The sequence below is a fragment of the Bufo gargarizans genome, chromosome 7 (genome assembly GCF_014858855.1).
Source record: "Bufo gargarizans isolate SCDJY-AF-19 chromosome 7, ASM1485885v1, whole genome shotgun sequence".
NCBI classification, from domain to species: domain Eukaryota; kingdom Metazoa; phylum Chordata; class Amphibia; order Anura; family Bufonidae; genus Bufo; species Bufo gargarizans.
Genome location: NC_058086.1, coordinates 5,418,062 through 5,562,240, shown reverse-complemented (window position 1 = coordinate 5,562,240; position 144,179 = coordinate 5,418,062). Strand labels below are relative to the sequence as shown.

General features: G+C 45.1%; 1 protein-coding gene across 2 annotated transcripts; it reads right to left on the bottom strand.

Annotated features, from left to right (window-relative positions):
• Positions 1-23,825: 23,825 nt before the first annotated feature.
• On the bottom strand, positions 23,826-64,389 carry SYNGR1 (synaptogyrin 1). Of its 2 annotated transcripts, none has more exons than XM_044301060.1 (4): positions 63,906-64,389; positions 33,408-33,645; positions 31,032-31,177; positions 23,826-25,824 (listed from the first exon to the last, which is right to left on the bottom strand). In XM_044301060.1, the coding sequence occupies exons 1-4, from the start codon at positions 64,002-64,004 to the stop codon at positions 25,612-25,614; spliced, it is 696 nt and encodes a 231-aa protein (XP_044156995.1). In that variant the 5' UTR covers positions 64,005-64,389; the 3' UTR covers positions 23,826-25,611. The 2 variants fall into 2 exon arrangements, with proteins under 2 accessions (XP_044156995.1, XP_044156996.1); XM_044301061.1 differs by lacking the exon at positions 23,826-25,824 and adding an exon at positions 27,730-29,714.
• Between the last annotated feature and the right edge of the window lie 79,790 nt (positions 64,390-144,179).

Below are 144,179 nucleotides of genomic sequence, written 5' to 3'. Positions count from 1 at the left end.
AAGAGGCCCTGACTGATCAGGGGACCCCTTTTATGTCGAAGGTCATGAGGGAACTCTGCAAGTTGCTGCGTATAAAACAGTTACGGACGTCCGTGTATCATCCACAAACGGATGGACTGGTAGAAAGGTTTAATAAAACTCTAAAAACCATGTTAAAAAAGGGTGGTGACCAAAGATGGAAAGGATTAGGACCTTCTTATGCCCTATCTCATGTTCGCAGTGCGAGAGGTGCCCCAGGCCTCTATTGGGTTCTCGCCCTTCGAATTGCTATATGGCAGACATCCTTGTGGCTTGTTGGATGTAGCCAAAGAGGCGTGGGAACAACAACCCACTCTACATAAAAGCGTCCTGGAATATGTTACCAAGATGCAACAGCGGATAGAGACCGTTTTGCCTTTTGTCAGGGAACATATGGAGGCCGCTCAGTGAGCCCAGAGTCGGATCTATAATCGGCAGGCTCGGGTCCGGAACTTTAACCCGGGTGATCAGGTTTTTGTTCTGGTGCTGACAGTGGACAGTAAGTTCCTAGCCAGGTGGCAGGGGCCCTACGAGGTAAGTGAAAAAATAGGAGAAGTAAATTACAAAGTACACCAGCCGGGGAGGTGAAAGCCGGAGCAGGTTTACCATGTTAATTTGCTAAAACCTTGGAAGGATAGGGAAACCTGTACGGAAGACAGTCCGCGACCAGGCTTTCTTGGACAAGAGATTTCGGCTCCTAAGTCTGATGCAAGGGAAGCGGTTGCCACAATAAAAATTGCTGACAGCCTCTCTTCTAAACAGGCTCAGGAAACCAGGGAGTTCATTAGTTGGAACACGGATGTGTTCTCAGACCTCCCTGGACGCACTTCCGTAATCCAACATGACATTGTTACTGAGCCTCAGGCAAAAATCCGGTTAAAGCCATACCGAGTACCTGAGGCTCGGCGAAAAGCCATCTCGGAGGAAGTGCAACTCATGTTGCGGCTGGATGTCATTGAGGAGTCTAAAAGTGAGTGGGCCAGTCCTATAGTCTTAATTCCCAAGCCAGACGGGTCGTTACGATTTTGTAACGATTTTCGGAAATTAAACGAGATATCAAAGTTCGATGCGTATCCAATGCCTCGGGTGGATGAACTATTTGAGAAATTAGGTCAAGCCAGGTATTTTTCTGTTCTGGACCTCACCAAAGGATACTGGCAGGTACCCTTGACGGAGGCTGCTAAAGAGAAAACTGCCTTCATTACACCAGAGGGGCTGTACCAGTATAAAGTGTTACCCTTTAGCCTGCATGGCGCCCCCGCCACTTTACAGCGTCTAATGGATATTGTACTTCGTCCACATCGGCAGTACGCCTCGGCTTACCTGGACGATATTATCATCCACAGTACAGACTGGGAAAGTCACCTGCCCAAAGTACAGACCGTAGTGGACTCCCTTCAAAAGGCGGGACTAACAGCTAAACCCAAAGAAATGTGCGATAGGGTTAGAGGAGACTAAATACCTTGGGTATGTCATTGGGCGCTATTACATGAGGTTTATCCCCCATTTTGCCACTTTAGCGGCTCCGTTGACAGGGCTCTTAAAGGGATGGAAGTCCATGATAGTCCGCTGGAATGACCAGGCGGAAGAGGCTTTCTCCGCTTTGAAGTCGGCACTGTGTGGGTCTCCGGTTTTGGTGACGCCCGACTTCAAGGGAATTTGTGGTACAGACTGATGCCTCCGAAGTAGGCCTCGATGCTGTACTGTCTCAGAAAGTCAACGGGGAGGAGCATCCCGTTGTCTTCCTCAGCCGTAAGCTCACGCCAGTGGAGACCAGGTACAGTATAGTGGAGAGAGAGTGCCTAGCCATCAAGTGGGCACTCGAATCTCTCCACTATTATCTGTTGGGGAGGAAATTCCGTCTGGTGACCGATCACTCCCCTCTCAAGTGGATGAGCCAGGCCAAAGAGAGGAATGCTTGGGTCACCAGTTGCTTCTTATCGCTGCAAAACTTTAAGTTCACAGTAGAACACAGGGCAGGCCGGTTACAGAGAAACGCGGATGCCCTGTCCCGAGTACACTGTCTGGCGTGTGTTCACCCCCTCAGGGTTGAACAAAGGGGGGAGGTATGTAGGAAGGCGCAAGGGTCCGTCATTGATGGAAGGTACGTGTCACCGAGGTTCCTGGCCTCGGTGAGATAAGAACCGGTTATTTTATGTGTCAGCCGCAGCTAGTGCTTGCTGACACTGTTTATTCTTAGTGTGGCTGAAAAGCCGATCCAGGCCAGTTCTTATTGGTAGCGGCCAAAGAGCAGGGTGGGTGGCTGTTCCCCACGTCCAGGCCAGGTTTTGGGCTGGGTTTTAAAAACCCAGCCAGCAGCTCAGCTGGGGGTGGTATGTTCCTCCAAGTGAAAGTGGAGCTGTGAAGACTCTGTGTCTCTGGGAGCTGCATGAGAGCCACCAGCTGGAAGCCAGGCGCTGCCTGATGTGGATATCCAGGTGACGTGTTCGTTTTGAGTTCTGTGGACTTTGGCCGTGTGAAATAACACGAGGAATTCCTATTGTGTGAATTAACACCAGGACTCTGCAGTGTTTGTGTTATGTTTTTCCTTGGGTGTGAATAAACACTGAACTTTTTGCTTTACTACAGTGTTCTTGCCTCTGTACTGCGTCCGTTTACCCTGCCTACCAGAGCAAATCCCTACAATAGTTATGCCCAGTCTTCTCCCTACTTTCCTCGCTAACTCCAGCCCCCACTAAATCCCCACTGTCCCCTTCTATATCCCACTTTCTTAGTATGTCTCCCCCACCCTTCCCCCAGATCCTAGTTTAAAAGGTCCTCCGGCCATCTAACCATTTTTTCCCCCAGGGCAGTTACACCCTCCTCATTAAGGTGCAGCCCATCCCTACTGTAGAGCCTGTAATGGACAGAGAAGTCGGCCCAGTTCTCTATGAACCCAAAACCTTCCTTCCTGCACCAGCTTCTGAGCCACTTATTTAACTCCCTAAGCTCCCGTTGTCTCTCTGGTGACGCTAGTGGCACTGGTAGTATTTCTGAAAACACTACTTTCTGGACTTGAGCTTCTCTCCTAGTTCCCTAAAATCATTTTTAAGGACCTTCCATCTCCCCCTGACTTTGTCATTGACCGCCGGGTCTTCCCCAGCCCCACCCAGCAATCTGTCAATCCGATCCGCAATATGCCGAACACGAGCACCCGGCAGACAACACACTGTTTGGCATTCACGGTCTCGGCGACAGATGACCGTCTGTCCTCCTAATAACCCTGGGTTCACACCTGAGCGTTCTGAAAGGAGCGCTCTGTATGCGCGATTGTACCGGCGTTTACAATCGCGCATACAGAGACAAGCGAACGCCCATTGTCGCACGTTCCCGAAAGTCTATGTACGGGAATGCGCGACAAAACGCCCCAAAGAAGCTCAAGAACTTTTTGGAGCGTAGGGCGTTTTACAGCGCGTTCAAACGCACTGTAAAACGCTCAAGTGTGAACCAGGGCCATAGGGAAGCATTGGTTTTCATGTGTTGAGCGTTTTACAGCACGTTCAAACGCACTGTAAAACGCTCAAGTGTGAACCAGGGCCATAGGGAAGCATTGGTTTTCATGTGTTGAGCGTTTTACAGCACGTTTGAACGCGCTGTAAAACGCTCAGGTGTGAATCCAGTGATAATAGAGTCCCCTACCACCAGCATCTGTCTAACCTTTGCTGCACTCCTTTTCCCATCCTTCCTGCAGCGGTCATCTTCTTGGTTGCTAGGAGAAACACCCTGCTGCAGTGTTGCTGGCCCTGGGCTTTCATCTCTAATATCAGGACTCTGTTCCCCAGATTAAAGCCCCTTACCCTGGCAGATATGTTGTAGATTCTGCTTTGAGCCCTCTGAGCTCTTTGCAGATGCTCTTTAACTATGTACTAGTAAGTCCAATAGGTTGGCACTGCAGGTAAATGATTCATGGTGCTCACGTCCTAGGATTGGCATCCCATGAAACAAGAACAAGAAAGGACCGTCACTCACTGTAAGTTGTCTGCAAAAGGTTCTTGTTTATTGTCACAAAATCCTGTGACGCGTTTCGACACTCGCAGGTGTCGTTTTCAAGACACCTGTGAGTGTCGAAACGCGTCACAGGATGTGACAATAAACAATAACTTTTTGCAGACCACTTCCAGTGAGTGCCGGTCCTTTCTTGTTCTTGCTCTTTAACTATGGGCATCACGGTCGCCATCCTGTCTTGCATTTGAGCCACATATAGTAAATCCCATGGGTGACGGCCATATACTAACTCGAACGGCGAAAACTCTGTAGAAGCCTGGGGCACCTCTCTGATGGAAAACATAAGGTAGGGTAGGAGGCAGTCACAGTCCTGACCATCCTTTTCTACCATTTTTTTTAGCATCTGCTTCAGGATCTAGGTGATACACGGATGTATGTATTTGGGCGATTTTCAACAATTTCCACAATTCTTTCATGACCTTTGATATAAAAGGGGTACCCTGATCTGTGAAATTTTTTTTTAGGGATCCCTGTGCGGGAGAACATGAAAAACAACTTTCGGGCAATATTTTTGGCCGCCATGTTTCGTAGGGGCACTGCTTCCGGGTACCGAGTGGCATAGTCCAATACAACCAAGATATACTGGTGTTCTCTAGCTGACTTAACAATGGGACCCACCAAATCCATAGCAATTCTTTCAAAAGGTACCTCAGTGATGGACAAAGGTACTAAAGGTCTACGAAAATGTGGGGCTGGGGCACTTATCTGGCAGGTGGGGCACGACTCGCAGTATAATCTTACCTCGTACACTCCATGCCAGAAAAACCTTTGTAGTACCCTCTCTTGTGTTTTGCTAGCGCCCAAATGGCCCCAAAATAAGTGGTTATGTGCGAGTACCATACGGCGATAGGGTTTTGGTACCAGAAGCTGCTCCACAATTTCGTCCTTGCATTTAGTAACTCGAATCAGGAGGTTTCCATTCATGGCAAAATGCAGAAATTTCTGGTCAGCTTCTGGTTCCTGTGGATCTTTCATGGTAACATGAATTTTTTTATTTTAAATAAATTACTATTGCCAATTAAAATGACACAAGACAAATTTGAAAAATGAGGCTATATCAGGGAAGGTGGAAAGGGGTTAAAGGGAATGTAATATTATATATACAATACTGGAAACTGAAGAAAAAAGAACACCTAAAAAACTTTATGTGATGGAACTGAGATAAAACAAAGAAGTGTAAACTGATAGTGAAGCTTGGTCAAAGATCCCACAAGCAATATGTTGTACCCTTTATTTTGGGTTCTGCAGAAGGCTATATTTTGAGACAGTGTCTCATTAATACTGGGTGGCATCTCCCTTTGCTACAATACAGGCCACTCTGTGTGCATAATGGCAATAGCCAGCCCTCCTGAGTAGTATTGAGCAGACACCTGGATGTTCAGGTTCGGCCGAACTTGGAAAAAAAAAAGTTCGTGTTTGGGACCCGAACTTAAACCTGAACCCCATTGAAGTCAATGGGGACCCAAACTTTTGGCCACTAAAATGGCTCTAAAATAGCCCTGGAAAGAGCTAGAGTTTTTTTTTTTCAGCCAGTATGCCCCAGTATGCCAAAGCCGTATTTCTGGCCAAAATGTAACACTCACTTATGCACCTATAATCACAGATGTGCACTATATGAAACAGAGGTTTTTTTCACCCAGCATGCCCTAGTATATTAAAGCCGTATTTGTGGCCTAAATGTAACACTCACTTATGCTCCTATAATCCTAGATGTGCACTATATGAAACAGAATTTTTTTTTTTCACCCAGTATGCCAAAGCCGTATTTCTGGCCTAAATGTAACACTCACTTATGCACCTATATTCACAGATGTGCACTATATGAAACAGTGTTGTTGTTTTTTCACCCCAGTATGCCCCAGTCATTACATAAAATGGCTGCCAATTATGTATTGACTAACTGAAGGAAAAAATGAAAGTTTTCAGTAGTAGTTGGCTCAGGGCAGGCTTAAAACAATTGTGCACTGCACCCACAAAATACATTTGCTGTAGATCGTAATGACCACCCATATACTGTCCAAGATATAAAACTGCTGTTCAGGGTACTCAACAGCTCCCCTCACCAGGTCGATTGCTTCTCTCTCTTCCCCATCAAGAAACAGAGGGCCAAGTAAGCACAGCATACTGCAGGCCCGGCATGACAGGGGTTTGTATGTGAGCAGGGTCAGGAAGGAGTTAATTGGTTTGTCCTGGGAGGTTATTTACAGCACAGGCTTGGGGGGGGGGGGGGGGGGGGGCAGGGTTAAGTACTAGGTCAGGAAAAGTGGAGCCAGTAGGGGGGGGGGGGGGTTACACGACTTCCTGCTGGGGGACTTTTAGTGTGCTGGGAGCAGGACCAGGAGCGACACTTACCTCTGTCCTAATAGAGTCTGCAAACCTGGTGGTGTACCTGAGAAAGGCAGCAGCTCAGCAAAGATATCTTGGCCAATTAACCATATATAGTGCCATGAAAAAGTATTCATACCCTTTAAACTTTTCCATATTTTGTCATGTTACACCCACAAACGTAAATGTATTTTATTGGGATTTTATGTGATATACCAACACAAAGTAGCAAGTATGTGTGAAGTGAAAAGAAAATGATACATGGTTTTCAAAACGTTTAATAAATAAAACTTTGAAAAGTATGATGTGCATTTGTATTCCGTCCCTGTACTGTGATACCCTTAAATAAAATCCAGTGTGACCAATTGCCTTCAGAAGTCACCTAATTAGTAAATAGTCCACCTGTGTAATTTATTCTCAGTACAAAGCTGTTCTGTGAAGGCCTGAAAGGTTTGTTAGTCAACATTAGTGATCAAAAAGCATTATGAAAAACACAACAGACAAGTCGGAGATAAACATATGGAAGGTGGTGTTCTGGTCAGATGAGACCAAAGTTGAACTTTTTGGCCTAAATGCAAAACGCTGAAGTGGCAGAAAAGTAACACTGAACACACCATCCTCACCAAGAAACATGGTGGTGGCAGCGGCATGTGGGGATGCTTTTCTTTAGCAGGGACAGAAAAGCTGGTCAGAGTTGATGGCAAGAGGGATGAAGCTAAATACAGGGCAATCCTGGTGGAAAACATGGTAGAGGCTGCAAAAGACTTGAGACTGGGGTGTAGGTTCATGTTCCAGCAGGACAATGACCCTAAACATACAGCCAGAGCTACAATAGAATGGTTTAGATCAAAGCATATTCATGCGTTAGAATGGCCCAGTCAAAGTCCAGACCTAAATGCTACTGAGAATCTGTGGCAAGACTTGAAAATTGCTGTTCACAGACGTTCTCCATTCAATCTGACTGAGCTTGAGCTATTTTGCAAAGAAAAATGGGGAAAAAAGTCAGCGTCTAGATGTGCAAAACTGGTAGAGACATACCCCAAAAGAACTCCAGTTGTAATTGCAGTGAAAGCTAGTCCTACAAAGTATTGACTCAGGGGGGCTGAATACAAATGGACGCCACACTTTCCATATTTTTATTTATTAGTACTCATGTATTATTTTTTTTTACTTCACACATACTTGCTACTTTGTGTTGGTCTGTCACACAAAACCCTAATAAGATACATTTAAGTGTGTGGATGCAATGTGAAAAAATTCAAGGAGTATGAATACTTTTTCAAGGAACTGTATGTATGCTTATTTAAAGCAGGTTTGGACATCTCTCAGCCTTATCTAGGAGATGCCTCTCAAATAAATGAACCATATTTGTAGAGTTAGGTCCACAAAACCTAGTTGAGGAACAATTTTAAGAAAACACTATTTTATCGAGGACATTCAGGCCTTACCATCACTTGAAGTTTTGCCTCAGAATAGAGCTACCCTAAATGGTACTTACAGCTATGACTCCACCCTTCCCAGAAGAATATATGTTTCCCATCCTCCCCTCCACTTCTCCAGACCAGTGGTGGCCAGTGCAGGCCAACAACTTACCCAGTAAGCCCCTAAGCCTTCCACTTATGATCACAGCAGTTGTCTGCCCATTTACTCACATCCAGCATGTTTCCATGATACACTGCCTCTACTGTGCTTTTATATACAGTACAGACCAAAGTTTGGACACACCTTCTCATTCAAAGAGTTTTTTTTATTTTCATGACTATGAAAATTGTAGATTCACACTGAAGGCATCAAAACTATGAATTGACACGTGGAATTATATACATAACAAAAAAGTGTGAAACAACTGAAAATATGTCATATTCTAGGTTCTTCAAAGTAGCCACCTTTTGCTTTGATTACTGCTTTGCACACTCTTGGCATTCTCTTGATGAACTTCAAGAGGTAGTCACCTGAAATGGTTTTCACTTCACAGCTGTGCACTGTCAGGTTTAATAAGTGGGATTTCTTGCCTTATAAATGGGGTTGGGACCATCAGTTGCATTGTGGAGAAGTCATGTGGATACACAGCTGATAGTCCTACTGAATAGACTGTTAGAATTTGTATTATGGCAAGAAAAAAGCAGCTAAGTAAAGAAAAACGAGTGGCCATCAATACCTCAAGAAATGAAGGTCAGTCAGTCCAAAAAATTGGGAAAACTTTGAAAGTGTCCCCAAGTGCAGTCACAAAAACCATCAAGCACTACAAAGAAACTGGCTCACATGCGGACCGCCCCAGGAAAGGAAGACCAAGAGTCACCTCTGCTGGAGGATAAGTTCATCTGAGTCACCAGCCTCAGAAATCACAGGTTAACAGCAGCTCAGATTAGAGACCAGGTCAATGCCACACAGAGTTCTAGCAGCAGACATCTCTAGAACAACTGTTAAGAGGAGACTGTGTGAATCAGGGCTTCATGGTAGAATATCTGCTAGGAAACCACTGCTAAGGACAGGCAACAAGCAGAAGAGACTTGTTTGGGCTAAAGAACACAAGGAATGGACATTAGACCAGTGGAAATCTGTGCTTTGGTCTGACGAGTCCAAATTTGAGATCTTTGGTTCCAACCACCGTGTCTTTGTGCGACGCAGAAAAGGTGAACGGATGGACTCTACATGCCTGGTTCCCACCGTGAAGCATGGAGGAGGAGGTGTGATGGTGTGGGGTGCATTGCTGGTGACACTGATGGGGATGCATTCAAAATTGAAGGCATACTGAACCAGCATGGCTACCACAGCATCTTGCAGCGGCATGCTATTCCATCCGGTTTGCGTTTAGTTGGACCATCATTTATTTTTCAACAGGACAATGACCCCAAACACACCTCCAGGCTGTGTAAGGGCAATTTAACCATGAAGGAGAGTGATGGGGTGCTGCGCCAGATGAACTGGCCTCCACAGTCACCGGACCTGAACCCAATCGAGATGGTTTTGGGGTGAGGTGGACCGCAGAGTGAAGGCAAAAGGGCCAACAAGTGCTAAGCATATCTGGGAACTCCTTCAAGACTGTTGGAAGACCATTTCAGGTGACTACCTCTTGAAGCGCATCAAGGGAAGGCCAAGAGTGTGCAAAGCAGTAATCAAAGCAAAAGGTGGCTACTTTGAAGAACCTAGAATATGACAAATTTTCAGTTGTTTTACACTTTTTTGTTATGTATATAATTCCACATGTGTTAATTCATAGTTTTGATGCCTTCAGTGTGAATCTACAATTTTCATAGTCATGAAAATAAAGAAAACTCTTTTGAATGAGGTGTGTCCAAACTTTTGGTCTGTACTATATATATACACACACACACACACACACACTACGTGCAGAATTATTAGGCAAATGAGTATTTTGACCACATCATCCTCTTTATGCATGTTGTCTTACTCCAAGCTGTATAGGCTCGAAAGCCTACTACCAATTAAGCATATTAGGTGATGTGCATCTCTGTAATGAGAAGGGGTGTGGTCTAATGACATCAACACCCTATATCAAGTGTGCATAATTATTAGGCAACTTCCTTTCCTTTGGCAAAATGGGTCAAAAGAAGGACTTGACAGGCTCAGAAAAGTCAAAAATAGTGAGATATCTTGCAGAGGGATGCAGCACTCTTAAAATTGCAAAGCTTCTGAAGCGTGATCATCGAACAATCAAGCGTTTCATTCAAAATAGTCAACAGGGTCGCAAGAAGCGTGTGGAAAAACCAAGGCGCAAAATAACTGCCCATGAACTGAGAAAAGTCAAGCGTGCAGCTGCCAAGATGCCACTTGCCACCAGTTTGGCCATATTTCAGAGCTGCAACATCACTGGAGTGCCCAAAAGCACAAGGTGTGCAATACTCAGAGACATGGCCAAGGTAAGAAAGGCTGAAAGACGACCACCACTGAACAAGACACACAAGCTGAAATGTCAAGACTGGGCCAAGAAATATCTCAAGACTGATTTTTCTAAGGTTTTATGGACTGATGAAATGAGAGTGAGTCTTGATGGGCCAGATGGCTGGATTGGTAAAGGGCAGAGAGCTCCAGTCCGACTCAGACGCCAGCAAGGTGGAGGTGGAGTACTGGTTTGGGCTGGTATCATCAAAGATGAGCTTGTGGGGCCTTTTTGGGTTGAGGATGGAGTCAAGCTCAACTCCCAGTCCTACTGCCAGTTTCTGGAAGACACCTTCTTCAAGCAGTGGTACAGGAAGAAGTCTGCAAGGTAAGAAAAACATGATTTTCATGCAGGACAATGCTCCATCACACGCGTCCAAGTACTCCACAACGTGGCTGGCAAGAAAGGGTATAAAAGAAGAAAATCTAATGACATGGCCTCCTTGTTCACCTGATCTGAACCCCATTGAGAACCTGTGGTCCATCATCAAATGTGAGATTTACAAGGAGGGAAAACAGTACACCTCTCTGAACAGTGTCTGGGAGGCTGTGGTTGCTGCTGCACGCAATGTTGATGGTGAACAGATCAAAACACTGACAGAATCCAGGGATGGCAGGCTTTTGAGTGTCCTTGCAAAGAAAGGTGGCTATATTGGTCACTGATTTGTTTTGTTTTTGAATGTCAGAAATGTATATTTGTGAATGTTGAGATGTTATATTGGTTTCACTGGTAAAAATAAATAATTGAAATGGGTATATATTTGTTTTTTGTTAAGTTGCCTAATAATTATGCACAGTAATAGTCACCTGCACACACAGATATCCCCCTAAAATAGCTAAAACTAAAAACAAACTAAAAACTACTTACAAAAATATTCAGCTTTGATATTAATGAGTTTTTTGGGTTCATTGAGAACATGGTTGTTGTTCAATAATAAAATTAATCCTCAAAAATACAACTTGCCTAATAATTCTGCACTCCCTGTATATAAAAAGAAGTCCAATGTAAAAAGAACACACAGCACAGCTGTTATATTAAAGCCGCCATCTGCTTACATGGCCCTGTAGGAGCAGCATTTGATGAATAAACAGCAAGATGCAGAACATGATTTCCAGGCAGTCACATGTCTTGGCCTCTTGCAAAAAACGGATCCGCAAGAAATACGGATTACATTTGTGTGCATTTCGAATTTTGCAGAACGGGACAGCTGGCCCCTAGTAGAACAGTACTATCCTTGTCCATAATGCGGACATGTTCTATTTTTTTGTAGAACGGAAATGCGGAAACAGAATGCACACAAAGTACCTTCTGTTTTTTTTGCAGACCCATTGAAATGAACGGTTCCGTATACAGTCCGCAAAAAAACGGACACGGAATTAAAATACATTCATGTGCAAGAGGCCTTATCTAGTCCTGGGTAAAGCTTCTTTAGCATAGTAGCTGAAAACATGGTGCCAAAAACAAAGCCATGCAGAATCTTTTCTGTATGTCCATCCGTTCGGTTTAATTTGCCCACATACAGTATTAGCTGCCCATATCTGCGACATCCAACCGAGTGGGAATATGCTAATTACTTTCATTTCTCAAGGGCTCAATTGAAATATTAAATTGGATAAACTAGTTTATTCTGCTTTTGCGTTAAAGACCCAATAGAAGGCGTGGAAGACAATGTAGGTACTGCAGTTCCACTATATAAATGTTCAAATGAAAAAAGCGAATAATGAACTTGGAATAATTAATGAATAATAACTGTTTCCACTTACTTCATTATCTTTATTGAGATTACACACTTTCAAATAAACCAATCTCACATGATACATGTAAATAAAAGGCAGAGTATAGTCATATATATTTTATGTGTACATAAATATCATACATTGTATGTGTATAGAAATTGATACTTAAAAGTCAGTATTACTGAGAGAAGGGTCACCAAACCGATCAATAAACGTAGATGCTAAATGATAAAACTCTATATGATATATATTTTTTATAATGGAAAAAAAAAAACATTTTGAAAGAGGACTTGTTCCGATGCGAGCATAGCTCCAGCCTTCAACCTGAACATCAGCTGCCCAAGCAAGGTTATTACAGAAAGGTCCAACGGTGTGAAAAGAGGCTGAGAGTCTTCCACAAAGTCCTAATATGTTCATTAACATTGGGTGTCGTGTTTGGACTTTTATGCTTCAAATGTTAAAGTAAGATCAATAAAATAAATATTGTAATCATACACAATTTTTAAAAAGGAAGGACTAAGGCATGGTGCAGAATCTGTAACTATACTTTTTATAGTTTCTTGTTTTCATATTTTTGTAATTTTTTTTTATATCTGGAAACCCTCTTAAAAGTGGAGCCTGAGGACCTGTTTGGTGGCCACATTCAATATCAGCTAGCTCTACAGCTTAATGACATTATTTAGCATGACAGAGTTACATTACTGGGTTTTTGGAGTTTGATTCTTTCACGATAACCAGAATCATTGATAAAAAAAAAAAATAATACCTTCCAACTGCCAAGACCCGACCTTAGTCATTGTGAAAGAAAATTACTTTTAGAGCCTAATTTAGATAATGGACAATTAGAACCTCAAATTATATTGGTCAGTATCAGCAAAACTGAATAGCGTGGTGTAAACAGCTGGTGTTTTATGGTCACCCATGAAGCAGTGATTTTACTTTAATTATAAAAAGAAATGACGAAGAACTAAACCATTTATATCAGGTACAGCTACACAGCAAACCGATCATTTCCATACTATTTACCTGGTAAAAGTTAATATATTTATTACTTTCAATAACTTGTACCGAACAGATTTACAATATATAAAATTCACTGCCTTGATAATAATGATACAAGGGTAAAGAGATCAGGCTGTCTAAATTGTCCAGGTGGCCAATAGCAACCAATTACAGTGCAGAACTCATTTTTTCGAAGCAGTTTTCAAAATGAAGGCAGTCCGCTACGTTATGTTTTTTTGGGGGGGACTGTATACGGAACAATTCATTTCAATGGGGCCGCAAAAAAAGGAAGTTACTCCGTGTACATTCTGTTTCCATATGTACGTTCCACAAGAGGGTAGAACATGTCCTATTATTGTCCGCATAACAGACAGGGATAGGACTGTTCCTTCAGGGGCCAGCAGTTCCGTTCTGCAAAATATGGAATGCACACGGACGTCATCCGTATTTTTGGAGGACAGCAAACTACATACAGTCGTGTGCATGAGCCCTTAAGAGAATGTCAACTACTTCTACTGTATTAAACTAATGGCAATGCCCCCTAGCTTTGTGTACCATCATTAAAACTAGACCTTTGTTAATGATATCTATCTTTCGAAACAGCATAAAAAAGAAATGTGTTTGGTATGCTAATGAGCCTCCAAAGTGCCCAGGGAAGGGGTGGGGGGTGGAGTAATTAATGGTTTTTGGAGCCCAAGCATGCCTCCTTAAAGTGGTTCAGAGGGCACCTCTCTTGACTTATTGGATCCTTCCTGCATAAATAGATAATGACGCCATCAACGGGGAAGGTGATATATTCGACCGAAAAAGAGCATTGTACAAGCCGAAAACGTCCTGCAAACAAAGGAGAGACTCCCGGGCAGTCCCACCAAATGTGCAGCATTGTCCCAATTGCTGTTAGGCATCTCCAGCAGGTGTTAGGGACAGAGGGATAAAAAAACTGATGTAACTTTACTGGTGTTCTATACCACCGTGTAAGGATTTTGTAGTTCAATTCCTGGAAGCGATAAGATACCGTAGAATTGTGGGTAAATAGAAGAGATCTACTCCATTGTTCTGCAGTTATGGAGACTGGCAGTTCTTTCTCCCAATCAGGAGCAAATCCAGTTACACTTAACTGGTCTTTCAGTGAGCCGTCCCCGATTTCCCCAGCGCCCAACAGACCATATACCAGAGAAATAGTGTGACAAGGGCCCGAACGTGCCACACAAAGTTTTTTAAAAGCTGTTAGGGGAGCAGATAGTTGCGACCCAGGAGCCAGGGACCTAAGAAAATTGCGAAGTTGGAAATAGTGAAACCAGTGACCCGGAGAGTGTGGTAAAATGTGAGAGAGGTCATTAAGAGGAAGGAGGCCTGATTCATTGCAGAGATCCCGTACTTTAATTGGATTAGGGTGAGAAACAGTGAACGTTGAAAGGTGTTTGAGGGTTGTGGGGAAGTCAGAGTGGCTAGAAAGAGCCATTAGTGGACCAGGAGAGGTAACAAAGTTTAATTTTTGAGGCAAATTTACCTCACGATTTCACTAATATTTGGAGAAGCGGGGAGTGTAGGTTTTGGGGAAGTTGTCTCTGAAAGGTTGGAGGGGAGCCAAAAAATTCCCGTCGCTAGAAGTGGTTCCAGGGTATGTTCAATGTCCACACATAGCTTCGTAGAGCGATTGTGAAAAAGGTCTAATACACAGCTTGCGACAGCAGCTCTATAATAAGAGAGGAAATTAGGTAGGCCTGCCCCACCCTTTTTTTGGGGTCGGGACAATGTATGCAGATCGGAACCACTACAGATAAAGTGTGAGACCAATTTTTGAAGTTGAGCGAAAAATGTGTAGGGAATATCACGGGACAATTTGAAACAGGTATAGGAGTTTGGGCAAAGTGTCCATTTTAAGGGAGTTGATTTTGCCAAACCAGGAAATTTGTAGGGGGGACCATTTCTGAAGATTTGTTTCAATAGATCTAAGCAGCGGTTTATAGTTTAGTTTAAAAAGGTGGGCAGAGTTTGCAGGGAGATATATTCCCAAGTGTTTGATGCAATTTGAAGCCAGCTTGAATGAAAATGTATCTTTGATATGGGAAACCTCTCGTTAGGGTAGGGAGAGGTTTAGGATTTCCGGATATTCACTTTAAAATGACTAAGACGTCCAAATCTTTCAAATTCCCGAAGTACTGAAGGGAGTAGGGCTGAAACGATTATTCGAATAACTCGATTAAATCGAGTCAAAAAATTAATCGATGCAGTTTCCCTGCATCGAGTAATTGTTACATCACATGATCATGGAGCGGGAGTGAAATTAAGCGTCTCACTCACCGCTTCCGTCTCCTCTGGAGGCCAGAGAGGCAGGACTTTGCGTAATGCGCAGTTGCGCTCATACATCATCACGCCAGCTAACGATGTGTGCCTGATGTCACGTAAGGTCCAAGTGCGTGCTGGAATGAAGACGGTCTCGGACTCCATGTGTCTGCGGCTGCGCCCTCCTCACTAGTGACAGTGCCATTAGGTAATTTAAGTTAACAGCACTTGAGGCACGCCAGGGGGGAAATCGGGGGCACTGAGTCACTGTAAATTGATATTGAAATGAAAGGCAGATGGAGAGAGAGTGGTTAATGGAGGCTGCAGGCACCCCTTCAAACCAATAACTTTATACATGCCTAATGCCAAGGTGCTTCCATAAACCCCTCCAAACCAATAACTTTATACATGCCTAATGCCAAGGTGTTTCCATTAACCCCTTCAAACCAATAACTTTATACATGCCTAATTACGTACGTTATTTTAAGTAGGTTTTTCTTATTAGATTACTCGATGAATCGAGAAATATAATCGATAGAATACTCGATTACTAAAATATTCGTTTACTGCAGCCCTAGAAGGGAGCCCTAACCTCGGGTTGGAAAGATAAATCAAAAGATAGTCCACAAAAAGAGAAAGTTTGTGTTCAACATTCCCCACTTTTATGCCTTTAATTGTTGGATTATTCTGAAGGGCATTGGCTAGAGATTCCATCATTAGTATGTACAGGAAAGGGGATAGAGGGCAACCTTGGCGTGTCCCATTCCTTATATGAAATGAAGCCAATAGCGTACTGTTGACCCGCACTTGGGTTGAAGGCAAGGAATAAAGCGCCATGATCCGGCTAATCATTTTAGACCCCGGTCCTAAAAATTCTAAGGTTTGTAGTAGGAAACGCCAATTAACCCTATCAAAGGCCTTCTCTGCGTCCACTGAAAGGAGGCACAGAGGAGCACCTAGATCTAGCTATTATGCCAATTGATTTTAGGGTGTTGTCCAGTGTCTCCCTACCAGGTACAAACCCAACTTGTTCCCTGTGAATACACTTGGGAATGTGTGGGGAGAGTATTAAAGCTAGTAGTCTGACGTATATTTAAGTCCACATTAAGTAAGGAAATCGGTCGATAATTGGAGCATTGGGAGGGGTCTTTATCCAGTTTAGGGATGACAGTAATGTGGGCTTGCAGGGTTTGAGATGGAAAAGGGGTATCCTGTGAGATGGAATTAAAGGCCTGAAGGATGATAGGGGACAAATCTTCATGCAGCAATTAGTAAAAAAAAAATAAAAAAAAAAAAAAAAGAGAAGTTAGACCATCTGGTCGCGGACTCTTCCCATTCTGAAGGCCCATTATGACGCATTTGAGTTCCGAGGGGGAGAAGTCCTCCTCTAGGCATCTTCGGCGGGAATACGTGCAGGACCAAACTGATGCAAATAACTACGTGTATCCGTTATAAAGTTTCCCGTAATAAGCTCGGAATTTAGAGGTTATTTCAGAAGGGGCGTGCACGATTCCCCCAGAAGAGGTACTTAAGGAAGACACATGTGATTGGGGAAGACGAGGGTGTAAAGCTCTAGGTAGCCATTTCCTGCTTTTGTTGCCATATTCAACTCGATCTCGGAGACCAAGTGTTTTTTTATCTAGGATCTGGAGTATCTTCTAAAGCTGGCATAGATTTAGACAGGTTGTGAATGCACTAAAGTTATGTATAAGTTGGCGCCTCTTCATACCTTCGGCGGATCCACCGCCAGAGCACGGGGTTATTAAGACCGGTGTCAAACTCTGGTCTTAGTAAATGACCCCCATTGTTTTAAAGACAGTACACAGAGTTAGAGGGCATTTTCATTGGTTTAATACAGTGGAAGTAGGTGACAGATTCCCTTTAAAGACAACTCTCAGCATCAGCATTTTAGCTGCGTTTACCCTTATACCAGATATAAGGGAATTTGGGGGCATTTATTAAGACCGGAGGTTTTTTGTCTGTCTGGATTCCCCATGGAAGATATGCCAAATTTATGTCACTCATAGATTTGGCATATCCTCCTGCTGGCCATGCAACAGTCTAAAATCTATGGCACTCTACTAACTGCCATAGATTTCTGTCTTTATTCACACCAGAAAACTGACACGAATAATGATAAATGAGCTGGACCTTCTACGTCACCCCACCACACACCCTTTTCTTGCCACTTCAGAAAAGTGCTGTGAATGACCATTTGTCAATTCGATTCAGTCTACACCTGAAGACAAAACCTGATTAAAAGCCTTAGAGAGGTACAAATTTTCTATGGATGCTAAAAGAAAATAACAAATCTTTGGGTGAAGAAACCACGATCGAACTCAAAATCTCTTGTTAAACTATATTAAAAGAATATTATTATGCCTGATAACTCAAGCCCGCTCAACAGTGGGCACCCCCCTGCTAATCACAAAAAGGTGGATAATTAAGCAACCAAGGAACATCATCCATATGGGCAAGGAACAATGCCTCAGAGTCCCTGGCATGAGAAGAAGCCTACGTCCATGTCCAAAAACAGGGGATTAAACTGTAGAGGCCAATTTGAAGGATTACTCTCAAATCACAGACACCCCGCCTAACTAGCAGCGTGCCTACAACTATCCTATCAATGTGCACTCAAGACCGAGAGAAACACACACTCAAAATATAAGCCCCTACCTAAGCTATAAATTGTGGCTAAAAGTATAACGCTGCAATATTGCTCAACGCGTTTCTGGATATATAATATCATCATCAGGAGCAGTAAGCTTCCCACATATACATTGTTGCCACATCAAATCAAATAGACAAAACACACATACACCCGCTATCCTTCAAATTAGCCTTTACAGTTTAATCCCCTGTTTTTGGACAAGGACATAGGCTTCTTCTCATCCCAGGGACTCTGAGGCATTGTTCCTTGTCCGTATGGATGATGTTCCTTGGTTGCTTGATTATCCCCTTTATGTGATTAGCAGGGGGATCTTAACTACAGCCACAAAGCTTAAAAAGGGAAACCACGGGTTAAAGAATTTTCATTTGTGCCCCCATATAAACATAAATTCCATTGGTTTTTGCACACAGTATTTTCCTAAAGTTACAGAACCGACTGCCTTCTCTGTAAATTGGAATATATATGTGGATCAGATGCAGACCTAATATACATTCATGTGCATGAGCTATAAGCGTATAGTATCAAAGAAAGTAGTGCAGGAAGGGGAGTACCATCACTATTTTAAATTATATTTTTTATTAGCTACAGTTTCCTCTTTACATAGGGATTAAGATGCACGGGTGATCTGGTGAAGGGATTATGCCAACTGACTAGACAACGAAGATGTCAAACAGCCAGAACATCATAGCTAATGCACCATTTACACTGGATACAATGGCTAGAAGCAAAAATCCATTGGTGGATATTATGTTCTTGGATAACGTTAAAATATCGACTGTACATTGGTTAGAAGACGTTTGTAGCCCTCAACTTACTACATTATCTATATGTTGACACCTAGGACAAATTACCCTAAAATACCAATCTAATGGGCACCAGAGTTACAGCAATCCAAGTCACTAATCCAGATGACTGTTCTTAGTATTGGAAACAAAATAAAAAATGGTAATTATAGATTTTATTTTACTATAGGCTTTCAACATCCAGGAATCGTAGTTAACATGAGCGCTCACTTTAAACAGTAGAATCGTGCATAATGTGACAAGATGCATAGTACTTTTTACACTACCAAAACATAATCCGCAGAACATGTCAGAAGCAGTGGACAACAGCAATACGTGGTTGGCCAAACATGAGGCCATTTTCCATCCAGTCACTTTACAGCACTGAGAAGTACGAAGGTAATAAGATGATTGTTATCCTTACAAACCATTAGTCAATGCAGTTTTCCCAATCAGATACTTTATTTAACATTATCTTACAAACCATTAGTCAATGCAGTTTTCCCAATCAGATACTTTATTTAACATTATCGAGAATGTAGAGGTCTCTTCTCAGCTGAAGCAAACACAGATTTGGCAAATGACAAATCTAAGATGGCTCAGCAAACGGTAAAACAGCTCATCTTCTGTGGTGGCTCTCCATTGCTTGCATGGGAAAACTTGGCTTCAGGTTCATGTTCCTCTAAAGACTGGGTTTTGAAACAAAAGACATTTTTGCCAGATGAAATCCAGGTCATCCCAAGATTCCTCTTCCAGTAATGTAAAGTGTTTAGCAAGTATGAAACATATCATGTGGCAAGCAAAGATCAACTAGGACATTTACTTAGGCCCTTATTCATGTAAAAGGCATTTTTATATATTTTTTTTACATGTAACCAACTTGCAGGATAACAGGCTGAACTAGATGGACAGATGTTTTTTTTCAGCCTTATAAACTATTTTACTATGTATGTAACTATATAATGATTGGTCCCTGCGCTAGAGACAACATTAGGCTAACATTACTGGCCTTAAAAGGGGTATTCTGGTTTCATAAAATTTTTGACCGATCCTCAACTGTTTGTCCCATTCAAATTAATTTGTCCTCTTCTGCCTGATTGGCAGAGGTGCTGAGAGTCATTCCTCCACCAATCTGAAACTGATGACCTATCCCAAGGATAGAGGTCACCAATATCAGAAATTTGGAATACCCCTTTAACTCAAAGTGAAGTATCACTATTATTCCAGCTGTGAAGTATATGGGCCATTTGTATTTTTATGCATTGTATTTCCAAACCATAAACAATACTAACATTGTACCTAATTTAGTTATAGCAAGAATCATTCCAAATGATTGTTATCCTTTAGAATACACCCCAAATCGCTTCATATAAATGGACCTTCTCATGAGTTGTCTAGGATTAGAAAAACATGGCTGCTTTCTCCCAGAAACAGTGCAACACTTGCCCACAGCCTACGTCTGGTACTTCAGGTCAGCTTCATTGAAGTGACTGGGGTTGATCTGCTATCAGAAAGAAACCTGCCATGTGATTCTCATCCTGGACAACTCCTTTAAAAGGAGAATTCCCTCCATTAGAGGCGATTACATTTCACTAGGATATTCTATCACTTCCTGTTCTAGGTAGGTCCAACCACTGGGAATGTGACCAACCCTCAGAAAGAAGAACTCATTCATAGCCGTTCTTCTGTCCACTTGATGTGCAAGGAACGGCAATGTGAATGAAGGAATGCAGTTTCCTGCACAGCCGTTTATCAGCACCACTGTGTAGTGAAAAAGCTGAAAGGGCGTTGGTCTCCTCCTTCCTGGGATCGACCTGGTCTTTAATTCCTGTGGCTTAGAATGATAGGACATATCCCTGCAATATGCCTCAAGGCACCTTTTACATGATTTCAATTCGGAACGAGTGGCAACTAATGATGCACGATAAAAGTCGGTTGATGCGGGGCCTTTAACACAGGACAATACAAACTGTTTTGGAGATAAAGATTGGTAGTACAATCAATCATCCCCAATACTGTTTGGCAGCACATCCTGTTTACACGGGTAGATGTGATGCATACAATGAAGATTTTCTTAGGCTTGCTTGTTGGCTAAACACTGGTTTGGCAGATCTGCCCATGTAAAAGGACCTCAAGAGAAATGAGAATACCCTTTTTAACAAAAAATAGCTTTGTCCAATCTGATATTTAATATTTGGTTTATTTTTCATGGTTGAATGGCAGACTCCACAATTGCAAGAGGATTACAAAAAATCTGTTTAAACAAAAGGTGGAAATAACTGCCTTGTGGAGTAACAGACAGGTATTTTTCAGGAGGTGGGTCCAGTAAAACACACGTAAACAGAAAGAACTACAGTAAGACATTTCTGTCCTCAGAATCTCAATTGATAGGCGTATTAATGATCAAGTAAAAATGGGTAGGAGATTAAAAAATACGTTAAGACTCCAAAGAGAATTATTTGGAAACAGATGTTTTTAGATGGGCTAGATTTGTATTTAAGATTCAATTGTCAGGTGAAGAAGAACCCCTAACTGAGAAATGGGTATTCTAACTTTTTTTTTTATTATATTGACGATCTATCCTCCAAGTAGAATGTCAATGTCAGATCAGTAGGGGTCTCCCACGATCAGCTTTTTTTTTTTGGGGGGGGGGGGGGCAGGGAAGACTAAACAATAGACAGAGACAGAAGCAGAAGGCTCCATTCACTGTGTAGTGGCCACAAGCAGCTCAGCTTCTAGTCAAGTGAAGTTTAGAAGGGAATGAGAAGTTGAAGACTTGAGACATAATATATATCTTTCAAGTATTGGAATCAGAGAAACTTGCTTAATGGAGGTATGCTACAGGTCACATGGCTGACAACGGATGGTGGCTTGGTAAAAAGATCTGTAAAATATTTGCTAAAAAAAAATACCTAATTATGGGACAATTAATCACTACAAGTAGTTAATAAAAAGGGCTGAATCATTTTAGTTAATGTTTGGTGTATAAGTAGCACAAGTAATGGATTCAGATAGGATAAAGGGTTTTAAGAGTCTTGACAGCCCTAAACATGCAGTTATTAGTAATTACATATATACACATCTTCAAATGAAACACACCCTAAAGGCAGAAAGTATACAACTGAAACAAGGAATGGAATGGGAGATTATAAATGTGTTAGAAAATGCAAAGAATAGGAATGAGATTACATCTCAATTATACTGGGGATTTATTAAGGTGTGGATGGGTATCAGTAGTGAACGAGAAAAAAGACAAATGGCATAGGGGTGTAGTGAATGCACACTGGTTAGAAATTTGGAGTAATCACTCAAAAATTTAGAGTAGCTTTAAAAAAAAAATATATATATTATATAACAGTTTACTATATAAAAATAAAGCAGAAGATGACCTGTGGCTGAAATGTATAGCACGTGATGCCAACGTTTGATGTGGTGATGTTCTGAGCTTAGGCTTCGTTCACATCACCGTTCAGCCTTTCCGTTCTCCTGTTCCGTTTAGGAGCAGTAGAATGGAAAGGACGGAAAGGCACATAACGGATGCCAAACTGAGCCCTTAGGGCTCCATAGACTATAATGGGGTCCATTATGTTTCCGATCAGAAGATGATTTTTAAGCGGAGACAAAAGTTGTGCATGCAGGACTTTTGTCTCCGCTTTAAAATCATCTTCTGAGCGGAAACATAACGGACCCCATTATAGTCTAGGGGGCCTAAGGGCTCCGTTTGGCGTCCGTTATGTGCCTTTCAATCCTTTCCATTCTCCTGCTCCTAACGGAAAGGCTGACCGGTGATGTGAATGAAGCCTTAGGAGATATTTGGAGGGTGTCCTATTCGTTATGAACACTTCTTATAGGTTTAATTTGAAGATAAAAGAAAAACTGTATCTTGGGACACTTGGAAACAAATTATTCCCTCTAGTTAGAGGGAATATGAAATTCTTTCTGAGAAGTCATGCAAATCTCCTATAGTCTAGGCATAAAACTCTGAATAATAATTACATTTTTTCTGCGTTATATATGCGATACATTTTTAAGTAGGTAACCCCAGCACCCTTGGTCATAATCTGATTAGGAGACTGGATATGTAATGTTTTTATGAATCTGTGAAATTAAATTAATATGTAATTGGATAAATAAAATTGGAAGACTCAGAATTGGTCATACATTAAAAAGCTTTCGTTCCTCTAAAGAGCATCTGTAACCATGGTCAACCCTGCTAAACCAGGTACACTGACTGGTAGGGTTGATCATGGTGACCAAAACAAGTTCTCTCTCTGCAATTGCATTACCCTTGCAGATAAATTCTTATTTTTAGTTATATGCATATGAGGCTCTCAGGACTCAAAGTTGCGGGCCTAGCCCCAAGGAGTACTGCCTCACCTCTGCCTCTCCCAGTGACATCGACAGAGCCATTCTCACTGCTTCCATACCTGACCCTGAAATCTTTCACATGAGCCAGTGGCAGTACCATCGACACATGCGCGGTAAAGATCTCAGACCGCTGTCATATCTCCACAGTCATGCACACACAAGACTTCAGGGCCAGGCATCAGAACAGGGAGGGTGCCTGGCCCTGTCAATCTCACTGGGAGGGGGGCAGCTAGAGAGAGAGACAGAGGTGAAATGGTGCTTTGAGGAGCTTGACCAGCACCTCAGTGCTCTAAGCACATCATTTCCATAGAACTAAAAATGTAAATTAAAAAAATTGTAAAAAAACAGTAATGCCGATTGCAGCAAGAAAGGTCTTGTTTTAGTCACCATGATCAACCATACCCATCAGTGTGCCTGGTTTAATAGGGTTAATCATGGTGGCAGATGCTCTTTAATATAATTTTAAATTTGTTTACATAATAGGAAATTATACAATTTTCTAACATACATGTATATACAATTCTGCATACATACCTTTCTTGTATCAGGTGGTTGACCCATATGTGCATTAGAATGACATAGTCCCTGTATAACGTATCCATGGCATCAGTCATGTGACACTCTTCACATCATACAGTCCCTGACATTCAGTAAGCAGCGGTGTTACATGACATACGTGTGCTGGGCCAGTGCACAGGACACATTCATGTGGTAAATAAATAGGACCAATAGTGGAATCATGATTTTTATTGTGGTTATTACATTAACTACATCACTGTGTGTATTTACATGGCTGCCTGTCTCTAGGTGATGTTGTCATGTTAATAAAGTTTAGTGTAATAAAACAAGAAGACCACACACACAGATCTGTTTCTATACAGAAACTGATAGACCTGATGAGATACTGCTGCAGGTAGCAATACTCTACAAATTGTATGTACGCTACTATTCACCTGCTAGATACTTGGGCAGTTAAATGAAAGCCAGGTCATATGATATTTGTGACGGTCACATGACTGACGTCATGTTTAGTCTCTCCTATGGAGGCATTTTACAGGACTAATATGGGCTGGTTTTTTTTTAAGGGAGAGGCTACTTTATGTATATAACAAATGTCTTCAAGAAAAAAATTAAATAGATGTATATTAGAAAATTGTTCACTCTTTTCTCTAAAATAAATCTAATCATTAAAACCACAACACCTATTTAAAAAGGGTTTTCCAAGGTTGTTTTTTTTTAGATTTTTTTTTCCTTCTGGATAGGTTGTCAGTATCTGATCGTGGGGGTCCGATACCTGGGACCCCCGCCGATCAGCTGTTTGAGAAGGCACTGGTGCTCCTGTGAGCACTGCTGCCTTCTTACAGCTTTCCAAGCACAGTGCCATACATTGTAGCGGCTGTGCTCGGTATTGCGCTCAGTCCCACTCATGAACTTGTTGTCACTTGGCCTAGGAAAATCAGGAGCCCCACTGTCTTTTCAAACAGCCGATTGGCAGGGTTCCCGGGTGTCAGACCCCCATCAATCAGATACTGACCTATCCAGAGGATAGGTCATCCCCAAAAATAAAAAATAAAATTGGGGAAAATTCCCTTAACTTTTAGTCACAAACACAGTGAAAACATACTTTGTCTTGGTCTTATTTCAATACTTTCTCCCCCCCCCCCCCCAAAAAAAATAAAATAAAATACATAAATTACAAATTGCATAAAGTGAACGCTTTGTTGCGATTAAAAAGGGTTCTTTGGGATTAGGAAATTTTGCTAAATGTTTATTGCAGATGTAAATGAGCATGTAAACTGCACCTCTTTATACTCACTACCAGGTTTTGCTAGGCGGAAGTGCTACCAAATTATATGTCCTCTGTGCCCTAGGATTTACTTGGGGGCCCCCCCCCCCCCCCAAACTTTATCTTTTTATCCCGGTCCTGAACTATTAGTGGACTGCAGATTATGTAAAGACAATGATGACCAAGACACAACGTGTTATTATCTAAAACTGTTGGACAGTGAAATAAAAAAAATAAAAAAAACGGATAGTGTGACAGACGCTGCGTTTGCAAATTACAATATTTTTCCAGTGAATTTAATTTAATCCTAAAGAATCCCTTTAATATTCTCTATTCTAGATATTTCTATAAACCTGGGAATGTTTAAAACTTCCAATATAGCTGGTGGACATCTCACATGCTCACTCCAGTAACTGCAGGATATTATTTACAGTAGAATTTAATAAGGTTTGGAAAGAATTGTTCTCCATTTCCGAAATACAGACTCAAGGAATGATATGGAGTAAACCTGGCAAAATTGCACATAGCTAAAGACAAACAATAAGAAAAAATAACCCTAAACCTGTATTTATAAACAAACATAAAAATAAGAAGAGATCCTTCCCTGGATCTGGTCATAAAAAATAAGGACATCATCTTTTACATCTTTCACTTACAGAAAGGCAGCAACAAATTGCAAACTGAGGAGTTGCTAGCCTGTCGGGTAATGAAAGTTCATTGAAGGAGGTGCTTTAGTAATCCTGGGCCTGGTAGCCCTGTGTGCCCGCATCATAGGCCTCTGCGGGAGGCTGCTGGTAGCCAGCAGAAGGATCTAAGTCGTCATTGCTGGCATAGGGGGGATAAGGAGGCCCCTGATCTTGGCTTGGGTCCATGTAGTCCTGAGAGAACAATGCGGAGTCAGAGCCCAGACGATAGCGTTGGAAGGCCAGCACACCTTGTCCCGCCTCGAATCAATGATGAAGGGAAATTGATGGGTCAAGGAATGGTGGGAAAGCAAGAGGTACGGGAAAAAGAGAGTGGAGAAGATGGAAAGGACAAAGAGAAACAGACACCCATCACCATAGTTAGTAATTGTTAAATCAGCATTATTAAACATAAAGGATTCCTTTCTAATTCTAGAGACTGACTTGATCCTCACGATCCTTGTTAATATATTATCCTTACTCAGTAATATACTAAAGGTGCCCATAAACCTTCAGAAGCCATCAGTTGAAAGGTCGTTTGGATGACACCTATTTCTCTAGACTCTCTCATACACATACATGCTCGACTCGGCCAAGAACGTATGTGTTTTCAATGGGGAGAGAAAAGAAGGCCACTTCTAGACACCTCTGAAGGCAGTTTATCTCCCTGAAGAACAAAGGATCGGGTATTGAAATTCAGTGCGCTTGATCCATCTCTCTTCTGGGTGCTCCCCATACACAATGGATTGTCAGACGACCTCACCTAAAGGCCTCATGCACACGACCGTTTTATTCTGTGTCCGTTGCTCCGTTTTTCGTGATTTTCTGCGGACCCATTGATTTTCAATGGGTCCGTGGAAAACTCTGCTAATGCACAGTTTGCTATCCGCGTCCGTGATCAGTGGTTCCAGTCACTCAAAAAAATATAAACTGTCCTATTATTTTCACGGAACACGGTTTGCGGCCCCATTCAAGTCAATGGGGGACCCCAAAAAAAAACACTGAGGCACACAAGATTGTCATCCGCGTCAGTGTCAGTTTTTTTTCCCTATCATTTGCATAGCAAACCTGACTTAGACTTTTTTTTACTTTCCTTTATGTCTGGTGGTCCTCCAAAAATAAAAGGAAGACACACGGAAACGGATCACAGAACAACGGAACCCCATTTGGCAGAATGGAACACAACAGTCGTGTGCATGAGGCCAAAGACAGCAGGTTTGGTCGAGAAAGTGTATAGGGGTAAAGGGATTCTGTCACCTGGATTTTGCCTATAGAGGCCCTACCACGTCTGCAATATCCATTCCCCATAGCTCTCAGTGCTTTTATTGTGTAAAAAAAAATAAATAAAAAATTTACACACACACACACATATATATATAACACGCCCGCATCCTCCGAATCTCCTTCTTGCTCCCCTGCATCAGCCTCAGGGAACGAACTGCACATGCGCTAGCTGCAAGATTACTGCGCTCTAACTTTGTGATGTCGGAGAGCAAGGAGGAGATTGGGAGGATGCGGGGCGGTGCTGGGCTGCTTCACAGTGGGAGTGGCTGGGCACCAGAAACGTTAGTAACAGCCCCTTGGGCACCTTTCTTGCCTAATTTACATACAGTACAGACAAAAAGTTTGGACACACCTTCTCATTCAAAGAGTTTTCTTTATTTTCATTCACACAGGCATCAAAACTATGAATTAACACATGTGGAATTATATACATAACAAAAAAGTGTGAAACAACTGAAAATATGTCATATTCTAGGTTCTTCAAAGTAGCCACCTTTTGCTTTGATTACTGCTTTGCACACTCTTGGAAGACCATTTCAGGTGACTACCTCTTGAAGCTCATCAAGAGAATGCCAAGAGTGTGCAAAGCAGTAATCAAAGCAAAAGGTGGCTACTTTGAAGAACCTAGAATATGACATATTTTCAGTTGTTTCACACTTTTTTGTTATGTATATAATTCCACATGTGTTAATTCATGTTTTTGATGCCTTCAGTGTGAATCTACAATTTTCATAGTCATGAAAATAAAGAAAACTCTTTGAATGAGAAGGTGTGTCCAAACTTTTGGTCTGTACTGTATATATACACACACATTTAAGCAATGAAAGCACTGAGAGCTATGGGGAATGTATATTGGCAGACGTGCTAGCGGCGATCAAGCAGCGCATGTCCGCAGCTCTATAGGCAAAACCCAGGTGACAGAATCCCTTTAAAGAGGGTTTCCACTCCTTTTATATTGATAGCATCAGGATAGGACATCAACAGCTGATCAGCAGGGGCCCGAAACCCCACGCCTCAGTTGATAAGGTTAAGGTGTTCTGAAGTAGCTGCGGAAGTCGGCATCATAACTACATAGCTCTGTCCACTTTGTGTAGTAATAAGTAAATAAAAAGAAAGAAAAACTGGAACTGCTTTTTCTTTTTGCGGCGCTGCCAGGCTGGATACATCAGGCAGGTGGTAAAGTAAGAGGTATTATTTTATTTGTCTACACGTTTTGAGGGCATAGCACCCTCTTCTTCAGGACAATATGCTATTAAAGTACAAGACAATTTGAATTTATTTATACACTTATTTTGGCGCCTTCTTTTGATTACAGGGGGTGTGGCTATGGGCGGGGTTAATTTGAATGGCCGGAGGTTAAAAACAAATAGTTAGTATTGTGCCGGCGTAGTAAGGGTGCCTGCCCGAGCCAAGATGGGCATGCCTCTCACTGACGTCAGCCACTTTGTGGAGTGGACAGAGTTGGTTACCGCAGCACTGCTCCCATTCACGGTCCACAAAACGGACAGAGCTTTGTAGTTCCACTGAAGACTTTTAGAGCCAGAACTATTGCAAAAACAGCTCATTAGTGGGGGTGCACGGTGTCGCATCCCTGCCAATCAGATGTTGATGGCCTATTCGGGTCATAGGCCATCAACATAAATGCATCAGAAAACCTCTTTAAGACTTTGCACTGTGAACAATATTATAATTATCTTCAGCAGAAACACTATTTTACTCGATGCTAAGAAGAAAAAAAAATATAAAATAAATAAAATAAAAATGTCAAAGACTACATGTAAAAAACAAAAAAACAAAAAACAGAACACAATGACATAAAATATTGAAAGTGGATATTTAACAGCAACATTTTATTAACATGTACCGGTGCTTCAGTGCTTGGACTAATATTAATGCATTTCAACTATCAATACAAGGCAAACGATCTCCAGTCATCAGGACAACATACGTCTACTCTTCCAGGAGATATTGGAGGATTCATTACATGAACATCAAGTAAATCATTATGATAGAGCTGTAAACAACCTTCATTAAGGCAGTATGCAATTTGGCACGTCTTAAAATGGCTAATGTTGTATAAGTGTACCTCAACATATAGGCTGGTACAGTACGACAGTGTAAAGCTTTGACACCTCCTAAAATATATGGCATATAAACGGATGTATTCTGTCTATATTAAGTTGATGCCAGATTGGCAGTTCTAGCCATGTCTACATGTGGTACGGCAATCATATAAAATCCGATTCGTCTCCTATTTATTGATGAACAGAGTGCCACAAAAATCTTTAAAGACTTATTTGAGGTCACAGTGCAATATATTCAGCTTGGTACCACCAGAACAATGTGGCCAAGCAGGTCCTGAAATAATGTGCTTGCTACGCTCCTATGTCATGCTGCCACTTGCTCTTCCCACATCATTTTAAGTATTACTGCAGGAAGACATTTCAATATTTTAACACTTTAAAAAAACAACGTGAAACATTTCATGAAGTATGACAGATTGTCTTGCCCAAACATATGATTCACAATGGGATTCATTCTGCTGGAGCACACAATATTTGGGTGACCCGCTTTTAAACTCACCCAACAGCACCCATAAAATAACCTTGAATATATCGAAGGTGGCTGGAATCGTGTTCAGAATCCACATGTATAAGCAAACTCTAAAGCAGCGACATATGTAATACAAACGTAAACTTTCTAATAAACGGTAACAAGCAGGATGGAGTGGTTAAGGCACTGCAGATTTGTATTGCTTTGTTAAAAGGTTAAGGGAAGGGTTGGGGGTTAGTGGGGAAAAGTCTGCTGTATTCCTCTTGGAAAGAAATTTCCTTCAGATGCTGTAGCCTGAGCACTGCTAGGGTGGCCTGTGGAATGGATAAAATTACAAGACAGTGAGATCCCTCCGCCATATCAACCAGCCTGCAGGATCCCCCCACCAGTTGCAACACAAGTTGCGAAGTGGTTAAAAAAAAAAAAAAATAAAAAAAATTACATTGGACAACAATTCAAAAACAGTAATTCCATAGAACTGGTAAATATTGGTATGCAGTCATGAAATCCTACTGATGCTACTTACCCATGAAACTCTTCACCCAGGGGCTGCATCAACATAGTGTTTACTATAAATACCAGTGTCCTGCCTATAACATGCCAGTAGGTGAAAATTTTACTAATCCAGTTGCAATAGTAAATCTAACTGTATGGATATGTCCACATAGGACATAATTTGCAACAGCAAAATCCACATGATTTACATGCAGATTAGGGATCATGCACAACCGTGATCAGGAAACACGGTCCGTGTGTCGGCCTGCGAGTTTAGTAGAAGAGATCCGCAATCAGATATGATCGGACTGCGTCATAAAAGACTAAGATGGCGGCCCAGGTGATCCGCCAGACACACTGATCGTGTCTCTTGGACCAATCAAGGTCGTATGCATGAGCCCTAAAGCTAGTATTACACTGGCCGATTGCTCGTTCTTTGCCAGTGGCAGATTGTGCTGTCTAATCACGATCTGCTGCCAGCAAAAAACTAGTCTGTATGGGGACGAGCGAGGGCATTAACAATCGCTCCTCCCCATACTGTGGAGGAGATTGCTGCATGTCATAGCAGTGGTCTCCTTCACTGACGAGCAGGCAACTGCCAGGAGGGAATGCTTTCCTCCCGACAATCGTCTGTCTGATCTTTTAATGTAATACAGCCCTTACTCAGATTTCATTGTAGACCTCACCCTGTGCATTGCAATGGATGAAACATGCAGCATAGATTGAAATGCTGTGAATCTGAAAGCCACGCCACAGGTTCACAGTGCGTGAAGTTTCTTAAAATGTCACCCACTTTGCCGGCACTGTAAAGCCATTTGTCCCATGCAAATTCACAGCGTTTTAGTTCCATGTGGACATACCCTAGACGTATATGCAAATAGTCATTTGAATAAGCACCACTCTGCTGCATTTAAGGGAGGACAACTGTGCTAGGAGTAAAATAAGGAACACTGACATGCACCAGACATGTTCTACCTACTTACATGCCTGAAGGTTCACATTGTTTTAGATATGCAAACAAGCTACACAACAAGTCTTTCCCATGGGTGCCTCCACAGTGACTGACCTCATAGTCTCACTTCAGTCTATATTTTGATGACCAAGTCCAAACGTATATACTTTATAGTACGACTCACCCAAGTAAAGATGGAGAAGAACGAGAACGCTATGGCTGCGCGGGCAGCATCTGCTCCTTCATTCATTGGATTGTCCTCTGGGTTAGACACTTGCCATTGGTTGGCCAAAAAGCAGAAGCCAACAAACCAAAAAAACGACCAGAGACCTAAAGCCAAGACATGAAAGGATATGAGGGACATTTGCAAGATCTCAGCTGGTAGGCATCCATTTTCATTTAGAAAATTCACTATCATTCATTATAAATATTCTGACTTCTGATTAGGGATGAGAGATTCAATTTCGGATGAAACATCCGAACTTGATTCGCATAAAACTTCGTTCTAATACTGTACGGAGCAAGTGGCACCTTGGAACCGAACCGTTCGGAAAATATTTCTTTACAGTACAAATTAATTTATGAAGTTATTACCCCAAGTCTCGCGAGACTTCACAATGCAATAACTTCAGCTCATCGGAGCTAATACATTCTAATACTGTATGGAGCTCCTGTGCCGTCCATAGTGCGCCCTCTGCTGATGAATGGCATTAAAAAGTCTATGGCATCTTGGAACACCATAGACTTTTCCAGGGTGCACCCGTGCCATAGGCTTGTCACCACTGTTCTAGGGGAACAGCTCACCATCTACAGCAAGCTGCAGGACCTTCCGTGATGTCACAGTCACATGATGAAGGTTCTTCAGCCCAGCACTGCATAGGAGGACTAAACTTGGTGAACTGGGTACGTGTCATATGGCGTGTGAATAGGGAGTCCTCTATGCGATTGTGTGTGAATAGGGTGTCATACAGTATGTATAAGGTGAGGTGTGTGTAAATAGTGTGTCATCTATACAACGTGGGTAATATATATATATATATATATATATATATATATATATATATATATAATAATATATAAATTAATATATATATATAAAATAGTGGGCATTACTACGTTAGAACCATATGGTTGTTAGAAAAAATGCCCAGGGAACTTCTTTAATTCAAACAGAATAAAAAGCTATCAAAAAGTGTTATGTACCCAAAATGGCAACAGCTGAATTGCTGTATTCATGCCATCACCCCCCCCAAAAAAAAATAATAATAATTATATTTTATTAATAATAAATAAACCATACAGTCAGTATACAGAACCCAAAATTATGAATATGTCTGCAAACCTGCAAAAACAAAGCCCCCATGTGGGTAGGTCAATAGAAAAAAATTAATTTATGGCCTTGGAAATGAAGCACCAAACTAGTCATGTACTTAAAGGCATTAAGAATGAAGTGACCGGCTGAGCAGTGATCATAGTAGCACCAAAGGTGTAGTCTGGACTAGAAATAAATGGTGGATTTTGTCCAAAAACAATGCACCACTTCTGTCCACAGATTGAGTAGGGTTGAGCTTCAGCACCAAATCCAACCTCTGGAAAATAAAAAGTCTGTATTTTCTTCTAATCCTGGAAAACCCTGTTAACTTAAAAACAGCGATTCACCCCTAATTGTTCCGATTTCTTGTTTAACTCAGCAGGAGCTGTATAAAGCCGTATGCAGGAAGGAAGCCTGGATTTTATAATTTCATTAAAATTAATTAGTGTAGAATTGTGGATCCAGCTAGGATCTTAAAAGGTGTTGTGCAGCAATATATATTGATGACCTATCCTCATGATAGGTCATCAAAATCTGATGATGGGGGAAGGGGGGTTCCAATCCAACACCCGGGACCCCTGCTGATCAGCTGTTAGAAAAGGAGGCGACGCTCCATGAGAGCTTCCTGTTCATTACACTTACTTACACTACGTCGCCACTGCAAAGGAAATTATGCGTATTGTAATGAAGAGGGAGTAGCACTCTTATGGAGTGCCGCCTCTTTAAACAGCTTGAATTCCCAATGTAGCATCCTTCCAATTATGAATCTGTGTAGTGCCATTCCTCTGTTAGTTCTGCAGAGGGTGTGCCTGCCAGTCTGACACCAGCAGCACTGCTTGGACAGTCAGACACAAGCACTACTGGTAACACCCAGCAGTACCCTTACTGCAGACTGCTGGCAATTTATCTGTAAACTTCTAGCAGGAATGATGAAAGAATGGCACAACATAGTCATCATAAGAACAGATGCTCCAGAATTGTTATTACATGGGGAATGCACGTAGTTACTAAAACAGGCATGTCGGGAGAGGCGACAGGTCCTCTTTATGCAGCTGATCGGCAGGGCTCCTGGGTGTTAGACTCCCATCGATCAGATACTAATGATCTATGCAGAGGATAGGTCGTCAGTAGAAAAGTCTTGGAAAACCCTCTTAATTACGTATGACTTAGGCCAGTAATGTGTTAGACATTCTTAAATACCTAAAATGCTTTATGCAGCATGAAAGGAAATAAGTAAAAGCAGCTTACCAGACACAGCAATGTCAGATATTACAGTTTTTTTGCGGTCTTTGACACTGCTAATCTGTGGAAAGTGGACATCTACTGCCAGGTACAGAATGGAGGTGAGGAAGGCCAGCACCCCTACCGTCACACCATAGTTGCAGGCACTTTGGTTTTGGTTGAAAATGCAGTGCTCCTCCTCCTCGCTTGCCTTATTAATGTATCCCTCATTAATTATGCACCCAAAGACCACAATGGAAAAGACCTGCAAAGATCAGAAAGAATAAGTTGAAGAAATTCAACAATGACATAAATACATAATTCTAAGAAAGCTTTCTAATAGAGCGTAGGGTCCCCCTGCCCCCAGAACAGCCTGCAGGAATTAGATTACAGATTCTGCTTCATATGATAAGATCATGCAGCCCCGACAAGTTTCCTGTCCGCACTTTCATGCCGTCAATCTCCACATCCATCACGCTGAGGTCTGGTGACTGTGCGGGCCATAAGAGAACAGAGATGCTTATAAGGCTTGTAGCATTGCCCCTGAACCAAAGAAAGAAGGTGCAACATCTGGCGAGGTTCGTATCACGTGCCTCACACTAGGGCGATTCAAGAAAACCAAGCTGAAGCGCTCAGTGAGTCATACAGGAAAGTAATAGGACACAAATACGTGACATAAACCAGGTATTTACTAGCTACGTCCCTAAATTCCCAACACTGCCCAACCTACACGGCTTAAAGAAGTTTCCAACTTTTTAGAGAAATTGCCTTCCAGCAAATCTATGGCTAGTAAAGCATGTCACTGATCCCCACTCAGAATCAGACCAGGGGAAAGATATATGTGGGACTCGCCACCAGACACTGACTGTGGGGGAGAGCCGCCCGCACCGCTGTCTGACATACATTGGTGCCCCATATTCTCGTCATCCCCACAATAACAATCAGAGCTGGACCAATGATACCTCGATCTCCCCCCTCCACCCAGACTAATCACATTCCGACTCACCATCCCCACCGCACCCCCTAAAGCAGTCAGAGAACTTGTTCCCCATCCCCCCAGGCAATCATTTTCAGGCTCACCGCTCCTTACCCCAATCCCCCAAAAGTAGTCAGAAAGCTGGTTTCCCTTCATAACCAGCTTCCCCTATCCCCACAGCAACACAGCTTAGCCTAATTCAAACAGATGGGTCTTAAAGAGGACCTATACCCTCTCCTGACTCTGGAGCATCTGATCTTATGACTATGCTGTGGCATTCATTCATTATTCCTTCTAGAAAATTATGAATGAATTGCTACCAGTTTGAAATAAAGGTCCAGATGGGTGCAACCAGTTAGGAGCGTGTCCCTGCACAGTCTGACACTGGCAGTAGTGATTGTATCACCCAACTGGTAATACCCAGCTGGATCTTCATTGCAAACTGATAGCAATTCATTCATAACTTCTAGAAGGAATAATAAAGGAATGAGCACATACAATCATAAGAACAGCTGCTCCAGACTTGTTATTACTTGGGATATGCAAGTATTTCCTAAAACTGATTAGTCAGGAGTGTGACTTGTCCTTTTTAAGCACACGGGCTTTACCCACCCCCCCCCCCCCATATACCACAGAGTCGTGTGAACGCATTGACAAGAACAGATCATCTTCCGACAACATTTTCCATGTTTTTCCCTCCAGTAGCAGGTGAACACTACAGTATACCTACTACGCCTCATCTTTATAACTATACTGCTGTATATAGCGCACGTGTTCATATGATATTCTTAGCGCTTTCACGGCCCTCTGAGTCTATTTTCCGCATTGGGTGTAAGATGAGCTGCACATCCTGCACCTGAGACGATTCCAGTGTCCTTCTATGCACAGACATCATTTTACTAAGGCCTGCGCCTCTTCTTGAATTTCATGCCTCCTCCAGCAGTATCAGCCTTGATAAACCAGGGCCTTCCGATCTTCTCCACGATTCTGACACTTCTGCTGCAAGGAGGAAGATGATTTGTAACGTTCTCTTCACAGGATATGGTCTTCATTGCTGTAGAGATCTGGGACCAGACTCTTCCCTCACAGAACAGTGGGAGGCATGAAGAGCGTCCTCAGGAGCTGGCTGAAGTCTCACCATTTAGAGAAGCACCACCATAGACCAGGCACAGTATGGAAAAAATACTGAATGTGTGTAGAAATAATACTGCCATATACCTATATGAACGCGCAAATTTCATAATATCTGGCACTATGCTTCCGTTATTTTCAAGTCTACACAGCAGCCATACCACCCGGACTGGCGTCTTAAACAATGAGCATACAATCGCTCTCCTTAATAAATTTCGAGCATTTTCGGACAGTCCATGCAATTTCTGGTGTACATTATAGTAAATCTGTCAGCAGCTGGTACAGTTAGACGCCATTTTCTGTTAGCTATAGGTTTTATACAGCCTGGATAACCCCTGTAATCCAGTACAGACCGCTAAATTATTCTAGACCCTGTGATTGCAAACATCAGTCCCTATACTTCAGATCCCATATCAGACCTCTTTAATTATTCACCCCCCCCCCCCCCCCCTCGCTCCCAGAATCTCTTCTGTAGGCCAGACTCCAGATGACCCCGCACACGATATCCCTTACGCAGGCCAGCGGAGCTTCTGACACTGGCTGTAATCATGTGCGCCCAGATCCAGGCCCCGCAGAAGAGGAGCCGGGAGTGAGGAGAGATATTGGCGGTTACTTATTGGATTAGCTATCATTCAGGGCGATGCAATACGGGTAAAAGCACATGTGATCTACTAAATAGCTAGTTGCTGTTTGCTAATAGCCGTACGGTTTTCAGGCAATCCATGTGACCAACAGTCAGTGAGCTGGCACTTATTTCCTTCTGCATTGTAACGCCTGCTACGTGGGGCGTCCCCCTCTCATTGTCCCAGTTAGGACAAAACTGCTTACACATGATCAGAAGCCGAACTAGTCATGCACCATGTGTACGCAGTTTTATACTTGGGGCTCCAGGAAGGTTCATGCAATGTATTTACACTTTATACGAGCTGGCGACTACGAGGGTTACATATTTTATGCACGCATCACTTACTGTATTGAACATGGTAAGAGATATGAATTTGATTTGCTTTAAAGATATTGGGGGACATGTTGCACCAGAGTTATGGTGTAAAATGCCCCAAAAATAATGGCATTCTGATTTGCGCCAAATAATAATGTTTTGTCCTTCTCTTTTGCCAGAAAGAATGAAAAACACTCCGGAAAAGGGGTTTGGAATGTTAGAGTGGGCGGGGCTGCCAAATTGGGGTATATTACGCCTCATTTACCAACATGTATGTTTGGCTTAAAAGGCGTAAAATGTAGCAGTAGATTACACTACCACAGAAGCAAGCTTACACTGCACGGCAGATCAGATAGATATTACTTTTATAAAATAAAAAAAAGTCACTATTTTAGAGATTAAGGGGGTCATTTATTAAACAGAAATACGCCTATATTAGGCTACTTTCACATTTGCAGCAGTGTGATCCGGCGGGCAGTTCCGTCGTCCGAACTGGCTGCCGGATCCGCCACTGACTGAAAGCATTTGTGAGACAGATCCAGATGTGCTCGTCAAAGCGGACAGACGGATCCGTCTTGTATCTTTTTTCACATTTTTACCGTTCTGCGCATGTGCAGGCCGGAATGCCGGATCCGGCACTAATACATTCCTATAGGCATTCTGGCAAGTCTTCAGATTTTTTTCGCCGGAGATAAAACCGTAGCATGCTACGGTTTTCTCTTTTGACTGAACTGAAGACATCCTGATGCATCCTGAACGGATTGCGCTCTCCATTCATAATGCATGGGGATATGCCTGATCAGTTCTTCTCCGGTATAGAGCCCCTGTGACGGAACTCTATGCCGGGAAAGAAAAACGCTAGCGTGAAAGTACCCCAAGACAGATTTCTGGCCAAGTCTAAAAAAGTGGGTGCAGCACGGGCTAGTGGGCTCATCTCATTTAACATTTTATACTCTAATGTTTTAGGTGTAGAAAACGGTCTTAATGAAACAAAGCTAGGACCATGTCTTACATTTAGAAAAGGCGGAGGATCCGCTAAAGTTATGTAAAGGTCCGCGCCTCTACATAAGGGCTCATGCACACGATAGTGTTGTTTTTTGCGGTCTGCAAATTGCGGATCTGCAAAAAACGAATGCCGCCTGTGTGCCTTCCACAATTTGCGGAACGGAACATGAGGCCTATTATAGAAATGCCTACTCTTGTCCGCAAAGACAAGAATAAAACATGCCTCATCATTTTTGCGGGGCCACGAAACGGAGCAACGGATGCGGACAGCACAGAGAGTGCTGTCTGCATCTTTTGCGGACCCATTGAAACGAGTGGTTTCGCATACGGAATCAAAATACGGCCCGTATACAGAACGCATAATTTTTATTTATTTTTAAAAAAAAACACGTTCGTGGGCATGAGCCCTAAGGCCCCTTTCACACGGGCGAGTTTTCCGCGCGGGTGCAATGCGTGAGGTGAACGCATTGCACCCGCACTGAATCTGGACCCATTCATTTCTATGGGGCTGTGCACATGAGCGGTGATTTTCACGCATCACTTGTGCGTTGCGTGAAAATCGCAGCAAGCTCTATTTTTTGTGTTTTTCACGCAACGCAGGCCCCATAGAAGTGAATGGGACTGCGTGAAAGTCGCAAGCATCCGCAAGCAAGATTTTCACGCACTGTTGCTAGGAGACGATCAGGATGGAGACCTGATCATTATAAATTTTCCCTTGTAACATGGTTATAAGGGAAATTAATAGCATTCTTAATACAGAATGCATAGTACAATAGCGCTGGAGGGGTTAAAAATAATAATAATAATAATTTAACTCACCTTAATCCAATTGATCGCGCAGCCCGGCTTCTCTTCTGTCTTCTTTCTTCAGGACCTGGGTAAAGGACCTGTGGTGACGTCACTGCACTCATCACATGGTCCATCACACAATCTTTTACCATGGTGATGGATCATGTGACGGGCCATGTGATGAGCGCAGTGACGTCACCACAGGTTCTTTACCCAGGTCCTGAAGAAAGAAGACAGAAGAGAAGCCGGGCTGCGTGATCAATTGGATTAAGGGGAGTTTTATATATATATATATATATATATATATATATATATATATATATATATATATATATATATATATATATTTTTTTTTTTTTTTTTTTTATTAACCCCTCCATCCCTATTGTACTATCCATTCTGTATTAAGAATGCTATTGTTTTCCCTTATAACATGGTTATAAGGGAAAATAATAGAAATCTACAGAACACCTAACCCAAACCCGAACTTCTGTGAAGAAGTTCGGGTTTGGGTACCAAACATGCCGATTTTTCTCACGCGCGTGCAAAACGAATTATAATGTTTTGCACTCGCGCGGAAAAGTCTCACATTTTCCCGCAACGCAGGAGGCCTAACAGTATCAGATTTTCAAAAAGAAAGCCAGGCATAGAATATCGCTGTACAATATATTAAAAAATATTCATTTACTAGTCTCTGCGTTAAATACAGGAGATGGACACAGCAGCCCTGGTTTTCGTCCGGAATCTTACACTATAGTGAAGAAATCCTAAATAAAAAAATAAAAAATAAAAGGGTCTCAGATTTGCCACTTCCTTCAAACATCTATCAATCATCAATATAAACAGGCCGCTTTTAGTGCTATTCATGTGTACATGTGTCTAACACCAGCAGGAGTCACAGAATGCCGCCTGGCTAAGCTCCACACATCAAACACAAGAACTCCTGAGCATCACAAGACATCGGTCACATTGGCCATGTTAATTCAATCAGAGAAAACTGCATTCGTTTGGCATGTGACCTGCAGGAAATGATGCCGCAGCAGGCCTTATAATACCGCCCTTGTGTTCTATAAGCACACAGCCTTCTATTGTTCCCAATATAAATACCGAAAATACAGGAAAATGTCCCACTTTAGTGCAGCACGTACCGGGTCATTTACCCAACTACATAGTATATGGCAGAGGTAATCAGGTACTTCTTGTAAAGCCCCTTTCTCACGAGCGAGAATTCCGCGCGGCTGCAATGTGCGACGTGAATGCACCGAATCCGGACCCATTCATTTCAATGGGGCTGTGTACATGAGCGATGTTTTTCACGCATCACTTGTGAAAATCGTAGCATGTTCTATATTCTGCGTTTTTCACACAACGCAGGCCTCATAGAAGTGAATGAGGCTGTGTGAAAAATCGCATTGCATCTGCAAGTAAAAGCGGATGCAATGCGATTTTCACGGATGGTTGCTAAGGAGATGTAAATAAATAGGGATGAGGCCCTTTCACTTTAGTATTTTCCATTATAACAAGGTTATAAGGGAAAATAATAGCATTCTTAATACAGAATGCTAAGTAAAATGTCCTTTGAGGGTTAAAAAATAAATAAATTACTCGCCTCATCCACTTGATCGCGCAGCAGTTATCGTCTTCTTCTTGCAGGACCTGCACTGACGTTACCGCGCTCAGTGTTGAGCGCGGTGACGTCAGTGCAGGTCTTTTTGCAGGTCCTGCAAGAAGAAAGAAGACGATAACTGCTGCGCGATCAAGTGGATGAGGTAAGTAATTTTTTTTTTAACCCTCAAGGGACATTTTACTTAGCATTCTGTATTAAAGAAGGCTATTATTTTCCATTATAACCATGTTATAATGGAAAATAATAAAATCTACAGAATACCCAGTAAAGAAGTCCGGGTTCGGATCTGGGTACCACATTTAGTTTTTTCATCACGCGCATGCAAAACGCATTAAAAACGCTTTGCACTCGCGCAGAAGAAACTGAAAAACGGAACGCAATAGCAGACAACACTGACTGAAATTGCACGGGTTTTCCGCAATGCACCCTGAACGTATTTGGCCCTCACCCGCGGCGCCCGTGTGAAACAGGCCTAAAGGTCCACATACCTAGATCTGCTATTGGGTGAAGGTGTAGCAATAATTTGTTAGTTTAACAAATGCCTCTAATCCTGCCCAATCCCCTTTGTGCCCCCCACTCAGTAGTGGTGCCCCCCATGCAATACGAATACTCTCTTAGTGCCTAAACACAGTAAGAATGTCCCCCTTAGTACCTCTCAATAATGCCTCCCTAGACAGTAAGTATGCCAATCATACAGAGGGATGCCTCCTTTAAGCGCTGTACACAAAGTGCCCGCCTCACAGACTGACGCCTCATATTATGGCCAATTTAAATACTCACCTACCCCAACTTCCCCCAATGAACAGAATGGAGCAGGTGGGCTCTGGTCTGTGCTGCCATTGTATACGGTTCAGCGTTGCAGGCCCAATGACGTCAATGCACCGAGCCTGCTGGTGATGCACAGAGCCCACTTCACCATTGTATTCAACTGTATCCTGAGGAGGCAAATACAGCTGGAAGAGATATATGTAGAGGTCCGTACAGCTGGCATCTGCAGTCTGCCAGATGGGTACTCCTCATATGTGGAATATCAGTACTGTATACATGAGCTCTATTCCTGGAATACAGGATCACTTTGATGCCATTACTGTAATTATGTTTGGCCTCAAACCCAATTACCTCTTGTATTCTCTGACTAAACAAAGACAGAACTTTTTGCCAAGACATGGTACTAAATATCGCTGTAGGCAAATGGATGTTCTGTGCTCTCCCCAGCAAAGGGATGACTATATGGCCACATTCACACAGTCCGTATTGCGTAATATTTCAAATTTCATTTACACTGAGGAAGATTTTCCACACTAAGGGTCCATTCACACATCCGTATGCGTTTTGCAGATCCCCGCAAAACACCGACATTCACACATCCGTATGCGTTTTGCGGATCCCCGCAAAACACCGACATCGGCAATGTGCGTTCCGCACATCGCCAGCAATCTCATAGAAAATGCCTTTTCTTGTCCGCAATTGCTGACAAGAATAGGACATGTTCTATTTTTTCGTAAAACGGAAGTGCAGATCCGCAAATGTGGATGCGGACAGCACACTGCGGCCCCATTGAAAATGAATGGGTCGGCACCTCTTCCTCAAAATTGCGGAACCGATGCGGACCCATTTTGCGGTTGTGTGAACGGACCCTTAAACTGTGCTGCAGTACAGATTTTGAAATCCTCAGCATGTACACCGTTTGTGCGGATGCATGCAGATTTCACCCTTTCCAATGAAATGCGTAAAATCTGGGGCAAAATAGTCTCTAAATCAGGGGTGCACAACCATCTGGTAACAGATACCATTCTGTGCGGCCCCCAACCATCTGGTAACAGACATGTATGCCTATGTCTTGTGGCTGCTCACATGCATTTTTTATGTATTTCTCCCATTAGATGGGAGTCCTAGAAGTGTAACTAGACATTAATAGTATATAATGTGTGTTCAATATGCCATAAGTACAATATTTCAGTTGTTAACACACCTTTACATTTTAATTGCGGCCCTCGTCATTGGTTCAGTCTGGCAATGTGGCCCCCAACCAGGAAACGTTGTGCACCCCTGCTCTAAATCCATGACAAAAATCTGCACGTCCGGATTTTGGTGGGACACGTAGGCTGCTGCCTCAAGTATAGCTGCCCATACACACAGTCTAAGGGTCCATTCACACGTCCGCAAATGGGTCCGCATCCGTTTTGCAATTTTGCGGAACGGGTGCGGACCCATTCATTTTCTATGGGCACCGAATGGATGCGGACAGCACACAGTGTGCTGTCTGCATCCGCATTTGCGGAGCGCGGCCCCGATCTTCCGGTCCGCAGCACCGCAAAAGATAGAACATGTCCTATTCTTGTCCGCAGCTTCGGACAAGAATAGGCATTTCTATAGGGGGTGCCAGCCGGTGTGTTGTGATCCGCAATTTGCGGGTCCACAACACACCACGGACGTGTGAATGGATCCTAATGTTGATCAAAATGGACGATTTCAGCCAAAAAAAACGCTCGGCACTTGAAATTTAACCACAAACAATTCTTTTAGCTAACCAATGATATACCTATACCAGCACCGTTTGAAAAGAAGTCAGACATGTTTAAAATTTTCATCTCATAGATGGATGAAAGATCTTTCTTTAAAAGAAGGTTTCCCGAAATAACTCTCATCCATCACCCGGTTTCACTGAACTTGTATATAAGTGAACGCATTGCACCCGCGCTGAATCCTAAACCGGTCATTTCAATGGGTCTGTGTACACGCATCATTTCTACTTTGTGCGAGATTCGCAGCAGGTTCTATATTCAGCATTTTTCATGCAGCCCACGCCCCATACAAGCAAATGGGGCTTCAGTGAAAAACAGAAGGTATCCAGATGTACACGTAACCTGGATGCAATGCGTTTTTCACTGGCGGATGCTAGCAATTTTTTAAGCGCGTGAAAAACCCATTGCAGCTGCATGGAAAAAACTGAAACCCTGAACGCAAATCGCAGACAAAACTTACTGAACGAGCTTGTGAAATCAGGCGAGTGTCACCAAGTGCATCCTGAGAGAATCCGTAACGCTCGAGGAAAGGGGACAAAAAGGCAATATGACTAAAAGCTGTATGACCGTGCCTGCGAAACAAACGTTCACCAGATGATTTGTTATTCAACCAGCAACAAACTTCTATCCAAGGGTACCTTCACACTAGCGTTGTTCTTTTCCGGCATTTAGTTCCGTCCTAAGGGCTCAATACCTGAAAAGAACTGATCAGTGTTATCCCCATGCATTCTGAATGGAGAGCAATCCGTTCAGGATGTCTTCAGTTCAGTCCGTTTGCCTTTTCAAGATGGAGATAATACCACAGTGTGCTGCGGTTTGATCTCCGTCCAAAATTCCGGTTTCCCATTGCCAGATCCGGCCCCGAGTGTTCCGGCAAAACAGATCCGTTTTTTTTTTTTTTTGCGGTCTGCGCATGCTCAGATCGCAGAAAAAGAAAAATGTAACCGGTTTTCCGGATGACACAGGAGAGACGGATCCGGCATTTCAATGCATTTGTCAGACGGATCAGGATCCTGATCAGTCTGACAAATGCCATCAGTTTGCATACGTTTTGATGGATCTAGCCTGCCGGAATCCTCTGCCGCAATGTGAAAGTACTCTAATGTGTATGGCCACCTTATAACAATTGGTATGCAAGTCAGACTGCTTTTTCTTTCAATAAGGCCGAATGCACACGGCCGTTGTTCACGGCCGTGAGCGGTCCGTGGAACCGCGGCCTGGATTCCTGCTCAGTGCAGGAGCGCACGGCGTCATAGCAACCAATGACGCCGTGCGCTCCTGCACTGAGCAGAAATCCAGCTCGTCGTTCCACGGACCGCTCACGGCCGTGAACAACGGCCATGTGCATTCGGCCTAATGGGAATAAGTGGCAGACGGACTCAAAGTAGGGACAACATTTTTTTTTTTATTTGAGGGAAAAAAAGTGGAATAAGTTCTAAATAAAAGAATAATCATTACTCCCCTACGGCGATTGGCTATGCTAGTAGTCTGAGCTGTTTACTGTCCCTCAAACCTGGATCTAGGAAGAGAACAGCAGGGACTGAAGTGACATAACGGCAGTGGATCAGTGATGTGAGTAAAGATTTTTAATCCCATTCCACTTCCAGGTAAAAAAAAAAAAATACTTCCCCTGCAAAACCCATTTAAAAGCATCACGTATGCCTTTTTAACCTAAGATTAAAGTATACCCGATACATGTACATTTTTTTATTCCATAAAACTAAAGTATATAAAATTCCATGGCATTCACAATCTCTTTTGTAAAAGCCTATAGAGTGTTCTGTACGTGGCAAATGGAAGAAGTTTTCCGGTACGTTTGTTCTTCGTAGAGTGTAAATTGAATTCCGCAGAGAGGCGAAGTGTCGGCTACACAGCAGTCACCTGAACAGACCTTTTTCTGCTGCTGTCCACCAGTCCAGTCATAGTCGATGCATTCGTCCACATACACAGACAGCACCCCTCTAATCATCACTGCTATGAGGGGGCAGCCATTGGCACTGTATTTGGGAGCCCTAAAATAGCGGTCATGGTAATGAGGGTCCTGTGCTAGGTAATTTGGGGGAGATTTATCAAAGCTGGTGTAAAGGAAAACCACCTTATTTGCTCATAGCAACCAATCAGATTCCACCTTTCATTTTTAAGAGCGCCTACTACACTCCTCTACACTCTTTCTGTGTGTCTGTAATTCTGACCTCCCCAGCCTTATCAGCTTTCTGAGCTCCCTAGAAGAAAGTAAACATAGTGGGAAGTGAGGTCACTGCACTACTTGTGAGAGAAATGCATCTAGCTGTGGGAAGACATTAGGGAAGCCCAAAAAAGACATGCTCCTTCACAGTTATGATTCTCCAATGAAGCACAGCAATTATGCAAGTTTTTTTTTTCTTTTTTACACAGGTACACTTTAAGTCTGCAGCAAAAAAGTCCAAATGGATCCAGCGAGTAAAAATCAATTATTTATTTCTTCATAAAAAAATAAATAAACAAATAATCCTCCTGCATAAAATCAACGCGTTTTAACCATAAGACAGGTCTTTTTCATGGATTCATAGTATTAATTGCTCATACATGCACTTTTCTGGCAAGAAAATTGTTCCAAAACTGCAATGTAATTTCATGAAAATTATCATTTACAACAACTTCAATTTACTGTTATGTAGTTCCATACTTAAAAGGGTCGTCTGCTTTCAGCAGGAAACCAAACACCACATGTGGTCAACCTGCAATAACGAACTGATCATTACTTACCTGACAGTTTCCACACTGCCACTCTAGTTACTCCAGCGGAGCTCCAATTACGGTACTGCAGCAGTGACATAACATTGACAACATGTAACCGCTGCAGCCTCAGCAATGCATCGGAAAGGGCAGCGATTGGCTGCAGTGGTCACATGTTGCCTGCTGCAGACACTTAATCAGAGCCAGGAGAACAGGAGCAATGGTGCAGAATCTGTTGGGTAAGCAACAATCTATCCTTTACTGCAGGAGGACCACATGTGCTGTCTGATTTCCTCCTGGAACAGGACAACCCCTTTAAATGGTTACCCTTCCACTTTTGTTGGGAATACAAAAAGATATGCAGATAGAGGAGGGAATTTGCTGTGGTAAAATGCACATGATGAAATGCATCCTGTATTGGACATGTTCAACACCTGCATAAAAGTAGATGCAGCCAAGGAAACCCAGGAAAGGGGCCATGTGGATAAATCGCACTAATACCGCCACCATATGGATGTAGAGACCACCGCAGACCACTGTTTACATATCCCATCCATGGGCAGCAGTGGGTCATCACATGAACTGTTGAGGTAGGGGATAAATGAATTGCCACTTATGTCACACAGCACAGTAGCTGATGGCATCTTAGGATTACTATAATGTGGCTGACCCCTTTAATATAAATAAATTGGAAAAATGCTTATGTCCAGCGGGGGATGGGAAGGTATTGTAATCGGTCATTTTTGTTTTCTAAAGCAATTGAACACGGAGAAGACGCTCTCATTGGGAAGAGCAGGGTTTTATGCGCTACAATCAGAATGAACTGTTCCCATCCTAACAAAAGTTTTGTAAATTAATGTCCTAAATGGGTTTTATTATGATATTAACAGTATAATTTGGAGGAAAAATTATGTGGAACCTCAGAGAGGACTGAGAAAGACACAACATTCACAATATCCCACCCCAGAGCAGACTGGAGCGAGGGACAGATGGACTCGGCTATCCTCTGCGATGCTAATCCATCCTTCTCATTACCCTTTTGTCTTAATCTCCATCCTGTTCTTCTTCATCTGACATCTCTCGTGTTCTCGCTGCCAGCTCTGGTGATCCTGCCGCATTATAAGATCAGGAGTAAAAACCAAAGCCTACAAATGCCTAACAAAGTAACAGTGCTACTAAGGCCACAAGAATAAGAATATTCATTCTATTGTCAAATGGCAGAGGTTTAGGATCAAATATTCTTTCCAGTTTCCAGGCATAAAATGTGTGGATTTCTAAACTTAGAACAGCGAGTTATCGACCATGTATTTATCAATACGAGATCGGAGGGGTCCAACTCCTGGCACCCCAACCGATCAGCTGTTTGAGGAAGCCATGGACTCACCAGAGCTTCTCCTTGCAGCTAACCATGCACAGCACCGTCCACCTGAGCTTGGCATCACAGCTTAACCCCATTACAGCGAATGGGACTGAGCTGCACCTAAGCCACGTGACATCACATGACCTTCGCACAGCTGATCAGCAGGGTTCCCAGGAGTTGGATCCCCATCAAGAGTCCACCAAACAACAGCCCCATAAAATGTTAAGTGGTTGCAAGGTATTTCACCAATAAGGCTGCTTTTTTGGTAGCTTAAGGGCTTATTCACGTCAGTGAATGAAGGACATGTGTTGCAGCCTAGCAGTGCATGTAAAATATAGCTGACACACTGAGGGCAAAAAAAAAAAAAAAAAAAAATAGACACATGGACCAACAACGAACCCTTCACGGACATTCTCATGGATGAAATACTATTTCAACAGGACCGCAAAAGTGTGCTGTCTGCATCCGTAGTCCCGTTCCACGGTCCCGGACAAGAAGTGATTTTTATCATAGTGCTGGCCATGTGCGCAAAATGTGTAACGCACATAGCCGGTATCTGTGTTTTGCGGATCCGCAATACACTATGGCTGTCTAAATGAGCCCTTAAGCTGTTTATTTTTAAATAAATTTGCCAAGTTTTCCTTTTTCATTTCCGCTGTACTATGCCACTGAAAATTAAATACTAACCTTCTGCAAGCACCAGGGTGGATTTGATTTAAATCATAGTTTTCTACATAAAGACTAATTATTGCTGGTATAACTTATAATATGCAAGTAGATGAAGATTTTTAGAATAACAACTTTTCATATTAGTTTGATTAGGTTCATTCTGTATTCATAGGTTTGTAGATGTAGAAGTTAGGGTTAAGGTATTTTTCTCAACTCTGTTCATGTTATAACATTTTTGCTGTGAAGAAGAGGCATGTGATCTCTGCTGAGTCAAATTCAGTTTTGAGAACTGCAAAAGTAAACCAAACATCTGTGATAATATCTTGTAGGCAGAGAAACTGCCCAATAATCTTACAAAAACCTTTGGAAGAGCATGACATTGTGAATGGATTAATGGAATTTATTTACCCAAAAAAATTAAACATATACAGCCTTATTCTACATAATTAAGAAAAGAATCTTTATTTTACGATGGAATAACCTTTCGATGGTAATATATTTTCCTCAAAAGGCATTCCATATAAAAATAAAAATAAATCCAATTTTTTAGATTAAAAAAAAATAAAAAATAAATATAAAAAAAAATATATATATATATATATATCATTATTTGTATCCACCCTGGCCAGCACAGAGACATAAAAATCCTATATAGTTAAGGAACCCATTGAATTTACCACTGCTGCGAGGAGGAAGGTTATCTGCAAGGTAATCCTAATAATATCATCATCATCAACTGTAGAATCAGGATAACAGTATGACGGCTCTACTGTTCTCTTGATAGACCTAAAAAAAGATGCCCACAGAAGAGCAGTACATTGATGAGTGTAATGTGTGATGCCCTAATTCAGTTAATAAAAGACTGACTGGAAAAGTTAAGCAAGATTGCAAAGAGGAAGTTAAAAAAGGGACAAAAACAGGAATTAAAATACATGGAATGACAACAACAACAAAAAAAAAAAACACCCAGCTAATTGTTTAAATAAAGGTTACGAATAACATTGTTTGGTTGTTAATATGTGCTAAAAAAAATAAAAAAATATTGGTTGGAAGTGTCTGATTGTGATATATAAACAGGAATGAAACAAAGGACATATGTAAAGTGGGCAAAAACTGTTACAAAAATTAAATGGAGAGAAAAAAAGTTCTTAGTCTTCTTCCAATGAGATTGGCAGGAAATGTACACAAATCCAAATGGATTGGATCCCCACATGACAATCAGATAGGTACAAAAACACAAGGGAATTCGGCGGCACCAGTACGCTGGCTCAGGTGCTATGTCCAAGGGAATGAGCTTCACCCTTAATATATATGCGGGAATGGGACAGCACTCCAAGACTTGAAAAGAATAAATTCACCCATGTGAAAAAATAGCAGCAACGTTTCAGCTCACAACAGAGCCTTTGCTCAGTTGTGAGCTGAAACGTTGCTGCTATTTTTTCACATGGGTGAATAAAGATAATTATTCTTTTCAAGTCTTGGAGTGCTGTCCCATTCCTATATATATATATATATATATATATATATATATATATATATATATATATATATATATATATTTTTTTTTTTATTTTTTTTTATATTTTATTTATTTTATATTTGTCACCTAATTGCCTGACAAATTCCTCTGACCAGACATGTCCCTCTCCATGTTATAAGTGCACCAGTTTTGCTGCGTAGTGTATATCAATAAAGGTTGTTAGTAGACAGGTCTGGTCATACGACCCACTATCAGCAGAAAAATCACACAAGGAGAATGCTCTTCCTGTCAAGGATGCGGCACTTAATGTAAGACATTGGTGCCAATCTTCCAACACAGCGTTTAAAATGAACTCGAAGAGGACCCGACATTACAATATAAGTACCTGGCATTGTAGGGCATATTAAGGAGATGTCCTTGCGCTTATTATTTATTTTTTTCTTTGTTTCCTCGCTGTGCCCCCCGTTCTGGTTTCTCACCCTGTATGCTAATCCATACCATCAGTATAGGGAGGAGGAGATAGGCGCGTTTCTCAGGGAAACCAGAACGGCGGGCACAGTGGGGAAATGGAGCAGCCCATCGGAAAAAAAATAATGGTAAGGATATGCCCTACACTGCCAGGTACTTACCGTATATTGTAATGTCAGGACCAGTGAAAGGTCCTCTGTAATAGGGATGAAAAATGAAAAACACTAAAACTAAAAAGAAACCTCCGGTAGCCAAAGGGTTAAAAGTGTTTTCCAGGACTTTAATACATGATGACCTATCCTCTAAATAGCTCTTGATAGGTCATCAGTATCTGATCAGTGGGGGTCCGACATCTGGGACCCCTGACGGTGCATTCTCAAACAGCTGATCGTCAGGGGTCCCAGATGTCGGATACTAGGTCATCGGTATTAAAGTAAAAACCTTTAAGGCCCCTTTCACACGGGCGAGTATTCCACGCTGGTGCAATGCGTTAGTTGAACGCATTGCACCCACACCGAATCCTCACCCATTCATTTCTATGGGGCTGTGCACACGAGCGACAATTTTCACGCATCACGTGAAAAATCGCAGCATGCTCTGTATTCTGCATTTTTCACGCAACGCAGGCCCCATAGAAGTGAATGGGGCCGCGTGAAAATCAAGCAAGCAAGTACGGATGCAGTGCAATTTTCACACATGGTTGCTAGGTGACAATCGGGCTGAGGACCCGATCTGTATTATTTTCCCTTATAAAATGGTTATAAGGGCAAATAATAGCATTCTGAATACAGAATGCAAAGTAAAAAATTGATGGAGGGGTAACATTTTTAAAAACAACTCACCGAGTCTACTTGATCGCGTAGTTGCGGATCTCTATCTTCTTCTGTAATGTTGAGCTGCCGGCTAAGGACCTGTGGTGACGTCACATCACATGATCCAATCACATGGTCCCTCACCATGGTGATGAACCATGTGATTGGACCATGTGATGAGCACAGTGACGTCATCAAAAGTCCTATTCCTGTGCACAGAAGAGATGCCGGCTGCGCGATCAAGTGGATTAAGGAGAGTTAAAAAAAATATTTATTTATTTATTTATTTTTTTAACCCCTCCAGCCTTATTGTACTATGCACTACTATGTACTATGTTTTAAGAATGCTATTATTTTCCCTTATAACCATGTTATAAGGGAAAATAATACACTCTACAGAACACCTAACCCAAACCGGGTTTGGGTACCAAACATGCCGATTTTTCTCACACGCGTGCAAAACGCATTACAATGTTTTACACTCGCGCGGAAAAAATCGCGCATGTTCCTGCAACGCACCCGCACCTTTTCCCGCAACGCCTGTGTGAAACCAGCCTAAAAGCGACCAATTCCTTTAACACATTAAAAGGGTTGTCAATGTTTAATACTGATGATCTATCCTCGGTGAGGGGGCAGACTCCCAGGATCTCTGCCCATCAGCTGGTTGAAGAGACTGCAGAGCTCTGCGAGTTCACAGTATCTCCAGCACAACTATACAGCTCTGTCCATCGAGTAGCTGACTGATGTGGTTACTGTAGCACTAACCTCATGGACTGCAATGGGGGCAGTATTAAAGTAACCAGATGGATATGCATTTGTCCAGGGCTAAAACTAAGGTTATCGAGGGGAGTGCAAGGTGTTGGACCCCTGCTGATCAGATATCGATAGGCCATCAATAACAAAATCCTGAAATATTACTTTAAAGGGAACCTGTCACCGGGATTTTGTGTATAGAGCTGAGGACATGGGTTGCTAGATTACCACTAGCACATCCACAATACCCAGTCCCCATAGCTCTGTGTGCTTTTATTGAGTAAAAAAACAGATTTGATACATATGCAAATTAACCTGAGATGTGTCCTGTCCCTGACTCATCTCACATACAGGACTCATCTCAGGTTAATTTGCATATGTATCAAATAGCTTTTTCCCCCCCCCCCACAATAAAAGCACACAGAGCTATGGGGACTGGATATTGCAGATGTGTTAGCGGCCATCTAGCAACCCATGTCCTCAGCTCTATACACAAAATCCCGGTGACAGGTTCCCTTTAAAGACATTACAGTGAGTATTTGCTGTAATTTTCTTAGCCAAAATCAGGACTAGCCAAACAGAGCAAGCGGTGTTCCGAGCCCATCTGTTGTACTGCAAACATAGTCGTCACACTGGTGAAAAAGATATTTATTCTGGGATTTAATCTATTTCTCAGCATAAGGCCTCATGCACACGCCCGTTGCCCAGCCGTGGTCGTATCGCAAACAGCGGGTCCGCAATATGAGGTCACCAGCGTGTGGTCACCACATCACATCATCTATTTTTTTACGGTGCAGACGGATCACGGACCCATTCAAGTTGAGGCCTAAAAAGAGTGAAATACTTCGACCCAGCTGAAAAAATAAATAAAATAAAAGCAAAGTGATGAAACGGCAGTCCCGTCATGAATTTTATGTATTCAGCAAAGGAGAACACTGTGGATCAAACCAATATTCACACGTGGATAGAGTGCAATGGTATAAACCAGGAGAAGCGACCTGTAATCCCAGAACAATCTACTCGGCTGATGGAAAAGCGCCCCACGTGTTAACATTTTGTTATATACATGCTGTTGAAATGTTACCACTGAGAACAGGTATCAGCACTCCAGCTGTGGTGCAACTACAACTCCCAGCATTAACACTTGTTTTGCTGTTCTCAGAACTCTCAATAGAGCATGCTGGGAGTTGTAGTTTCACCACAGCTGTGGTGAAGGAGGTCGTTAACCCCTGTGTTAGAGTATATATGTAAAACCAACTAGCGGCAAAATGAGCAGCTTGCCATGGTCATCAGATTTAATCGCTAAGGCTATGTGCACACATGACTGGAAGGCTGCGGGTCTGCAGTCAATGCGGGAGCTTTATCAAACTGGTGTAAAGGGAAATTGGCTTAGCTGCTCATAGCAACCAATCAGATTCCACATTTCATTTTCCAAAGGCGCTCTGAAAAATACAAGGTGGAATCTGATTGGTTGCTATGGGCAACTAAGCCAGTTTCCCTTTGATAAATCTCCCTCAATGATTTTCAGGCACCAAATCTGCAGTATTGTACAGTGCCTGTAAAAATGAGATTTTAAGAAACTTCACCCACACACTACGTAGAAATACCACAGCGGAAATTGACCCGAGGCGTGAACTGCAGTCACTGCAGACTCTCCAGTTAATTTCACCCTTTACAATGGAGTGGGGGGGGGGTCCACAGGCATATCTGAAGCAAAAACTGCACGTAATACAAGGCTTTTTCTGTCATAGTTTTAATGCAGCAGACAGTTGTGCTGTATATTTATGGGATTGTACCCTAAAGGTACATTTACTGGGGTGATTTGTGACTGTAAAATCAAAACTGCGCCAAAAACCAAGGCGTTTTAAGACTGAAGTTGCTATGCTAACCAGCATTTTATTCAGGTGCCCCACATCTGTGTGTCTAAAGGTCCCTTTACACGGGACGACAGAGCAGATTATCAGGGAGAAAGCGTCCCGTCCCGACAATCTGCTGCTCACTGGTGGAGGAGACCAGTGCATTTACATGCAGCGATCTCCACCAGAGATGGGGAGAAGAGATCGCGAATGCCATTACTCTTCCCATTGCAGCTCGCTGTTTGCCGGCAAACAACAATTTTTGGTGTATGCACAAACGATCGGATTACCTGATCAACGAGCGAAACGCTTGTTTATTGGGTAATCGGCAGTACATTTACACTGCCAGGTAATCACTAACTAGCATTCCTATGTTTGCTCATTATTGATCATCTTTAAGATTCTTGGTCCGTATATAAAGGGCCGTTAAGTAAATAGCTGGATGGGAAGTCGCTGGTGACAGATTTCACACAAGCCAGGTCCTGTCCAGGCGCTGTCCAAGTTTAAAACAGCAGAGTAGTAACAATAAAGTGAATTGTTATATAGACATACAGAGAAAAATCACAGCTTCTGCATATGCGTGGGTAGGATATATCCTCTACTTCTCCACAACATGCTGGCCACAGACCTATTGAAGTCAAAGGGTCTTCACCACGATGCAGTGTGCACGCGGCCAGTATTAGTGGCTTGTGGGCCGTAAAACACTTAAGGTTGTGTGAATGGTTCCCTTTAAAGGGGCAGTCACATTGAACATGGTGTTTAAACTGAAGGCAGTATGTTTTAGAGCAGGAGGATGAATAGTTTTATAGGAAAAGATTCAGTATAACTTCTAGTTTACCCATTTATGTTCCTGCTCATTCTGAGCTATGAAGTCCAGGAGATGGTCCCATCAGTGATGGACCGTCATAGGGGAAAGGCTGTCAATCACTGATGGGACCGTCTCCTGGACTTCAAAGCCCAGAATAAGCAGGAATATAAATGGATACACTAAGTTTTACTGAATCTTTCCCCATAAAACTACATATCCCTCTGCTCAGCTCCTCCTGCTCTATAACCTCTGCCTGCAGGTCAGACACCATATTTAACATGACCGGTTCCCTTTAAAATAAATGAGCACCGATCCGTTATCTATGATTGGTAAATGTAAAGGATTGATCGGTCAGAACACACAAAAAAAATAATAATAATAATGATCTGGGTTATTTTGAACATCAGTTGTGCTCAGTTCTGTCAGGCATTGGATATTTATAATGGGAATAAGATGAACAGACAGGACTACTACTCCCGTCAAAAATAACTAAAACCTGACAGAAGTGACACAAACTAATGCAGACAGCGCACAACTGATACTCAAAGAGGACCTTTCATGGGTGCAGACGTTATGAAATAAGTAGCAGGTTATGTAGGGCATAGTGCAGGGATGTAATATTGCCTACTAGTTTGTCTGGGCGCCGCTCCGTTTACCCGCTGTGCCCCCCGTTCCCTTTGCCCGCCTGGTATGCTAATGGTTAGCATCGGTACAGGGAGGAGGAGACGCCAGGGATTCTCAATGGGCGTCTCCTTCTCCCTGGCTGTAGCGCGGTCCAATCACAGTTCTGCCTCAAAGAGTCCTTGACCATAGCAGCACCAACCTGTTTTCACGCCAAACAGGTAGCAAGCCTTCATCCAGACACAAGGCTCCCAGATCCCAACACAGACATGGCTTCTGAGCCCAGCTGCCTATTTAAGGACAGCCAGGTGCTGCCAAAACCCAGACCTCACCTTACTGTAAATCAGCCCAGCAGCACATGCTGGGAGGAAAATACCTGTTTTCTCAGACCAAACCTCTCATTGTGTCACAATATATAAATATATATATAAAATACATAGTGCTACATAAAATTAAGGCCTCTTGCACACAAATGTGTGCGCCCAGTGGCAATGCTGCGGGCCACAATGCTCGAACACCCACCGTGGGGCAGCCACATCTGATCGCGGACCCATTCACTTTAATGGGTCCGCGACCTGGCCGTTCCGTAAAAAGATAGAACTATTCCCTATATAGGGCTCTTACCTTGTTCTGTGGCTTTGTTTCATAAAAAAAAAAAAAATAATAATAATAATAATAATAATAATAATAATAACAAATAAAAAATATTGAGCTTTTAAAATAAGAATGAAGACACGTAGGGCGCAGGAGCGGGATTTGAATTGCAGACAGGGCCAGTCAGGGGAGGTGAGCGTAGACGTCCTACTTGCTGGTAGTGAAGTCATTTGCATATTTTAAAAGCTTGATTTTTTATGAAATGAAGCCACAGAACAAGGTAAGAGCCCTATATAGGGAATAGTCGTACAATAAGGATTTTAATATGCCCGAAAATGAAAAATGGGGGGGTGACAGAAGCCCTTTAACGCTGCTGTGAAAGTACCCTTACATATAAAAAAAAAAAATATATAAATAATAATCAAGAGGCTAAACAAAACCCTGTTTCTGACCCTTATGTTAAAACATAACTATCATTTGATTGCTCTGATATCTAAACGAAAAAAATTATTTTAACAACCTGCTGTTTCTCTAGATCAGGGGTACTCAACTGGCAGTACGCAACAGCTGTCTGGACCCCTGTGCAGTGGCATGCTAAGGAAGGGGGTGGTATGCCGCAGGTGCCAGTTCTCACGGGGTACCAGGGCCTAGAAGCAATGAATGCAATACAGATGGAAGCGCTCATTGCTGGAGCACAGGGACCTGGGTCCTGTCACTCACCGCTCAGCTCCCTGCGCTCCTCCCCTCCTTCAGGCCAGCAGCACTCTGAATGGTGAAGCAGGAAGACTTCTCCTTGCTCTACCACTCAGCCTGCAGCCCAGAAATCTGCAATTTGTGTCTGTAGGGGAGAGAGGGCTGTGAGCTTTAGAAGCGGGACAAGTAGTTACTTCGGGTTTCTTTAGCTTTTTTTTTTAACACAGAGGGAGCACAATGGGCACTACTACTACTGTAAGGGGGCACAGATACACAGATAGGGCACTACTACTACTGTGAGGATGAACTAAGGAGGCATCACAATGTGTCAGGGGCACCAAGGGATCACCCTGCTGTGAGGGTGCACTTAGCGGTATCATTCTCTGTGGAGCACTAAAGAGATATCATACTGTCTGAGGGGCATCATTATTGTTAGGGGGCACTTAAACATTCTTACTGTTTGGTCAGCAGAAAGGAGGTTTATAATTATATATATTTTTTTTTTTAATCAAAGTACAGGAATAATTATAAAATAAAAAATACACCAGTGGGGGAAGACTGGCGTGACATGGAGTATATGGTTCTTATTAGGGTATGTTCAGACTCAAATCAGAGCCTCTGAGTTTGCTGTGGGTGTGCAGCAGATTCACCCGAAGATTAACCGCAGATTTTTAGTGCATTTATGTGCAAAATCCACGCCAAAAACTGAAATCCAACATTTGTGAACTTACCTTATTTTTATCAAGTTTCCTTTCCTGCTCTTCCTGCCTCTACATTGATGACTTAGGGCTCATGCCCCCGACCAGATGTATTTTGCGGTCCGCAAAACATAGATCTGCAAACAAATACGGATGGCGTCCGTGTGACATTCGTTTTGCACTGTTTATATTTGCGGATCCATTGTAATAATGCCTATTCTTGTCCAAAAAAAAAAAAAAAAAAACACACAGACAATAATAGGACATATTCTATCTTTTGTGGAACGTCCATGCGGACATACGGAAAAGGAATGCACATTGAGTCATTTCCGTTTTCCTTTTGCGGACCCATTGAAGTGAATGGGTCAGGCTGCAGAAAAAAAAAAAAAATAGAACAGACAAGGAAAAAAAAATAAGTTTGTGTGCACGAGCCCTAGTCCCGGAAAAAACCTTTAAAAGGTGTTGCCTCATCATGTACAATGGGGGCATATCGCTGGGATATGACCCCATTTTCTTATAGGTGCGGGTCCCACCACTGGGACCCACACCTATATTGAGAACGAAGCCCCGCAAGTGAAGGAGGGCGCACTACACATGCGCAGCCGCCCTCCATTTATTTTCTATGGGGCTGGCGAAAATAGCCATTTCCGTCGGCCCCATAGAATGAATAGGAACAGGGGCCACGCATGCGCGGTACGCTCCTATTTAATAGTATAGGGAGCCGGCTTGGTGGTGGCCAGACAGACGTCCTCCAGCCACCACCTTGCGGGGATCCGTTCTCAATATATTTGCGAGTCCCAGCACCGGGTACGCTCCCATTCACTTCCATGGGTAGACAGCTTGGTGGTGGTCAGACCGGCGTCCCCCAGCCACCACTTTGCAGGGCTCCGTTCTCGATATAGGTGCGGGTCCCAGCAGGGGACCTGCACCTATAAGACTAATCCTAGCGATATGCCCCCATTGTCTGTGATGAGACAACACCTTTAATGCTGGGGCTAAACAGACTTTTGGTGAAGGACAGCTCTAATTTTAGTGGTCACACGTCTGCAAATCACATGACGTCCAGTAATGAAGCATTCACGTCATGTCTTTCTGACGACTCACATGAAAATCTCATGCGTAGTGTTGAGCGAACTTTGTGTTTCAAGTTCGGCTTATCTAAGAATTCCGTTATGGATTCCGCTACCACAAACTTATATGGTAACCCGAACCTTGTACGCTGAACTTCAAACACAAAGTTCGCTCATCCCTACTCATGTGCTCTACGTTGTAATGGACGGCAGCCATCTTGCAGCAGTTCCTGTCAGAGGGACTTCATGGAAGAATTCCATATTATAGAGCCATAGGCACTTTAGGGGGGATTCATTTGGCACAATATTGGCAGTGTTCTATACTATGGCGTCAGATCTCACAATCTTTTCTCTGTTGAACTGACATGGAATCAAACAGGAAGAACCCTGTATGTAACTAGAGGCATATGGCGGTATAGCAAGACAGCACAAGCCCTTACAATGCACAACCTCATCTCCGCTATCACAACTACCTTCTTCCATACTGATCCGTCTTAGATATTCACATGAAAGGTTTTCAGCTTTTCCCACTGTCTTGTGCCACGGCAGATCTACCGTATTAACTATCGTTGGCACTGTTACTGGGTGGGGGGGGGGGGGCAGTGGATGGCACTGTTATGGGGAGGGGGATCTGTGGATGGCACATATAGCATAAGATGCTATATAGTGTCATCCATAGATTCCCCCCCATAGCAGTGTCATCCACAGATCCCCCTCCTTATAATAGTGCCATCCACAGATCCACCCCCCCCCCCCCCCAATAACAGTGCCATCCACAGATCCCCATGGCAATGGACCCACCATAATTTCCCAGCCCCTAGTAGTTCCTATGTGGGAAACTGGGAATGTGAAAAGAAAAAGATAGGTTACCAGGGCAGCCAGGACGCTACTGAAGCCCTGGCTGCCATGGTCAGTTCCCTGGACTGGATACAGGGAGGGCTGGGCAGTTAGGGGTAGTCTTATACGGCGAGTATAGCCCAAACCCTATATTTTAAATGGAAGAGTTGGGGGTCGTCTTATGCGCCGGAAAATATGGTAGTTTTATATAAAAACTACTTAAAATTGCAGATTTGGCCATCATCACAATCCAGTTCACAATATAAATGTGCTCCTCGTGTAAAGAATGGTGAACACAAATTGTGAAAAAAAAAAAAAAGTATGTTGTACTAACCACACGCAAGAATAAGGGATTGCCCGTTTCTTCTAAAGGGAACCAGGCACATGGTGCTGTTCTGCGGGCAGCATGCTATACAGCAGGAGAAGTGGAGACTCAAGGGAACCCTTCAGCTGGAAAATGGTTCGCAATCTGAGGACACCATTTAGTAGCTTTTCGAGATGTGGAGTTTATTTAAGTAGAAATTTCATAATTTTGGGCTGGGGCTACACAGCAACAGGTGTCGTGCGACATGAAAATTGCGCAACATTGCATCTAAATATTGTCAATGGTGTCGCAATGTGACACGTGACATGCTGCCACCGAGACAACTTCAAAAAATCTTGTGACTTGTCAGTTTCTTTAACCCAAAATGCGGCTGTAAAATAATCGTGTGACAGTCGCACAAATATTTCTAGTCATACGATTCCTTTGAGGCTTGCTGTCAGGCGACATATGTTGCCATGTAGCCTTAGGGTACAACCACACAGCACTGTCATGTTGGGGTTGCCACATGGCCAAGCTGTGGTCAAGTACCACACGGCCGCATGAGTGTGGTGTTGCCGATGCTGCACGGCCATTAACAGTAGACACAGACTTAACAATGCGGTCCTAATTAGGGCCTGTTGCAGCTCGTACAATGGCGCGTGTGATCATACCCTTCGTCTTTCTTGTGTTGTGGTTTCAATAATTGGCAGAACTGCCCTCTTTGCTGGCGTTTGTGATCAGGTGCCTGATGTATTCATGTGATACATTGGTTACGCTTTATTTCTTGGTTGAAAGGGCTCCTTCATAGGCCTCTTTCAGACGTGTCCAGTGCGAAAAACACGCTCCATGTGGGAGCGCGATTTCCAGATATGGGCACTGCTCCTTTAACAGGACCACAGAATTATAATGCTATGTATCTCTGACTTCTACAGAATTAAGGTCCACTCACACTCTGCAACATTTTCTGCCAGAAAATCGGCAACATTAAGGCTCCATTCACACGTCCGCAATTCCGTTCCGCAAAGGAATTGCGGACCCATTCATTTCTATGGGGCCGCACAATGTGATGCCCAGATCCGGAAACACAGACCCGCACTTCCGGTCCCGAAAATAGAACATGTCCTATTCTTGTCCGCAATTGTGGACAAGATTAGGCATATTCTATCATAGTGCCGGCGATGTGCGGTCCGCAAAATTGGGAACGCACATTGCCGGTGTCCGTGTTTGGCGGATCCACAAAACACACACACACACAGATGTGTGAATGGAGACTTCCCCCATGTTATCCTATGGGGCTGATAATTGTCTAACCGTGTTCACACCGCCGTAGTTTTGGTCTGCATCCGATACAGATAGCAGATCGGATGTGGGCCCATTCATCTTAATGGGGCCACAATAGATGCGGACAGCACACGTGGGACAAAAAACAAACAAAACCAGATGTTCTATTCTTGTCCATTTTGCTGACAAGAATAGGAAGTTTTTACAGAAGTTAAGAAAAAAATAAATGGTGCCTTGCCGTGTTCATTACACCTACAATCACGTAGGAACGGACTGCATCATAAATGACCATGAAGCAGGGAGTTGGAGTCAGAGGAGCTGCGGTCGACACATGGGTTTCCGGGCCGAGCGTGGTGGTGTAAATCAGCCCTTCTGATGCGGTCTGTTCCTGCCGACCACAGGTCTATTGTATTGTACTCACTGAATTATATAAGTACAGCACAGTAGACCTGAGGTCGGTATTATAAAATTACTGGATGCAGAGTTCAGTCCAGAAATGCGGCAATCACAAAGTGTGTGTGGAAGCGGCCTTCCGTAAGTTCATTGGATGCTGGTTGGCACCATAGCATTTAACATAGGTGCCCATGCAAAAGAGCCCACCTTGCCGTCCTGAATGGGCACAAATGACTTTGATCAAAATGTATTTGCCAAGTACTTCACATTCCTTTATGCAGTGAGTATAGCATTAGCGGATATATTTTGTGTATGCAGGGTGCTGTGGCATTGTGCATTTTCAGCCATGGTAACACCCACCTGCACATTACGATGTGCCTACTAAGGGCTCATGCATAAGACCGCCGTCCGTTTTGCAGTCTGCAAGTTGCGGATCCGCAAAATACAGATACTGGCAGTGTGCATTCCACATTTTGCGGAACGGAATGTCCAGCCCATAGTAGAACAGTCCTATCCTTGTCCGTAATGTGGACATGTTCTACATTTTTGCAGATTCGACGGAACGGACATACGGATGCAGTGCTGTCCACATCTTTTGTGGCCCCACAGAAGTGAATCGATCCTCATCCGACCAACAGAAATGCAGATCGGATGCGAAAAAAAAAAAACATTTGTGTGTATGAGCCCTAAGGTTGGGTTCACATCATGTTTTTGCCACCCGTTTTAAGCAGGGGTGCACAACCTGCAGGCCGCATGCGGCCCCCAGACCCAAGGTTTGCGGCCCCTGTCTTGCTGGACAGAAACACAGCTGATCGTGTGACCCCTATAACTAGGGGCAGGAGGCAGTAATCACCAGTGAGCGCCGTCCTCTGCAGTGAAGAGAAGTGCTTACTGGTTATTGAAGGACCCCTATAACTGGGGGTAGTAGGCGGTAATCACCAGTGAGCGCCGTCCTCTGCAGTGAAGAGAAGTGCTTACTGGTTATTGAAGGACCCCTATAACTAGGGGCAGGAGGCAGTAATCACCAGTGAGCGCCGTCCTCTGCAGTGAAGAGAAGTGCTTACTGGTTATTGAAGGACCCCTATAACTAGGGGCAGGAGGCAGTAATCACCAGTGAGCGCCGTCCTCTGCAGTGAAGAGAAGTGCTTACTGGTTATTGAAGGACCCCTATAACTGGGGGTAGTAGGCAGTAATCACCAGTGAGCGCCGTCCTCTGCAGTGAAGGGAAGTGCTTACTGGTTATTGAAGGACCCCTATAACTGGGGGTAGTAGGCAGTAATCACCAGTGAGCGCCGTCCTCTGCAGTGAAGGGAAGTGCTTACTGGTTATTGTAGGACCCCTATAACTGGGGGCAGTAGGCGGTAATCACCAGTGAGCGCCGTCCTCTGCAGTGAAGGGAAGTGCTTACTGGTTATTGTAGGACCCCTATAACTGGGGGCAGTAGGCGGTAATAACCAGTGAGCGCCGTCCTCTGCAGTGAAGGGAAGTGCTTACTGGTTATTATAGGACCCCTATAACTGGGGGCAGGAGGCAGTAATAACCAGTGAGCGCCATCCTCTGCAGTGAAGGGAAATGCTTACTGGTTATTGTAGGACCCCTATAACTGGGGGCAGGAGGCGGTAATAACCAGTGAGCGCCGTCCTCTGCAGTGAAGGGAAGTGCTTACTGGTTATTGTAGGACCCCTATAACTGGGGGCAGGAGGCAGTAATCACCAGTGAGCGTCGTCCTCTGCAGTAAAGGGAAGTGCTTACTGGTTATTGTAGGACCCATATAACGGGGGGCAGGAGGCAGTAATCACCAGTGAGCGCCGTCCTCTGCAGTGAAGGGAAGTGCTTACTGGTTATTGTAGGACCCCTATAACTGGGGGAAGGAGGCGGTAATAACCAGTGAGCGCCATCCTCTGCAGTGAAGGAAAGTGCTTACTGGTTATTGAAGGACCCCTATAACGGGGGCAGGAGGCGGTAACCAGTGAGTGCCGTCCTCTGCAGTGAAGGGAAGTGCTTACTGGTTATTGTAGGACCCCTATAACTGGGGGGGGGGCAGGAGGCGGTAATCACCAGTGAGCGCCATCCTCTGCAGTGAAGGGAAGTGCTTACTGGTTATTGTAGGACCCCTATAACTGGGGGCAGGAGGCGGTAATCACCAGTGAGCGCCGTCCTCTGCAGTGAAGAGAAGTGCTTACTGGTTATTGTAGGACCCCTATAACTGGGGGGGGGGCAGGAGGCGGTAATCACCAGTGAGCGCCATCCTCTGCAGTGAAGGGAAGTGCTTACTGGTTATTGTAGGACCCCTATAACTGGGGGCAGGAGGCGGTGATCACCAGTGAGCGCCATCCTCTGCAGTGAAGGGAAGTGCTTACTGGTTATTGTCTCGCTGTCTTCTGTTTCAGGAATGTGTTACAAATCATTACACTGTACGATATTCGGGACAGTTATCAATCCTGTATAATTGTGCCGCCGATCAGCTGATAAACAAGCGATCACTCGTTTGTCGGCTGATTTACATGTTTTATCAGGATGAAAGACGTACAATTATTGTCAGCACTTCTCATCGTGTAATCAGGAATGTGCTGCCGATAATCAACAGAACTGAAGGAGGGAGCAATGACTGTGGTAGCGATCATTCCTCCCCATTCACGTTGCATCAGACTGTGTAATAGGCTGATGCAAACAAGTGCTGATTAACACTTTATTTTTTGCAGCCCCTTGAAATAGAGCAATGTGACAACGCGGCCCCCAGACTAAAAAAGGTTGTGCACCCCTGGTTTAAAGTATATTAGCGAATGCCTCAGTCAGATGCTCTACAGTGGCATCCGTTTACTATAACGTATACGTTTTTAAACCAAACTCTGCAGGATGGAAAAGCGTGGTGTGCTATGCTTTTGTATCCTTCCCCGCCCCCAACATAGATGTTAAATAGATGGTGAAGACGTGATCTGACCCTGCCCTAACCCTGCATCACACAAATCGTGTTTCCCGAATGAGCAGAGCGTGACCATGTGGGAGCGCGATTCCGCATGATGAGCGCGCTGCTTTCCAAGGACTGCACGGCATTATAACGATACAGCCAAAAATCAGGAATGAAGCCTCGGCAGAGATACGGTATCACGGGAAGCTCTGAACCGGTTCTGTTTTTGACTCACAATCACTGACCAAACACTGACTGTGTGAAAGAAGCCTAAGGGCCCTTAAGACAGACCGATGTGTTTTGTGGCCCACAAAACCCGGATACTGGTCCATGTGCATTCCGCATTTTGCCAGTCTACAATAGAAATGCTTATTCTTGTCTGCAATTTGCAGACAAGCTCTATATTTTGCGGGGCTGTGGAACAGAACTACAGATGCGGACAACACGTGGTGTGCTAGCCGCGTTTTTCGCGGCCCTACTGAAATGAACCAGTCCGCATCCATTCCACAAGATTGCGGAATGGATGTGGACCCATAAATACGGTGGTGTGAATGGGCGCTAAGTTTGGCTTCCGCGATGTCCCCAGGGATTGTGCTGCGTTCACACTGTAGTTTTTTTTTCCCATAACCACAATTTGAAAACAGTCTGAGCGTTAAAGCTGGAAAAGTAAGGACAATCATTAGATACATGTGGCGCATGAGCAGGAATTTTCCGTTCCATGAAATTGCCAGCCACCTTTCTACCTGACCCACATTAGTAATGATGTCATCAGCCATTATACGGTTTTGGTGCGCCATTTCTAGAAAGTAAATCCAAAGGAAACCTTCTGATCCTGCCCGATTTCAGGAGCGCTCATCAAGCTGTCCACGGGGTCCAGCATACTCCCCACTTTCTCCCAAAATAACCGGGTCCTGTGTATACGGTAACAAATGCTCGGCTCATTTTCGTTGTAAATGCTTAAGGCAAGTTTCATGCCAGTCCCTGACAGGCGACACGGATTCCTATGGGTCAGCAAGAGCCGCTCTGCTCCCAAGGACCACGAGAAGCCCCTATACGCGATTGCACATCGAATGTACAGTAATGTCCCCACGACCTTCCCACAAGCACCAAGATCACAGCTGGAATCCCGAAGGCGGCCAAGGGATTATAGACGGACAATTAAAGGGATACAGCGCCGCCATCACATTCAGGAACAGACATCACGTGACTTACCCAAGACACCATCCTTAAGACGGTGTGAGGTTGCCGGATGAAAGTCTGGGGGTCAAAGGCTCCTCCAGCCTTACCGGCTCCATAGGCGCCTCCCTCCATTATCAGCACCTCCAAAATGGATCTGCAAATTAGGAGCGGTGTCCAGATGCCCTTGCAGTGAGGCTGGCTGGTGAATGACAGGCAGATCAGATAATGGCTACTATGCTCAAGGGCATGGGAGGCTCTCCGCAGGTGAGCCGCAGATGCTCCCAATGAAGACAGGGATGGAGGAGGAGGAGGATGGCCGGCTTCTGACGGTCAAGGCACGATCGCGGCTCCTGCAGCCAGATGGAGGGAGGGACGGAGCCGCTGACTGCGAGAGGTGGGCTGGAGGCAGCTGACGTGCTGAGCAAACGCAGCCAAACCCAAGATCAGAGCCAGTACGGCAGCTACAGACTACCGCTGTGTCTGTAGCAGCGTCTCACGCCTGCGCACTAGCCTCTCCTTCCCGGCTGCCTCCTCTATCGCCAAGACATGTGATTCGGACGGCTACTTATCTCCATGGCGACGACAAGCAGGGAGGAGAGGGAAATGTTGGGATGACAGCTTGGCCACAAGAGGAGGCGGAGTCTAAGGGCGGGGCCTCAGAAATATAGCAAAATAGTGACTGTTAGCAGCAGGATAGAAGATTGTGTACGTCTACACGTGATGTCCTGTAGGAAGGAACTTACTGAAATTCCCATAAAAAAAAAATATATATATATAAAAAAAAACACTTTAGTGCTTTAATATTTCTGCCCCTGTAGCCCTATGTGAATTGGGTTTTTGCAGCATGAGTTGCAGACCTCCCAAGTAGGGTTGCCACCTTTTCCAACAAAAAATACCAACCACGTTAAGTCACTATCATACTGTGGCCCCCAATAGTACTGCCTTGAATTAATAACCCCATTAGTGCCCCCCATAAGAGTAATGGGCCCTTTAGTGCCCCACAGTAAGAATAATGCCCCCATTAGTGCCCCCAGTTGGAATAGTGCCCCCAGTTAGAATAATGCCCCCTATTAGTGCCCCACAGTAAGAATAATGCTCCCATTAGTGCCCCACAGTAAGAATAATGCTCCCATTAGTGCCCCACAGTAAGAATAATGCTCCCATTAGTGCCCCACAGTAAGAATAATGCTCCCATTAGTGCACCCCAGATTTAATGCCTCCAGGAAGAATAATGCCCCCATTAGTGTCCCCCGCAAGAATAATGCCCCCATTAGTGCCCCCAGTTAGAATAATACCCCCATTACTGCTCCCATTAGAATAATGCCCCCATTACTGTCCCCATTAAAATAATGCCCCCATTAGTGCCCCCCGCAAGAATAATGCCCCCATTAGTGCCCCCAGTTAGAATAATACCTCCATTACTGCCCCCATTAGAATAATGCCCCCATTAGTGCCCCTAGTTAGAATAATGCCCCCATTAGTGCCCCTAGTTAGAATAATGCCCCTATTAGTGCCCCTAGTTAGAATAATGCCCCCATTAGTGCCCCTAGTTAGAATAATGCCCCCTATTAGTGCCCCTAGTTAGAATAATGCCCCCATTAGTGCCCCTAGTTAGAATAATGCCCCCATTAGTGCCCCTAGTTAGAATAATGCCCCCATTAGTGCCCCTAGTTAGAATAATGCCCCCATTAGTGCCCCTAGTTAGAATAATGCCCCCTATTAGTGCCCCTAGTTAGAATAATGCCCCCTATTAGTGCCCCTAGTTAGAATAATGCCCCCTATTAGTGCCCCTAGTTAGAATAATGCCCCCATTAGTGCCCCTAGTTAGAATAATGCCCCCTATTAGTGCCCCTAGTTAGAATAATGCCCCCTATTAGTGCCCCTAGTTAGAATAATGCCTCCATTAGTGCCCCTAGTTAGAATAATGCCCCCTATTGGTGCCCCTAGTTAGAATAATGCCCCCTATTAGTGCCCCTAGTTAGAATAATGCCCCCATTAGTGCCCCTAGTTAGAATAATGCCCCCATTAGTGCCCCTAGTTAGAATAATGCCCCCTATTAGTGCCCCTTTCTCTGTTTCTGCAAAAAAAGAACAACAAAAAAACCACTCAGCTCCTCCATTTGCTCGTGCCTCCTGCTGACTGGAAGCTCAGGATGGGACCTGCGCTCCAGCGTGATGACGTCTCGCAGGTCCTGTCCTCCAGTCAGCACCGCGAGCAAATGGAGGAGGTGAGTGATTTTTATTTTTATTAACACGGGGTGGACTAAAGGCTGCACTAACGAGTGCTCCACAATGGGACAGTCCCTGTTTTGGACCCAAGTCCCATATTAAATTTGACAAAAAATATACATTCAACCTATTTAATAAAAAATATATATATCCGCAATGATATCAGCTATATTATTGTATCAATATATGCAATAGTAAAACCGCAAACTTCTGTTGTATATTTTAATTCATGTTAATGGTTTTTAAAGGGGTTGTCCGGGTTCAGAGCTGAACCCGGACATACCGTTATTTTCACCCCGGCAGCCCCCCTGAGCCTAGCATCGGAGCATCTCATGCTCCGATGCGCTCCAGTGCCCTGCGCTAGATCGCGCAGGGCACAGGCTCTTGTGTTTTCAATAACACACTGCCGGGCGGTAACTTCCGCCCAGCAGTGTGTTCGGTGACGTCACCGGCTCTGAGGGGCAGGCTTTAGCTCTGCCCTAGCCGTTTTACTGGCTAGGGCAGCGCTAAATCCCGCCCATCAGTGCCGGTGACGTCACCGGGGTTCCTGTCAGCCCCATGGAGAGCCCGGTACGTCACCGGAACTCTGAAAAATGCCTTTGCCCTGCGCGATTTAGCGCAGGGCAAAGGAGAGCATCGGAGCATGAACTGCTCTGATGCTCATGTCAGGGGGGCTGCTGGGGTGAAAATGGAGGGCTGTCCAGGTTCCGCTCTGAACCTGGACAACCCCTTTAATGAATACTTTTCCAGATCGTGATTCGGTAGCGCTAGGTGGTATTTGAAAAAGCTATTAAACCTCACCGAGGACAGGCATATAGGATAATTGTCAATTCCTGCAGTATGAACAATTGGATCACACTAGGCATGAATAAAACATAACTTTTAATATTTAATATTAATAATTTCCACCACTTCAAAGTATAGATATAAACAAATATTATTGTGACATTGTATTTTCTTATCACCTTGATCAAATCAGAGGGGAGAGACTGATAGAGAAGACACATGGGGGACCCCGCTATCCCTACGAAGACCCTCACTAGTGCCTCAACCCACCGGAACACCCTGATGGTGGATGGCCTGTGGTCTCGTACCTGCCCTAACTCATCCTCATGTACCCCTAAAACCTCCCAACGCGTTTCCCCCAGTAAAGGTTCATCAGGGGAGAGATAATGGGTAAAGAAACAAAACACAACATAAAATTAGGCTACTTTCACACTAGCGTTCGATCGGATCCGTTCTGAACGGATCCGATCATATTAATGCAGACGGAGGCTCCGTTCAGTACGGATCCGTCTGCATTAATAACTTAGAAAAAATTCTAAGTGTGAAAGTAGCCTAACTATAAATCTTAAATATACAAGATGAAACGTCAATATATCACCCAATACTGGGTATAGATAGTTTAGCTAGCCAATAGCCCCAACAGCCACGTCGTTCAAGAGTGGCCTTAATTCTGCAACCAACTCGTTCACCAGTGGCCTTATCTTTCTATAGGTTATACATACTTTATACAGTGTGTCCAGATGTCACTGACAAATAGTAAAGCACTTATTGGCCTTAATTCTGCAAACCAACTCATTCTCCGGTGGTCCTGTCCTTCTATATGTTATACATAATTTATACAGGGTGTCCAGATATTACTGACATATAATAAAGCACTTAGATAATACAAGATGCTAAGCACGTATCCACCAAATTTGCATATATAGGATTACCAATGCCAGATATCACTGATGTATTACAGTGTACTTAGATAATGTAAGATGCTAGACTAAGTACGTCAACCAAATTCACACATATGTGTTCCACTTCATTTGTCAGTCACCTAGAAGGACCAAAGAAGGTACACACCAGCTACTATATTTGCAAGTTTTATAAGGACCCTCTTTGAACATTATGGTGGTCCAAAAAATAACAATAACCACAATTCCAAAGTTGGTTATATAAAGGGGGGCTATTATTAGAACTTCATAAGTGCCCTAAAGTTCAATTAAAGGTGCACCATTAGAGACTATCCTGCATATACAAAAAAACACTTGAAGTGGACGGTTGATATATTATATTAGGCAGCCTCAAGATACAGACGCCACCACAAAAATAACCACAAGATAACATTTAATGATGACACTTCATGTGTCGATGTCTATGACCAGATTCAATCCCTAACTACCTATTATATAGGAAACCAAAACAAAAAGGGGGGGGGGGAGGCAAATAGCCCTAATCAATATACCAGAGACACCAGGACAAAATATAAATTATAAAAAGCATGAGAACATTAATCTCTCGTTGAGTCCGATGGGGGACTGAGATCGAAATCGATAAATCCATTCGGACTCCCTTTGGAGAATCCGTCGATCCCAGTGCCCCCTCCTCTCGAACTTATGAATAACCTCCAATGCCAAGAACCTGAGGGTACCCGGTTTACCGCCATGTACCTCCATCATATGATTTGCAATAGGAGTATCTTTTCTTTTTTGTATGTCATTAATATGTTGACATATCCGACGACGTAGTTCTCTATATGTCTTACCTATATAGTCCCTCGGACATGAGCATTGGCATAGATATACTACCTCTTTAGTTCTACAATTTAAAATCTCTTATATAGTATTTCCTACCAGTGGCAGAACATATGCAGCACGCCAGACCTGCAGGGTATTGTGAAGTGAGGTCACGGTTATGGGCAATCGAGGGTTACTCACTGTTTGTAAGAGAACCCTGGGCAGGCATGCGGCAGTGAAGGAGAGGCTGGCACAAAGTTCCTCCGGGGCACACTCTGTATGTAGGGACCAGGCCTGATGGTGGATGAGGTGCCCTGGATCTTGCAGGTGTTGTGAGTGCCTAGGGCAAGGTCCCTTTAAAGGGATTGTCCGAGTTATGAAAAAAAAATAATATAGCACTGAAAATCTGATATATAACTGAGCTAAGCAAGTTTTATGCAAAAAATATATATATTTTTCCTCATTTCCCTGGTTCTTTTCTGGCTCTTTGTTTACATGCAATAAAAACAATCTCTGCTAAAGATTAAGTGAGTGAATTGGAAAGCTGTTACATTTGCTTAGTTAGGAACATAGAAAGAATAAAAAAATAACTCGGATAACCCCTTTAACCCCTTAAGGACACATGACGTACCGGTACGGCATGTTTCCCGAGTCCTTAAGGACACATGACGTACCGGTACGTCATGGCTTTAAATAGCGATGCCGGCGCCGCGGGGGTTAATCGGAATGGGATGCCGGCTGAAATCATTCAGCCGGCATCCCGTAACAACGCAGGGGGGGGTCATTTGACCCCCCCGCATCGACGATCGCAGAAAACCGCAGGTCAATTCAGACCTGCGGTTTTCTGCGTTTCCGGTCCATTCGGGTGTCCTGTGACCCGATGAACCGGAAAAAGACTGCGATCGGTGGCGTAATTATACACCACCTATCGCAGTCCGAGGATTTGCAGAGGCGGAGCTGGCCCTGGTGCTGAACGCCGCTGTCCAGGGTGCTGATTGGTGCAGGGGAGAGAGGCGCGAGATTCAAACTTCCTGCGCTCCTCTCTCCCCTCCTCTTCCTGTCCAGCACCCTGACCGTGCAGCATCGTCCAGCACCAGCTCCTGTGTCCCCCTAATCGGCATCCATCACCCTCCTGCACCCATCGCCACCCAGGTAGGTTAGGGTCAGTGAGGGAGAGGCACCTTTAGGCAGGGATAGAAGGGAAAAGTTAGAAAGAAAAAAAAAAAAAAAAGCACATTTATTCTAAACTTTTTTGTTTCAGCTTTCAGACCCCAGACCCCCCCTGCCACTTGCCCCCCCCCCCCCCGCAATACATTCCCACAAAGCGGGCGAGGTATGGCGTGAAGCTATACAAAATTTGTGAGAGTACCTCAGGGTACACTTACAAATTTCGTGTGTACGAGGGGCGAGATTCCCGGATTCAACCACCAGAATGTCCCCCCACTCTGGGTGTTACCGGGAAACTCGTGTGGGACCTTATGTACCCACTGCTGGATAAGGGTTACCACTTGTACGTGGACAACTTTTATACCAGCATTCCCTTGTTCAGGTCCCTTGCCGCCAGATCCACGTTCGCTTGTGGGACCGTGCGGAAAAATCAACGCGGCCTCCCTGCCCACCCCCTCCAGGTACCTATCCCCAGGGGTGAGACCCGTGCCCTTACCAGTGGAAGCCTGTTGCTGGTCAGGTATAAGGACAAGAGGGATGTCCTTATGCTGTCCACAATCCACGGTAACAGCACCACCCCCGTCTCTGTGCGAGGTACCGCGGCAACGGTCCTCAAGCCGTCGCCTACAATCGGTATATGGGAGGAGTTGATCTCTCTGATCAAGTCCTCAAGCCATATAATGCCATGCGCAAAACCCGGGCATGGTACAAAAAAGTTGCGGTCTACATGGTGCAGGTTGCCATGTACAACTCTTTTGTACTATCCCGAAGCGCTGGCAGCACAGGGACATTCCTCCAATTCTATGAGGCAGTCCTCAAAGACCTGATCTTTTCGGACCGGGAAAGAGCAGGCCGGAGTACCTCGGGAACTGGAGGCGCCCGGATTGTCCCTGGCCAACACTTTCCAGGTGTGGTCCCCCATACTGGAAAGAAGGGACGAACCCAAAAAAGATGCAGAGTGTGTCACAAGAGGGCGATACGGAAGGACACCACTACTCAGTGTGACACTTGCCCCGATCATCCGGGCCTCTGCGTTATCGATTGCTTCAGGGAGTATCACACTTCCATGGAGTACTAAATTTTTATAATCCCCAACAGTCCCCTAGAGAACATAAAAAACTATGGCTCTCAGCCTTTGGAGACACAGAAACAATTTTTTTTCCCCAAAAAATATTAGTTTTAGTGCAGGCATCCTCAAACTGCGGCCCTCCAGATGTTGTAAAACTATAACTCCCAGCATGCCCAGACAACCTACAGCCATCAGCAGGGCATGGTGGGAATTGTAGTTTTACAACATCTGGAGGGCCGCAGTTTTAGGATGCCTGCTTAGTGTCTCCAAAGTCTGAGAGCCATACATATTGGGCATCGTCGCGTGCGTAAAAGTCGTTGCTATAAAAATAACATTTGACCAAACCCCTCGGATGAACGGTGTTAAAAATATAAAATAAAAACGGTGCCAAAACACCCATTTTTGGGCAAAATTTCCATTTGAATCCTTTTTTTCCAGTAATAAAGCAAGGGTTAACAGCCCAAAAAAACTCAATATTTATGGCCCTGATTCTGTAGTTTGCAGAAACACCCCATATGTGGTCGTAAATGGCTATATAGCTGCACGGCAGGGCATAGAACGAAGGGAACTCCATATGGTTTCTGGAAGGCAGATTTTGATGGACAGTTTTTTTTTTGGACACCATGTCCCATTAGAAGCCCCCCCTGATGTAGCCTAGACTAGAAACTCCAAAAAGTGACCCCATCTAAGAAACTACACCCCTCAAGGTATTCAAAAGTTACTTTATAAACTTTGTTAACCCTTTAGGTGTTCCACAAAACTAAATAGCAAATGTAGAAAAATTTTAGAATTTTATTTTTTTGTTACCTTGCCTCAAAAAAGTGTAATATAGAGCAACCAAAAATCATATTTACCCCTAAAATAGTACCAAAACAACAACCACCTTATCCCATAGTTTCCTAGATGGGGTCACTTTTATGGAGTTTCTACTCTAGGGGTGCATCAGGGGGCTTGAAAGGGTACATGGTGTAAATAAACCAGTCCAGCAAAATCTGCCTTCCAAAAACCGTATGGCGTTCCCCTTCTTCTATGTCCTGCCGTTTAGCCAAATAGTAGTTTACGACCACATTTGGGGTGTTTCTGCAAACTACAGAATCAGGGCAACCCATTTTGAGTTTTGTTTGGCTGTTAACCCATTTTTTTCAGTAATAAAGTAAGGGTTAAAATGGAAAATTTTCCAAAAAATAGAAATTTCTAAATTGTTTCTCCATCTGCCATTAACTCTTGTGGAACACCTAAAGGGTTAACAAAGTTTGTAAACCCAGTTTTGAATACCTTGAGGGGTGTACTTTCTTAGATGGAGTCACTTTTTTGAAATTTTTATTCTAGGGGTACAACAGGGGGCTTCAAATGGGACATGGTATAAACAAAACCAGTCCTGCCAAATCTGCCTTCCAAAACCCATATGGTGTTCCCCTCCTTCTATGTGCTCCCGTTCGGCCAAACAGTAGTTTACGACCACATATGGGGTGTTTTTGCAAACTACAGAATCAGGGCAACCCATTTTGAGTTTTGTTTGGCAGTTAACCCTTGTTTTACTCCTGGAAAAAATTGATTATATTGGAAAATTTTCCAAAAAATAGAAATTTCTAAATTGTTTCTCCATCTGCCAATAACTCTTGTGGAACACCTAAAGGGTAAACAAAGTTTGTAAACCCAGTTTTGAATACCTTGAGGGGTGTACTTTCTTAGATGGAGTCACTTTTTTGAAATTTCTATTCTAGGGGTGCAACAGGGGGCTTCAAATGGGACATGGTATAAACAAAACCAGTCCTGCAAAATCTGCCTTCCAAAACCCATATGGCGTTCCCCTCTTTCTACGTTCTCCCGTTTGGCCAAACAGTAGTTTACGACCACATATGGGGTGTTTTTGCAAACTACAGAATCAGGGCAACCCATATTGAGTTTTGTTTGGCTGTTAACCCTTACTTTATTGCTGGAAAAAAATGGGTTAAAATGGAAAATTTTCCAAAAAATAGAAATTTCTAAATTGTTTCTCCATCTGCCATTAACTCTTGTGGAACACCTAAAGGGTTAACAAAGTTTGTAAACCCAGTTTTGAATACCTTGAGGGGTGTACTTTCTTAGATGGAGTCACTTTTTTGAAATTTTTATTCTAGGGGTACAACAGGGGGCTTCAAATGGGACATGGTATAAACAAAACCAGTCCTGCCAAATCTGCCTTCCAAAACCCATATGGTGTTCCCCTCCTTCTATGTCCTCCCGTTCGGCCAAACAGTAGTTTACGACCACATATGGGGTGTTTTTGCAAACTACAGAATCAGGGCAACCCATTTTGAGTTTTGTTTGGCAGTTAACCCTTGTTTTACTCCTGGAAAAAATTGATTATATTGGAAAATTTTCCAAAAAATAGAAATTTCTAAATTGTTTCTCCATCTGCCAATAACTCTTGTGGAACACCTAAAGGGTTAACAAAGTTTGTAAACCCAGTTTTGAATACCTTGAGGGGTGTACTTTCTTAGATGGAGTCACTTTTTTGAAATTTCTATTCTAGGGGTGCAACAGGGGGCTTCAAATGGGACATGGTATAAACAAAACCGGTCCTGCAAAATCTGCCTTCCAAAACCCATATGGCGTTCCCCTCTTTCTACGTGCTCCCGTTTGGCCAAACAGTAGTTTACGACCACATATGGGGTGTTTCTGCAAAGTACAGAATCAGGGCAACCCATTTTGAGTTTTGTTTGGCAGTTAACCCTTGTTTTTTTCCTGGAAAAAATTGATTATATTGGAAAATTTTCCAAAAAATCTAAATTCTAAAAATGTATGTCCATTTGCCATGAAGTGTTGTGGAAGACATAAAGGGTTAACAAAGTTTGTAAAAACAGTTTTGAATACCTTGAGGGGTGTAGTTTCTAGAATGGGGTCATTTTTGGGTGGTTTCTATTATGTAAGCCTCACAAAGTGACTTCAAACCTGAACTGGTCCATAAAAAGTGGGATTTTGAAGATTTCTGAAAATTTCAAAATTTGCTTCTAAACTTCTAAGCCTTGTAACATCCCCAAAAAATAAAATATCATTCCCAAAATGCTACAAACATGAAGTAGACATATGGGGAATGTAAAGTCATCACAATTTTTGGGGGTATTACTATGTATTACAGAAGTAGAGAAACTGAAACTTTGAAATTTGCAAATTTTTCAAAATTTTTGGTAAATATGGTATTTTTTTATGCAAAAAAATTAACTTTTTGGACCCAATTTTAGCAGTGTCATGAAGTACAATATGTGACGAAAAAACAATCTCAGAACGGCCTGGGTAAGTCAAAGCGTTTTAAAGTTATCAGCACTTAAAGTGACAGTGGTCAGATTTGCAAAAAATGGCCTGGTCCTTAAGGTGAAATAGGGCTGTGTCCTTAAGGGGTTAAGGATCGTGACGCCAGTGCCTGTAACGGTGGCACACCGGTTTCCAGTAGCAATAAGTGAGGTACACAGATAGTATGGTGAACCAAACGTTGCTTTACTTTCAACAGTCCAACTTTGTACATACAAGATGGTAATGCAGTCCATTTTGTCATATATTTCACCAGCAGGCTTATCTCTTAATACGGCAGGTAATAATCTTGCAAGATACTTGGAGGGTAAACAATGAATGCTTCACAGACCAGGCTGCACTATCCCATAGCTATTCTGGCTGGCTGTATCCCAAGGCCCGGATGCCTAAATGCTGGCTTTAATCTTTGGTACTAAAAGGAAACCTGTCACCAGGATTTTGTGCATAGAGCTGGGGACATGGGCTGCTAGATGGCCGCTAGCACATCTGCAGTACCCAGGTCCCAGAGCTCTCTGTGTTTTATTGTGTTAAAAAAACGTTTTGATCGATATGCAAATGAACCTGATATGTGTCCTGTTTCCGGAGATGAGTCCAGCGGAAAGGAGCCCAGCACCGCCCCGCGTCCTCCGAATCTCCTCCTTGCTGGCTGACGTCATAGAGCTGGAGCGCCGAAATCTCGCGATGCGCGAGCTAGCGCATGCGCAGTGTCGGCATCATGTTCATTCCCTGTGCTGGCATCAGCACAGGGAACGAACTACGCATGCGCTAGCTCGCGCATCGCTCCAGCTCTGTGACGTCAGCCAGCAAGGAGGAGATTCGGAGGACGCGGGGCGGTGCTGGGCTCCTTTCCGCTGGACTCATCTCCGGACACATGACACATATCAGGTTCATTTGCATATCGATCAAAACTGTTTTTTAACACAATAAAAGCACAGAGAGCTCTGGGGACTGGGTATTGCAGATGTGCTAGCGGCCATCTAGCAACCCATGTCCCCAGCTCTATGGCCAAAATCCCGGTGACAGGTTCCCTTTAATCTTCCTCCCGTAGTGACCCTTACTCTCACTTTATAGTACCTCTGCCCGTCAGCTTACTTATCTGAGCTGGTTGTCCTGGCACTGCTTGGCTGGAGGGTAACTGCAGGTTTCTCCCAGGAGGACCATCCCTACTACTGGGGTTACTTCTTCTGTGTTAGCTGGATTCAGGGTCTCCAGGCAGGCTGTACTCCTTCTAGCCTCCTGGTGCAACTAGAAGCCTGGACTATCTAGCTGCATGTCAGGAGGAGGCCCTCAGCATATCTCTGGCTGGTGCCTTCTCACTTCTGTCTCCACAGACTCCTGTCTATGTCCTCCCTCCTCCCTGTCTGGGCCTGAACATTTACACTAGGGGCTCCCTATCTCCCTCTAGTGTCTAGGATGCCTAACTACACCCCAATAGGCCTGCTATGCATGTAACAGGGGAAACAACACATGTAAAAGAACATAGAAAACACATTAAAATGCATGGATAAACATAATGCCACTGTCCCTTAGGAGTAGGAGCAACACGTAACCCAATTGACCTTTGTGTAGTGCCCACCCCTACCTAGTGGGACACTACACATATATGGCTCTTGGTGTTATTAATATATCTACAAGCTTTACACCTGCCACATTTAAAAATTCTGAGTGGTTTCCGATCCAGCCACATGCCCTCTTGTTTTGGGCCAGAATAACAAGACGGTCGCGTAAACTCCTCCCCTTCCGGAGAGTGATGTTCGGACATGGAGGGACCACATCTGAGAGATCCGGATCCATCCTTAGAATGGACAAGAATTCATTCAAGATGTTTCTCATTTCTTTACTTACTAACATCAAAGGTGGATATGATACGGATAATACCATCCTCCTTACCTTCCTTCCTATTTTTAGGATTAAGAAGTTCATTTCGGTTCTGGTCCCTAGCATTCTTAAAGGGCTCCCTCAATACTATATCGGGATATCCTCTCTCTCTAAATCTCTCCGGGAGTCTGGATGACTCCTGATAATATCCCTCCATATCCGAGCAATTCCTTCTTATTCTTAGGAACTGACCTTTTGGTATTCCTTTCTTTAGGGCATATGGGTGATAACTAGACCAATGCAGAAGACTATTTGTGGCCGTTGGTTTCCTATACACAATGGTGATTTTATCATAATTATATTCCTGGGTGAAGGAGAGGCCAATGTTTTTGTCATTCAAATTCCCAATGAATAATTTAAGTTCATTGAGACTCCCCTTCCATACCATAAATACATCATCGATGTATCAAGTCCAGAAAACAATCTTTTCTGACCACCAAGTTGGATTATCGGGAAAGACTACGATATCCTCCCACCAGCCCAGGAGGAGATTAGCATATGAGGGTGCATAGGGACTCCCCATAGCGGTCCCCCTGAGCTGGTGGTAGACCATCAAAAAGGAAGAAATTGTGTGTTAACACATATTCCAAAAGATCAATTACAAATTGATTATGGTCTTGAAAACATATACCCCGAGTTTAAAAAAAATAAGTGGCCGCCCTCAGGCCCTTGGCATGGGGAATCAAGCTATATAAGGATTCGACATCCATACTCGCCAAAATACAATCAGAGTCAAAACTGAGAGTCTCAACCTTTCTCAAAAAGTCCATAGTGTCTCTGGTATATGATGGTAATGCAGATACAAATTGACTAAGGATCTTATCAATAGATATGCCACAATTGCGTGTTAGTGAATCCACACCAGACACTATAGGTCTACCTTTCATGGGGGTGACCCCCTTGTGGATTTTAGGCAACCCATAAAATGTGGCTATACTCGGTGTCCGTGGAGGCATAAAATAATATTCTGTTTCTCCTATCAACTTTAGTTTCAATGCACGATCAAGAATACTCCTTAAAGGGACACTGACAGGCCCTATAAACGTATTTAGATATTCATATGCTGTCATAGGTCTTATAATGTGTATGCCAATCATATAAGTGTACCCCCTGTCCGCATTTCAAACACTGAAAAATTAACTTTATATTCATATGTGAATCACTTGCCATTGTGCCCAAGGGGCGGTCTTTCTCCTGCATTTGTGCCCAGACGCGCCCCAACTGCTGTTTCCTAGCACTCCTAGCTCATTATTATTCACTGCGCTGGGCGGCTTTTCCAGTCCTCGATGCTGCGAGATCCCGCGCATGCCGAATAGAAACGTATGGGCATCGGCCTCACTTGGAACTTCTGCGCGTGCGCCGGATACCTTACCCGGCACCCTCACTCGCCGGAATTGTAGTGTGCCTGAGTCCCATAACCTTTAATGCGGCGGCTTCAGTGTCTCCTGCGCAGTCAATAATAATGAGTTGGGTGGTGCTAGGAAACAGTAGTTGGGACGCGGCTGGGCACAAATGCAGGAGAAAGACCGCCCCTTGGGTACAAAGGCAAGAGGTCACATGAACATGGGGGAGGAGCTGTTAACCAGTAAGAGCCGGAGGCATCTGAGCAGTGTGCCCTCCTGTTGTCCTGTGCCGGAGCCAGCGCCACCTGGTGGATCCAGAGAGGTAGTGCTGCCTCCTTCCAGGAAGTCCAGCCAGAGGATCAGTGATGTGGAGCCCCGCAGCAGAAGAAGCAGTTCCCGTCGAGGCAGTGTGGTTCCTCCCTGCCCTGCATCTGGATCTTCTCTCCCTGGAGGATCCATAAAAGCTGGTGTTCTCGTGCGGTCTTCAAGCCGGAAGAAAAGGCCCAGGATCACCTACTCCCCGTCCAGGAGCCAAGAAGCGGCTGGGCGCCAGCGGTCTCCTTCCAGGTCGGCGGTCTCGCAGCCTGGTTGTGAGGAGATAACTAGGCAGCCTGCTGAAGCCACCATGGATTCAAGTCTTGGTGAGATTAATGATAGGCAGTTCACTCTGCCTGATTGTTTTCCTGTTAATGATAACCAAGGTTTTTCCTTTTTGCAGGGTTTAGCCAGGAATTTTTCTGATCTGGCTCAAGGCGTTGCCGCTAGTTCTGGCACGGCCTGTCCGTCACCTGCTGCGGCCTGGACTGACCGTCCTGCATCTGTTGCTGTGAATGCTTCTGGTGCGGGGGGGCCAGTGATGGCCAATGTAGCTGGTGTGACGGAGTCGTGTTTAAAAGAGGCAATGTCATGTGAAGTGTCTCCGCTGGGTTTTCATCTGCCTAATGCGGTGAAAGAGAAAATTTGGAGGAGGGAGTATATTGATATATTATCGTTGCTCCCTTCTTCCAGAGAAATTATTAAGTCAGAAAAAAGGGCGGATGGAAAATCGGAGGAGGACAGGAAAAGGACGGCCCCAAAGTCCTTTAACAATTGGCTTCAAGCCTTTTGTATTTACTCATCGATTTTAGGATCTAAGTATCTGCAATTATGCAGTGGGTTGTTTCAGCATATTGATATCATTTTAGAGGCTTACCGTAATTTCGGAGGTTTCTCGTGGTTTCAATATGATGAAACATTTCGTCAAAAATTAGCTGTCCACCCAGGTTTGCAGTGGGGTAATAAAGACGTAGGTTTATGGCTGTCTTCGATGCTTCCTCGATCTGGGGGGCTTCCAAGGCAGCAGAACACCAGTCAGAATGTTTTGAGGAAGGGCCTATGTTTTGCCTTCAACGAGTCAGCTTGTAAATGGTTAAATTCGTCTAAATATAGGCATGAGTGCTCGGTTTGTTTGGGCCTGCACCCGATGTTTCCCTGTTTTAAAATGGTTTCAGGGGCCCAGCAGACCGTTGTTGGCCGAGAATTTCAGAAAAGCTCTGACGTCGGTGAAGTTGCAAAACATGGTTCCTTGGTTAAGCATATATCCAAACCAGGAGAAGGCGGAGCTAATTCATAAGGGTTTTAGTGAAGGTTTTTTCGTTCCACAGTTTAAAGGCCCAGGGTGTGTTTGGTTGGAAAATTTGAGTTCAGTTAGTTTTAATATGGATATAGTACGGGGGAAAATTCAGAAAGCGATAGATGCAGGGAGAGTGGCTGGGCCGTTTGTTCACCCCCCTTTTCAGGACTTCCGTTTATCCCCCTTGGGTTTGGTCCCTAAGAAAGCGGCCAATGAATTTAGGTTAATTCATCACCTATCCTTTCCGGAAAAACAGTCGCTCAATGACGAATTGGATAAGGAGTTGTGTTCAGTGTCTTATAGTTCTTTTGATGAGGCTGTTAGTTTGCTAGGTTCTTTTGGTAGGGGTTGTTTATTGTCTAAGGCTGATATAAAGTCTGCCTTTCGTTTATTGCCAGTTTGCCCGAGTGGTTTCAATTCACTGGGTTTTCAATTTGAGGGGAATTATTATTTTGATATTTTTCTGCCTATGGGTTTTTCGTTATTGTGTTCTTATTTTGAGTCGTTTTCATCTTTTGTTCATTGGGTTGTTTGCATTATCTAGATGATTATTTGTTTGTTGGCCCCCCTGATTCTGAGGTCTGTTTAGCTTTATTGAAACGTTTTTATGAGGTTTGTCGTTTTTTTGGCATTCCGTTAGCGGAGGAAAAAACGGTTCTCCCTTGTTGTGAAATTGAGTTCAGTAGCTATGGAATTCAGGCTTCCTATGGCTAAGGTGAATAAATTGTTGGAGTTAATAAGGAAAATGTTAGCGGTGAAGAAGACGACATTGCGTGAGTTGCAGAGTTTATTGGGTTTGTTTGTTTTTGCGTCTAAGGTAATTCCAATTGGGAGGGTATTCTCTAGGAGATTGTACATGGCAACCAGGGGTCTTAAGTCTCCATCTGCCCATATTAGGTTATCAAAGTCTTTGAAAGACGATTTGAGAGTTTGGGAGGAGTTTCTGGTACATTTTAACGGGTGTAGCTTGTGGCAGCGGGATTTTGTGGAGTCTGAGGCTTTAGACCTAGTCACGGATGCTGGATCTTGTGGTTATGGGGCTTATTTTCGAGGTCAGTGGTCAGCGGAGAAATGGCATGAATCCTGGAAAGTTGATACAGTTTTGAAGAATTTAGTGTTATTAGAACTTTTCCCACTAGTGGTGTCTTTAGTAATTTGGGGGCATGAGTTAGCCGATGAAAGGGTGTTAGTATATACTGATAATAAGGGAGTTCTATTTGCCATGAATTGCTTGTCATCTAATAACGAATTTGTGGTGAAGCTGTTACGTTTTTTAGTTCGTTGTTGCTTGTCTAGGAATATTTGGCTTAAGGCTACATATATTAATAGTAAGTCAAATGTAATAGCGGACTCTATCTCTGGTGCACAGTGGGAGAAATTCTTCGCCTTGGTTCCCAATGCAGCAAAAGAAGGCATCCAGTGCCCGTCTTACCTCTGGAGTCTGATTTGGCACTAATAAGCGAACAGATTCGAAATTCGTGGCTCCTCATACATGGAATGGTTATGCGCTAGCATGGAATAATTGTAAAGGTAATGGAGTTAATGTTTTTGAAGGTAAGGCTGGTCATGTCTTGAATTTTATTTGTAGTTTGGTTAGATCGGGTTTGGGTGGGTCTACAGTTCAGAAGACATTAGCTGGGGTATCTTTCTTTTTTAAATTGTCTGGTCTCCCTCCTGTAAATAGTTCTTTTGCGGTTAGACAGTTTTTGAAAGGTTTCAAGAAGGGCAGGGTTTTTCCGGATGGTCGTCGTCCGATTTCCATAGATCTTTTAGGTAGATTGTTGTCATCCTTGCGTTTGTTTGCTGCTTCTGGATACGAGTTTAAATTATTTAGGTGTGCATTCGTTTTAGCCTTCTTTGGAGCATTGAGAGTTAGTGAATTGGTGGCTCCGAATGTTCGGTCAGCTTCTCCTTTACTGTTGTCAGATATTCAGTTATTGCCTGCTGGCATTTTTATCACAGTAAGAAAGTCTAAGACGGATCAGTTTGGAAGGGGTTCTGTCATTAGTTTGGGTCAGTTGTCTGGTTCTGATATTTGTCCAGTCCTGGCGGTAAGGGATTTTCTTGAGGTTAGGCCCCCTGGGTTTGGTCCCAGTTTTGTCCAAATATCAGTTTAATGTGGTTTTTAAAAGATGTTTGTTCAGCCTGGGATTGGAGTCTGAGCCTTATTCATCTCATTCTTTTCGGATTGGCGCCGCTACTGAAGCGGCGAGAATGGGACTGGATAAGGCCTTGATTAAAGAAATTGGAAGGTGGAGTTCTGATAGATATACACTTTATATCAGACCTAATTTAGTATTGTTATAACTATTTTCTTTTTCAGGTTCTGAGCAGATCAATGTGTGGATTTGCGGGCATTCCTTTATTTTCTGGGCTGAGAAGAGGGCCTGTCTGCGTAACTATGCTCAGCAATTGTTTTTTGATCTACCATTTGTGTATGTTTATTGGTTGGGTTTTAGAGGGTTAAGGTGGAAGCAGGTAGTTCCCATTATTAAAGGTGAGTTACAGTCTCGCCCCCCCTCCTCAGGTGATTATTTTTCATGTAGGGGGTAATGATTTGGGGAAGGCGAAAACTTTGGATTTATTAGCAGATATAAAAAATAATCTAGCTTATATTAGTCAGTTATTACCGGGAGTTATTTTGTTTTTTTCCGAGATTATTCCTCGTTTGTTATGGAAAAATCTACAACTTCGCTTTCTCGATAAAATTTGAAAAAGGGTTAACAGGGGTTTGGAGAAGTTCCTTCCCGCTGTGAATGGTTGGACCTTTCGGCATATGAAGCTGGATGGTTCTGTTGCTGGCCTTTATAGGAATGATCTTGTACATTTATCGGACATTGGTCTGGATATTTTTAATACAGGCTTGCAGTCAATAATTGAAAGGGCCGCGGTTTTGTTGGGGGGGGCCAAGTCCGGCTGATGCCGGTCTTGGCTGGTGGGGTTAGTCGCCCAGTCTTTTGGGTGGACGGATATTAACTTAAGGGATTGTTAGGTATTTATTTAATTTAAACTCAGTATGATTAATTTATTGTGGTAATATTTATTGGTTAATCCCCAGATTTAATAAAGACTGCAGCCTTATTTATCCACAATTGGTTGTCTGTCGTTATTATAGGAATTAGTTATAAGGGGTTTTGTTTAGTTGTCGATTGTGACACCATGTTAATGCTCCGTGCTTCTGCTGTCCGCATCGTGTCTTGGCTCTCATTCACGCAGCGGATGTCACGCACGGCATCCGCTCGTGTGAAACAGCCCTTCATCGCGCTGTTCTCGGAACTGCCTGCTCCCGGTGACCGCATGTGTTTCAGAGCGGCTTGCAGCGCAGGCACAGGTAAGGACTTACCTCTGCATCACCGGGCTTGGGAATAAAAATGGCAGATCGCATGTGTTCGTCGGTGAACACTGTGAACTGGCCATCACTGTTCCCAGGTAATAATTATCCCCCACACTGGCGCCCATAAAGTAATTTGCCCCCACACTGCACCCCCATGATGTAATTTGCCCCCACACTGCACCCCCTGAAGTATTTTGCCCCACACTGCACCCCCTGAAGTAATTTGGCCCCACACTGCCCACCATGAAGAATTTGCCCCCACAATGCCCCCCATTAATTAATCTGCCCCCAAGTAATAATCTGCCCCACATGAAGTGCGCAATGACGTCATCACTCACGCCTGCACAGGGATTTCACTACCGCATAGGCCTCAGGCAGAAATAAACCCAACCTCCGTTACCACGGTGTCCAAACCATCTGGTTTGCAGGTAAAAAGCTGGGTTTGCATTCCTTGGATAATCCATGGCAGGTTATGATAAAACGGGGGGCCTCAGTCCTTTATTTCAACCAAAATTTGAAAGAAAAAGAAAACCGACGTGGGGTCCCCCCCTTTTCCATGACGAGCCAAGGTTTAACCAACAGCTGTGGGCTGCCACTATCAGGGTGAGAAGGTCCACGTTTTTTGGCTCCTTCTCAGCGTAGTAATAACAGCCCACAGCCACCCCACGAGCAGAACCATCAAACAAAATGGTTTCACCCTTGACGGCAACCCGGCTCTTCCCGGCACCCCTGGGGCTTTGGTGGGGGGGGGGGGGGGTTTACTGTCAACACTGTGGTAAAAACAAAACGCTGGCTGACAATAAGACCCAGTCATAGTTATGGCAGCGTCTGTAAAGATCCATCCATTACTACCACTGCAAGAAATGAAGTCCACAAAATAAAAAGCCATGTTGGAAATTACTTTAGTGAAATAATTACTCCCCAACTACTGCCCTCGTTAACCATTTTGATCATTAAATTCAACTTTAGTCTTTTATGCTCTTCCGCGATTCCGATGTAGTCCAAGATACGACCTAAGAAAAAAGGAACAGATAACATTGAACATTCAATATATTCCATTACTATACAAAGATTACAAAGTTGTGGTCCCAACAATTATAACCATCAGCATGCTCGTTGTCCAAGGGTGTTGTGTTGCAAAGTATTATAACACCCAGCATGCTCGTTGTATTAGGGGGTTGTGGTGCCAAGTATTATAACACCCAGCATGCTCGTTTTACTAGGGGGTTGTGGTGCCAAGTATTATAACCCCCAGCATGCTCATTGTCTGTGGGGGTTGTGGTGCCAAGTATTATAACCTCCAGCATGCTCGTTGTACTAGGGGCTTGTGGTGCCAAGTATTATAACCCCCAGCATGCTCGTTGTACTAGGGTGTTGTGGTGTCAAGTATTATAACCCCCAGCATGCTCGTTGTACTAGGGGGTTGTGGTGCCAGGTTTTATAACCCCCAGCATGCTCGTTGTCTAGGGGGAGTATTCCTGCAGATTGCCCAACTTGCTTGTTTTCTAGGGGTGAGATTTATACTTACCTACACGCTGCTCCTGCTCCTGTCTCCTCCCACGTTCGGATCCTGCACGCGATCCTCCGATGCTGTGCTTTCTGGTCGGGAATCCAAGATGCTTAAAGGGGTTCTGTACTTTCATTTAACTGATGATCTATCCGCTGAATAGATCATCAGCTTATGATTGGCAGGGGTCAGACACCCAGGACCCCCGCCGATCAGCTATTTGAGAAGGCAGCGGCGCTCCAGCAGCTCCGCGGCCTTCTCACTGTTTACCGCCGGGTCGCCGGCCCACTGACGTCACAACTAGTATCAACTAGCGTGGGCGGGGCTAAGCTCTGTTCACTTGAATGGAGCTTGGCCGCGCCCACACTAGTTGATGCTAGTCGTGACGTCAGTGGGCCGGCGGCCCGGCGGTAAACAGTGAGAAGGCCGTGGCGCTGCTGGAGCGCCGCTGCCTTCTCAAACAGATGATCGGCGGGGGTCCCGGGTGTCGGACCCTGGTCGATCAGAAGCTGATGATCTATCCAGAGGATAGATCATCAGTTAAATGAAAGTACAGAACCCCTTTAAGTTCTTGCGAATCTCACGAGAACTTGAGCTCCTTCTCCCTGGCTGTGAGCGTCTGCTTTGATTGCATCGCACTCACAGCCAGGGAGAAGGAGACGCCCACTCAGAAAGACTCCATCTCCACCCCTATACTCCTCATTAGAATACAAGGCGCCAAATCAACGGGGGCCACAGAGGGCGAACTTTAGAAAAAAAAAAAACATTGTTGTGCGAAATTTTTTATAATGGCAGTCTATGGTGTCGCACTGCAACATACGACATGCTGCGACTGCGACAGTCGCAAAAAATCAATTTGAGATATATTTTTCTGCGACTGTCATGCCGCAGTCGCAGCATGTCGCATGTTGAAGTGAGACACAATAGACTGCCATTATTAAAATTGTCGCGCAACTGGGGTACATATATAATGTATTGATGAGCTTTTATTAACGCTTTCTTAGGGAGAATGTCAAATTCCACCTTTGTTTTCCATGTTTTTACATTTACGTCTTTCACTTAGTGGCATCGATAAAGTTACCTATATTTTATGAGGATGATACCAAATTTGTGTAATTTTCTATGTTTTACTAATTCTACACAATAATGGATTTTAAAAAGTTTTTATGTCGCCCCATTCCAAGAACCATGTTTTTATTTTTCCTGTTTTTTGCACAAATACTTTAACTCTTAGGGTCCATTCACACATCCATGTGTGTTTTGCGGATCCGCGGATCTGCGAAACACGGAAGCCGGCAATGTGCGTTTCACATTTTGCGGACCGCACATCGCCGGCACTAATAAAATATGCCTATTCTTGTCCACTATTGCAGGATTGCGGGTCCGCAAATCTGCATACGCGAATTGCGGATGTGTGAATGGAGCCTTATTCTGTATTGTTTGCTCTTTTTTAACCCCTTAGTGATCAGCCTGTTCTGGCCTTACTGACCAAAAAATTTTTTTATTTATTTTCATCGTCGCCTTCCATGATGTATACATTTATTTATTTTTTATTTTTTTATCTATGTAGCTGTATGACAGCTTGTTTTTTGAGGGACAAATTGTAGTTTTTAATGGCGCCATTTTGGGGTACACATAATTTACTAAGCGGGGTAGGAAAAAACAGTAATACTGCCACTGAGTTTTTAAATGATAAATTTTGCAGCGTTAATTTTTTGGCATAAATAACATAATATCTTTACCAGATATATATATTTTTCACATTTTATTACTTTTGTGCAAAAAAATCCTTAAAAAAAAATAATAATAATGTTTTTGCATCACCGCATCCCAAGAACAATAATAGAGCTTAGTGAGGGCTTGATTTTTGCGGGATGACTTGTAATTTTCATTGGTATAATTTTGAGGAACATTGCCCACGGCATATAAGGGGTTAAACCAGTGGAAGGCAACGCCTGTCCTGTTTCAGGATTTCCGCAGTATTGGGCCTCATGCACACGACCGTTTTTTTTAAGGTCCGCAAAAACAGGGTCCGTAGGTCCGTGATCCATGTCCGTTTTTTCTTCCGTGGGTCTTCCTTGCTTTTTGGAGGATCCACGGACATGAAGAAAAAATCGTTTTGGTGTCCGCCTGGCCGTGCAGACCCAAACGGATCCGTCCTGACTTACAATGCAAGTCAATGGGGACGGATCCGTTTGACGTTGACACAATATGGTGCAATTGCAAACGGATCCGTCCCCCATTGACTTTCAATGTAAAGTCAGGAGTCCCTATTAATATACCATCGGATCAGAGTTTTCTCCAATCCGATGGTATATTTTAACTTGAAGCGTCCCCATCACCATGGGAACGCCTCTATGTTAGAATATACTGTCGGATATGAGTTAGATCATGAAACTCAGATCCGACAGTATATTCTAACACAGAGGCGTTCCCATGGTGATGGGAACGCTTCAAGTTAGAATATACTAAGAACTGTGTACATGACTGCCCCCTGCTGCCTGCAGCACCCAATCTCTTACAGGGGGCTGTGATCAGCACAATTACCCCTCAGGTGCTGCACCTGAGGGGGGTTAATTGTGCGTATCATAGTCCCCTGTAAGAGATCAGGTGCTGCCAGGCAGCAGGGGGCAGACCCCCCTCCCTCCCCAGTTTTAATTTCATTGGTGGCCAGTGCGGCCCCCCTCCCTCCCTCTACTGTATTAATTTCATTGGTGGCCAGTGTGCGGCCCCCCTCCCTCCCTCTATTGTATTAGTTTCATTGGTGGCCAGTATGCGGCCCCCCCTCCCTCTATTGTATTTATTTCATTGGTGGCCAGTGTGCGGCCCCCTCCCTCTATTGTATTAGTTTCATTGGTGGCCAGTGTGCGGCCTCCCCCCCCCCCCGATCATTGGTGGCAGCGGAGAGTTCTGATCGGAGTCCCAGTTTAATCGCTGGGGCTCCGATCGGTAACCATGGCAACCAGGACACTACTGCAGTCCTGGTTGCCATGGTTACTTAGCAATATTAGAAGCATCACACTTACCTGCTGCGCTGTCTGTGACCGGCCGGGAGCTCCTCCTACTGGTAAGTGACAGGTCTGAGCATTGCTTAATGATCTATCACTTACCAGTAGGAGGAGCGCCCGGCCGGTCACAGACAGCGCAACACGTAAGTATGATGCTTCTAATATTGCTAAGTAACCATGGCAACCAGGACTGCAGTAGCGCCCTGGTTGCCATGGTTACCGATCAGAGCCCCAGCGATTAAACTGGGACTCCGATCGGAACTCTCCGCTGCCACCAATGATCGGGGATGGGGGGGGAGAGGGGAGGCCGCACACTGGCCACCAATGAAACTAATACAATAGAGGGAGGGAGGGGGCTGCACACTGGCCACCAATGAAATAAATACAATAGAGGGAGGGAGGGGGGGCTGCACATTGGCCACCAATGAAACTAATACAATAGAGGGAGGGAGGGGGGCCGCACACTGGCCACCAAAGAAATTAATACAGTAGAGGGAGGGAGGGGGGCCGGGGGGCCGCACACTGGCCACCAATGAAATTAATACAATAGAGGGAGGGAGGGGGGCCGGGGGGAGCACGCACTGGCCACCAATGAAATTAAAACTGGGGAGGGAGGGGGGTCTGCCCCCTGCTGCCTGGCAGCACCTGATCTCTTATAGGGGGCTATGATATTCACAATTAACCCCTCACAATAAACCCCTAGGGGTTAATTGTACGGATCACAGCCCCCTGTAAGAGATTGGGTGCTGACAGGCAGCAGGGGGCAGTCATGTACACAGTTTGTAGTATATTCTAACTAGAAGCGTCCCCATCACTATGGGAACGCCTCTGTGTTAGAATATACTGTTGGATCTGAGTTTTCACGAAGTGAAAACTCAGCTCTGAAAAAGCTTTATGCAGACGGATCTTCGGATCCGTCTGTATGAAAGTAACCTACGGCCACGGATCACGGACGCGGATGCCAATCTTGTGTGCATCCATGTTCTTGCGCAGGCCCTATAGACTGACGTAGCACACCCCCGCCTTGATAAATCAATACAATAATGTGTGATTCCAGACTGGTCATGTGCTAGCTTGCACTGCACATGTGCTGGCAGTATACAGTGATGTGCAGTGAAACAAGCCTGGATTAGGCCGTCCAGGAAGATCATTGTAAGGGTCCATTCACACGTCCGTAAGTGTTCTGCGGATCTGCAAATTGCAAAACACGGACACTGGTAATGTGCATTCCGTAATTTGCGGGCCTCACATCACCGGCACTATAATAGAAAATGCCTAATCTTGTCCGCAATTGCGGAGAAGAATAGGACATGTTCTATTCTTTTGCGGAAACGGAAGCATGGATGCGGAAGTGCGGATCCGCAAATGCAGACTCGGATCCTCAAATGCGCATGCGGACAGCACATTCCAGGCCCCATTGAAAATTTATGGGTCCGCACCCGTTCCACAAAATTGCGGAACGGATGCGGACCCATTTTGCGGACATGTGAATGGACCCTAAACATGTCTACCTGGCCCTCATCCTTAAAGAGGTTATCCAATTTCTCAACCCCCCCCCCCCCACATGTGCCAGGCCCCTCACAGGTAATATACTTACCCCGTTCCCGGCGCCGCTCCAGGTCCCCGCACTGCCACTGCTGCTTCTCCCTGTACACGAATGTTGGGGGGGAGCAGCCAATGCTAGGGAGGCTCGTCCCTGCCTGCCATTGGCTGCTCCACCCCCCGACACCGGATGTTTTCATCTTCATCTGCTTCTCTAGCCACAGTGGTCCGTGTCATTGTAAAGGTGAGGCACCCATGCACCCAATCATATTGATGAGATTGGGTAGGCTCGGGATCTTCCACTGCTTTATCACACATTATACAGAGGGTGTTGTGTTGGGTGCAGCAGATCGTACTTATCTCATGGTCTCCCTGATTATTTCATTTCTTTTTATCTTTTTTAGCATTGGCTAGTATTCTTTAGTTTTTGGCGTTCCACAACAAAACTTGTATTATTTACTGACATCTGGATAAGGTGGGTGGCAGCTAGTATGGCCGCCATTTCATCTCTTAGGCCTCTTTCATACGAGCGATTTTTCCGTCCAGATGTGATGCATGTAGTGAAAGCACAGCATCCGGATTGAATCCTGACCCATTTATTTGGTTCTGTGTACGTTTTTTTACCCATCATCTCTGCGTTCAGGAAATCGCAGCATGTTCTATAGCAGTGAATAGGGCTTGTGTGAAGAGTGGCTTGCATCCGGATACAATGCATTTTTCACTGATGGTTCTAGGAGATGTAGATTGTTATCCTTCAGTTTTTCTTAATGCGCATGAAAAACGCCTGCAATCTAGATACATTCCGGACAGAAAAAAAGAAACGCACTCTGTCAACTCAGTCGAAGAAAAAACTAATTGAAAATGTGTGAAAAACCATTTGTTCCTGAACAGATCTTGACACAATCCGTTTCGCTCATGTGAAAGAGGCCTTGAAGGGGTTGTCTCATCTTGGACATCGCTAGGATATACCCCCAATGTCTCATAGGTGCAGGTCCTTAGCAGAGAGCCTGCAAAGGAAATGCAAGGCTGCCCTCTATTCATTTCTATGAGACTGTTGAAAATAGTTGAGCAGCGCACTTGGCTATTTTTGGAAGTCCCATTGAAATTAACGGGAAGTGCGGCCGCTGCTCCATTCATTCTATGGGGCTTATGGAAATAGCCGAGCCAGTGCTTGGCTATTTTCGACAGTTCCATAGAAATGAATACAGGGCAGCTTTGCATGCATGGTGCGACCTCCAGCACTTTGAGGGCTCTATTCTAAGGATAGGTGTGGGTCTCTACCAGACATTAGGGGTATATCCTAGCAATATTCCCCCAATGTTTTAGATGATACAACCCTTTTAATGATGCAGGCACCCTGCTTTCCCAGGCTCCTGAATGGTAACTATGCCTTACTAGCTGAAGGACCCGGCTTCGCTCGGGTATATTTAATCTATTTCATTTAATGTTTGTGTGTGTCGTTAAAAAATATCAACACTTTCCACTATAACAGTGACCTCTACAGCACCCCGCCCCCAAAACAGTGACCTCCACAGCCCCCTACCCCTTAACACTGACCCCCCCCTACAGTGCCCCATCCTTTAAAATTGGGCGTCCACAGCAGCCCACCCCCTTAACTTTGACCTTTACAGCAGCCTTCCCCTTTAACAGTGACTTTCACAGCATACCACCCCCTTGACAGTGACCTCCACAGGGGCCCGCCCCCTTAACAGTGCCCTTTACTGGTTCGGGGGCGTGTCCTTTTGAACAGCTCATTCTAAGACAGCAGCACTGTACTGTCTGAGTGTGAGCTGCAGGGTCACCGTCCCATCCACCCCTGAAGTTGACAGAAGTTGATTTTTACCTTTATTTTTTCAATCCCCATCAGCTGAGGAGTGGAGAGGGTGTGGCCTAACCAGATCGGGGCGTGGCTTAGCGGGACCTAGAAGTTGATTTTTAACTTTTTTTTTCAGTCGGCTGAGGAGTCGGAGGGGGCATGGCCTAACTGGATTGGGGGTGTGTCCTTTTTATACAGCTCACTCTAAGACAGCAGCACTGTACTGTCTGAGTGTAAGCTGCAGTGAGAAAGTCACCCTCCCTCCGACCCCTGCAGCTGGCAAAAGTTGATTTTTACCATCATTTTTTTCAATCCCCGTCAGGGTCAGAAGTCGGAGGGAGTATGGTCTAACTAAATAAGGGGCATGGTTTAGCAGGACCTGGGGGCAGGGTTTTAAGTCTTTTGAGGGTTGACACATTGTGGCAAGGGGCATGTCTGGGCTCCTTCCTGCAAGAGTAACGCCCCTCTGGGCACCATACTGGCTCATTTGCATACCAAATTAACTGGATATTCAGAGGATAAAAACATCTATTGCTGGAACAAAGGCACATCTTGAAATAAAGTACTATTAGGCCATGGCTTTACTTCAATAGCGATTATCCTGGTGACAGATTTCCTTTAAAGCTCTTCTACAGGAGTAAAGATAAATGGCTGGGTTGTTATGGAAACCTGGAGTAAAACTGTGTATATGGAGGCTGGAGGACTTGCGAGCTTCGATTGGCTGATAATGGTCATGTGACCAAGCTTCTATTGGCTAATGCATTTTTTAAGAATATCTCATGAACGGTACATCCTAGAGAGCTGAGACCTGGTCTAAAACCTTCCTGGACACCTGATGTACCTGTGTGCCAAATTTTGTGTTTGTAAATGCGACGGTGCGGATTCCTTTACCAGACTTACACACACACATACACTCAGCTTTATATATTAGATTATATAGCATTTTCTTCACTGGGTCTGTATCGCCATATATCTCTGCAAATCTGCGATTCAGAAATATTGAAAAGAAGGGTGGCATCCCTGTGACAGCTTCATATCAGTACCTCCAGTGTTGTCAGCATTCTTGTTACATTTGATGACAGATTGGCCAGCACTTTTGCCAGGACTGACGTACAGCATTTCAAAGCTGTCCTTCACTGGAGCTTTTCAGGTAGGAAAGTCGTTATTCTTACACCCAATTTGCCAAGACATTCTTTAAAAATTTAGTTACCCCGCATTTTTCAGACTATAAGATGCACCAGATATAAGAACCACCTAGGATTTAGAGGAGGAAAGTAATAAAAAAAAAAATCTCATTAGACCACAGATCAGACCCCCAATCCTCATAAGACCCCATTTTTCATCAGACACCAAAATCAGACCCCCCAAGCTCCATCAGACCACAGATCAGACCCTCATCAGACCCCAAGCTCCTTCAACCTCAGATCAGACCTGCATGAGCCTCAGATCAGACCATCAGGCTCATTTCAGACCCTCATCAGCCTCAGATCGGACCCCCATGAGCCTCAGATCGGACCCCCATCAGACCTCATATCAAACAAAAAAAAACGTACCCCTCTTGCTCCAGACTGAGCTACAAAAGGCTGGGCGCTACCACAATAAATCTGGGCGCAATCTGCATGTATACATGAAATACTATTCTACAGACAGACACATTCTAGAGCCAGACATGTAACAAAGATAAAATATATACCGTAAATCTTTATTGGATCCTTTAAAAACAATTAAAAACAGGAAACTGGAGACCCTCAATCAATATACAAGAAGGGTCCCCACTCACCACACAACGCTGCAGTCCCGGGCCCTGTCTGTGTAGGTACTGTTGTTCTGGGATCCACTCCACAGTTTCCTCTCAGCCCTGGCCACAGCATGCTTGCTGCCTGTTCCCTGCAGCACTTCCTTAAGGGCCGACGCGCGCTGTGCTTTATGGGTTAGGTCATGTGACCTCGCTGACCAATCCTAGCCGTCCTGCACATATATAAGTGGCTCTGCCCCCTTACCAGATGCCTCAGTGTCAAGGTCCTTGTGTCCTGCTAAGGTTCCTTATATCTGCTTCTGTTCCTGACTTGTACTTGTATTCTTGGACTCTGCTACCTTCTTGATCCCTGCTTGCTTGCCTTGACTCTCCTGTTGCCGATCCGGATTGCCTGACCTGTACCTGTGCTGCCTACGCTGACCTATTGCCTGTTCAACTTTGCCTCTGCCTCATCCTTCGGTCCTGCACTGTTGCTCATGGTTACGACTCAGCCTACTGACATCGCCTGTACCTCTGTGTCACGCCCTGCCCTGTGAGTGATCTGAAAAGATCTGTAAGACTTGTTGCACATGAATCTATCTGACAGATTGCTTTGTTGTGGCTTTGGGCAGGATCCCACCCCTTCACAGGTTCTGCTCATTAGTTAGTTAGTGATGCTATTTATACCTGCCTCTCACTATATCCCTTGCGGTTTATAGTTACTCCTGGAGTTCTCTGCTGGTGTTTGGTGGATCGCCTGCTCCCTGTTCATCTTCAGTTAAGTCCTCCTTCCTTCCCTTCTGTTGTTTGTACTGGCTAGGCCTTAGGTAGACGCTGGTTCCTTCATCTTGTGCAAGGAGCTGCTTGTCTTTTCGCCTGCTCTCTAGCTCAGTTGCAGCAGGGCTTAGGTTCGAGTGCATAAACACTTCTACCTTTGAGATTTGTTCATGTTGCTAGCAGTCAGGGAAAGGCTCAGGGATTGTCAGGAGGTGACCTTTCCTTTTCCCTAGCTGTGGGGTCTAGCCTGCTGTTTTGTTTAATTTTGTTGTGTTTGGTTTGCTTCCGTTCCCTCACCTTCCATGACACTATAAACTGCCCATACCATTATTTTTGCTCAGGTACCTCCTGGTCCGCCTCGTGTGCCAATCCTCCTCAAGAGGTAGCGACTGTCACGGTCTCTCCTGTGACACGGTTTAGAAGATCTAAGAGACTGGCTGCACGTGATGTGATCTGACAGCTGCTCTGGTTTCACTTTTCTGTGTTGTTGCTGGGTATGACCACACCTCAGGTCTCAGGTGTAGCTTAAGTGGTTATTCTAACTCCTCTATTTAGTCTGGCCTCACCCATCATGCTATGCGGTTGATAGCTCCTTCAGGTTGTGAAGAGCTGATGCATACTTCGAAGTTAAGTGTCTTTTCCCTATTTCTTGTTCGTGGTTTTCCCCTACCTTTTGGTATTAGGTCTGAGGGAGTCTCCTGTTCCTTCAGCTGGGAATTAACAGGTCATCTCTTGTCCTGACACTATTTCCAGGGCACTTTAGGGTCATATAGGGGCTTGGTTCCAGTGTATAAACATTCCTACCTTCAAGGTATGTTCATACTTATAGTAGTCAGGGCTCGGTTTAGGGATTCACTAGGTGGTGACCTTTTCCCCTTTCCCTAGTTTCCAGGCCTAGTACCTTCTCCCTTCCCTCTTATGGTCGGTGTGGAGTGATCTACCCACACTGTGCCGTGACAGCGACCTGGTGTTCCCGTCAGGAAAGTCTATTCCCACCATCAGGGGTACTGTGAAGATTGAGAGGTTCACTTAGACAATGCCCGTAGAGGAGGGAGGACATGTGGCACAGTGGGTTCACACCTGCTGGTTTGTGACAATATTTAATTTGTTATTTAACGGATCTGTATACCTCATTTATCAATCCTGATGAAGCTGCGGAAACCAATGGCGGCTACACAGATGGGGTTTTTACCCTGACAGCGGTACAATTGAGGTCCTTCTGCCTTACCAACTACACAGGTCATATTGTTATTGTTTTTTTTCACTGTATTTCCTGCACTAGCGCTTTATTATTATTTTTTGCACATGTGATATTTCATAGTGATGTTTTTTTGTTCATCTGATTGTATTTCTAATCATAGAATAATAGTGTGATTTGGTATTTTTGTTTGGTATCATGGACCTCTTGTGAAAATTCTCATTATGAATTTTGCTGTGAGTGGGACCCTTCTTGAATATTGATTGAGGGTGTCCAGGTTCCTGTTTTAAAAGAATTCAATAAAGATTTATATATTTTATTTATCTTTAATGCGCGTATGGGTCTAGCATGTTTCTGTTTGTAGAATCACTTGGTTTGGACGGTGCTGCCATTCTGCAGATCCACTGACTGCTACCTGGTCTTCTTCTGGCCCACTCTACATTGTGACCTTATGTCGCACAGTGACGCAATGCAGGGCAAATCCAGGGAGGGTGAGTAGAGCTTCACAGGGCTTCCCTCACCACTCCTTGTGCCTCCTGCATGCTAATGACCACTTCCATAATAGAACATGCTGCGCAAAGATGGTGAGTGTACATATACTAATTGCAGTGAATGAGTCAGGATTCAGTCTGGATGCTATCTGTTCACAACACACATCTCATCCGGATGGAAAAGTCGCTCATGTGAATGAGGCCTTATAAAACACACACCTAATTTGTGTGATTTACAGTTTTATTGAACCTTTTTCAAAAGAAACTTCATAACAAACTTTTCCATACCTGAATTTCTGCGCTCTCCCCCTCTTTAAGTGTATAGCTACATGTTAACAATGGTCGCACAACATCTGTCGAGGTCAGGATAGCAGTGATCCCATAGAAATGAATAGGATTGCTTCGCGAGTTTAAAAAAAATTCAGCACTGCCGAGTGTGGTTTCAAAGTAAAAAAATAAAAAAGATTCAGCTCTTCAGTCCAGCGCTGAGCTCCCATCTCCAACAATTCATGTCCCCACAGTACTGGTACTATGATATACCATGTACATGAATCTCTGCAATAATGAAAACAGTGAATTTTAAAAAGGTAAAAAAATGAACACAGAGACAGATAATTTGGTCAATATGACCAATAACAGCCATTTCTGCCAGATAACTGATCCATCTGCTAGGAAATTTAGTAGGTTATTGTTAAAGGGGTTTACCAAGATATTAATACTAATGACCAATCCTCCTATCATGTGGCTGTGCAGATTCTAAAATTATGCGGAGGACAGCGGGCAAAATGCGGAAAGCACATGGCCGGTGTCCATGCTTTGCGGATCCGCAATTTGCGGACCGCAAAACACTTGCGGACGTATGAATGGGCCCTAAATCCTCCAGCACCACCTGGAAATGATCTAAAAAAAAATTTGATGTGTGTTGGGAAACAGGCGACGCAGATCGGTCATTGTATTCTTCATCTGAAATACCAGGTCCATGGTATCCCCACACCCGATATCATTGCCTCCTAAATGACTAATGATAAAGTCTGGGTTAGGAAAAACATTGTGTAAATGCAAAACAAGATCAATCAAACCTGACCAGCGAGGACTACGAACTCCGGCCCAGAAGATCTTTACGGTTTCCGAAGATAGGGACAAATTAATGCCATAACAGCGCTCTGCAGCCCTCCTATGTGCCCAATGGATATAAGAGTGGCCCAGAATCCAAACAGCTCAACCTGTAAAAACTAATAAGAAAATGAGACAATCAACAAATGAGGCCGAACATAAAGCTGATACCTATATGAAGACCACCTACCAATCCGTCTGATTACAGATTCATGCAATCCGAAAGGAATGAGAGGAGAAAAACTGTGCACAAAAGATCCAGCTCCATGGGCTGATGCAGGCAACAGGCAAACCAGCCCACGGAGCCTGGACAATTATAGCCCTACTCCCAAAACCCTCAACCAATTAGACCCTTGTTACCAGCATCCGGGTAACCTTACCCAGAACCCTGGGACACAATAGGTCACACAAATTGACCAATTATGGGCATCACTGGGCAGAATTACCGAACAAAATGGCAAGGAATTTTCCCTCCAAAACTTTACCTAAATATAGAATCATAAACACTGACCAGAAATTAATCTCAGCCCAGTGATTAAATGAAGCCATTGTCACGGGTAAGGAAGGTAGAGAGGAAGTGCACCCCCTTAACTGCCACCCTCAAACCTGTCCCTGCCTACTTGCACCACCCGCCCTAGGTGACGGGGCGCAACTGGGCGACAGTCCCTGACCTACGTAAGTGTAGAGCAGAGCAAACAGAGAAAAAGAGGAACAAACAGCCAAGGCAGAACGCGGTACACAAGACTAAGGCAAATGGATAGACAGGGAGGTAGATAAGGCTACTTTCACACTAGCGTTTTTCTTTTCCGGCGCTGAGTTCCGTCCTAGGGGCTCAAATCCAGGAAAAGAACTGATCAGTTTTTAAAATAGGAAAAAAAAGTTAAAGTCCATAAATGGCGGATCCGTTTTTTCCAATGCATTTTTCCATTGTGATCGAAAGCCTGATCAGGATTCAAATGTAATCAGTTTTCACACGTTCCCGGATCCGGCGGGCAGTTCCGTGTCGGAATTGAACGCCGGATTCAAACAACGCTAGTGTGAAAGTAGCCTAAGACAACAGTACCCAGTGATGGGAAAGGCAATGGCGGGTCAACTAGCCGAGGTCGGTCCGGGAGGTCACGTCAATACAAGGGATGAGGCAGGAGACGAAATCCGAGAACGAGCAAAGGTCAAATCCGAGAGATAGCATAGGTACCAAGGGAGCAGGCAAAGCGAGGTCAGGAAACAAACAAGGTCAATACCAGAGGTCAAGTAGGAAGCAATAATAATAGCATACACAGCCCTAGAGACGAAAAATCACAGGCAACCTGTAGCCAGCAGGCTGCTTGTATTTATAGTGGGGAGTAAGGGTCATGTGACGTGGCCAGCGTCACATGACCGACAGACAGACAAGTCGAGCACCAAGTGATCAGCTCGGTGCTCAAGGCGGACCGAGGAGCAGGGAGCCTCCCAGCTAGCAAAGCCACCCTGGGAACGAGGCCAAACACAGATCCTCGCTCCCGAAGCTAAGCAGCAGGTCGGCGGCTGATGGGAGACCGAGTGCGCCTTCGGCCCCCCGTTACAGCCATACTATGGACAATGCTAATATTCCCATGTGGACCTCTCCTTCATGTCCGGGATCCTTTCATTTTGCAACTTTTTAAACACTAGTGTGACAAAATTTTGCTGCATGAACGTTTTTGGGTTGTCCTCACTACTTGGGAGTGGCAGGGGTTGGGTCAGGTCATCGGCCCCGGCAAATTTACTAACATTATGCCTGGAAATAGGTGTAAAAGAGAAGTGAAAACAAATCCAGTCACTTTACACCTCAGGCACATGGCCTGCCGGAGGTGCACCTAATTTATGACCAGGTTTGTGCCTTGTCATAAATTATGCACTTCCTTGGCACAGGAGCTATCAAATACTGGCCAATAAAGAGGGTCTTTGATAAATGGCCCCCAATAAGTGCTGCCCTGAGGCCTAGTGAGCAAGGTGGTTCCAGTCCTGTACAGTGAGTGGATTGGTGGAAGTTCTGAGAGACAGCAGTGTGATGAGTTCTGTGCCCTCTTCTTGGAATTATCAGACACGTTTTATCAGTTATAAGGCCAGTTTCTTGGACAGATAAGCATTTACCATCCACAGCACATCAAGCCAAAACTGTCTGCTTGCTAGCTATCACAAAGGTGCTAAATGATGCCGTTTCCAGGTGACGTAGAGATGCTAATGGAATGCATGCATGCTAGAGAAGGCATCTCTCTGCTGGAAACACAGCTGCATATGATCCATAGACCCAAGAGATACTTCAAAAGCAGCTTTGTTATAATTCACGTATTATAATAACTAAATTATGGTCTTATGAACTGGGAATGTAGTTTCGTCTTTGGTCACAAGCTCCAGGTTTCTCAGCCCCAGGAAACCTATTGAATTATATATTGGTGGAAAGTAATATTTCATATTCAGGTTTGGTAGGCCAGTGTACTTTTTTGTATATTTATTCTTAAAATGTAATAATTTGTTCCTTGCAGCTCTAACACAGTGTGTTCCCGTCAGTGTTATGTGTTTGTACCTGGGCGTTCCATCAGCTGTAACGGACAGATGGTGGCAGCATGATGTGGGGCTGTATAACGTGGTTTGTGGGTCGTTTAACTCTTTGGTAGCCTAGTGCATAGGCAAGTATGGAAGCATAGCTCTCCCTTACAGTGACAGCTACATCTGTAGCCCATAATCTAGTGTCTATAGAGTATTGTGTGACGTGAAAAATGCACACTAACAGCCGTGGGTAGTCAAGCAGTCTGTAAAAGGTAGTGGTGCAGCAGCCAGAGCCCACGGAGGCACAGAACAGATCTATACAAATGACTGACTCAACCCCACATGAAATGCCTAGCTTGTGCAGGGGCCACGAGTGACCGCCAAGAATTATGTGAAAGTCTGTTTGGGCTGGACCGGTAGGAGTATGGATGTCACGGGTAATGGGGAAGGGGAAAACACCAGATACACACAAAAGAAATAGACAACAGTCTAGGCCTCAAAAGCTAAGGAAGAGGGATGGTGACATCCTAGTAATCCCTAGGTCTTTCCCTAACTCCTGCCAGTATGAGCAGATCCTGATGGTGGAAATGCTCATACGCCGTATACCTAGGCCCTGCTGACGAGCCCTAGGATAGGTAGCAGGAGACCAGACAGCTGGTTCTTTCCGAGCTGAAGGAACCCACGTCTCCCTGAGGCCTAGAACAAAACACACCAGCGAACAACAAACAGAAAAGGCAACAAGCACTTGGCTTTGGGATGTCTGGAGAAGCAGGAGATCCAAAACAAACAAGCTCTAGCAACTCCAACAGGAAATATAAACCGCATGGTCAGCAGTGTGAGGCGGACCTAAATAGAGCCTCATCACCGATAACGAGCAGAACCTGAGGAGAGGTGAGATCCTGCCAAACAACAACATGCTAAGAGGAAAACAGAGAGACCTGTCAGATAGCCTCACGTGCAGCAAGTCTATCTGATCTTCTCACCTCTGTCACGGGAGGGACCGTGAAAATGGGATGGCAAGTTGTCATGGCAGTGTAGTGAAGAATAAAATTATCTGTGACGCCCCATCTTTCAAGGGTACAAAGCCAGTTTATCCACCTAAGAACTCTGCATTTACATCTGTATATGATGGCGCATAGGAGATGGCTGGAGGAGATGGTCACATTTATATTGCAGTTCTCAGATTGTCACCTCGCACTAGTTATAATTATATTATACCCGTGGAGGGGGAGGTAATTGAATGGGTTTTTCTGCATATGCAGTACAGTGTGCATTTTCTATCATTGTACAAATTAAGTGGAATACAAACATTGGCTCAGCTTCTTGAACATAGATCTGTTCAGCGACCATGAGGTTTGAGGCATTTACAAGACCTAATGAAGAATGATTTATCCCCTCAATCTCTCATTGCTCTGCTGCTATCCGATCTTCTCACCTCTCTCACAGGAGGGACCATGACAGTACCCCCCCTTCTACGGGTTACCTCTGGACACCCAGGACCGACCTTATCAGGATGCACCCTGAAAGGCCTACACACCTCGGTCGCAGGAACCCACATTCTCTCCTCTGGACCGTAACTCTTCCAGTGCACGAGATACTGAAGAGATCCACGAAGAATACGTGAGTTCACTATCCTGGCAATCTGAAACTCAAGATTACCATCCACCATGACAGGAGTGGGTGGCAGGGAGGACGGTTCAGCAGGTTCGACATATCTTTTCAGCAATGACTTGAATTTTCAGAGCCTGCGGAAGTTCAAGACGAAAAGCAATCAGATTAATAATGGCAGAGATCTTGTATGGCCCAATAAACCTTGGCCCCAACTTCCAAGAGGGTACCTTTAACTTAATGTTTCTTGTGGACAGCCACACAGAATCACCCACTCTCACGTCCGGACCACTCATACGTCTCTTGTCAGCCATACGTTTATACTTTTTGCCCATTTTATTATTATTTTTTTAAACATATATTTATTCATAATGTATCATCTTACATGTCATTGTCTCAGCATGTCACAAGTGTAAGCATACGATACATCACATTTTTTCTGTTATGAGTACATACAGAATAACAAAATCGACAAAATAAAAGCAAATAACAAACTCCCCCCTCCCTCCCTATCCCCCCCGTCCCACCCCCCAGGATGTCTGTTCCTACTACCCCCTCCTATATTGTAACTTCAAGCATGTGTGTTTGACTGTAACCCCCGGCTATCTACCCTCAAAGTTGACATGCTCCCATTTAGCACTGCTTTCGAGTACCATTCTGTATACCTGAAGGATGCCATCAGCTCATGATATCTCCCTGCGAAATATGCTTTTCAATAAATGTCTGCCATTTGCGGAAAAATTCTTAGTCTTCTTCTCCTTTTGATGTTCTGTGTCTAATTTGTCTATGTACATAAATTGAGACATCTGAGAAATTAGATCTTCAATTTGAGGAGTATTGGGCTTCAGCCAGTTACTTAGAAGACCACGGAGAGATACCAATAGGGCCACATCAATTATCGGTCGAGGCTTGGAGGCATCATTGAAAATATGGAAAAGCAGTACACTAGGGCTGTGTACTAGCGATTCCCCCCCAAGTATCCCTAATCCAAACAGCTCCTGCCTTCCAAAATGTTTGAACAGAACCACATTCCCACTGTCACGAGGGTGTCATGAGCCACGCCTGACTCCGTTGTACCCGGGGTCAGGAGGTCGCAGCGGTTGGCTGCACGCTCTATGTCAGATAGGGAAGTTTCCTTATTGTAGCTTTCTGGGTTTGCTTTACAAACCCTTTTGGCTCACTCAGGGATCCGTAGCTCCTTCTCTCAGCTGTTCCTTGTCCAGCACTCCCAATCCTCCTTATATTCCCCTCTCACACTTCTCTGGTTGCCAGATATAGAGCTTCCTGCCTGGACATCTATTCTGACCCACTGGAGCTGTGTTGCTGCGTTCTCTGAGTGTTGCCTTGGAACGCTACCCTCCGGATCCCTGTTGGACCTTTGTGGACAATTGTTGCCGTCCACCTGGGTGTTTGTCTGTGTTTGTCTGTCCTCTCCCTGGTGTTTCCCTCTTAGTGCAGTGGTGAGGACTAGCGATCCCACCGGCCCGTTCATTATCTAGGGCTCATTTCAGGGAAAGCCAGGGTTTAGGCACGTGATCGCCGCACGGGTGAGGAACCCGTCTAGGGACGTCAGGGCAGGCAGGTGCCAGCTGCAAGGTGAGTTAGGGGTCACCACCTTTCCCTCTCCCTTGGGCAGGGCTTTCCCTGTTTTCCTCCCTGTGCGTGTTGCCGGTCATTACACCCACACACAATGTAATAAATCTGCTTGTTCAGCCCCACACTTCGGACACGCCATTAAGTAACCAATCCTAGGTGAGCGTCTTTAAATATTAAATGCATAAATCGGCGAGTGTATAAGGCGAAAATGCGACTCCCTCCACTTTTCGCAGGGTACCGCCTTACACGCTCTCTCCCACCTTGCCCATTTTTTTTACGTTGTTTTGAATCTTCCGCCAAATAGATGACAATGAAGAGGAGAATCTTTCCTCAGTCTCAGTACCAGAAAATGTGCCAAACTGCGGATAGAACACATATGCAACAAAAAACTGCGACTTAGGGCTCTTTCACATCTGCGTTCTTTTCTTCCGGCATAGAGTTCCGTCGTCGGGGCTCTATGCCGGAAGAATACTGATCAGGATTTTCCTAATGCATTCTGAATGGACAGTCCGTCCTTCAGGATGTCTTCCGTTCCGGAACGGAATGTTTTTTGGCCGCAGCAAATAGCGCAGCATGCTGCGCTTTTTGCTCCGGCCAAAAATCCGGAACACTTGCCGCAAGACCGGATCCGGAATGAATGCCCATTGAAAGGCATTGATCCGGATCCGGCCTTAAGCTAAACGTCGTTTCGGCGCATTGCCGGATGCGACGTTTAGCTTTTTCTCAATGGTTACCATGGCTGCCGGGATGCTAAAGTCCTGGCAGCCATGGTAAAGTGCAGTGGGGAGCGGGGGAGCAGTATACTTACCATCCGTGCGGCTCCCGGGGCGCTCCAGAGTGACAGAGTGACGTCAGGGCGCCCCAAGCGCATGGATGACGTGATCGCATGGATCACATGATCCATGCGCATGGGGCGCTCTGACGTCATTCTGGAGTGCCCCGGGAGCCGCACGGACGGTAAGTATGCTGCTCCCCCGCTCCTACTATGGCAACCAGGACTTTAATAGCGTCCTGGGTGCCATAGTAACACTGAAAGCATTTTGAAGACGGATCCGTCTTCAAATGCTTTCAGTACACTTGCGTTTTTCCGGATCCGGTGTGTAATTCCGGCAAGTGGAGTACACGCCGGATCCGGACAACGCAAGTGTGAAAGAGGCCTTATCAGTGGACTCCTGTCTACGGTTATTTATGGCAAACTTGGCCAACGACAAAAATGAAGACCACGCTTCCTGATTCTCAGAGACAAAACATCTCAAAAAAGTCTCCAGATTCTGGTTAGTGCGCTCAGTCTGTCAGTTCGACTGAGGATGAAAGGCTGAATAGAAGGACAATTGGACCCCCTAGGCGAGTACAGAATGCCTTCCAGAATCTGGAAACAAATCGACTCCCTCTATCAGACACTACATCAGAGAGAATGCCATGTAGTTTCACGATGTTATCGATAAACACTTGAGCGAGAGTTTTGGCATTAGGCAAACCTGATAATGCTATAAAGTGCGCCATCTTGCTGAAGCGGTCAACAACCACCAGAATCACAGTTTTCCCTGAGGACTTAGGCAAGTCTGTGATAAAGTCCATGGACAAATGAGTCCAGGGTCGAGATGGGATAAACAAGGGAAGTAGAGATCCTGAAGGCCGAGTATGAGTCACCTTGGCACGCGCGCAAGTCTCACAAGCTGACACATAGCCCTCAACAAATTTACGTAACCATGGCCACCAGAATCTCTGGGAAATAAGATCCACAGTGGATCTGCTCCCAGGGTGTCCCATAAGATTCCTTTAAGTTTCCTTAAACACCTTGTCCGTAGTTCCGAAAGGGACAAACAACTTCCCTGGAGGACAGGAATCAGGTGCCTCTCCCTGGGCCTCCAACACCTCTGCCTCAAGTTCTGGATAAAAAGCAGATACAACCACCCCATCAGCCAATATCGGACCAGGATCCTCCAAATCACCCCACCCCCGGGAAAGCTACACGTCAAAGCATCCGCTTTGATGTTTTTAATCCCTGGGCGATAAGTAACAATTAAATAAAATCTAGTAAAAAACAACGACCATCTGGCCTGTCTTGGGTTCAGACGTTTAGCCGACTCCAGGTAAGCCAGATTTTTGTGATCAGTAATTAACGTAATGGGATGAATCGCTCCTTCCTCAATGACGCCAACTTAATGGCCAGCAACTCTCTATTACCTACCTCATAATTTATTTCGGCAGTAGAGAGTTTTTTTGAGAAAAAAAGCACAAGGGCGCCATTTGCTAGGAGAAGGACACTGCGACAAGACTGCTCCAACCCCTACCTCTGATGAGTCAACTTCCACAATGAATGGTTGTGACACCTCAGGTTGCACCATAATAGGAGCAGAAGCAAAACATTCCTTTATTGCTGAAAAAGCATGTAATGCTTATTCAGACCAGACTGAGAAATCTGCACCTTTCTTAGTCATTTCAGTTAATGGTTTAACAACAGTTGAGCAATTCAAGATAAATTTACAGTAGTAGTTGGTGAACCACAAAAATAACGAGTGCCTTCAGATCTTCGGGCCGATCCCAGTCCAACACAGCAAGGACTTTTTCCGGATCCATACGAAAACACGAAGATGAGAGTAGGTACCCCAGGAATTGCACTTCCAGGACCGTAAACACACACTTCTCCATCTTAGCATACAATTTATTCTCTCTTAGGATCTGTAAGACCTGTCTCACGTGATACTCATGCGTCTCCATATTAGGGGAATAAATTAAAATATCATCCAGATACACCACCACAAACCTGCCCACCAGATGATGAAAGATGTCATTGATGAAGTGTTCAAAAACAGCAGGCATGACCAGATTCTCAAAATTACCCTCAGGAGTATTAAAGGCTGTTTTCCATTCATCCCCTTCGTTGATTCTTACCAGATTATATGCCCCACTCAAATCCAACTTAGAGAATACCTTGGCGCTGACAATCTGATTGAATAAATCTGGGATCAAAGGAAGGGGATAGGGATCATGGACAGTGATGCGATTAAGCTCACGGAAGTACAAACATGGACTAAGAGTTCCACCCTTTTTTTTTAACAAAGAAGAACTCTGCAGCTACTGGTGATTTGGATGGTCTCATATGACCTTTAGCCAAACTCGGTGATATACTATCGCATGTCTACTCTTTCGGGTTCAGAAAGATTATACAACCAAGACTTTGGCAATCTAGCTCTGGGAATAAGGTTGACGGGCAATCATTCTCCCGAGGAGGAGGCAACTCCTGGTTTCCACTCTTAGGCCTCTTTCACACGGGCGAGATTTACGCGCGGGTGCAATGCGTGAGGTAAATCCGGACCCATTCACTTCTATGGGGCTGTCCACATGAGCGGTGATTTTCACGCATCACTTGTGCGTTGCGTGAAAATCGCAGCATGCTCTATTTTGTGCGTTTTTCACGCAGGCCCGATAGAAGTGCATGAGGCTGCGTGAAAATCGCAAGCATCCGCAAGCAAGTGCGGATGCAGTGCGATTTTCACGCGCGGTTGCTAGGAGATGATCGGGATGGGGACGACCTGATCTTTATTATTTTCCCTTATAACATGGTGATAAGGGGAAACAATAGCATTTTTAATACAGAATGCTTAGTACAATAGGGCTGGAGGGGTTAAAAAAAAAGAAAAAAATTTAACTCACCCTAATCCACTTGTTTGCGCAGCCCGGCTTTTCTTCTGTCTTCATCTTTGCTTTGCAGTAGGAAAAGGACATGTGGTGACGTCCCTGCACTCATCACATGGTCCGTCACATGATCCATCACCATGGTGATGGATCATGTGATGAGCACAGTGACGTCACCACAGACCCTTTTCCTCACAGATTAAGACAGAAGAGAAGCTGGGCTGAGGGAACAAGTGGATTAAGGTGAGTTAAAGAGGACCTTTCACTAGTTTAAAAACTAAAAACTAACTATATCTGTGGGCAGAGCGGCGCCCAGGGGTCCCCCTGCACTTACTAGTATGTCTGGGCGCCGCTCCGTTCGCCCGGTATAGGCTCCGGTGTCTGCAGCTCCCTCTGTTGTACTGGACGGAGTTTTTGTATTAGGGTTGTCCCTTGCTGCAGCGCTGGCCAATCGTAGCGCACAGCTCAAAAAAATCAAGCATGATGTTCAAAAAAAAATCAAGCATGTTCCTGCAACGCACCCGCATCTTTTCCTACAACGCCCGTGTGAAACCAGCCTTAGAGAATACATCAGAGAAATCCGAACGAAAAGAAGGTAACATTTTAGTAGTTACAACAGAAATCGACAAGACAGTTGTCAATGCAGTAATCACTCCAATCAAGAATCTGTCTCGCTTGCCAATCGATGGTAGGGTTATGCTTGGTTAGGGTTAAGCATTGTGCTTCATGCCGCCGCTGCACTACAGTAATACACTCGTAGTGTAGGCCAGGTAGATGCCCGTTCACGAGCATCTGGATTTAATGCTAGTGTTCACCCATACGGGTTTGAACAAAGGGGGAAGGGGGGGTATGTGAGGCAGTGACAGGCCTCATAGCTGCTAGGGGAGATTCATGGCACGCGTTTCTGTATCTCCTCCCTCAGTCATCAAGTCTGAGGCAGCACCAGGTGACACAATCAGTCTGGGATAAGAGCCAAACCCAGACTGTCAGTCAAAGAGAGAGAGTCTTGGTGCAACAGAGGCCTGCTGGAGGCTCTGGATGGGTGGTCTCAGCTGGGCTGGCTGAGGGGCCACGGAGCTAGGTGTTAGCCTGAGCTTTGGGGGACATTGCAAGGTCTGGGAATCGACGGTCGCTAGGCCAAAGTCAGGCAGACTTCTGGGCCACAATCCCTCAAAGGTACTGGACTTTGTTACAGCCTGGAAGTGCTGGAGTATTGGCTAAGAAAGCCGCACTTTGGTACCGTGTGTGAACGGTGCTATCAGTGAGGTAGGGTTATGTTAAGTTTAGGTAGAGCCCAGACGTGCAGGCTTTTATTTTTGTACTATTTTGTTGTTGCTGTGAAAATAAATCTCATGTTTGGACCTGCAATCCAGCTTTGGCAAAGCTAATTGTGAGAATTAGAAAAAGAGCTAATCCCCCACAATATGGACAAACTGATCATCCAATAGGTTAACCCCTGCCCCACTGTCAATAAATACTTCCATTTCCACAGTTTTGGAGTCTAGCGCCACTTTGGCAGGCAGGAGAAATCGGGTACTACCGGTAAATGACAAAAGTACATTCTCAGATTCCCCACCCACATTACCAAGATTAAGAAGAGGACTACACATTAGACTTTTTTTTTCCCTTTTTCACCTTGAGGTTTAACATAAGGACATACGTTAACAAAATGTCCTCCTTTACCACAGAAAAAGCAATGTCTTTTCTTAACCCTAAAGTTTTTATCACCTGGTCCAGGAGTGACCTGCCCCAATTGCATTGGCTCATCACCAGACACAAGCTTGATTGTCTCTTTACCCAGAGTGTCAGAAGCAGCAGCTTCCCCATATGATAGTACGTCCCGAGCGAGAGAAACTTTAGATCTCTCCCTCAGGTGTCTATCAATACGTACAGCTAGAGACATGGCCGCCTTCAATGATTCAGGATTTTCGTGAAATGCCAAGGCGTCCTTCAGGTTCTCAGACAGCCCTTGACAGAATTGACTACGGAGAGCTGGGTCATTCCACTCCGTATCAGTTGTCCACCTCCTAAATTCAGAACAATAGGTCTCTGCAGAACCATGGGCGTAGGAAGCGGGGGGGGGGGGGGGGGACGGATCCCCCCCAGGAAATAATGCGGAGGGGACAGGTTTGGTCAAATCCCCCCCCAGGCCAGTGGCAGTGTGTGCGGCGGCGGCGGGGCAGGCACTGAGATGAGCGCTTCCATCGTGGAAGCGAAGCGCTTATCTCCATAGTGATCTGTTTCTGTTTGTATTGCCGTCCTCAGGACAGCGATACAAACAGATGGCTGCGGAGGAGCAGGGCAGGGAGGTGTGTCCCTTTCCTGTTCCTCTGATAGGCTGCCGGCACTACTAGGCTGTCAGCCTATCAGAGCGCCGCCTGAGCCGTACAGCTCTGGAGTCGGGACACAGGCCGGAAGAGGCCTGCATCGCATCGCTCCAAAGAGGTAAGTATAAGTGTTAATTATTATTTTTTTAACTATATACAATACTTAGTTTTTTTTTACTGGCACATAATGGGGGGGGGGGCCTAGTATTATACTGGCACATGATTGAGGAATTTGGGGGGGGCCTGGAATTACTGGCACATGATTGGGAGGATCCGGTATTACTGGCATATGATTGGGGGGGTCTGGTATTACTGGCACATGATTGGGGGGGTCTGGTATTACTGGCACATGATTGGTGGGTCTGGTATTACTGGCACATGATTGGGGGGTCTGGTATTACTGGCACGTGATTGGGGGGGTCTGGTATTACTGGCACATGATTGAGGGGTCTGGTATTACTGGCACATGATTGGGGGGGTCTGGTATAGTGGCACATGATTGGGGGTCTGGTATTACTGGCACATGATTGGGGGGTCTGGTATTACTGGCACATGATTGGGGGGTCTGGTATTACTGGATTGGGGGGAGCGCTATTATTACTGGCTGATGAGAGGCGCTGGGGGGGCTGATGAGAGGCACTGGGGGGTCTTATTAATATTGGGGATCTTATTGGGGCTGTTAGCTGAGGTCTGATTAACATTGGGGGTCTGATTGATGGTCTGACCTGAGGTGTAATGAAAAATATTTTTTGCCCACTTCCAGCCCGGAGCCCAGCTGCCCAGAGCACTGATCCGGAGCAGCTTGGAGAAAAAGGCCTCACAGTCTCCCACACTCCTTCTGCCTGGCCAAGCCAGCCAGCACCCCTGAGTCTTCAGAACTGTAAGTAAATTATATAGAAGGGGAGATTATTGTTTCGGCCGGGGGGGGGGGGGGGGGGGATTGTGCCAGAGAAAGTACCCGGAGTACCCGGAATAACCGAAATATATGCCAATATAATTTCTGTGACCTGATAAACAAAGAACTGTTCCTTATTTGGATATTTTTTTTGTTGTGAGATTTTTCATTTTTCACACACACTTAAAATTTACCGATATAAACAACTCGCAGTTTACTGAATAAGAATATACCCAGCGAGCAAAAATGCTGTCCCCTCCAGATTTTTGGGGGTTCCTACACCCATGTGCAGAATGTTTTCCCTGCTGCATGCCATGCAACTTAGATTCGGCCAGGAAAACCCAATCTGGGTCATCGTAGATAAGCCCCAGAGCTCTGAAAAATTCATCTACCGACCGGAGGGATTGTAATCCGGTTGGCAAAGAGAAAACCCAAGACTGAGCGTCACCTTTCAGTAATGAAATAATAATCCCCACTCTTTGACTCTCGTCCCCAGAAGAGTTAGGATGTAGTCTAAAATATAATTTGCACGACTCCCTGAACCGTTCAGGGCAGGCCTGGTTCCTGCTGCCGGAACTCACTATCTGTGGTCTCTGAAACTGTGCAACGGGCGTGCGGAGGTCAGCCACCTCCAAAGACAGCCCCTGCATAAGATCGACCAGTGCAGAAACAGTATCCATAGCGACACTGACAAAACAAAGGATAAAGTTTTTTGTGGCGGTTGATAATGTCACGGGTAATGGGGAAGGGGAAAACACCAGATACACACAAAAAGAATAGGCAACAGTCTAGGCCTCAAACGCTAAGGAAGAGGGATGGTGACCTCCTAGTAATCCCTATGCCTTTCCCTAACTCCCGCCAGTATGAGCAGATCCTGATGGTGGAAATGCTCATAAGCCGTCTACCTAGGCCCTGCAGAAACTGATGAGCCCTAGGATAGGTAGCAGGAGATGAGACAGTTGACGGAACCCGCGTCTCCCTGAGGCCTAGAACAAAACACACTAGCGAAGAACAAACAGAAAAGGCAACACGCACTTAGCTTTGGGATGTCTGGAGAAGCAGGAGATCCAAAACAAACAAACTCTAGCAACTCCAACAGGAAATATCAACCGCATGGTCAGCAGTGTGAGGTGGACCTAAATAGAGCCTCATCACTGATAACGAGCAGAGCCTGAGGAGAGGTGAGATCCTGCCAAACAACAACATGTTAAGAGGAAAACAGAGAGACCTGTCAGATAGCCTCACGTGCAGCAAGTCTATCTGATCTTCTCACCTCTGTCACGGGAGGGACCGTGAAAATGGGATGGCAAGTTATCATGGCAGTGTAGTGAAGAATAAAATTATCTGTGACGCCCCACCTTTCAAGGGTACAAAGCCAGTTTATCCACCTAAGAACTCTGCATTTACATCTGTATATGATGGCGCATAGGAGATGGCTGGAGGAGATGGTCACATTTATATTGCAGTTCTCAGATTGTCACCTCGCACTAGTTATAATTATATTATACCCGTGGAGGGGGAGGTAATTGAATGGGTTTTTCTGCATATGCAGTACAGTGTGCATTTTCTATCATTGTGCAAATTAAGTGGAATACAAACATTGGCTCAGCTTCTTGAACATAGATCTGTTCAGCGACCATGAGGTTTGATGCATTTACAAGACCTAATGAAGAATGATTTATCCCCTCAATCTCTCATTGCTCTGCTGCTTGCTGTCTGCATTGTGATGCCTCTAAGCGTGCGCGGTTGCACTGACCCACAAATGGAGTTCTGATTAGCTGCTATGGAAACAGAGCCCAGAGTGACAACATCAGTGAGAGAAGGTAAGGTGAAAATAAAATAAAAGTCAAGACAAAATTTGGAACATTTTAGACATATCTGAAAACCACTCCAGAATGATTACCCAAATTTTTTCACATTATGAAGACTAAGCTTATGGAGCAAATAGTCTTCCCATAGTTCTCACCAACAGAAAAAGAACATCCCTGTGTAAAGGGGCCAACTATGATACTTGTGAATGAAAGTGTTTCTCCTGGACAAAACACATATACTGTATACATAGTCGAGTCACATTATTATGACCACCAGCTAATATCCAGAGTAACTGCCGTGTGCAACATGGACAGCAGCTAGACTGGTTGGGAGTGACTCAATAAGGTCTTGGTAGGTATCTGGAGCAATGCTGACTGGCTGCAGTGCATCCCACAGCTGCTGGAGGGTGCATGGAGGAGGATCCATAGAGCGATTAAGACGATTGAGGTGGGCCCACAGATGCTTAATTGGGTTCAAGTCAGGGAATTAGGGGGCCAGAGTAGTACTCAGAAGTCTTCATCATGCTCTTCATCCGATGTTGGACATTTCTAGCCATGTGACATGTCACATTGTCTTGCTGGAAGATCCCATCTGCTACAGGAAAGACAATCAGCATGTGTTGGTGTACCTGATCTGCAAAGATGGATTCATACCCAACTTGGTCAAGAGTGCCTTCCACATGGATAAGTGGGCCCAGAGAATGCCCCGAAAACATTCCCCAGACCATAAACACTGCCACAACCAGCTTGTGTTTTTAAATCAATAGGTTGCAGGGTTTTTGTTCTCTGATGTTTACTGCCTGACACGCCAATGTCCATCTGTTCGATGAAGCAGAGAATGTGATTCATCAGAGAAGGCAACTCTTTGCAAATCAGCGGAGGTCCAATTTGGATACTGACGTGAAAATTGAAGCCTTGTCTACTGATGCAACCTCGTTAGCAGAGGTGCAGTGACCATCCGTCTGCTTTGAAGCCCCATATGCAGTTGGGTTCGTTAAACACGTCCGGTAGTCCTCTAGTTCATTTTGTAGGTGACCTCCTCCACTGTAGTGTGTTAGTCCGACCTCGAGCACCTTTGTGGCCAACGTTCACCTCTCACATCAATGGCATACAGTGCTCCACAGTTTCCCCATCGCTTATTCACAATGGTGCCATTTGTCCACTCACAATACTCTTTCACTACAGCAGCACGAGAACAGTTCACAAACTGCTCAGTTTCAGAAATACTGCCACTCTTGGCCTGAAAGACAATAATCATCTGTTTTTAGAACTCTGATAAAAATGGCCTTTTACCCACGACATATGTGAGGGGAATGTGTGCACACAGCCAATTGCACACATTATATAGCCACCTCTGATGTGGGAAACGATGAGGGTAGTATCGTGAGATACAATGGGGACTCTAATGTAAGATGCAATGGGGTTACTACTAGAGTTGAGCGAACACCTGGATGTTCGGGTTCGAGAAGTTCGGCCGAACTTCCCGGAAATGTTCGGTTTCGGGAACCGAACCCGACCCGAACTTCGTCCTGAACCCGAACCCCATTGAAGTCAATGGGGACCCAAACGTTTCGGCACTAAAAAGGCTGTAAAACAGCCCAGGAAAGAGCTAGAGGGCTGCAAAGGGCAGCAACATGTAGGTAAATCCCCTGCAAACAAATGTGGATAGGGAAATAAATAAAAATTAAAATTAACCAATATCAATTGGAGAGAGGTCCCATAGCAGAGAATCTGGCTTCACGTCACCCACCACTGTAACAGTCCATTGTCAGATATTTAGTCCCAGGCACCCAGGCAGAGGAGAGAGGTCCCTTAACAGAGAATCTGGCTTCATGTCAGCAGAGAATCAGTCTGCATGTCATAGCAGAGAATCAGGCTTCACGTCAGCCACCACTGTAACAGTCCATTGTCATATATTTAGGCCCAGGCACCCAGGCAGAGGAGAGAGGTCCCATAACAGAGAATCTGGCTTCATGTCAGCAGAGAATCAGACTGCATGTCATAGCAGAGAATCATGCTTTACGTCACCCAACACTGGAACAGTCCATTGTCATATATTTAGGCCCAGGCACCCAGGCAGAGGAGAGAGGTCCCGTAACAGAGAATCTGGCTTCATGTCAGCAGAGAATCAGTCTGCATGTCATAGCAGAGAATCAGGCTTCACGTCAGCCACCACTGTAACAGTCCATTGTCATATATTTAGGCCCAGGCACCCAGGCAGAGGAGAGAGGTCCCATAACAGAGAATCTGACTTCATGTCAGCAGAGAATCAGTCTGCATGTCATAGCAGAGAATCAGGCTTCACGTCAGCCACCACTGTAACTGTTCTGTCCCCAGATTCAGTTCCAGTTGTTTCTGTCTCTTTATCAGTTGACATGGCATTTAACTGTGTTGTAATTCATTTGCATTACATTGTGTGGTAACAGCACCATCTATTGATGAGTTTAGGTATTTCACCCAGCCTGTTTTTCTCTATGCATTATGGGAGTCTCAGAGCATTGTGGGTAGTTCCTGGTTCTTGCTAGTCTTGTGCTGGTACAGCAAGCAGCCACCATCTTATGTCTCAGCAACCATGCTCTCTCACTGGTTTTCCTGTCACATCATCTGTTATTCAGCCTGTTTTTGAGCATAGTCGGTAAGAGCACTATCTATGTGTCATTTACTGCATTTTATTATGTTTATTGTATCTGATAGCTCACTACCATTGTATTATCTCATATACTGAATGTATAGCAGATTATTCTGTGTTTTATGCCATGTACCATGGTATTTATGTTCTAAAATACTACTGTTTTATTCTGTAGTTTCACCTTTCCTGTCAGTCTACGAGCAATAAAGAGAACCTTAAAGCGGAACAGTCTCTTTTCTCTCAGAGGACAAAAAGGTTTAGCTACATGTCAGATTACACACCGTGCTAACGTGTATGAGGACAGTATAGTGAAACGACTGCTGAGAACAAGCTCAGTAAATAACTGCCAAAGACAGCAGTGAAATGACTGCTGAGAACAAGCTCTGAAGATCAGACTGACGGAGCCGCCATTATCCACGTGGAGCCTGCATACGGATATCGCAACAGTCTTCTAACAGTCGCACCAAATATCTGACTATACGGAGCCCACCATTATCCACGCAGAGCCTACTTACGGATATCGCAGCAGTCTCCTAACAGTCGCAACATGTCTATTAGTCGAGCATCTTCCATTAAGACAAGGTCTCAGATAAGTGGCTCTAATAGGACATCGATCAGAGAAGCTGCTGCCATTGCCCGCGCCAAAGCAGAAGCAGCAAAGGCAAAAGCCAGCTTCATAGAACAAGAGGTGCAGATAAAGCTAGAGAAAGCGCAACTTGAAGCTTCTCTAGAAAAACTGGCCGCAGATAAAGAGACAGCAGCTGCCATAGCGGAAGCAGAGTATCTAGAAGCCACGGAACTTCAGGAAACCAAGAGTCATCGCAGCAATGTCCATCCAGAAGTTGAATACCAAGATCCAGAACAGCGTACCTTACAATATGTCTATCAACATTCCAAGTCGGACGACGACCCAGATCCACAGCTTAATACAAAGCGGTTTGTTGACAAGCCAAGCCTACCTGCTTATTTGGATCATCAGAAAGTCGACTATCGGTCTCCTTGCAGCAGACTAGAGAATACACATCAGAGTGAAACTGCCTACAACAACTTCTCTCCAGAACAGAGAATCAGAAATCCGCCCCTGCTAAGAGAGATGCCCTTTGCTTCAGAACGGTATTACACAGACAGGATTAAGCCAGAGACTTCCAACAGGTATGGCCATGCACCACACATTCACTCTGACAACACACCACCAGCCGGTTCCAGCGCCAATCAAGCCACAATGGACTTTGCCAGGTTCCTTGCTCGACGTGAGCTGGTCAACAAGGGACTTGTAAAGTTCAGCGACCGTGCTGAGAACTATAGAGCTTGGCGAGCTTCCTTCCAAAATGCCATCAGAGACTTAGGTCTGTCTTGTAGTGAAGAACTGGATCTCCTGGTAAAATGGCTGGGAAGTGAGTCCGCCGAACACGCTAGAAGGATTAGAGACATCAATGTAAATTATCCAGACATTGGTCTAAAAAGGGTCTGGGAGAGACTTAATGAGGTTTATGGCGCAGCAGAGGTCATAGAAAGCGCCTTATTTAAGAGAATTGAGGACTTTCCTAAAATAGTGAACAAAGGCTATTCAAAGCTTAGAGAGTTAAGTGACTTATTAATGGAACTGAGTGTAGCAAAGGCAGAAGGGGATCTGGTGGGATTGACATTTCTTGACACTGCTAGAGGTGTGAATCCCATAGTTCAGAAGCTTCCATACAACTTGCAAGAGAAGTGGGTCTGTAATGACCGGCAACACGCACAGGGAGGAAAACAGGGAAAGCCCTGCCCAAGGGAGAGGGAAAGGTGGTGACCCCTAACTCACCTTGCAGCTGGCACCTGCCTGCCCTGACGTCCCTAGACGGGTTCCTCACCCGTGCGGCGATCACGTGCCTAAACCCTGGCTTTCCCTGAAATGAGCCCTAGATAATGAACGGGCCGGTGGGATCGCTAGTCCTTACCACTGCACTAAGAGGGAAACACCAGGGAGAGGACAGACAAACACAGACAAACACAAACACCCAGGTGGACGGCAACAATTGTCCACAAAGGTCCAACAGGGATCCGGAGGGTAGCGTTCCAAGGCAACACTCAGAGAACGCAGCAACACAGCTCCAGTGGGTCAGAATAGATGTCCAGGCAGGAAGCTCTATATCTGGCAACCAGAGAAGTGTGAGAGGGGAATATAAGGAGGATTGGGAGTGCTGGACAAGGAACAGCTGAGAGAAGGAGCTACGGATCCCTGAGTGAGCCAAAAGGGTTTGTAAAGCAAACCCAGAAAGCTACAATAAGGAAACTTCCCTATCTGACATAGAGCGTGCAGCCAACCGCTGCGACCTCCTGACCCCGGGTACAACGGAGTCAGGCGTGGCTCTTGACACCCTCGTGACAGTACCCCCCTCTCTACGAGGGGCCTCCGGACACTCAGGACCAGGTCTCTCAGGATGAGAGGCATGAAAAATCCGGACTAGCCTGTCGGCGTTTACCTCAGACGCAGGAACCCACATTCTTTCCTCGGGACCGTAACCTCTCCAGTGCACCAGATATTGGAGAGAGCGGCGGACCCGACGAGAATTAACAATTTTGGATATCTGAAATTCCAAACTACCATCCACGACAACAGGAGGGGGTGGCAGCGGTGACGGTTCTAGAGGTGGAACATATTTTTTGAGTAACGACTTATGAAAGACGTTATGGATTTTAAAAGTCTGAGGTAACTCCAGGCGAAAAGCCACGGGGTTGATGATGGCTACAATCTTGTAAGGACCAATAAACCTAGGACCCAGTTTCCAAGAGGGAACCTTCAACTTGATATTCCTAGTAGACAACCACACATAGTCATTCACTCCTAGGTCCGGACCTGGCGACCGTCTCTTATCAGCCATGCATTTGTATTTACCTCCCATATTTTTCAAGTTAGCTTGCACCTTCTGCCATACTGATGAAAGAGATGACAAAAACCGTTCCTCTTCGGGAACCCCAGAAGACCCCCCCTCTTTGAAAGTACAGAATTGGGGATGAAAACCATATGCACCAAGAAAAGGTGACTTGCCAGTGGATTCCTGACGGCGATTATTTATGGCAAACTCAGCTAACGGTAAATATGACGACCACAACTCTTGGTTTTCAGACACAAAACATCTTAGATATGTCTCCAGGTTTTGGTTGGTACGCTCAGTCTGTCCATTCGACTGAGGATGGAAAGCTGAGGAAAAGGACAAGTGAACCCCCAAACGGGAACAAAAAGCTTTCCAAAATTTAGAAATAAAATGGGTTCCCCGATCCAAAACAACATCGGAGGGGACCCCGTGAAGCTTCACGATCTCACTGACGAATACCTGAGCAAGAGTTTTAGCATTAGGTAGTGCGGGTAACGCAATAAAGTGTGCCATTTTGCTAAACCTGTCCACTACTACCAAAATCACTGTTTTACCCGCAGACAAAGGTAAGTCAGTGATAAAATCCATAGACAGATGTGTCCATGGTCTATTGGGAATGACGAGTGGTAATAGAGACCCTGCAGGACGTGTATGTGAAACTTTTGCGCGCGCACAGGTAGAACAAGAAGACACAAAATCCAATACATCCTGACGCAACCTTGGCCACCAAAAACGACGAGACAATAGCTCTAAGGTTGCTTTACTACCCGGGTGCCCAGCAAGTGCCGAATTATGATGTTCCTTTAATAATTCGAGACGTAGGTTCAACGGTACAAACAATTTCTCTGAGGGGCAAGAGACCGGGGCGTCCCCCTGGGCCTCTAACACCTTCCCCTCCAAAGCAGAGTGTACCGCAGAGACAACCACTCCTCTTTGTAGAATGGGTACCGGATCACTCACATTACCCCCTCCAGGGAAACAACGAGATAGTGCATCAGCCTTGGTATTCTTTACCCCAGGACGATAGGTAATCACAAAGTTAAACCTGGTAAAAAATAGCGACCACCTAGCCTGTCTAGGGGTGAGACGCTTAGCTGATTCGAGGTACAGCAGATTTTTGTGGTCCGTAAACACAGTGACGGGGTGGACTGCCCCCTCTAAAAAGTGACGCCACTCCTCAAACGCAAGTTTAATAGCTAACAGTTCCCTATTGCCAATATCGTAGTTCTGTTCTGCTGCAGATAGTTTTTTAGAAAAGAAAGCACAAGGACGCCATTTGCCAGGAGACGGACCCTGAGACAGCACAGCCCCCACTCCCACCTCTGATGCATCGACTTCAACAATAAAAGGCTGAGAGACATCAGGTTGGACTAGTACAGGTGCTGAGGTAAACCTCTCTTTTAGAGAGGAAAAAGCAACTTTAGCGGCGTCAGACCATTTAGAAAAATCAGTCCCCTTCCTAGTCATGTCAGTAAGGGGTTTTACGATCACCGAATAATTTTTAATGAATTTCCTATAGAAATTCGCGAAGCCCAAGAACCGTTGTAGTGCTTTGAGGTTCTCAGGAAGATCCCAATCCAAAATTGCCTGGACCTTCCTAGGATCCATACGGAAACCTGACGCAGATAAATAATAACCTAGGAATTGTATCTCCTGAACGGCAAAAACACATTTTTCAATTTTAGCATATAATTCATTCGTCCGTAGGACCTGTAGTACTTGTCTGACATGCTCCTCATGTGTTTTCAGATCAGACGAATAAATTAAGATATCATCTAGGTATATTACCACAAACCTGCCGATTAGATGACTAAAAATGTCATTAACGAAATGTTGAAAGACGGCAGGAGCATTGGTCAGGCCGAAAGGCATAACTAGATTTTCATAATGCCCCTCAGGGGTGTTAAAAGCTGTTTTCCACTCATCCCCCTCTTTAATACGAATCAGATTGTAGGCCCCCCTAAGATCGAGTTTGGAGAACCACCTAGCACCCGCAATCTGGTTAAACAGGTCAGGAATGAGAGGAAGAGGGTATGGGTCTCGGATGGTTATCCGATTTAATTCACGAAAATCTAGGCAAGGACGCAGGCCCCCATCTTTCTTTTTAACAAAGAAAAACCCTGCAGCCACGGGTGAAGAAGAAGGTCTGATGTGTCCCTTAGCCAAACTCTCGGAGATATAATCCTTCATGGCTTGTCTCTCTGGACCTGAAAGATTATATAACCTGGTCTTGGGTAATTTTGCGCCGGGAATAAGGTTAACCAGGCAATCATAAGGACGATGAGGTGGTAACTTCTGACAACCCTTTTCAGAAAAAACGTCCTCAAAGTCCGAAACAAATGTAGGTAGGGTAGTTATGGAGGTGACTAAGCAATTGCTATTTAAGCAATTTTCTCTGCACGGCTCACTCCACTCCAATATCTCCCTGGCCTGCCAATCCACCACTGGATTGTGCGCTACCAACCAGGGAAGGCCCAGCACCACCGGAGTGGGAAGCCCCTCCAGAACATAACATGAGAGCATCTCGTTATGGTGGTCCCCTACCCGAAGGTGTAAATTATGAATGATGTGGGTGAGGTTTCTCTGAGACAGAGGAGCAGAATCTATAGCAAATATGGGAATAGGTCTCTGTAACGTACAGAGAGACAAACCCATAGTGCGGGCAAAATGGGCATCTATCAAATTTACCCCTGCTCCACTGTCTAGAAAGAAAGAAACAGTCTCTGTCTTATCACCAAAAACAATAACCGCTGGCAACACAAATTGCGATGTACGTATGGAGGAAACGTATACCCCCCGGCTGACATCCTCCACACAGCCTGGGGTTAGTAGTTTTCCGACGTTTTTTTTGTTTCTGAGGAAAGAAGGACAGACGTTAATGAAATGACCCCTCTCCCCACAAAAAAAACAACCCCCACGCCTACGGCGAACCTCAGGAGGACGGACCTGACGAGTAGTTCCTCCTAGCTGCATAGGCTCGTCTAAGTCCGTACGGACTAACTGCTGCTTGGGAGGGGTTACCAATGGCTCCGGTTTTTTCAACCTGTCCCTAAGGCGTCTATCTATACGGATAGAAAGGGACATAACTGCATCAAGGGAAAAGGGGGTCTCATACAATGCAAGCGCATCCTTAACCCTTTCGGATAACCCAGAGCAGAACTGACTCCTGAGAGCCGGGTCGTTCCATTGGGTATCCGTAGCCCACCTACGGAAGTCAGAGCAATACTCCTCTACCGGCCGCTCTCCTTGTAGGAGTCTCCGTAATTTTGATTCAGCCAGAGCGACTCGGTCAGGGTCGTCATATATGAGACCCAAGGCCCCGAAAAACTCATCCACTGACCGAAGAGCCTGGGAATCAGTAGGTAAAGAGAACGCCCAGGACTGCGGGTCCCCCTGCAGCAGGGAAATAACAACACCCACCCGCTGTTCTTCATTACCAGAGGAGTAAGGACGCAGTTTAAAGTATAGTTTACAGGCCTCACGGAACGTCAAAAACTTGTCCCTTCCCCCAGAAAATCTGTCAGGGAGAGGGACCTTGGGTTCCGCAACAACCTGGTTACCAGTAGCAACCGCTGGGCTTGCGGTCTGTTGTAATTGCTGCTGTTGCTGGAGGACCGACGCCTTCAATCCTGCCACCTCCAAAGACAGGTCATGAAATTGTTCGGACAGAGCAGCAATTGGATCCATACTGAATTCTAAGTAGGTAAAAAAAATTTTTTTTTTTTTTACCTACACAAAAATAAGGGCCAGATATAATGTAATGACCGGCAACACGCACAGGGAGGAAAACAGGGAAAGCCCTGCCCAAGGGAGAGGGAAAGGTGGTGACCCCTAACTCACCTTGCAGCTGGCACCTGCCTGCCCTGACATCCCTAGACGGGTTCCTCACCCGTGCGGCGATCACGTGCCTAAACCCTGGCTTTCCCTGAAATGAGCCCTAGATAATGAACGGGCCGGTGGGATCGCTAGTCCTCACCACTGCACTAAGAGGGAAACACCAGGGAGAGGACAGACAAACACAGACAAACACAAACACCCAGGTGGACGGCAACAATTGTCCACAAAGGTCCAACAGGGATCCGGAGGGTAGCGTTCTAAGGCAACACTCAGAGAACGCAGCAACACAGCTCCAGTGGGTCAGAATAGATGTCCAGGCAGGAAGCTCTATATCTGGCAACCAGAGAAGTGTGAGAGGGGAATATAAGGAGGATTGGGAGTGCTGGACAAGGAACAGCTGAGAGAAGGAGCTACGGATCCCTGAGTGAGCCAAAAGGGTTTGTAAAGCAAACCCAGAAAGCTACAATAAGGAAACTTCCCTATCTGACATAGAGCGTGCAGCCAACCGCTGCGACCTCCTGACCCCGGGTACAACGGAGTCAGGCGTGGCTCTTGACACCCTCGTGACAGGGTCATGTATGGTTCTCGGTATAAACAGACTTACAATGTACCATTTCCTCCATTTAATGTGTTTGTAGATTTTGTCTCTGAACAAGCAAAAATCAGAAATGATCCTAGCTTTGATTTCATGATGTCATGTGCCACCACCTCACTCAGTAAACCTCGTAGGGCAACGGTGGAGGTCCACAAAACTAACGTTTCTTCCACAGGTGCAGTCCATAAAGAGTTCAGCTCCTATCAAGGAGGAGACAAACCCAAGGACCCGACCAGACAGTGTCCCTTACACAGGAAGCCTCATTCTCTACTTAAGTGCAGAACCTTCAGAGAAAAGTCAGTGGAAGACCGCAAGACCTTCCTCAAGGAGAACAACATCTGTTTTAAATGCTTCTCGTCAACTTCGCACTTCGCCAGGGACTGTGAGGTTAGTGCAAAGTGTGCCGAATGTGACAGCTCAAACCATAACACAGCTCTACACCCTGGGCCACCATCGTGGGCTTCATCCAAAACCCAAGAGCAAAGCGGGGAGCTGAAGGACACAAATACTGACACTTTGGCAGTTACTTCTAAATGTACAGAGGTTTGCAGAGACCTCAGAGGAGGCAGATCCTGCTCTAAAATCTCCCTAGTGAAGGTTTACCCAGCAGACGACCGAAGCAAAGCCATCAAAGTGTATGCAATTCTAGACGATCAAAGCAACAGGTCGTTAGCGAAGTCTCCCTTTTTTAATAGCTTCGACATCAAAGGACCCGGTGCCCCCTACTCTCTAAGAACTTGTGCTGGTACTGTGGAAACAGCCGGAAGGAGGGCAAGCGGCTACATAGTTGAGTCCAGCGATGGTCAAGTGCGTCTGCCTTTACCAACTATACTGGAATGTAACCAGATTCCTGACAACATGTCCGAGATACCCACGCCAGAAGTAGCAGTGCATCAGCCTCACCTGAAGCGTATAAGACACCTGATCCCGAACCTTGATCCTGAAGCTCAGATAGTATTACTCCTCGGGAGGGATATCCTACAGGTCCACAAGGTTAGACAGCAGATTAATGGACCTCACAACGCTCCATACGCCCAGAGACTTGACCTAGGATGGGTCATTGTAGGAGAAGTCTGTTTGGGAGGTGTACACAAACCAACAACTGTCTACAGCATGCTTACCAGTACACTTGAGAATGGACGCCCATCTCTTCTCCAACCATGCGAAAATCACTTCTTCGTCAAGGAACTGCCTCAAAGCACTTCATCACCAGGTACCTTTGCTGGTCCCACCTACGATGACTTCGTCTGGGATGCCAATCAAGACCACCTGGGATCCACAGTCTTCCGCAAGACTAAAGAAGACAATCGTATAGCGATGTCATTCGAAGATAGACTGTTCCTAGATATAATGGAGCAGGGAATGGTGCAGGACGAAACAAGAAGCTGGGTTGCACCTCTACCCTTTAAACCTCAAAGACAACGCTTACCCAACAATAGAGAGCAAGTTTTCAAGCGATTTGTCTCTCTCAGGCACAACCTAAGAAGCAAACCTGAGATGAGAGATCACTTCTTTACCTTCATGGAAAAGATATTCCGGAATGGTCATGCAGAGCTAGCACCTGTACTTCGAGACTCGGAAGAGCGCTGGTACCTGCCCATGTTTGGCGTGTATCACCCGAAGAAGCCAGGTCAAATCAGAGTAGTGTTTGACTCAAGTGCCAAGTGTGAAGGCGTATCATTGAATGACGTTTTGCTGTCAGGCCCGGATCTAAACAACAAGCTCATAGGAGTGCTTCTCCGGTTTCGCAGAGACTCCGTTGCATTCACGGCTGATATCCAACAGATGTTCCATTGCTTCCTAGTTAAGAAGGCACATAGAAATTTCTTGAGATTCCTATGGTTCAAGGACAACGATCCCTCTAAAGATGTTACAGAGTATCATATGAAAGTTCACATCTTCGGCAATAGTCCTTCTCCTGCAGTCGCTATCTATGGATTAAGACGCGCAGTTCAGAAAGTAGAAGAAAAGTACGGAGCGGATGTCAGACTCTTTGTAGAGAAGGACTTCTATGTGGATGACGGTCTGAAATCAATGCCCTCAGATGAGACTGCAATCAGTCTTCTTAAAAGAACCCAGGAGATGCTCTCTCTGTCTAACCTGAGGCTACACAAGATCGCTTCTAACAGCCAGAAATTGATGGAAGCCTTTCCTTCTCAGGACCATTCAGAAGACTTGAAGGATTTAGACCTAGGCTTTGACTCGCCTCCGATGCAACGGAGCCTTGGCCTACTATGGAACATAAAAGCTGATACTTTCACTTTCCAGGTTAGCAAAGAAGAAAAACCCTTTACTCGCAGAGGAGTACTGTCGGCCATAAGCAGTTTATATGACCCACTGGGATTTGCAGCTCCTATGCTCATCGAAGGTAAAGCTATGTTAAGAGACTTCACCAAAGAAGGGTCGAACTGGGACACTCCCCTTCCCATGAAGGAAAGAACCACGTGGGTGGCCTGGAAGAATTCCCTTACAGCCTTATCGGATCTTCACATAGCACGTCCATATGTTTCTATACCAACTACCAAGGTTGAGACACAAAAACGTTGTGTTTTCTGCGATGCTTCAGTCAAAGCAATTGCGGCGGTAGCTTACTTGAAGACGTTATATGCCAGCGGACAATGCCATGTAGGGTTCGTCATGAGTAAAGCAAAACTAACGCCACTCCAGGAACACACAATACCACGCCTGGAACTATGTGCCGCGGTGTTAGCGGTGGAGTTAGCCGAACTCATCGCTACAGAAATGGACCTAGAGATTAAAGATTCTGAGTTCTATACAGATAGCAAGATAGTACTGGGATATATCTGTAATGAATCTAGACGCTTCTATGTCTACGTCAACAACAGAGTTCTAAGGATCAGAAGATCTACCTCTCCTGAACAATGGAAATATGTACCTACTCATCTCAACCCTGCAGACCAAGCAACCAGATCCGTCGCTGCTGACCGTCTCAAGGATACAATTTGGTTTACAGGCCCCACCTTTTTGTATAAACCGACGCCCAACACAACAGAAACTGCCATGTTTGAACTAGTAGACCCCCATGCTGATGTTGAGATACGTCCTCAGGTATCTGTGTTACATACGGAGACTCTGGACCACCACCTGAAATCCCACAGATTCAGTAGGCTCTCTACTTGGAGATCTCTTGTCCGTGCCATCACTTGCCTGACCCACATTGCTCGGTCGTACAAAGCAACCTCATCGGCAGATAAAGATATCTGTAGAGGTTGGCATCATTGTAAACATGTCTACACAGCTCTCGATCTAGAGCGGTCAAAAAATTTAATTATCCAGGCTGTACAGCATGAAACCTATGCTACGGAAATCGACTGTGTAGTCAGCCAAAGACCCGTGCCTAAAGGTAGTGTTTTAAGGAAACTAGACCCAGTGATCGATGAAGATGGGCTCTTAAGGGTAGGTGGACGCCTTATGGAAGCCGATGTAGGCCTAGCAGAGAAACATCCTGTGATAGTTCCTGGACAGCATCATATAGCTACTCTGCTCGTGCAACATTACCATGAACAGACAAAGCACCAAGGTCGTCTGTTTACTGAAGGAGCTCTAAGAGCAGCTGGAATGTGGATAGTTGGAGCTAAAAGATGTGTATGCAGATTCATATTTAAATGTGTTACCTGTCGGAAACTCCGTGGTATGTCACAGGCACCGAAGATGGCAAACCTCCCGTATGACCGACTAAGTATGGATCCACCCTTCACCAATGTTGGCCTAGACGTGTTTGGACCTTGGCCTGTGGTTGTCCGGCAAACCAGGGGAGGCCGTGCGCACGGGAAACGTTGGGCGATTATGTTCACCTGTCTGTCCATCAGAGCTGTCCATATTGAAGTAATTGAATCTATGGATACTTCTTGTTTCATTAATGCTTTCCGACGTTTCATTGCCATTAGAGGACCTGTCAAACACATTCGTTCTGACCGAGGCACAAACTTTGTCGGAGCAGCGAGAGAACTACAACTCTCTTCCAACTTGGATGTTAACAACATAGAAAGATACCTCAGTGAACGAGGATGTACTTGGACCTTCAACCCACCACACTCTTCTCACATGGGAGGTGCTTGGGAGAGGATGATAGGCATCGCACGGAGAATCCTCGACTCAATCTTCTTACAAGAAGGATCTTCAAAGCTGACTCATGAAAGCCTGACTACCTTCATGGCAGAAGTATCGGCTATCAGAAATGCCAGACCGCTAACCCCGATTTCTAGCGATCCTGATGACCCAACAGTTCTCACACCCGCCACACTGCTTACCCAAAAGACTGAACAAATTTGTGCTCCACCTGGAGAATTCAATTCCAAAGATCTTTACAAAAATCGATGGAGACAAGTACAGAGTCTCTCAAACTCGTTCTGGGACAAGTGGAAAAAGCAATACATTCCCACTCTGCAACCGAGGAGAAAGTGGCAAACCAACAAGCCTAACCTCCAGACTGGCGATGTAGTCCTAATGAAAGACTGCCAGTCACGGAGAAACGAGTGCCATTAGGACTTGTGACTAAGACATTCCCAAGTAAGGACGGAATTATACGCAAAGTAGAATTGAAAATACGGAGACAAGGAGAGACCAAATTGTTCCTCAGACCAGTAGGAGAACTCGTTCTACTGTTTGCACCAAAAGAATACAATAGTGACGTCGGTTGACGTCAAGCGGGGAGTGTTCTGTCCCCAGATTCAGTTCCAGTTGTTTCTGTCTCTTTATCAGTTGACATGGCATTTAACTGTGTTGTAATTCATTTGCATTACATTGTGTGGTAACAGCACCATCTATTGATGAGTTTAGGTATTTCACCCAGCCTGTTTTTCTCTATGCATTATGGGAGTCTCAGAGCATTGTGGGTAGTTCCTGGTTCTTGCTAGTCTTGTGCTGGTACAGCAAGCAGCCACCATCTTATGTCTCAGCAACCATGCTCTCTCACTGGTTTTCCTGTCACATCATCTGTTATTCAGCCTGTTTTTGAGCATAGTCGGTAAGAGCACTATCTATGTGTCATTTACTGCATTTTATTATGTTTATTGTATCTGATAGCTCACTACCATTGTATTATCTCATATACTGAATGTATAGCAGATTATTCTGTGTTTTATGCCATGTACCATGGTATTTATGTTCTAAAATACTACTGTTTTATTCTGTAGTTTCACCTTTCCTGTCAGTCTACGAGCAATAAAGAGAACCTTAAAGCGGAACAGTCTCTTTTCTCTCAGAGGACAAAAAGGTTTAGCTACATGTCAGATTACACACCGTGCTAACGTGTATGAGGACAGTATAGTAACAGTCCATTGTCATATATTTAGGCCCAGGCACCCAGGCAGAGGAGAGAGGTCCCGTAACAGAGAATCAGTCTGCATGTCATAGCAGAGAATCAGGCTTCACGTCAGCCACCACTGTAACAGTCCATTGTCATATATTTAGGCCCAGGCACCCAGGCAGAGGAGAGAGGTCCCATAACAGAGAATCTGGCTTCATGTCAGCAGAGAATCAGACTGCATGTCATAGCAGAGAATCATGCTTCACGTCAGCCACCACTGTAGCAGTCCATTGTCATATATTTAGGCCCAGGCACCCAGGCAGAGGAGAGAGGTCCCGTAACAGAGAATCTGGCTTCATGTCAGCAGAGAATCAGTCTGCATGTCATAGCAGAGAATCAGGCTTCACGTCAGCCACCACTGTAACAGTCCATTGTCATATATTTAGGCCCAGGCACCCAGGCAGAGGAGAGAGGTCCCATAACAGAGAATCTGGCTTCATGTCAGCAGAGAATCAGTCTGCATGTCATAGCAGAGAATCAGGCTTCACGTCAGCCACCACTGTAACAGTCCATTGTCATATATTTAGGCCCAGGCACCCAGGCAGAGGAGAGAGGTCCCATAACAGAGAATCTGGCTTCATGTCAGCAGAGAATCAGTCTGCATGTCATAGCAGAGAATCAGGCTTCACGTCAGCCACCACTGTAACAGTCCATTGTCATATATTTAGGCCCAGGCACCCAGGCAGAGGAGAGAGGTCCCATAACAGAGAATCTGGCTTCATGTCAGCAGAGAATCAGTCTGCATGTCATAGCAGAGAATCAGGCTTCACGTCAGCCACCACTGTAACAGTCCATTGTCATATATTTAGGCCCAGGCACCCAGGCAGAGGAGAGAGGTCCCATAACAGAGAATCTGGCTTCATGTCAGCAGAGAATCAGTCTGCATGTCATAGCAGAGAATCAGGCTTCACGTCACCCAACATTGGAACAGTCCATTGTCATATATTTAGGCCCCGGCACCCAGACAGAGGAGAGGTTCATTCAACTTTGGGTTGCCTCGCAATATAATGGTAAAATGAAAATAAAAATAGGATTGAATGAGGAAGTACCCTGGAGTACAATAATATATGGTTAAGGGGAGGTAGTTAATGTCTAATCTGCACAAGGGATGGACAGGGCCTGTGGGATCCATGCCTGGTTCATTTTTATAAATGTCTGCTTGTCCACATTGGCTGTAGACAGGCGGCTGCGTTTGTCTGTAATGACGCCCCCTGCCATGCTGAATACACGTTCAGACAAAACGCTGGCCGCCGGGCAGGCCAGCACCTCCAAGGCATAAAAGGCTAGCTCTGGCCACGTGGACAATTTAGAGACCCAGAAGTTGAATGGGGCCGAACCATCAGTCAGTACGTGGAGGGGTGTGCACACGTACTGTTCCACCATGTTAGTGAAATGTTGCCTCCTGCTAACACGTTGTGTATCAGGTGGTGGTGCAGTTAGCTGTGGCGTGTTGACAAAACTTTTCCACATCTCTGCCATGCTAACCCTGCCCTCAGAGGAGCTGGCCGTGACACAGCTGCCTTGGCGACCTCTTGCTCCTCCTCTGCCTTGGCCTTGGGCTTCCACTTGTTCCCCTGTGACATTTGGGAATGCTCTCAGTAGCGTGTCTACCAACGTGCGCTTGTACTCGCGCATCTTCCTATCACGCTCCAGTGCAGGAAGTAAGGTGGGCACATTGTCTTTGTACCGTGGATCCAGCAGGGTGGCAACCCAGTAGTCCGCACACGTTAAAATGTGGGCAACTCTGCTGTCGTTGCGCAGGCACTGCAGCATGTAGTCGCTCATGTGTGCCAGGCTGCCCAGGGGTAAGGACAAGCTGTCCTCTGTGGGAGGCGTATCGTCATCGTCCTGCATTTCCCCCCAGCCACGCACCAGTGATGGGCCCGAGCTACGTTGGGTGCCACCCCGCTGTGACCATGCTTCATCCTCATCCTCCTCCACCTCCTCCTCATCCTCGTCCTCCTCGTCCTCCAGTAGTGGGCCCTGGCTGGCCACATTTGTACCTGGCCTCTGCAGTTGCAAAAAACCTCCCTCTGAGTCACTTCGAAAAGACTGGCCTGAAAGTGCTAAAAATGACCCCTCTTCCTCCTCCTCCTCCTCCTGGGCCACCTCCTCTTCCATCATCGCCCTAAGTGTTTTCTCAAGGAGACATAGAAGTGGTATTTTAACGCTGATAACGGCGTCATCGCCACTGGCCATGTTGGTGGAGTACTTGAAACAGCGCAACAGGGCACACAGGTCTCGCATGGAGGCCCAGTCATTGGTGGTGAAGTGGTGCTGTTCCGCAGTGCGACTGACCCGTGCATGCTGCAGCTGAAACTCCACTATGGCCTGCTGCTGCTCGCACAGTCTGTCCAGCATGTGCAAGGTGGAGTTCCACCTGGTGGGCACGTCGCATATGAGGCGGTGAGCGGGAAGGCCGAAGTTATGCTGTAGCGCAGACAGGCGAGCAGCGGCAGGATGTGAACGCCGGAAGCGCGAACAGACGGCCCGCACTTTATGCAGCAGCTCTGACATGTCGGGGTAGTTGTGAATGAACTTCTGCACCACCAAATTCAGCACATGCGCCAAGCAAGGGATGTGCGTCAAACCGGCTAGTCCCAGAGCTGCAACGAGATTTAGCCCATTATCGCACACCACCAGGCCGGGCTTGAGGCTCACCGGCAGCAACCACTCGTCGGTCTGTTGTTCTATATGCAGTGTCCCAGGGGGTCAGTAGTGTATGCTGGGCTTTGTAGTGCAGATTGACTCACTAACCTGGGATCCACTGTCGTCTTCAATTGGGGCAAATACTGGAACAGGCAGGTATTCAATGTTCGTGACGCCAGTGTCAGTTTAACGGTGACACGCCGTGTAAAGTAGTGTAGAATAACGGAAGCAACCACGGGATAGCCAACCAAAAACTGGAACTTTACTGAATATCAGTGATTATAATACATGGACGCAGTTGGAAGCGCCGTTCCATGAAAGACAGTTGGTTACTATTTGAATACAGCTGGTTCTTAGAAGTACAGAATGGCCGGTCTTAGCAATGTTCTTTACAGAGTGTTAATTACAGGAGATGCAGTACAGGCGGCTTGCACACTATTCCTGACTGGTCCTGAAACATATGACTTATTCTCCAAGGTCCAATGCCCTATAGCTGGCGTACCCTTGAAGCTGTCTTTATCTAGTACCTCCTCTGTTATCTTGAGTACCTCTTGCTTGATCTGATCGGCCTCTGTGGTATTCTGTGTCCCGGCTGGTTGCTTGCTTATGATGTTTCAGCTAAACGGATGATGACTCAGGAGGGGAACCTTTTCCTTGGATCCGGAACCCGGTTACAGGGCCTTTACTACCCTCTCCTAGTCGGCAGGCTTCAGGCCTGCTTTACTCTCACAGGCCCATAGCCTGGCCTTGACTCAGACACAGGATCATCTCTGACTCCTTTTCCCACTGTCTGCCTGCTTACTACTTCCTGACTGGGCCTTATATACACTAGGGCTCCCTAGCTCCCTCTAGTGACTCAGAGCTGGAATAACACCCTAGCCGGCCTGCACATGCACATTTCACAGTAACAGGAAGTACATAGCATTACAGTACAAGATGTTTTATACCAACCTCCCCTTAAATACAGGGGGAACGACAGTACCCAAGTGACCCTTCTGTAGTGACGGGGTATGACTCTCCCGTACACTACATACCCCGCTGCTTTAAGCTGAGTACGACCTCGTACTCCATCAGGGCCCGCCCAACTGGAATCATGACCTGAAATAGAGAAAGACACATGCATGCATACATATATGTCATTTACACTCTTATCAGACCCAATTGGCAAAGGTAAAGTGCGGTGACAAGGGGCGTCGATCTCTTCTTCTCAGGATAGTGAGTGGAACTGGGGAGCTGACCTGGCACAGCGAATGTTAAAAGAACCAGGATAGTCCATGACAATAAATAAGTCCATAGTAAAATTAACCTCTCAGAGGCTTGCACATAGGAAGTCCATCTCTGGGCACATAGACGTGAATAAAAAAAACGGTTACTAAATACTGTCAGCAGCACATATATAAAATGACAATACAGGACTCTGACAATACCAGGGCCATGTTATCCTGGCAAGTCCTGCTTACCCTTTAAAATAGTGCTGACATAAAAATGTATTTTCAACCTGAAATGGGGGTTAAAAGGGAAATTGGTGCAAACTCAAGGCACAACCGGGATATTAGCAGCAGACCGGATGTCCCAAACGCAACATGGGCAGCTGGAAGCTGTGGTATGCAGTGGCACCATTATTCGGTTAGAATGCCACCGGCCGTGTATAACTGGCAGCGAGCTTCACCAGCTCTGCCAACTGGAGGGACAAAACGGCCATTATAGAGACAGACATGTAGAAAGGACTACTCACAGACGAGTGTCATACTCCTCCTCTGATGAAGAGTCGATGAACGGATCTTGCAGCAACTGTTCAGGCCTAGCCGGCCATATCTGGAAACCATCTCCTCTGACGATCTTCAAAGGGGGAGGCTTGTCCTTCATTGCCTCCATCTCTGCATCCGTTCTGGGAAACGGGATACATTGTACGCATCCTGTGTACCCGAGGTCCTCCACCCAGTAAACTCTCTTGCGTAGAGCCGCTATGTCAGCCTTGGTGCAGGTCGTTGGGGCTACCGGAGGTCCGGTGACAGTAGCTGCTTGGGTAGCTGTGGCAGTCGCTGCTAGACGCCGGGCCTCTGCGCATTCTTCCGCCCGCCGGCAGCTGTCCAGCCTCTCTCTCTCCTCTTCTCGCCTCACCGCATCGGGAGGGGGGTATGGTTCCTCTGGCCCCTGCAAGCTGATAGGCTCCCAAAAGACATTGCTGCTTAGATATATCTGACTGTGCAGGTGAGTGGTTCGGGCCGGCCCAGTTCTCGCCTCCTCTGTCTCACTCGGATCTATCTCCTCTTTCTCTGGGTGCAGAGTCGACACTGGCTCCTCCCACACACTGGGCCGGTCTACCTCCATCTGAGGCCCGCCTCCCAGGCGTAACTCTTCAGGGAAGTCAGCCGCATCATCACTTCTCAAGGTGGGTGGCGCTCCAGGACAATCTCCTCCTCCTTCTTGGAGGGTTTGGGCGCCAAATATTCGCGCCTCTGTGCATCGTGATGGCGCAGTAAAAAGCCTCATGGCGTCGGCGGCCATTTTAGATGTCCTGATGCTGCAATTCAATGACAGCAAGCAGGTTGATGAAAAGTCCAATAAATCACAGTCCATAAATACGATTTTCTCTCTGGGGGTAGCGCAACACAGTACAGCGTCTCTGATTCCTCCCAGGCACAATTGTAATCCACAGGTTTAGAAATAAAGGTTATGCAGTCTTTGCAATACGGTGGTGGAATAGTTAAAGCACACAGTTCACACTTCTCTGCACTTCAGAAGTATGCGTATCCTGTTCGTGACGCCAAAAAGAGCGATGCAGTGTCCCAGGGGGTCAGTAGTGTATGCTGGGCTTTGTAGTGCAGATTGACTCACTAACCTGGGATCCACTGTCGTCTTCAATTGGGGCAAATACTGGAACAGGCAGGTATTCAATGTTCGTGACGCCAGTGTCAGTTTAACGGTGACACGCCGTGTAAAGTAGTGTAGAATAACGGAAGCAACCACGGGATAGCCAACCAAAAACTGGAACTTTACTGAATATCAGTGATTATAATACATGGACGCAGTTGGAAGCGCCGTTCCATGAAAGACAGTTGGTTACTATTTGAATACAGCTGGTTCTTAGAAGTACAGAATGGCCGGTCTTAGCAATGTTCTTTACAGAGTGTTAATTACAGGAGATGCAGTACAGGCGGCTTGCACACTATTCCTGACTGGTCCTGAAACATATGACTTATTCTCCAAGGTCCAATGCCCTATAGCTGGCGTACCCTTGAAGCTGTCTTTATCTAGTACCTCCTCTGTTATCTTGAGTACCTCTTGCTTGATCTGATCGGCCTCTGTGGTATTCTGTGTCCCGGCTGGTTGCTTGCTTATGATGTTTCAGCTAAACGGATGATGACTCAGGAGGGGAACCTTTTCCTTGGATCCGGAACCCGGTTACAGGGCCTTTACTACCCTCTCCTAGTCGGCAGGCTTCAGGCCTGCTTTACTCTCACAGGCCCATAGCCTGGCCTTGACTCAGGCACAGGATCATCTCTGACTCCTTTTCCCACTGTCTGCCTGCTTACTACTTCCTGACTGGGCCTTATATACACTAGGGCTCCCTAGCTCCCTCTAGTGACTCAGAGCTGGAATAACACCCTAGCCGGCCTGCACATGCACATTTCACAGTAACAGGAAGTACATAGCATTACAGTACAAGATGTTTTATACCAACCTCCCCTTAAATACAGGGGGAACGACAGTACCCAAGTGACCCTTCTGTAGTGACGGGGTATGACTCTCCCGTACACTACATATACCCCGCCACAACTCCTGTGCGGTGTGGGGCCTGTCCCCCAAACATATGAGTTTCAGAATGGCCTGCTGACGTTTACCGCGGGCTGTGCTGAAGTTGGTGGTGAAGGTGTGTGGCTGACTGGATGAGCAGGTGTAAGAAGAGGAGGAGGAAGCTGAGTAGGAGGAGGTGGCAACAGGAGGCAAAGAATGTTGCCCTGCGATCCTTGGCGGCGGAAGGACGTGCGCCAAACAGCTCTCCGCCTGGGGCCCAGCCTCCACTACATTTACCCAGTGTACAGTTAGGGAGATATAGCGTCCCTGGACGTGCTTACTGGTCCACGTATCTGTGGTTAGGTGGACCTTGCCACAGATGGCGTTGCGCAGTGCACACTTGATTTTATCGGCTACTTGGTTGTGGAGAAGTAGTGCCGGCTGGGAACAACATACTGTGGGACAGCAAGCGACATGAGCTGTTTAAAGCTGTCTGTGTCCACCAGCCTGAATGACAGCATTTCATAGGCCAGTAGTTTAGAAATGCTGGCATTCAGGGCCAGGGATCGAGGGTGGCTAGGTGGGAATTTACGCTTTCTCTCAAATGTTTGTGAAATGGAGAGCTGAACGCTGGCGTGTGACATGGTTGAGATGCTTGGTGACGGAGGTGGTGGTGTTGGTGGTACATCCCCTGTTTGCTGGGCTGTAGGTGCCAACGTTCCTCCAGAAGCGGAGGAAGAGGCCGAGGCGGCAGCAGCAGAAGAGGTAGCAGGGGGAGCCTGAGTGAGTTCCTTGTTTTTAAGGTGTTTACTCCACTGCAGTTCATGCTTTGCATGCAGGTGCCTGGTCATGCAGGTTGTGCTAAGGTTCAGAACGTTAATGCCTCGCTTCAGGCTCTGATGGCACAGCGTGCAAACCACTCGGGTCTTGTCGTCAGCACATTGTTTGAAGAAGTGCCATGCCAGGGAACTCCTTGAAGCTGCCTTTGGGGTGCTCGGTCCCAGATGGCGGCAGTCAGTAGCAGGCGGAGTCTCTTGGCGGCGGGTGTTCTGCTTTTGCCCACTGCTCCCTCTTTTGCTACGCTGTTGGCTCGGTCTCACCACTGCCTCTTCCTCGGAACTGTGAAAGTCAGTGGCACGACCTTCATTCCATGTGGGGTCTAGGACCTCATCGTCCCCTGCATCGTCTTCCACCCAGTCTTGATCCCTGACCTCCTGTTCAGTCTGCACACTGCAGAAAGACGCAGCAGTTGGCACCTGTGTTTCGTCATCATCAGAGACGTGCTGAGGTGGTATTCCCATGTCCTCATCATCAGAAAACATAAGTGGTTGTGCGTCAGTGCATTCTATGTCTTCCACCGCTGGGGTAGGGCTAGGTGGATGCCCTTGGGAAACCCTGCCAGCGGAGTCTTCAAACAGCATAAGAGACTGCTGCATAACTTGAGGCTCAGACAGTTTCCCTGGTATGCATGGGGGTGATGTGACAGACTGATGGGCTTGGTTTTCAGGCGCCATCTGTGCGCTTTCTGCAGAAGACTGGGTGGGAGATAATGTGAACGTGCTGGATCCACTGTCAGCCACCCAATTGACTAATGCCTGTACCTGCTCAGGCCTTACCATCCTTAGAACGGCATTGGGCCCCACCAAATATCGCTGTAAATTATGGCGGCTACTGGGACCTGAGGTAGTTTGTACACTAGGACGTGTGGCTGTGGCAGAATGGCCACGTCCTCTCCAAGCACCAGAGGGTCCACTAACACCACCACGACCATGTCCGCGTCCGCGTCCTTTACTAGATGTTTTCCTCATTGTTATCGTTCACCACAACAACAAAAATATTATTTGGCCCAATGTATTGAATTCTAATTCAGGCCTTTTTTTTACAGACACCTAACACTATCTGGCTATCTATTTAGGTACCGTATTACACTAATACAGGCACAGCAGTAACCACAGATTTAGCTGACTATGAATTTGAGGCCTAGTATTTAGGCGCTGGGTGACAGGTATACGTTTTACGGACAGAATTAGACTGGGATATGCACAGTAGCGTGTGTGTGAAGTTATTGAGAATGACCCCATCTGCACCTTGAATCTAAGATACCCTTTTAGGGATAAATTTAAAGTAGGCCTGATACAGCAGAAACCACTAATTTAGAGAATTGCTAAATTGGGAATTGTATTTCAACCCAGAACAAAAACTGTGCTTTGACGGACACTAAATAACTTGCCCAGCCACAGAAATAACCACAGATTTAGCTGACTATAAATTTGAGGCCTATTATTTAGGCGCTGGGTGACAGGTATATATTTACAGACAGAATTAGACTGGGATATGCACAGTAGCGTGTGTGTGAAGTTATTGAGAATGACCCTATGTGCACCTTGAATCTTATATACCCTTTTAGGGATAGATTTAAAGTAGGTCTGATACAGAAGAAACCACTAAATTAGGAAATTGCTAAATTGGGAATTGTATTTCAACCCAGAAAAAAAACTGTGCTTTGACGGACACTAAATAACTTGACCAGCTACAGCAATAATGACAGATTTGGATGAATATAAATTTGAGGCCTATTATTTAGGCGCTGGGTGACAGGTATACGTTTACGGACAGAATTAGACTGGGATATGCACAGTAGCGTGTGTGTGAAGTTATTGAGAATGACCTATCAGCACCTTGAATCTAATATACCCTTTTAGGGATAGATTTAAAGTAGGTCTGATACAGCAGAAACCACTAAATTAGGAAATTTCAAAATTGGGAATTGTATTTCAACCCAGAACAAAAACTGTGCTTTGATGGGCACTAAATAACTTGACCAGCTACAGCAAAACCCACAGATTTAGCTGACTATAAATTTGAGGCCTATTATTTAGGCGCTGGGTGACAGGTATACGTTTACGGACAGAATTAGACTGGAATATGCACAGTAGCGTGTGTGTGAAGTTATTGAGAATGACCCTATCTGCACCTTGAATCTAATATACCCTTTTAGGGATAAATTTAAAGTAGGCCTGATACAGCAGAAACCACTAATTTAGAGAATTGCTAAATTGGGAATTGTATTTCAACCCAGATCAAAAACTGTGCTTTGACGGACACTAAATAACTTGCCCAGCTACAGCAATAACCACAGATTTAGCTGACTATAAATTTGAGGCCTATTATTTAGGCGCTGGGTGACAGGTATACGTTTACAGACAGAATTAGACTGGGATATGGCCAAAAAATAACCACACTATTGATGGTTAAATGCACTTGGTGTGACAGCTTGACCCTGATGTAGGATATAGCCAAAAAATAACCACACTATTGATGGTTAAATGCACTTGGTGTGACAGCTTCACCCTGATGTAGGATATAGCCAAAAAACAACCACACTATTGAGGGTTAAATGCACTTGGTGACAGCTTGCCCCTGATGTAGTATATGGCCAAAAAATAACCACACTATTGATGGTTAAATGCACTTGGTGTGACAGCTTCACCCTGATGTAGGATATAGCCAAAAAATAACCACACTATTGAGGGTTAAATGTACTTGGTGGCAGCTTGTGCTGGCGCACCACAAGACACAAGATGGCCGCTGATCACCCCAGAAAAAAGTGAATGTAAAACGCTCTGGGCAGCCTAAAAACAGTGAGCAATTGAATAGCAGCAGTTCAATGATACACAGCTGCAGATCGATCACGGAATGAAGTCTTTTGGAGGAGTTAATCACTGCCTAATCTCGCCCTAACGTCGCAGCTGCAACCTCTCCCTACACTGATCAGAGCTGAGTGACGTGCGGCGCTATGTGACTCCAGCTTAAATAGAGGCTGGGTCACATGCTGCACTGGCCAATCACAGCCATGCCAATAGTAGGCATGGCTGTGACGGCCTCTTGGGGCAAGTAGTATGACGCTTGTTGATTGGCTGCTTTGCAGCCTTTCAAAAAGCGCCAAGAAAGCGACGAACACCGAACCCGGACTTTTACGAAAATGTCCGGGTTCGGGTCCGTGTCACGGACACCCCAAAATTCGGGTTCGCTCATCCCTAGTTACTACATCATATTAGTGTTAAAGGGAATCTGTCACCTAGATAATCAATATTGAAGCAAACGTATGTCCTTACAGCACTTCAGACCTTCGCCGAAAACGTCACTGGGCTTGGCGCATGCCCAGTGAAACAGTTGAGGCTGATGCCCTCAGTTAAACTGGAAGAGCGCAGGCACTGTTTGGCACTACGCCTGTTGTTGATGCTGAAGGGAAAGGGTGGGCAGGGTTATCGGCTACTAGCAAAGTAGCTGTGGGGGGGGGGGTGATGGAAATGCTGGGGACGTATGAGTGGAGAGAGGCGTGCTTGGGCTCTGTAGGGGGGCGGGCCTGGGCACTTGATGGAGGGTGCTCCTGGGGACCTTTGAATGAAAATAAGGCCCCTCTGGGGACCTAAATGCCTCAATAGCATAAGGATAAAAGTGGATTTTTATGAAGATATAAAGCGAGCTCCAAAGATAAAGAAAACAAGGTCTGAAGTGCTGTAAGGACATACTTTTGGTCTAATATTGATCATCCAGGTGACAGATTCCCTTTAAATAGTGGTTCTGTCAAATGGTTAAAGAGGACCTCTAATCTCCCCTGACATGTCTGTTTAAACAACTACTTACATTCCCCAAGTAATAACAATTCTGGGACATCTACTCTTATGCGCAGCTCCCCGCCTCTGCTATTGAAGTGAATGGGAGTGCACCGCGCATGTGCAGCCACCGCTCCCATTCATTTCTATTGGGCCGACGGAAATAGCCGAGCCACCGCTCGGCTATTTTCAGCGGCTCAATAGAAATGAATGGAGGGCGGCTGCGCATGCGCGGTGCGCCCTCCTCAACTTTCTCTGCTCCATTCTCCTTGTAGGTGTGGGTCCCATAGGTGGGACCCGCACCTATCAGACAATGGGGGCATATCCTAGCGATATGCCCCCATTGTCTGAGATGGGATAACCCCTTTAAGGTGCGGAATTGCAGAACAACAACAATTGACATGCTGCAGATTTTAAAAATGTTTAAATCCTGCATAAAAATACACATGGAAAAACCGCACGTAATCTGCAACACGTGCAGTTTGCAGTTACACTAAGGCCTGATGCACACAACCAGATGTTCTTTCTGCATTTTTTTTTTTGTCGGATGCGGACCCATTCATTTCAGTGGGGCCACAAAAAATGCGGACAGTACAACGTGTGCTGTCCGCAATGTCTGTTTTGTGGAAAAGGATAGGATATTTATCCAGGAGTTTGAAAAAAAAATCTGTGCTTTGTAGATTCGCGAAACGGATATGGTCTTGTGCATGACGCTTAATGCAGTAACATTGGCAAATTATGTAAGTTTCTAACCTAAATGACCACCAGCGAGTAATAAAGTAAATGACATACACACCAAGAAGCTTGAAATGTATATGTGCCTCGACATAAATTAGGCGCATCTCCGACAGTAGCGTTTACTCCTCTTTTACGCCTGTTTCCCAATCTTTCCCGGGCCAAAGATTCCCAAACAAATTCAAGGCCAAAGTCCCAGCAACCAAACCCCTCCTCCCCCAACTCCCAAGTGGAGTGGATTGTGTAGAAATGCCAATGTGGCACAATATTGTTGCACATGCGTTTAAAAAATCGCGAAAAGAGGTCTTGCATCTATTTTTACGCCAGAAACTGGTGAAATAAATGTATGTAAATGACCCCCTATTAAGGGTACTTGCACACAGCTGCAGGTTTACTAACAGAAAACCAACACAGATTTTCATGCGGTTTTCTGGGCTTTTTGGCACCAAAAAACTCATGTGTTACTTGCGAATTTCCATGTGGATTTGATGCGGATTTTCACATTCAAGAGGGTGAAATCTACACAAAAAATTGCACAAACAATTGTGCAGATTTCAAAATCTGCTCAAGGTCAACTTCTGCACTGAAGAAAAAAGTAAAGTGCACATGACATTTGTCTAATCTAATACACTTTGCTGCTGCTGTATGATGCTACAGTTTTTTTTGCAAGTGAATCCACACTGAAAAACCAAGTGTCATCTGCTTTGTGTGCAGGTGGCCTAAAGAGGTTTGATGATGATGATCTATCCTCAGGATAGGTCAGTGATATCAGAATAGCAGGTATAGCGGCTGTGCATGGTGTTACACAGTAACCACAGTGCTCCTGCTTCCTACATGGCCTCGCGGATGACGTCTGTCACTGCTGTAATGTGCGACTGAGCGGATTGGTGGAGCAGTAGTTCCAGACCACTGCTGCTCTACCAATCAGCTTATCTGCTAGGGTGATCACTTTCACAACCCCCAAAAAAAGGAAAAAAGGAAGACATCATACCCAGGACAGCAGAGCACGATACCACAATGCATAGAATGGAAGCAATAATCTATATAAAAGCGTCATCCAAATTAAACGAGAAATCTATAATATAAATCATTGCTTTAAACTTGGAGCCTATTTGCGATATTTGATTCCTTTCCTCGCTGCCTCCAAGGGTTTGCTATTAGACATTACAGGAAGTGTAAGGGGAGAGAACTACAACTCCCAGCATTTCTTTAGCTCTCATGCTAAATGCATCACTTCCAGGGGAGGGCTGGTAGCCTTAGTCCTGGGGGGCAAATCCAGTTAAGTGGCCAATTTTTAGCCCCGCCCATTATTAAAAGTCCCTCCTACATATGTGGTGAGCTGGAACGGGGTATGCACTCTGACACCAAATTATGCAATGGCTGGGTCAGGTGTAGGTGATAGTTTATAGTTTTGTTTTTTGACGCCAATTGCAGCGTGCGCAGGGTACAGTCACAGGGCCCTCTAAGGTGTTATAACTCCTTTAGGAATGCCAGAGTGGTGTAATGTCTCTGTATTTTAGTGGTAATGGTGTCAACAGTGTCTCCTACCAGGGTACGGCTGGACTCCTGGATCCTGGCTCACTTGCAATAAAATGAGTGTGGTGCTAGTAGGAGTAATAGAGGAATTTGCCGCAGTAATTGATATCCAGACCCTTGGTAAAGTTCAAACTTGTCTTTACTGGTTGTAGCTTTCATCCAAGCAAGGTACAACTTTAGTCTTAGGTCCCAGCAGGTATTGGTAATGGTTGACAGGAATTTATCTTCTGATCTCTCATATACCTGGAGCTTTGCAGGAAAGGACGACTGCTTGTTAGCTCTAAACTGTGGCAGGAATTTGGCTTCTGCACTTTCTATCTTCTGCTGTGTGGGGACTGACTAGCTGAGGAAGAATATGGCTTCTCCTGGGTCTCTGGACTTTACTCACAGCTATCTTCACAGGGTATGGTTCTTCCTGGAACTGGAGTTGTCTTCTTGCTTCTACCAGCTGAGGCTGACGGGCTCAGGCTGGGGATGATGATCAATGTCTCAGCCGAGACAAGATCCTGGCTTTGTTTCTCTATATCTGGGAGCTCCTAACATGCACACCCTATACACTCTCTTAACTTCCTTCCCTCCCCATGCTGCAGGAAATAAGCACAGCCCACTTTGCTCACAGAGGAAGGAGCTGAACTGGAAGAAACTATTCCAGCTCAGAGACACTAAACTGACTTAAAGGGGTTGTCCAAGTTATATTTATTGATGACCTATCCTCAGGATAGGTCATCAATATCAGATCGGCGGGGTCCGACACCCGGCACCCCCTCCGATCAGCTGTTTGAAGAGAAGGCGTGCGCGGTGTCAGCGCTGCCTCCTCTTCACTGTTTACCTTCTAGCCGTTGCATCTGCAGTGGTGAGCAGGTGGAATTACACCCAAGCCTTCCCATTCATTTCAATACGAAGTCTTGGGTGTAATTCCACCTGCTCACCACTGCAGATGCAACGGCTAGAAGGTAAACAGTGGAGGAGGCAGCGCTGACACCGCGCACGCCTTCTCTTCAAACAGCTGATCGGAAGGGGTGCCGGGTGTCAGACCCCCTCCGATATGATATTGATCACCTATCCTGAGGATAGGTCATCAATAAATATAACTTGGACAACCCCTTTAAGTCCCAACCAGAACATTGCTGCCACCTGCTGGTTAACAAGTTGTGTGGATATACTGTAAAATTACAATTGATGACAAGGTTAATGCTCATAAGAGATTGTAGCGGGGTAAGAGAGTTTAGTAACACAACTCTGGGGTGTTACACATATAATAGGCCACTCCCAACAAACACTGTACAGCTGAAATTCTATTGTTGAGGCCTGTTTCTACACATCATACGGAGAGGGGAGGGCCTGTCCCGGCTGCACTGCCTGCTTCACATTATACTATTAACAGCAGGCTACAGCCAGGAAGCTCCTCCGCTCTCCTCCCTCCCCAGATCCTGCTCAAGACCTGTGGTTCCCCCCACCATCTGCCAGCCTCCCTTTGGCTGTCCTCACCCAGCTCTGAATCCTCCTTCTGCAAATGGCAGGGGGACTTGCCGGGGTATCTGCTCTCCTACATAGCGCCACATACCTCTTATATCCAGTGATATCACCTTTGTTGTAGACATTCTCGTTCTTTATCTTCTCCATTCAGACCAGACCACCATGATGATTTTTCAGCCATCTCCCGTCTCTGCAGAGATTGCCAAACAGACATTAGTTTTCCACATTTCCATCATCTTCACATCTTCTGAACACCCTTTCCTGCCACCCCCAATACTATATTGCAGAAACAGTCCCCCTGGAAATACTACCACCATACAGATAGTGCCCTTTTCAACAATTATTGGCACACGGTGCTCTAAAAAATAACCGCCCAGACACTAATAGTATAAAGGTAATGTCCCCCAAAAATAATTGTGCTAAGCTAATACTGTGCGAGGGTGCCCCCCAAAGTAACAGTGCGCCCCAAAATCCCACAAATGGAAATAATTCTCTGCCAGAGCACACTTAGTAGTAATAATGCCCCTATAGTGCCCATATTAGTAATCATGTTCCTCATAGGCCCCCAGTAGTAGTAAAGCTCCCCATAATACCTCCAAGTAGTAATAATTCTCCTTATATGACAGTACATGAAATACCCCCGCTTAGTGCCCACAGTTGAGCTAATGTCCCCATAATGTATGCCAGTATAAAATACCCCTATATAGTGCCCCAGTAAATGCCCTCATAGTGCTCCTCTCCCCCTTCCCAATAGTGTCCCCCATAATATGCCAGTAAAAGAAATTCCCTTCTTAGTGCCCCCAGCAGATGCCCCTATAGTGATCCTCTCCCCCATAATGTGCCAGTACAAAATATCCCTTCTTAGTGCCACCAGATGCCCCAATAGTGCTCCACTACCCCATAGTGCCCCCAAATAATGCTCCATAGTGCCGCTCTCCCCTATAATGCCTCCCATAATGTGCCAGTAAAAAATGCCCCCTTAGTGCCACCAGATGCCATAGTGCCCCCCCATAATGTGCCAATAAAAAAGACCCCTTAAGAGCTCCCACTTCCCCATATGCCCCCAAATAATGCTCATATAGTGCCAACAGATGCCCCATAGTGCCACTCTCCCCTATAGTGCCCCCATAATGTGCCAGTAATAAATAAAAGCCCCTTTAGAGCCCCCAGATGCCCCCATGGTGCTCCTCTCCCCCATGGTGCCCCCCATAATGTGCCAGTAAGAAATGCCCCCATAGTGCCCCCCCAAAATGTGCAAGAAATAAATACCCCCAGAACGCCACCCCCCAAAAAATGGGGCTGTAAGAAATGCCACCAGCTCCCCCCATAGTGCCATCTCCGTGCGCAAAGAAAAAAACCCCACTAATACTTACCTCCATGAGCAGCGATGCAATGCAGGCCTCTTCCGGCCTGTGTCTCCTGCTGTGTGCTGCACGGCTCAGGCGGCGCGATGATAATGACGTAATCGCACCGCCTGAGCCGGCCTCTGATAGGCTGCAGGCATTAGTGCCTGCAGGCCTATCAGAATAATCTCCCTCCCCTGCCCCACAGCACAGCCATCTGTATTGCTGTCCTGAGGACGGCGATACAGATGAGTATGGAGATGAGCGCTTCCACAATGGAAGTGCTCATCTCCTACTGCCCGCCGCCACCACCGCAAATACATCCAGGGCCGCGCCGCCTGTGGTGATAAGCGGTGTGGCCCAGCAGCCGAGCGGCCAGTCAGTGCCAGACTGTAAATATGACCCTGCATGCCATAACTGGATAATACCACCATACCATGACTGATAATATTCAGTAAGTTGCCTTAATATTGAAAAGCTTTTTATCCTATATGATCATTGTTGCACCAGAGAAGCAACATCATTACAGCCATATGACGTTACTGATAGAGTGTGAAGTTATAAAGGACTAAACACAGATAATTCCATTATACCTTATGCCTGTGAAAATCACTGGAAAGGCTTTACATTGTTTTTTTTCTGCAGAATCTGTGACGAAAAACAATGCATAACCCATATAGCACAGATATAAAGCAAACAATAAAAAGGTCACCATGTACTTATGAACTCACAGCAAGGAAAAAAAACTTATATTGATGGTGTACAAGCTTATCTAAGAATTCCGTTATGGATTCTGCTACCACGGACTATAAGTTATGGTTCCTGGTAGCGGAATCCATAACGGAATTCTTAGATAACCCGAACCTTGTACACCGAACTTGAAAACAGAAGTTCGCTCAACACTACTCCTTAGTTACACCCATAAGTGCCATACAGATAGATACCCGATATTAATATAAAAGTCCCCCCGCAATAATTCTCTCCCAGAGTTCCCTCAATAGTAATAGTGCCCCAAGTAATGACAACGCTCCCCAAGTATGCCCTTGTTAGCAGTTGTGCCCTCCATAGTGTGCCCAATTGTAATGTCCACCATAGTGAACCCAGTAGTAATAAAGGCTAATAAGGTCCATCTGTAGAGCTCCCAGTGGTTATAATGTCCCTTATTGGGTATTGTGTCCCAGTAGTTATAATGCCTCATGTTGTTCCCCAGTAGTTATAATGCCCTCAAGTAGTGCCCCATTAGTTATAATTCCCTCCTGTAGCACCCCAGTAGTTATAATGACCCTGCCCCCTGGAGTGCCCTAGCCTGTTTTGACCTAGTGATGCCCAACTTAAAAGGGTTGTCTGGGTTCAGAGCTGAACCCAGACATAGCCCCTTTTTCACCAGGCAACCCCTCTGAAATGAGGATTGGAGCATTTCATGCTTCGATGCTTTCGCTTGCTGTGCGTGATACAAGGCTTTTTTGTTTACATTTTACACTGCTAGGCTGAGGCTTCCACCTAGCAGTGTTGCCGGTGACGTCACCGGTAATAATGGGCGGGCCTGTAAAGCAGGCTAGAAGAAAATTTAGACTAGCATATTCATGGTCACAGGTGCATATCCATCAACCGAGCATGCAGAAAGCTAACAAAAGTGGCTGCACAACATTTCACATACAAATAATAGAACGGAGAAATGGGGATCATTCTAAATTAATGTGGTATTATACCTACTAAATAGAAAAATAAAAGCTCTTTGAGCACATTTTTGATCAAACGTGTGTCGGGCCCATCTACCAGGCGTCAAGGTGACTTCCGCAGATGGGTACCTAACACTAAGGCCCCTTGCAAATGAGCGATACGGATTAGGTCCGAATGCGTTCCGGATGCGTTCAGTTAAAAATGCGTGATTTCGCTAGCAAGTTAATTCAGTTTTGTCTGCAATTGCGTTCAGTTGTCCAGTTTTTATTGCGTAGGTGAAATGCGCATTGATGCGTTTTTCACACGCGTGATAAAAAACTGAAGGTTTACAAACAACATTTCTTAGCAATCATCTGTGAAAATTGCATTGTATCCGCACTTGCTTGCGGATGCGATTTTCACGCAGCCCCATTCACTTCTATGGAACCAGCGTTGGGTGAATATAGAACATGCTGCGATTTTCAAGCAACGCACAAGTGATGGGTGAAAAACATCGCTCATGTTCACAGCCCCTATGAAATGAATGGGTCCAGACTCAGTGCAGGCACAATGCAGTCGCATCAGTCATTGCACCCGCGCGGAAAACTTGCTTGTGTGAAAGGGGCCTTAGAGTTAGGTACCCATCTGCGGAAGCCACCTTGATGACGGTAGATGGGCCCGACACACGTTTGATCAAAAATGTGTGCAAAGAGCTTCTTTTCATTTATAGTATGTAGGTATAATACAGTTTTAATTTAGAATGATCCCCATTTCTCAGTTCTATTGTTTGTATGTGAAATGTTGTGCAGCCATACTTTTGTTAGCTTTCTATAAAACTGGCTCGGGCAGTGCAAAAAAAAAACTCAAGTTCCAAAAACACCCAACTTGCGCTTATTCAAAGCCATATTCATGTGTGTAATGACCCTAAAATAGACTATTTGCACAAATCCAAACCATCCTGGATCCAGCAGGCTTGGTCCCGTTTTATTAACAATTGTCCCCTTATTTCCTGACTTTGGCTACGCCTATTCTTCGTACTCCCAGCCGGCTGTGCAGAGTCGGAGACTCCGCAGACAGATGAGATGTGATCGGATTCATATGGAGAAAGAGACAGGCCAGGAGCGTTAAGTGAGATGATCATCATCATGCCTGGCTCTCCCAGTAGATCAGTGACCGGCCCTTAGTTGTCCTGGCACTATGGCTGGCAACTGCACTGCCTCATCACATGATTACCAGCGACCACAGGATCACAAGAGACTGAGTCTGTGACACTAGCCGGCGCCCCTTCCTAGTCCTGTGCTGACACAGCA

What these genes read in the sequence shown, in the direction of transcription:
- SYNGR1 (XM_044301060.1), bottom strand. Translation starts at nt 64,004, where the DNA reads ATGGAGGGAGGCGCCTATGGAGCCGGTAAGGCTGGAGGAGCCTTTGAC. An exon ending in ATCTGACATTGCTGTGTCTG is followed by an intron (nt 31,178 to 33,407) that starts GTAAGCTGCTTT and finishes TCTTGGCTTTAG; the next exon opens with GTCTCTGGTCGTTTTTTTGG. An exon ending in TCTTCTCCATCTTTACTTGG is followed by an intron (nt 25,825 to 31,031) that starts GTGAGTCGTACT and finishes CATTGATTCGAG; the next exon opens with GCGGGACAAGGTGTGCTGGC.